Source organism: Hibiscus syriacus, unplaced genomic scaffold (assembly GCF_006381635.1).
Source record: "Hibiscus syriacus cultivar Baekdansim isolate YM2019G1 unplaced genomic scaffold, ASM638163v2 tig00112614_pilon, whole genome shotgun sequence".
Lineage (NCBI taxonomy): Eukaryota > Viridiplantae > Streptophyta > Magnoliopsida > Malvales > Malvaceae > Hibiscus > Hibiscus syriacus.
This window is the reverse complement of record NW_024063369.1, coordinates 201,940-346,118: the sequence shown is the minus strand read 5'-3', so window position 1 is coordinate 346,118 and position 144,179 is coordinate 201,940. Positions and strand designations below refer to the sequence as shown.

The following is a 144,179-nucleotide window of genomic DNA, read 5'->3' as shown; positions in this document are numbered from 1 at the left end:
TAGGTTTATATTATATAAAACCAAGGGTAAAGTACCCTTTAAACCACTCATTTATTAGTTTAGTAACAAAAGGAGATAATTTTTTAAAATTTATAATCTAGTCACTCAATTAAAATATTATACAAATAGGTCACCAACAATTAAATAACAGATGGAATATTGACGTGACCTATCATAACAGCATTTTTAGTCCATAAAAATTATCATAATACGAAACAATTTAATAATTTAAATCTTCATCTTTAAAAATCTTATCAACTTAACCTTTGTTATTCACTTAAATTGATTATCCTCCCCAAAACTGTTATAAATAACATTTTAACAATAACTTATTATTATTTATGGTCAAATGTAGCTATCTATTTATTTCTTTAATCTGATTGACTCACTTAATTTGATAATATCGTAAAAAATAATAAAGTCGTGAATTTTTAAGGGTAAATTACACGCTTAGTACTTAAACTATCAATTTTGATTTATTTTAGTACTTACTATTTCAATTGTTTTTAAAACCAAACCTAATATTTAATTTTTGTTTAAATTTAGTACCTCACCATTAAAATTTTAATGGGTGATTTGCATATGGTATATTTTTTATGAGTAAATTGCATCATTCATCACTCAACTATCTTCTCACTCCTATTTTGGTTTTTAATTTAGTTACTTAACTTTCAAATCACTCCTAATTAATTCACTCTAACTTTCAAATTTAATTTTTTTAATTATATATTAATAAATAATAAATATTGTACTTTTACACAAATTATATATTAATAAAATAATAATAAAAACTATAATTTTACAAAAATTTATATATTAAAAAAATAAAAAAAAATCATTTTACAAAAGTTATTAATATAATTAATTAGAGTGATTAAAATAGGAGTGATTTGAATGTTGAGTAGTTAAATTGGAAATTTTTAAACTTCAGTACCAAAATAGGAGTGAGAAGATAGTTGAGTTATGAATGATGTAATTTACCTATAAAAACGTAGTGTCGTTAAATTTTTAACTACATGTTATTAAAATGAAAAAAAAAACTAAACGTTAGGTATTATTTTAAAAAATATTAAGCATTTAGGCACTAAAACTGATAGTTTAAATATTTAACATGTAATTTACCCAATATTTAAATATTAAACGATAAATTTATACCATACACTTATAATATAAAATAACAAACTTGATATCACGTTAGGATCATTATTTTTTTATTAGTTTAAGATAAATATAATGTACTATATATTTATAAATAATATTTTATTATTTATCTATTTAATATTAAATACTTATTATTAATACTTAAACTCGAGAGGATTGTTATTTAAGAGGTTGTTTGTTTACTTCAGAATGATTAAACACTGAATGATTCAAATGCTGAATGATTCAGATACTCTATATGAATTAGCTCTGAATGTGACATGTTGTTTGATAATGACTCTGAATCATTCAGAATGTACTTATGTGTTGAATCATTTAACACTGTTTTGCTGAATCAGTCAGCACTGAATCATTCAAAGATACGAAACAAACACGCTAAATATTAAACAGTTCAACATTTAATACTGAATGGTTCTATTAATAGACAAACAAACGGCCTCTAAATCTCGAGTTCATCATGCTTGTGTGGATAATGCCTAAGACGCTGTCTATATCAAACGAAAATGTGCAGAAGTGATAGGGTGTGTAGTAGGTGAGACCCCCATAAATTAATTATTTGATTGTGCGAGGGGCAGCCGTGCATCGAGTACAGCACTCGCTTGTCCTGCTTTTGAAACTTGAAACCGACCTATCTATTGCCAAGGAGGATGAATTTAAGATGGACTGTCGTCCAAATCAGCTGGAATCTATGACTGATCACGACTACACAGTTTCGCGTATGGGGAAACTCAGAATGTTCATCACTTAACTGGAGGTTAATTTCTGTAAACAAAATTCACGATTCATTCAACTCTAATAAATTTAAAGGGTAAACTGTAAATTCTGTCATTCAACTTTTTCCTCCTCCATGTTTTGACTACTAAAATTCAAATTTCAATTTATTAACCAAATTGTTTGGTTACTTATATTTTGATCATTTCGCTATTAAATATTTAATGATATTATGATTGTATACTTTGATTTTAAAAATTATAAAGTTATTTTCTTATTTTTGTTAAAAACCCACTAATTTTAAATTTCTCTCAATGATGAAACATATTTTTTCAGATTTTAACGATTATGAGGGTAAGAAGAGAGAACAAGTTGTATGTCTAGATTTCACGTTGACTGTACTGTTGATATAACAGATCTACGTATTTAAGATTTTATGGGTTTTGAGTTTAGTATTAAGTTTTACGAGTTTTAAAATAATTTAAGTAAAATCTAAATTGATAGATAATAAAAAATAATTAGACATATTCATCAAATCTATAATAATAGAAAAAGTATTAAAAAGTTGGTTTGAATTACTGTATTGATGTGACATGAAAAAGAAAGTGAACGACATAAATTCAACGTAAAAAATATAATTATTAACTATTTCATAAAAAGTTTATAGACTAATCTTAAAGAAAAAGTGTGGTAGGGAGCACTCAATCTCGTGAACAAAATCCTAATTATTTATGCATAAATTGACATACTAACGACAAACTGACAGCAGCGGCCAATTCTTAAATACATTTTGGGATTAACCATCGCATTATGAGTGGTGTTTTAAGAGGCACTTCTCTAAGCCGATTATTTAGGCGTCGAGGACAACCGGACCAATTGAAGTACCGACACCCGCCTCACATGTAAGTGTATGGTCCTAACGTTGGAATGAATTTGAAACTTTATGTTAGGAGAATGAATTTAAAATTTTAGAGAAGGCGATGCTTATAAAATTTTAAGAATAAAAATATATTTTAATAAAAATACAAAAAAAAAAAAATTATGATAATTTTAAATTTTCATAATAACGATTGTGATTGGACAACACTTTAAGGGGGCAAATTACGTGATTAAAGGGATAAGACTTTGTATGTAATGTCAACTAAATTATAAGCCAATGAGGGTAGGCAGCTTAAAGTGTTTTTTGCAAGCACGCGGTGGTGCACGTTTGGGGCCTTTTTTAATGTCATTTGTCTTTCAAAACCCTTTTTGGCTAATCCTGCCATTGGAGCTCTGGTCATTATTGGAAAAGGGTGAGCGTGAACCAAACATTTTTTTGTAGTGGGGGTAATGGCTAAAGATTCTTAATGAAGAATATAAGTTGAGTTATTGTTAAGCGTATAAAAATATTATATTTTATACCATTTTACCCGTAATCATCGCTAGGTTTAGGTTCGGTCTAGTTACATTATTAGTCATTCATATATAATTTCATAGTTTCCTTCATCGTTAAGTTTGATATTGCATTGTAGTTGATTTTGTGGAAAAAATACTGTTGGTGTGTGTTAATATGTGCATGATAATGCTGACTGGATAAATTCACCTCATCTAAGTCAAACTACACAAAACAATGGATAATGCTGACCGGATAAGTTCACCTCATTGTTTACGTTTTCTTTATTTTCTTTGTTTTCAATTTATGATAATTTTCTTCATTATGTTCTTTCTAAACCCAACCTGAACTAAATCTATTTGGCTAAGGTTGTTGGGATTTATTGGTTGTGAAAATTCGTGGATTTGTTTAAGTTGTTGATTCTCATTTTAATTGAAAACTTGTTCATCCTTGGTTCTTTAATTGATTTCAAGTGAATTGGGAGAGTATCTCGATAGTTTATCCATGTATCTAATATCGGGAGAGTTAGATTCAAGAAACAAATGAGCATGGTCTTCATTTGAACGAAAGTTGGTGAAGACTAATTCATCTTAGGGAAAAGATTCGGATTTCAAAAGCTAAAAGGAGTGCAAGATCAGTTGTTGTCCACCTATGGTTAACGCATGGATGTGTCACCAAGGCATGCATAATTGACCAGTTCTTTGAAGTTAGGAACAATAAGAAGGCATTGAAGAACAATTGGCGGAGCTTTGATGGAGGAAACCCAGTTGCTACAGCAGTTGAATTATTTTCAGTTGTCAAGGCAATCGAGTTGCCTCGGCAATCAATTACTCAGACTTTTCAAACAGTTGTCACACCGCTAATCACAATAACCCGACATGTTCTCTTATTCAATCTCAGTCTACTTTTATTTACTTGCTTATTTATTTTATTTGTTTATTCATACTCATACTATTACCAATTTATTCCTTTTTGTAGTGTGAGAAGTTAGATTATAGAGTTACACTAATCTTTGTGTAGAACAATGTTAGAAGAGAGATACAAGAAACACATACTAATCTTATAATCCCTAGGTACATAAACATATATGTGCATGGACATTAACCTCTAAACAATAACTATATCATATTATGGGGGGCTTCACCCTCAAATCTTGATAAGGTCAATGACTAATGAAAAGGCTTTTGAGTTTTTTCACTAAACAGATTAATCATGAATTTTTCGAATCGAGTCAAATGAATTTTGAATTATAGTTTCTCATTCATTCATTTATTTAATGATAGGAGGTTATTATATAATTAAATTAGGGCCATACATATAACATCAATGATACCCTTGGTCCTTTTTCCACTAAAACTCCTATTGGTATAGGAAAACAGGATCCTTAAGCTTATCTTTATAGAGGAATAAGAAAGGGGTGGTGGAATCTACTTTACTAAAAGAAGAAAACAAACACCCCCTTAAAATAAACACCCCATGCCCTTTGCATAATCAAGTGGTGTGGAGTACTAACCAAACGATTTCAATGATAAAATAATTATTGTTATTTCTTGATATTTTATATTCGAGCGTTAACAATGCAAGTGGTATGAGAATTCAATTACAAATGGTTGAGAGTTATCTTTAAACATATACTATATTGTATTTACTCGAGATTGATAAAAAAATCAAGTGGTGTGGAAAAAACCTACTAAAAATAAGAGATGCTAAGCTACTCCAAACCCTTTTCTAACCTTTTAATTATAGCCATAAACCATGTTGTTAGATATCATCAAGGTTAAAGTTTAGCACTACATGCCAACTTTTAATTGGAACTTCCCTAGGGTGGAGATTTTATCTTTATAAAACCACTAATTTTATTACGACATATAACATTTAATGATATCAACATTTTAAGCAATTAATGTTATATTAATAATCTATTTGATTGTTGAAACGTTGCATCGGTATTTTATAGGGTAAAATACATAAGCGACATGATCCTTCGACTATAGAACAATACTTTGTTGAGTCTCATTACTATCAAAGGTTATAAAATGATTATCTGACTTTAGGATGTTACTTTATTGAGTTCATCGATTATTAAAAGTAACAAAATAATCACTTGACTATTTATTGTGTTCCGAATTTGTCATTTTTCATTAAAAAATTACAATATTTTGAGATATGATAAAATCTTATCCTAAAATCTCAAATGAATATCATATATCAGACAGTAGATTAACATTTATCTTAGATGGCTGTTAAATTTTTAACAAAAAAAAAAAAGACAAGTTTAAAACATAATAAATTATTGGGTAACCATTTTATAACTCTTAATAGTCGAGGGACTCAACAAAATAGTGTTACATAGTTGGGGACTAATTGTGTACTTTACTCTATTATATATATATATATATTCAGAATTTAGGTATTAGCTTATATATAAAAACTGAGAGAGAAAACATGCAATAAAAAAAAGTTACCCTTTTAATGTAGGAAGGATATTATGCAACAGCAGGAGGATTTGCAAAATTTAAATTGCAAATTGGCAACATTAAAACTCACTCGTAGCGATTTTTTTTAATTTTTGAATTTATAAATTTTCAGCTACAATTATTTTTTTATGTCTAATATTATCAATCAATATAATGTATAAATATTTTTTAATTTATAAATAAAAAGAAACGTGAATGATTTAGATGATTAGAGACTAATTTTACTGAAGTAGGCAAGTGAAAAGGTAGAACTTCAGGACGATTTTTACCGAAAAACTTGCGACGGTTCCAAATTACTAACTTACAGAGAGGGTTAAAACAGGGGAAAAAAACTAGCTAACGGCCGTTGGCAAGTGGGCTGACGGATGTTTCCTTGCAGGGACTAGGAGGAAGGCTGGTTTTTCCAGAGGCAACAAGGCGTTGCACGAAGCCTTCAATTCTATTTCCGTTAGTCTCCGTCAGTAACCTCTTCCCGCCAAACGGTAAAGACTCCACCCCTCTTTCCTTCAGTACATCCTCCATACGCTGCCCTACCATCCTTGCGCACCCCAGTCCGTTTGCCTATACGTTACAGTCTGTCAATTGTTGACGATAGTAATTAAATCCAAAATTAAAACAGAAAATAGTTGAAATCTGTTTGGTTGCCGAGAAATCCGAAGAAAATCTTCTTAAGAATCAAACACGGAATCGAAGGGACTAAAAGAAAAGAAAGTTAAGGGTATGCATACCTGAATTCGAACGTAGTCGGTACGGTTCCAACAGAAAGCGTTCCCCAACATCTGATCCACCGTTTCCGAGACTCCGTCGAGCACAATATCAACGACGGAAGAAGTTGAGAATTCACCGTTACTATGGACCTTTGATCTTCCGCAGGATGGACCGTTTCCTAAAGACAAAACCATCAGATCCTCGACGCCATTGACGGAAGGGAAATTTCTCTTGTTGTGGAGCACGTGCGTGACAGCAGCGGCAGTGGGGTTGTTCATGATCAAACCTCCGTCCACGGCGGAGCACGAGGTCTTGCCGTCGATGGAAATCAATCGGAAAGGTTTGAATAGACTCGGAGTGGCTGACGTGGCGCGGCACACTTTCCAAATCTCGAAGTTGAAGCTAGGAGATTCGGAAGCGTCGGCGCGAGAGAAAACGAAGGGCGCGGAACTGTTAAGGTCAAAGCAAGGAACAAGGAGATGCTTACACGTGTCCTTCATTGTCAAGGACGTTCCGTCTTCTCTCTTAAACATTTCCTTCAGCACCTTATCCATGCTCTGGCCGGAGAATTTTTTCCGATTGCGAACTCCGGCAAGCTTATTAACTTTAAAGAGCTTGGAGTTGTTCAGCGTGATAAACTTGACAGCTTCTCTAGCTGTGAAAAGTGGATGGCCAGTTCCATCATCCGCAGAGAGCATGGCAGCAATAATAGCACCGACGCCAGTGCCGGCGATCATATCAAAGAAATCAGCAATTCGAGCATGCGGATCACCGGTTTTGAGGAGGATCTGCTCTTCAAGGTGGATAAGACCGGCACCAGCGACAATGCCGGTCGTTCCACCGCCATCGATGCTGAGGATTCGAGTCTTCTTCGTAGGCTCACAGTGCGATAGCCATTTCTGCTCCAATTTCGTGAAGATCTCGAAAGTTGCATTACTTAGCTCCATCTAGTGTGCTTCCTCTGTTAGCGCAAAAGTAGCAAAGAAAACCAAAAAAAAAAAAGAAATCCTTTGAACAATTTACTTCTACTTTTGCTTTAATTGACGGATTATGTGTCTTCCGATAAGCATTAATGGCGACAATTAACAAGAAATATAATGCTTCTCAATCTAATTAACTGCAAATCTCAGTGGCCTGGGCTATTGCAGTTTTCTCTGTGGGCATTGAGTTGAGTAAGAAAGAGTTAAATGAACCGGAAAGAGTGAGGATATGAATAGGAGAAATGGGATCGTTGGATTTGTGGCCTCTGCTGGTGGTCATCTTATATATATATTATGCGCTGAGTGCTTCACTCACTGCTTCTGCGATTGTTCTTTCCACATTTGTCGTTTCTTTTTTCTTTTTATTTATTTATCTATGTTTTACTGAGAGTTCACTTTTTCTTAGTTGTACCGTGAGGGTCTTTCGTGCTTGGACTATCCTCGCACGTGTTCTTATCGGGTTAAGTGAAGCGCCAAGTTCGGCTTCTCAATCGGCTGGGCTCACGCTTCCCTTCGTTTATAAATAAATTAATTGATTAAAATTGAGGAGGAGTTTAATGCCTTGGATTTAATTTCAGAACCTATAAAATATAATTATTTGAATTTTCAAATTTTAATTTCAGATTTATATCTAAGAGGCACACAAGTACAATTTAATGATTATTTTATATTTAATTCAAAAATAATATATTACATATGCATATTTAAATTAAATCCTTTTTAGGTTTAAAATTGTTGTTCCTAACTAACCTTTTCTTAGGTAATGTCTTCCTTAATTGGCTAATTAATTGAGTTCTAAGGGTGCATTTGGTTCACAGAATGTAAGATTACCAGTGGGAATAAAAGATTATCAGGGAATAGGATTACTGGGAATGTTGTATTTTGTGTTTGGTTGGTTTAGCAGGAATGTAAGATTATCGTGTTTGGTTAAAGGAATAAAAGATTATTGGAATGTATATTTGACCAAATTGTCCTTATTATATATTTGTATAATATTACAAATTGTAAAAAATTTATATATTTTCTTTAAAAATTAAATTCATAATATTTATATTTTTTTTTTACAAAATTAAAAATATAAAAAGGTTTAATGAAAGGGTAATTTTTTTTAATTCCTGAATTTCATATAAAATTTTAATTATAGATTTTTTTTTGTAAATCTAAAATAATTTAAGGATAAATTTGTAATTTAACCTTCGTATAATTTTTATTATTCAATGACAAAATAATGATATTTTTGAAAAAAAATAAATATTTAAGGGTATTTTAGTCCAAAACGTCGGTAATGTTACAATACTTAAGGGAAGGGAGGTAATGATATTCCCGGTAATATACCCCAAAAAATCTACTATTGGTAATAAAACATTACCGGGAATGAGATTCCCGGCCAACCAAACATGAGAATGTGAGATTCCCATCCCATGAGAATTCCACAATCCTTGAACCAAACACCCCCTAAGGTTAATAGGTTGCAACTGTGTTTCCAAAAACCGAGTTGGAGAACTTTTTTTTTTCAATGGAAAGGGTAAAAGACAGCAGGAGCCTAAGGCTCAAGAGATCAACATATCACAATTATCAGCAGAGAAACAAGAGAAAATCTTCGGAAGTGGGTCGTGGAAGAGGTGAGTCCGAAGAGGAAGCTTTTAGGCTAATTTGGTCACCCCATTAGCCAAAACCTTGCATTCCCGCGGAATGTGAACTATCTGAACCATCCACTCCCTTCTAGTGAGAACAATAATAGGCTGCGCCATTGAGGGCCGAGAAACCACCCGGGAATCTTGGGCAATTGACATGGACAGCTTCCTTGCTATCCGATTCCACGATGATGCATCGAAAACCAAGATCCCAAGCCAAGGATAAACTCTCAAAAGTACCCCACATTTCAGCATCAAGCGTCGAGCATCGCCCAATACATTTCGCAAAGCCCGAGACCCGGGCTCCTTCATAATATCGCAAAACGCCTCCGCAAGTTACCATGCCGGAGGAAGATCGGTGCACACCGTCAACATTCAGTTTTAATCAATTCCCAGAGGGGGATTGCCATACAGCAGTACGATTGATTGGAGAAGGAATACCTCCCTTCAGCAGTGTGCGCATCTCTGCTGCTTGGAAAGCTTCAGCTTGAAGGCGACGACTTTGCTGCAACACCGATTCCGTAGAATGAAAACTTGAATAAAAAATTAAATGGTTGCGACGCAGCCATAAGCACCTAGGGTGATCATTTGATCGAGTGGAGTAAAATAATTTCGAGTTATTCAAGTTAACGAGTCGTATTTTTTAACTAAACTTGACTTGAAATTTTTTTATATTGACTCTAGTTATTCGAGTTTTTATACTAATTTTACTATAATTATTTATAGTATTATGACAATGATTTGTTACAATTTTTTTTACTTTCTTTAACCACAATCACATTATAATATTATTTAATATATCAAATACAATCTAAAATTATAAAATATATTTATAATTTTATATTTTAAAAAAGTATTTTGAGATTAAAATATTGATCGGAGTATAAAGTAGCCAATGAATTAATGAGAAGAAAGAATTTGCCAACAATTGTAATTAAAAGACCAAATTTAGTAAAATGCAAAGTCAAGGGACTAAAAAAGAGTACATATTTAGTATAAAAAAATAAGAATTGAAATTACATAGATATTCTATTGTGGTATACGAACAAGTGGTTCAAATTCGGTAAAAAAACTATTTAAAATAAAAGATGATTGAAGAAATAAGGAAATTATTAAAAATTGAGGGATTAAATTCAAAAATAAAAAAATTGTTATCAAAAAGAGGAATTAAATGTACAAATGTATTCTCAATGGTTTAGGAGCATATGGTTCAAATTTTTAAAAAATATACTTAAAATGAATGAGAAATTAAAGAAATAATATAATTAGGAACTAAATTGTAAAACTGTCAAAATACTTGAGTAAAATTTGTTTATGAAACCATTGAAGCTAAAGTGTACTAATGAAACCATTTATATTACTTCCTAAACTTAAACAACTATAAATTCATAAATGGAGAAGGAAACAATAACTAATGTAAATCAATTTGTTTTTGATCAGATTATCTGTATTAGACAGTGAGCGATCTTACCAACATAATTTCTTCATAATTCTCCCTCCATGACCGAGCACACTCCAATGAACTTTGGAAAACCGGCTGTTTGAATGATCATGTATCGCGCTACCACTTGAGACTCGACGATCCATGTCGGTCCGGGCACCGTCGGTGTTCGATTCAACCATCAAGTACTACGTGATAAAATTACTGGATCTAAATTTTCAAAGAACTAATGCCATAATCTTTACCAGCTCTATCAATGAGACATGGGCAGCATTTGACATTGTTTTACCCCCTACCACATAATTAGTTAGATGCATTCAAAAATGTGAATAAAACAATAAATTTTCTGAGAAATTTGCTTGCTTCCTCCATAGATACACCCTGTACGGTCATACGGTATGCAATAAAACACTTTATAGTTTGAGATAATTATAAGGTAGCATCTATTTATTATCTTTCTTAGTCATTGATAATGCACGCACCCTTTATAGATGTAATTGCTCGAATTCGAAACTTTTAGCAAGAATAACCATTCATTTTATCATTGAAGTAACTCAAACGAACCTCTACATAGATGAGAGGGATTTTTAGCCGTCCTATAATGGCAATGGGTCCATATTGATAACAATGTTAATAGAAATCCATCTCATAGCTGATATGAATTTCTAAAATGCTACAATATAGAGATTTAGGCAGGGATGGTCTTGACCCGCCTCGATTGAAATGGTTAAATCCTATTTGTAGTCCTTGATTTTTTTTTCAAACTTAATTTCAAAACTATTATAAAGTTTTCTTATCAAGTATGATTACTCCCAATAAATTTCAAAGACCACCTGCCTATAAGTAGCAAGGTAAACCAAATTACAAGAAATATAATTGCCAATGAAATCTCTGAGCTGGGCCTGGTGAGTGGTGCCAACATTTCTGCAGGTGGTGAACCCAGATTATATGGGCTGAGACTCGCATTTTGGCCTAAACCCCAAGCCATCCGATCTGATAGAACTCGTTGTTTCAAATGTAAAACTAGCCTATATTACAGTCACAGGCCCTTTGCTCTGTCTTTGACGTATAGTGAATGGGGGAAAAATACGTGGACAAAGGGATATCAATTTAAGCCGAATTGGATGGGTTCTGATTCAATCCGATTTGATAATGTTAGATTTTTAAAAAAAAAATCTCGGTTCAAGTTGGGTCAAATTTTTTAATAGATGAGATCGGGTGGAGCGTAAAAAAACTTTAACCTTCAACCCAACCAGACTTGAGGATAATAATGTAATTTCTTTAAAAAATATTGTTTTTTAATTAAGTATTTATTTTATACCGAATCAGATCGGATTTATACTATAAAAATATGTGGACCAGGGCCGACTTTGACGATGGCATGATGCCTATATGTTGATCGCGGTCATGAATATTAAATCCAATTTTTGAACCGGTTTTGATTTGGTTTGATAATGTTTCTTCAAGCGACTTTTTTCAACGAGCTTTTTAAACGTAAAAATACATTTTTTTCCTTTTTTTTATTTGATCCAATAATTACTATTCGAATGTGACTTTTTAGCCGAAAATGAGTCAGAGACAGAGTCATGATTAAATATTAACATAGACTAAAATATTTAACTTTTTAAGAAAACATATAATGACTTAAACTCAAAATTCAGAAGATAATATTTAATTTACCTAACATTTAAACTTACAGATGACCTAAATCGTTAATATACCAAAAAATTTTGAGAACGCAAGATTATCCTTCTTTAGTTCCCTACCTGATTAAATATTTAATAATTTCTTATATTTTCTAATTTGAATACTTAATTTTACATGAACCGAAATACTATCGGACCAAAATCTATCGAATATACAAAATGGAGTGAAAGCTGCTTCTTACATAAAGAATTTCTTGGAAACTTCCGACAAGTAGGAGATTGAGAAGGAAAACAACTTGTGTTGAATAAACTAGTCAAGTATCTATCTCAATTCCAACCCTAGGACCCCATTAGCACCGATTCCTTTTAATATAAGATAGTTTTCTTCATTCAATTCATGGTCCAACTAGACCACATTCTCGCATCCCTTAAAAGAAGATCACTTTGCCTCTTCTTGACTTTGTATTTTAGTCTTAAGTAGGGGAAACGGTGACTATAAAATTGAATAAAATGGTTAAAATTAATTAATACTATTAATTTGAGGATAAATATATAATATATTAAAGTTAAGAATTAACGACAAATAATATCATAATAAAATAATTTAAAATTTATGAACCAATTTAAAAAGAACACCATAATTTATTACATATAAGCAAATAACCCTAAAATCTCGGATACCAACAAAAATGCCTTAATTACAATACCATTAAAGGTATAAAAATACATGATCAAAGGAGAGGGTTTAATAATATAAGTATAGGGTACCATGGTTTAATAATTATAATTTGATACATATTATTTTATTATTATTGTGTTTTAAAATTCGTTGCCTGACTATGTTAGAGGACGTGCCTTCCCGAAATCTCCTTTGGAGGGCCACTTCATTATTATTAATTAATTCTGTTGATTTAGGGCCGCTTCATCATGAAACAATAATCAAATAAATGCTCACCATAATGACAAATCCATGATGACAGAATTTTATGCTTTCTACTTTTGTCCATTTAGCCCCACTTGAATCAAATATTATTTTATAATTAAATCGTTAATCTATATTTATTTTTAAATGAGTGTATATTCACTAAAATAGGTTTATAGTGGGTTTTTTTTATAGTGGCGTTTTAATATCCCGTTAAAAATACTTCTGGTGAAAAAAAAGCCACAAAAAACACCGGCCAAACTCGTACCACAAACGTTAGCGACGTTTTACTTTCACAAATGCCGTGAAAGGTTAAGTTATATAGCGGCGTTTTTATACAAACGCCGCAATAAGTTAGGTTTTATAGCGGCAGTTTTATAAAAATACCGCAACAGGAAGGTTCTATAGCGGCGTTTATGATACGAACGCCGGTAATTTTAGTACTCCATTAGTGGCGTTTTTCATTCTAAACCGCCGCTAATCACAACTGGTTTTCTATGAATTTTTTTCTGCTTTTTATTACCCATATTTAACCAGTAACAATATCGAATAACAACTTGAAATATAATTACGATTCCACTTAACTAAAAATACATAAAAATATATAAATCAAAGTTTACAAACATTCAGTTGAAATATAAGGTCATTAATCATTTTCACTATAGTAAACAAAGAGGCTTACAATCTCCTTATCACTACAACAAAAATGTTCTTTAGCGGCGTTTTTTAAGTATTATAGCGGCGTTTTTAAGCGCCGCTAAAAGCACACGCGGCGATAGCAAAAACGCCGTAAGAAGCGCCGGCAATACTAGCGTCGCTAAAGTTAGCGGCGTTTGTGGAAAAAAAAATGCCGCAATCGGTCTAAATCTATAGCGGCGTTTTTTTAGAAAACGCCGCAACAGGTCGGCTCTATAGCGGCGTTTCTCGGAACAAACGCCGCAATAAGTCGAGCTCTATAGCGGCGTTTCCGAAAATGCCGCAAAAGGTCAAATCTATAGCGTCGTTTTTGGAACAAACGCCGCAATAGGTCGAGATCTATAACGGCGTTTTCTATGAAAACGCCGCAAAATGTCAGATCTATAGCGGCGTTTTTGGAGAAAACGCTTCAAAAAGTCAGATTTATAGCGGCGTTTTTGGAATAAATGCCGTAAAATTTCATATCTATAGCGGCGTTTTTGGATGCAAACGCCGCTAATTATCGTTCTTGTTCTAAGATTAATTTATATTTTGCATATTTCATTTCTTCTCTACATCACCTAAATTTATTATCATGTAGCTTTATCTAATTGACATCAACCATAAATTTAAACAAAATAAATTAAAATTTATAAACATTAAAATTAAAAGTAATGTAGTTTGATATTGTTCATTAGAATTTAGTCTAGCTACTTTCACTTTCAATTAAAAAAATACTATTCACTAGAAATTCACCAAATAAATCCCCTGGCTCCGGTTCACCAAGAAGACTCCTTGCGCGCTTCAATGCTTCACTTGAAACAGATAACGAAGTATCAAATTGTTTCTTACATGCATCGTATGAGTCTTCCCACTGCTTGTCACGCCATAAGCAAATATGGTGTCTGTGAACAAAATTTAACACTGTAAGGTAAAAGAACAAGTTTTGAGAAAATACAAATTAAACGCCATAACTTTCGATATCAACCCACAATTTTTGATGCAAAACTGTGAGTACTATTCAGAGCAGGCCAAAGCATAGGATACCTAAGCAATTAAATAATTCCAGAAATCTAAACTAAGTTTTCCTAGATTAAAATGGCCTTCATACACAGTGATTATGATGTGGAATCCTGAATGGGGAAGCCATTAAATAAACATCACGCTACAAGCATAAAATAAAAACCTCACTTCTGAAAGAAAGAAACCTGTATAATAGCCTTAGGCCAACGTGTTAAAATTGCTTCAATGAACTCATCAATAATTGATAGATACTTTTCCCCTTCTAACCTAGGTTGTCTTAGTCCTAAATCTGTACAAACCCAAAAAAAAGTCAAAAGAAATTCTTAACAATCTGTTAAAAAAGGTAACAGAAAGCATTTCATATGTTCCAGTCTATGCAGGGAATAACTACATAAGAACAAAGTAATTAAATACATTTTTTACTCACAAAGTGGGTTGTCAATTAGCTTTAGATTGTTAGTACCAACATCTAGCATAACTGGGTGTATCTGTCAAAGACATATTGATTGAATTATTAAAGTTATAACACAAGAAAAGAGAGTTGCCATGTCAAAACAAAGTTGAAAACGTAAAATACAATAATAACAGGGAACAAATATTTACAAGTAGATATAAACCAAATAGTTGCAAATAAGCTCACATGCATATAACAGAGAGCTTCAACTGATGCTTAAACATATCAAATACAACCAACATCCCAACACAAGTATGAAAATGGTCGCAAATGGTTAAACTTCCCAAGCATACATATCACAAATTCTTACCTTTAACTCGTCTCTACGTACAAAATGCTGTTGATCACCCCTTATCCTGCATAACGATAAACAGATTCCATCGATCATCACTTCAGCACCTTAAACCCTATTGTTTGAAGCTCAGATGAAAATGATGCATTTCGTTTCAAGCAGGAAGATTAAAGGATTATGAATAAGAATATTTCGACGACCAGGAAAGGCAAGGATCGTACGTGTCAAGAATAAGACGTTCATAAGCTTCTGAGATCGTAACACCTTGATAGTGTTGCCTGTATGAAAAATCCAGTTCACTTTGCACCGTTGAGAACTCCAGACCAGGCTGCTTCACCTACAACATAAGCAAAATGCAAATCAGTATACATGCATAAAGATCTTGCAATAAATTATAGCAACGGTTTCCTAGCTTAAACTAAAAACGCAGGATCCTGACACTCATGGTTGGCTGCATGAGCAGTTTTCATAGAACACCACTTCGAATATCAGTAAAATCTAGAACATCGATATGGATGTTTCTAAAATATGATAAAATGAAGAAGGGACATCAAGTATTCAGGATTGGTTCTCAACAGTGCCTAAAGGTTTCCACAAGGAGAATCGGAACATATGTACGATCGACAACTGAAGATGTATGATTATGTGAAAAGGTAACTGTTGGCTCTGAAATATATTATGTTCAAATTTAGGACAGAAATAGCAGAACTTATTGATTTCTCTTGATGCATAAAGGAAACTCTACAAGCAGGAAACTCTGCATACATGGAAATTATAGCTCTAATAGCTTTCAGATGGATACGATGAGTTAAGCGAACTCACTGTTAGTTTCATGTACATCGCTTCATAAGGTTGCAAGCGTATGATAAACTCATTTCTTCCTTGCTTTTGACCTAAATAAAATGTCAGAATACTTCAAAAGAGTTGCAGCTCTACTGAAACAAGTAATCATATAAATGAAGTTCCAAATAATCTTATAGATCTACTGTCATACATTGGAATATATCCCCAAGAACCTCCTTAAATTGAATGTGTATCTCCGCCTTTCTTGAATTCAAAGCTTTCCCTGCCTTTAGTATAAATGGAACACCTGACACAAATCAATCAGCGGAATTAGAAAATCCAGTGAGAAGCTCAAATTAAATTTATGCACCAAGTTTTGTAAGCAGCATGCATTTTAATCAACACAAGGAACTAAGGACTGAAGTTAATTTAGTTTTGCTATTGATCATTGACCATTCTTTCACAGCTATTCAACTAAAGTATCGCAAAAGTCAAATTGAAAAGATCCACCCTTTACCCAATTACCCTACCACAATGTATATTCTGTAAGCTAGCCTGTTAATACACTCTCAACATGAAATATTGAACAACCCAATTGCGCATGTTTAAAGTTTTTTTATTGACACCTCTCAATAGCGTTCAATATCAAAGTTATATAAATAACTATAAAGACATACTCATTAAGAATAAAGAATCAAATTAACCTAAAAAATCATATTAATAATAACAGAATTTGTAAGTATATAATGTTCAAAAACTGAATAAGGAACTGCCATACAAATTGGAGAGATAGTGCCCATGACCTAAGCAGACAACAAGAAATGATTGGCAACGGATGATGCAGTCTCATACTCACGGGGGAGAAGTGAAGGGAGCTTAATTTAACTGACTAGAGATTGGAGAAGCAGACAAAGCTAAAGGCTCAAGTTCCAATACCGACTTGTTACAAAGTTCCACATATAATACTTGCTACACGACTATTTACTATAAAACCCTTGAAAGTTTGAACCCAAAAAGAAAACCTGAAAGATTTTTCTGCTATGAAACTGACTCCAAGAGAAACAGTAAGAACATGTCTAAGATGTGTATGTATAAATTCTAAGAGCTTAACAAAACCTAGAGAACTCGTCTAAGATGTGTTTGCGTGTCTGTATATATAAATTATAAGAGTTTAATAAGACCTACAAGCCAAAACAAGAGAAGAACCCCATTTTTAACTGATTGAAACATTGAAGCCACAACAAGCAAAAGGAAAATTGATTGCAATATGCATGATAAAGACATATTACTGTTATGTTCTTCGCTTAACGCTTTATTTCTCTTTAATGAAGAACAGACTAAGGATTTTCCAAAATTAGTAACTTTTAGTAACCGATAACAAGGGTATATTGTTTATCATTGGAAGAGTTGATAACCAGTGGGCCAAACTTTTTGTATCAGTTAGGCTTAGAATTAAGGCAATAAAGAACTCAGCTGAAAGAAACTATGGGTATATGCCATTAATATATATATCGAGTACCTAAAGCTTGGAAAGTGATGGAGGCACACAGATATCCATAACTTTTTAGACACTTGAATTGTCCTTTTCATGACTTAAGAAGCAAATTTAGACACTTCTATGAGGAAAATTTATGGGTTACGTGTATTATTGAACGGGATGACGAATAGGTGGGACTGGATGGTCTTCAAATTGATCAGAGAGAATGCGTCTCTGGTGGATGGTCCACCAACAAGAGATGATGGATGATTACTGTGAATGGCTATCAATCACAAACAATGGCAGTGGGCAGTGGCAAATGGCAATACCAATAATCTGACATGTTTCCAACACCATCTCTCTTACGCATTTGAAGTCCCGGACTGTAGTTCCAATTTTCAACGATCTACTGATAAAATCCACTTGGAAGTTGGAAGAATGTCCACAAAACTTCTGTTTTCATCAAGTAATTAATCAAATACGCTTTTGAATCTTTTCCCTAGTGAGGACAAAGGTGGTGGGAACTGGGAAGAAGCAAATTTTTTTGCAGTAAGCTATTTAGCTGATATCATCAAATCCCATAAACAAACAAATCTAATATATATATATACCTCCTTTTTTCCAGAGTTTCTGCTCTAAACACTCCTGGAGCCAGGCATTGCCTAACTTATTTGGCCATCATCGAAGCTCGTCTTCATCTCCTTTTGCCTGCACAACTGCAATCTCGCTCGCAAATATCTTGAATGAAATAATCAAAATCAAAGATCTGCAAATCATAATAATGGATCTAATTTATTTTAGTGTAAAGGAACAAAGATAACAGAACAAGAGAGGAAAATAAACGGATTAATGGATAAAGGTTCACCTTTTTTGACATATTCAACGGTTCCCTCTGGACTTATATCTCGTTTTACTTTTGGTCTAAATGTATTGGGAGCAACCCATAGCAGTGGCACTGGAGGCAGAGCGCTAAGAGAGGTGTAGTAGTGGTGAAACAGGAAATTTGAATTAAGTGGTGGTGAAGTAGAGAGGGAAGAGAGAAGATAGAACATTTTTATTTTCAGAAAGGGAGGGAGCCAGAATGAAAAAAATAGGTGAAAGGGAAAACATGAAAAAGGATGCGGGAATTGTAAACTTTAAACTTTAGCAGCATTTGTAAACACAAACGCCACTAAAGTACGAGTCTATAGCGGCGTTTGTATAAAAATGCCGCTAAAGAACGCATTTATAGCGGCGTTTGAATAAAAACGCCACTAAAGTATGTGTCTATAGCAGTTTTTGTATAAAAACGCCGCTAAAGTACTACTCTTTTGCGGTGTTTGTATAAAAAACGCCGCTAAAGTACTACTCTGTTGCGGCGTTTATTGAAAATGCCATAATATATGAACCCTATTGCGGCGTTTTTATTAAAACGCCGCTAAAGTACTACTATGTCACGGCGTTTGTTTAAAAAACGCCACTATGGATGAACCTATTGCGGCGTTTGTATAAAAACGCCACTAAAGTACTACTCTGTTGCGGCGTTTTTACAAAACGCCGCTAAAGTTACTATTTTGTGGCGTTTGAAGTGTAAACGCCGTTATATGTTTAAAGTTAGTGGCGTTTACTCTCAAAACGCCGCTAAAAACACCGCTGTATAACAATTTTGCTGTAGTGTATGGTTTTGAGAAATGATACTGAACATAGAACTTACAATCTCCTTATGGTTGTTAAGGGACCAAAGGTAGATGAAAAAAACCGATTTAGTGAGAGAAAAGAGAGTTTCATTGTTAGATTGAGTCAACTGAAGTACAGTTGACAGCCAAGATTGGTATGATTGAGCAACCGATCTGTTTCATCAACTACCTGAAATAATTTAACCATCAGCATTTATTAACCACTTATTAACCACAAAAGCAATTGACTCAAAACTAAAATCTGATTAAATACTCTTCTTCCCCTTGTATATCCACTGAACTTTGCAAATCCTAACCGCGAGACAAAAACAGTAAAATACCTTACGGAAAGGAGGATCCAGATGACCAAAGAAAAAGGATAAAAGATAGTTCATGCCATTGTAAAAGAATCTGAAAGGGAATTTTAGTTCTTTACAAAGGGAATTCACATGCAACGTGAAGTCACGTGTTGGTAAGACAACCAAAGCCCGTAGACATTTAACAGAACTAGTCGACAACTTCTGCACAAAAACATGAGCAGCATTGTGGAATGTAGCACATATATTCGCTTGATCTATTGGTGTTATAAGACACCAAAAAACAATTACATTGAAGATCCATAATAAAATCTACCGAATATAAGCCAATGATACGTATTGATAAACGAAGTCATAGACTCTAACATAGCGATAAGAGGGAAGATGGCAAGAATTGGACGTAATTACCAAATAACCAAGTGCAAACATATCCAAGAGAACAAGATCTGCTTGAAACATACTTATATACACTAATTAATCCAGGCACATGACTTTTTTTTATATAGGCATCAAATTCTTAGGAGTCGAAAGAGGGAACTAGAAGGACAAACCTGCAGCCATGGAGATGTGATACCATAGTAAGTATATTCATGTGGAACATCTTGGTTCCTTGCATGGCGTTCTAATATTTTAACCAAGAAGCCTTGGTACAATGATACAGACAATACACATCCCACAGGCTGATTGCTTTTAACCAAGAAGTTTAAGGAGGCAACAAGTGAAGATGCACAAGCTTAACATGATAATATGAAAAAGAAAAAGGCAAAGAGATGTTAGAATGATGAGCACCATCTGAATGAACTATATAACATCACTAAGTTGGTCAAATATGAATATTATACTAAAGTCATGAATGTTAAAGGAACTAATTTACTTGACAAAATTCAGTATAAAGTTGCAGCAGAATACTAACAGGGTGATTAGCAAAAAAAGTACAAATATTTTATTCCAAAGTCTTGATATAAGCAAAAAAATAAGCAACAAAATCATCCATAAAGTAAAAAACTGACAAGTTTCAATCATAATTAGTGAAAAAGGAATTGGGATTAACAAATTCCTTAATAGCACCTCCTGTTTGCACACGAAACAACAAAACAACAACAAACAGAGATGAAAACCTAAAATAATCAGATTCAAAACAACAAAACAACAGTCGATGGATTTTCAATCAGAAACAAACAACAACAACAAACATAGATGAAAATGGCACCCAGACGGAGATAAAGTTGATGGAATTTCAAGAACGCCTGTTGTTGCAAAAATGGCACCCAAATGGATGGTTTTGGATCACGAAAATGGCAGAGTGCGAAGGAGAAGAGAGACATACCTGTTGATGACCGGAAACAAGCGACAGCGGCGTGATGCTATGGTTGTGATGATGGCTGCATGGTGGTGAATTCATTGTGATGGCTGGGAGTTGGTTAGGAAAATGTGTAATATTCCGAATTTTGGACTAGTTATTGGAATGTAAAAATTTAAAAGTTAGGGACTAAATTATGAAGTTGTAAAAGTTCAAGAACTAAAAATTTAAATTTTTAAAAAAGTTATATTTTGGGTCAGTAAATAAGTAGTTCAGTCGAAGATAATTATTTTAATGGGTTTCAGATTTTTAATACGGAGTTTGCATAAAAGTCTATTAAAGGATGAAGATCTATATAATACTCGGATAATCAGATCGAAAAATTATATGGATATTTATTAAAAAAATTGGAAGGAAGGTAGTTTTGGGTTAGAAAAATTATATGGATATTTATTACAAAACGCCACTAAGGTACAGTCAACAAAAGTTGGAAGGAAGAAAGTTTTGGGTTAAAAAAATTATATAGATATTTATTACAAAAACGCCACTAAAGTACATGATTATTCTAGCATTTATTACAAAAATGCCACTAAAGCACATTACTATTGTGATGTTTATTACAAAAGCACCACTAAAATATATGACTAGTAAGGTAAAGGGTTGAACAATTTGCAACGTTTTCCCAACAAACGTCACCAAAGTACGTGTTAGTAGTGACATTTTTGCAAAAATGCCATTGTATATCAGTCTATAACGGCGCTTTTTTACATAAACGCTACTAAATTACGAATTTTTAGCGGTTTTTTTAAAAACACCACAAATTTTATCATTTTGTGGCATTTTCTCTCTCTAGAAACGTCACTATATGTAAAAGTTAACTTAAAATGCCGCTACAAATATATTTTGTTGTAGTGATTTTGTACAACATTGTTTGTTTATTTGATGACATAACTTATTTTATACATTGTAAAATAAAATAGACATAAATGAAACATATCGATATTTCGATTTTGACTTGAAAAAAAAATTAATATTATGCTAATTGATTACGAATAATTTATTTTTTTTCAATAAAATGTAAATATAATTATAAATATACAAATATTATAGTAATTATCATTAAATATATAACAATGATATTATACTATTTATCATATGTCAAATTAAATTAATTTTTTAATCTTAAATTCGATTCTCCTTTTTACCGGATTAAATCAAAATCTATTAAATTTAAATAATTTAATTATCCTATAGAGTAGTATAACATATGATCCTTTGAAGATGATATAGTGATTTTATTTTCCAAGACAAAATTTGAAGTATTAAATAAAGAGGGATTAGTTTTATTATACTTTAAAGAGGTCGCATAGAATAAAGAATTCTGGCGTACTAGGATTTGTTTTTAATAAAACAAGGTATTGCCATGCTTTAAGCTTTGTTTTTGCTGTATTATTAATTTTTTAAATACATATTTAGAAAAATTTTAACTATTTATTGTGTAGTTTTCAAGTTTTTATCTAAATATCTGGTCAACGACATTAAAATTTTAATATTTCTCTAAATTTTCATGTTCAGTCAACATAAAGTAATGGAGTATTTCTCTAAACTAGGTGACCATACAATTTTTACTTGTGTGATTAAATTGATAACACCTTAGAAGTTGAGTGATCATTTAAACATTATACCTTAGATTAATTTATAAATGACGTGGCGAAAACGAGATCCAAGGCCATTAGCGGTTGGAGCTAAAGGACAACGAGGCAATCACAGCCCCCAAGCTCACTGTCGCGATTGCTTCTTTGGTTACGTGCCTTTTTTTCCACGTGCAGTCTTCCATATAATTCACCCCCACTCGCTACCACTTTTATACTCGCCACGCGAGGCACACAGTTGTTCCTGTCTAAAAATCCTCGCCTGTTCCAACGCGAGTACAATATTCACATCCCCACCCACATCACTTTCCACATTGAAGTTTCAGTTTACCACTCTGATTTAATGACGTCATGCCTAGATGCCAGATCAGCAAATTGCCCCACGCGGAACCGCCATTCTCGCACGGTCTCTGCACATTGAGCTGACAAAACATTATTGGCCGTTCGATCTCACGGAGATTGTTAAATCGAACGGATGTTAATTTCCTATAGCCATCGAACTAAATCTCTATCGTTGATTTCTATATGGGTCCCACTTAAAAGAATTCGTCGACCAATTGATCATTTCGGGCCCACCAATTCCCATGTGAATGCGCAACTCCTTTCTGCACTGCACTACACTACAATAAAAAAATACGGGCAACCGGCCAAAACCGGCTTCCTTGTCATACTTTATGGTACAAGGGAAAGATATTTCATTTGAGTAAACCAGCCAATGGGTTATCGACAAGTGTGCTGTCTGAGGTGGGATCCACTAAAAGAAAATGTGATGCCTTTTTTCACATTGCTTACCCACGCGCCAGATGAAACTGAAGATTAGATACCGCCACCCTAAAGATGTAGATCAAATGGTCTATGTTAGATCACCCAGTGCTTATTTTTAAATTTAGCCTACATGTGCGTTAAATAAATTAAATTAAAATTTATCTCTGTCACATTAAAAATTGTAAAAATATTTTATACAAACCATATTTTCCTTTAAAAATAATAAAATAAGATCCTATATGTTTTGATTACAAAATTGGTACAAGGTTTTACGTGTATTTTTAAGGGTCAATTACGTATTTAGTACATATTTATCATTTTTTATTTGTTTTAATATTTAAATTTTTATTTTTCTCAAAAGCATATATAAACTTTAGTTTTTGTATCATTTTAGTACTAATATTCAAAATTTAAAAAATGTAACATTAATTTCTAAAAAATTGAAAATTTAGGTATTAAAACAAACCAAAATTGATAATTTAAATACTAAATTCATTAAATTTTTAAAGGTGTGTACTAAAATTAAATAAAAACCAACATTATATATGATTTTTGAGAAAATTAAAACTTTAGATAATAAAACGTATCAAATAGTTTCGATATTAAATATATAATTTATCGTACTTTTAAATAGAAGATAGTTTTAATTTAAATAAATAAATTTAATTTTTTATATTAGAATGGGCCAACCCTTAATTTCAAAGTGAGTAAGGTTGTTGATATTCAAATTATCATATATTGAATATTATGTACAACGCCTGAAACGTGGCGAGTTAGTGGTTATTTGCCATATTCCAATCAGGAAAGTGACGTGTCTGTCATGTAGGCATCTAGAATTCACATCTGTCGAGAAAAATGAACGGCCAAGATCAACCCATTTGCACGAAGGAAAATCATGGACCGTCAAAATCATGACCAGCACTGGAATTGGTATCCACTTTCACGCGAGTGAAAGTTAATATTAAAAAAAAATTAAAAAAATGAGAGTACAAATTGATTAACAGCTGGCCGCTCAAAGTTAGTTAATATTATTTTCTATGAAGTTTCTGATTAAATAATAATAATAATAATAATGTATTGAATTACATCCATATCATCTTAATTAGCTGACCTTATTCTCATATGTAATGGGATAAGGGAGTAGGATAGTAGGTTGTCTCCAACGTCAGGTTGAGAACAACTTCCGTAAGAGATTTTCGAATTATGAAATGTCCTCCGTGGGACTCGATCCCACGATTTCAAGATTAAAAACCTTGTGCTATACCAACTAAGCTGGATGATTATTTTAAGAATAACCCAAAAGAAAAAAATGATAAGAGGATATTAAAATAAGTTTAAATAATTATTTTAGTCATTTAAGTTTTAAAAGTTGTAAAATAATCATTAAGTATAATAAATTATAACAATATTTATTAAATTATATTAAACTATCATAAAATAATTATGAAAAATTAAAATAATTAAATTTCTACATTCATTATAACATTAGAGTGATTATTTTATAATAATTTGGTAAATATAATAATTATTTCATAATTTTAAAACTTTAGTGACTAAAACATTTGTTTGAACATAACTTAATGACCCTGTAGTGTATTTTACCCAAGTAAAAGACGAGATAAGATATTTTTTTTCAGCACAGAAAGCAAAAAGTCAGGTTAAAAAAATCAGAAAAGCACTCGCTGAGAATAAATATAAGGACGTAAAAGAGAGAACGGTGAATTCTTATCTTTAGACATTTTACTTGTGGAAGTTCTCAAAATCAATTCTTTTCGCCGGAAACGACGGCGAATTTGTTAACGGCCGGTTGTTCTCGTTGGAAGTTTTTATTGTTGTTGAGATTTTGATTGAAAAGTATATATATTATGGAGAGAAAGAAAGAAGGAAGAAGAGGATTGCCTAAACGTCGTCAACGAAGCAATAATCTCCGATGTTCACCTGGTTTTAGACTTTTTCTCTCTTAACTTTTCATTTTTATCTGTGAATAAACTTTTTTTTTCATTTTAGTTTGAGTTTGTTTGATTAATAATTTTTTTCTTGTTTTTTTTTCTTGTTGCTTGCAGAAGGTGGAGAGATGGAGATTCAGGAAAGGGTGAGGCTGAGGGAGCGAATAAGCAAGAGAGAAAGAGACCGAGATTTGTCGAATCGGAGTAAGCGTCGGCGACAAAATAAGGTGGACGGAGATGAAAGTACGGAGGAAAGTTCAGGTGAAGAAGAAAAAGAAGATAACGAAACCCAGCAGCTCAGTATCCGTAAAATCTCACTTTCAACTAGAATTTCTGGGCAAGCAGCAGCCCATTCGAAGGCCACCGATGAAATGATGAGTTTTCCAGTTCCTAGAAAAGCTCGCTCAGGTACCAAAATTGGTGTTTTTTTAATGATTTTTATTTAGATATAACAGATGGAGCTGATTTTTTCTTTTGGTTTTCTTTTTCAGCTTCAGTGAAAAGGTCACATGAGACTTGGTTAGCTGAAAATGGTGGCTTAGACGATGAACAACACCATTTGCGAGCTTCGTTGTCGCCCGTTCGTCGGAGCGTTGAATCTGACCGAGTTTCATCGTCTTCATCAAATGGTTCAGCTAGGAAGAAGATGGTCAGCTCATGCTTTTGATCTTAAATTTTTTCCTTCTTTTAGTGTTTGACGAAATTGAGAGGATTTAGCTGTTTTTGGGTTTCTTTTTCGAGACATCGCAGAAGACAAATGGACCCAAGAATCGACTCCCAAAGGCGACCAAGTCGTCGATCTCAGTTCAAGAAGATATCGAGATTGAAATCGCAGAGGTTCTTTTCGGATTGATGAAACAAACGCGTAGCTCCAAGAAGGAAGATAGCGCTGGAAATCCTTTGTCAAGGCTTGAATCTGAAGATGCAAATGTTTCCTCCACCGAAATTAAGCAGGATCCATTAATTGGCCATGGTTAGTACTCTTAGCATTCGATCCTTTTTCTAAAACGTTTTCTTTTTTCTTTATTTTTTTATTGGCTCTTGCAGCCTCGACGGAGAAGAAAGTCGAAGTTGTGGATTCTCTAACTCCGCCGAAAGTTGAGAATGAGCAGAAGGCAGAAACGGAACTTTGCTCACCGGAAAAGGGTCAAATTTCAGGACCTAATGCTGTAATTTCTGAAAACTGCGCTACTAAAACTGCATCAGCGGTGACCTCGTCACCGGAGAATGCAACTTTGATTAAGCGAGGAGATTCGAAACCATCCGTTGGAGAAACGAAACCTGTGGATAGAGACGTGACTGAAAAGGAATCGGGTAATTCGGATGTTGATTTCCAGAATCCTACTGCAATCAAACTGTAAGCATCAAAGATTCTTTTTTTCCCCTCCTTTAACTAGTGCTCTCAGGATATCTGATTTCTTTTTAAATGGTGTGGGATACTAATAGAATATCCAAGGAGAGAAGAGCGGAAAGCCAGCTTGAGAAGAAGTTCAAGATCGATTTGATGGTGAGAATTTCCATTCTCTCGAAAACTTCTTTTTAGATTGCTGTTCGAATTTCTGAAGAAAAAGCGTATTGAGTAAGGCCACCTTTTCCCGACAGGCTCCTCCGGCGGTATCATCTCCGGTAAAGGATTGCTATGTGGATTTCACATTGGATCCTAATTGCAAGGCTCGGGAAATAGAGTTGGTGAGTGACCTTCGATTCTTCTTATGTTTCCTCCTGATTTTTGTTCAGTTGAAATTCATTTTTCTTACTTTTCGTTTTCGATGTAGAAGGCGGAGACATTGGCTAAGGACGAAGCAAATGCTGTGAAGAAAGAAGCGAGAGCAGATGATGGTAAAGACAAGAAGATGGTTACTATGACCGAGAAACAAGACTCGTTGAACCTTAATTTGGAGAAGCCGGATCAAGCTGCTAGTGATTGTTGTATATCTGAGCAAGGTCAAAAGCAACAGCTACCTAAAGTGCCGCAAACAGGTAATTTTGATATGTTTAAGGTTTGACTCACTGTGTTGCTCAATGAATCCTACTTGTTAACTTTAGCTCTTGGTTTTCTTGAGTTATGATAAGACGAGTGTACTAATTGATCCTCGTCTCTTATTCAGCTCAATCTAGTTCCGTGCACCTGCCGAATGGTTTGCCACCTTTAGGGTAAGCTATCACAACTTTGTTCCGGACCTGCATTTTTGTTGTTGTTAAATAATGTGGTTGTATTCTTCATTTTTGTTTCTAAGTAATTTTAAATTTTATTTTTATAACAGGTATATGCCTTCCTTCCCGACAATTTCACCCTTGGATGCAAGCGGTAGATCATCCACGGCATTGCAGGTATGAATTGCTGATTTCCTTGCTTGGCCAAAGGTTTAAATATATGGCTCAGGTTATTTGTTGCATATTTTCTTGGCATTAAATTAACCGAGTTTCTATCGGAAATACGCAGCCTCTTCGTTTCTCACTTTCCCAACCTCGGCCTAAAAGATGCATCATGCATCATTACATTGCTCATAACATACAATTACACCAGCAGTACGCAAAAGTGAACCATTTTTGGCCACCACCGGCCAGTTTTGCTTCTCTATCTGGGGCCAAGCCCAGCTATCTTAATGTGGTGCCATCTGCGGAAACTTTGACTCTTGGAAATCCATTAGTGAATCTAATCCCTGCAGAGGAGAAAAGTAAGGTTGCAGCGAGCTTTCCTGGTCTTACCAGGAAAGATAAAACCTCTGAATGCACTAAGGATATGGCACAGATAAAGCAGGCGGCGTTTCAAAAGGCTTCTCAACCAGTATCTGCTGGTAACTTGATGGTATGTCATACTTTTTAAGTTAATGAAGAATCCTTGCAACTCCCTTTTCGTTAAATTTGTTCTAAGAATTTCTCATTTTCAAGTCTTGATTTTCTTTTTCATCATGTTGCAGCATGGCCCTGCGTTCGTCTTTCCTTTGAGTCAGTATCAAACAAGTGCAAATCAATCTGGCCCTTCCAAACCTGCTACCTCTACTAGTAAAGCATCCTCGACTGATAATTCGACACCTGGAATCTCGACTAGCTCTACGGTGTTACCAGGGGTAGCAGCAGCTGTGAGCTTTAATTACCCAAATTTGGGGTCTAACCAACCTCCATACTTGACTATAATACAGAACAATGGTTACCCGTTTTCTATCTCTGCTCCTGCTGGAAACCCGTCTGCAATTAGAGGACCAACCCCCAGTCAAGTATTGCCTTTCTATAATGGGCCTTTCAATTCTTCTCAGATGTTCCATCCTCAACTTCAACAGCAGCTAGCTTGCTCTCAGCCTCCAGTTCAACCGGCTTATCAAAATGCAGTCTCGTCAAGCGGTTCATCATCATCCCACAAGCAACCAGAAAGTCAGCAACCGCGGGGTGGACAAGTTTGTGCCAATAATTTTCTGAGCTCAAAAAGCATGCATTCACAGCAGTTGCAGGAGCATAAGATGCTTTCATCCAATCAATCTCGTAAAATGGAGCATGAGATGAGTGGTGGAGAGCATACAACTGCGAACGCACAGAAAAAGGTTCATGGTCAGAACCCACCAGTTCATCATCAGCCACTCAACTTTGCGCTAGTACCCTCTGCATCGGTGGGTGGAGGCACAGTTGATCTCGTTCCTCCTCAAGCATTTGCCATGTCATTTGCCTCTTTTTCCGGAAACAACAAAGGTTCAAATCTCAACTTCTCATCTATGGCTCAGAACCCCACAATTTTTCATAGCCTACCTGAGATGGGTAGGCAAGGATACCAAGTTGCACCTGTACCACAAGCTGCACAGCAGAAGAATCACCAAGGATCTGATGGGAAGAGTGGATCTAGTTCAACCAATACGGATGATGTTAAGAAGGCAAGTTCAGGGAAGCCACATAAGACAAACGGTCAGACATATGTTTTTGACAATTCAGCAAAATCTTTGAATTTTGTATCCTCTCCTGTCACTGGAAATTGGCCTCCATGCTCCTCCATCGCGACTATGGTATCTGTAAATCCTCCCATTGTTCCCAACTCTTCAAATTCCCATCCACAGCTGCTTCAACATCAGAAGCAGCACACGGCGCAACATCAGCAGCAGCAGCCTGCTGCAGCTTCTCGAAGCAAAACTCAGACAACCAACACCATGCCTGAATCTTCCATTGCTGCCAAGTTTTCTAGCAATGCTGCTATATTCTCGCAAAGTGTGCCCCAAAGCAACCCTGCTGCACAATCAAACCCGTGGAAAAACCCAGCTAGAACTCCAACTTCCCCTGGCAACAATGTTAAATTCTTTCCCCAGCAACCATTGAAGCCTCCACAAGGCCAAACACAAATATTGTTCGGGGTGAATACCAAGTCCGGGTTATTGCCACAGGGACAAGAAATACCTACAGCAGCGGGTCCGCATCGGATGTGATTGTCAGTTCTCATCAAACTAGCTCAACAAGCAGCAGAGCGAGAATTCTTCTGCTGATACACCAGTTGCAAGGAGAAACGTACTCCAATCTTGATTACATTGCCCCTTCCACCTTTCGGAGTTCTGAGTTACTGAAAGCAAACTGCATTTAGTATTTTATCGCTAGAGCAGATGAAATTGTCAAGGGACCAGGTGTAGGACGCATTACAAAGATTTTTTGAGGGGGACCAAGGTCTTTATGTTTAGTGAAAAAGCACCACATGGGTTTTTTTATGGTTGAGGAACCAGAGGACTTCTCACAATCACTTGGGGTTCTTGATCTTAAGTAGGGAGGATAATGCTAAGATGGAGGGTTGGGTCCCCTAGTTTTGAAGTAGGAACCAAAGTTTTCTTTTTCTTTTATTTTTTTTTGGGGGTGGGGGGACCAACCAATACCCATAATGTGGGTCTTCATGGTTGGGTGTTAGATGAGGTCATCATTATTTTTATTGGTTTAATGTGATGCTGACGTGTAAATAGGATAACCATTTGCTAAGAAGACAATATTCTTAGTTTCATTATATGTGAAAAATTGACCTCTAGGTTTGTTCATTTCCTTTGCTTTTGGTTGTAGGGGGGCATTAGGCATATTTCGAAGTCATTTACCCCCAACTTTTGACTCAACACTTTCATGCTTCAACGCAAGCTTCCTTAAAACAGTGTATCAGTGTTACACAAACTCATTTACCATTGTAACAGATGGGAAAAGACATGGGAAAGGTAAAGGCAAATCCAATAACCAAATAATATCAGTAGAATGTTAGCATTATACGATACTGCCAAAAGCTTCAGTCTCTTTCAAAAATACTTTGTTAACGCCATTTCAACCGCTTGGCAAACGGTATCGACTTACAGTCGGCTCTAGCAGATTAGGAAAGGGTTTCTTCCTAGAGTATGCAGGCTTAAGTTTAGGGTTTCGATATCCAAGGTTCAGGATTTAGGGTTTATATTAGGTGGGTGATAGAGTTGCCAACTTGCCATGTGCCCCTTAAGAAGTCATTGAATAATATGTAGGTTAAATTACACATTTAGTACCACAATTATCACTTTTGTTCTGTTTTACTCATCTAATTATTTTTTTAAATCATACTTAATGTTGTATTTTAATTTTATTTTAGTTACTCTCCGTTAAAAAAGTTAACAATATTATTGACATAATATTTTTTTCAAATTTTTTTCATTGATAATAATAAGTCAGTATCAATGTTTATTTTTTACGAGTGAATGACCAAAATAAAATTAAAACTTAACGATAAGATATTTTTTGAAATAAAAAAATGGAGTAACTAATCAGAACAAAATTGATAATTAAGAAACCAAAATATATAATTTACCCTAATATATATAATGATATTTCTTGTTAATATAATTAAAAATATCCTAAATAGAATTAGGATGTTTTTTTTTCCTAAACACAAACTGACATCAGTCCCGCTTTTATCCTTCCTAGAATTCTTTTCATCTAGCCCCAAGCTTGAATTTTAAAAGAAACTTGTCTTTTACAAAATTAAATCAGAGCAAAATCTTAAAAAAAAATGGATAATTTGAGGAGTTTTGCCTCCTGTACTCCTCAAAGTTTAATCCTTTTAGGGTTTTCGCCTCCAGGTGACCGGGAAAGGTTGCGGTTTTGTGGTCGATCGCGGTCGTAGACATCATAACTGGGACTGCGCCGACGGCGGCGGCAATTGATAGAATCATTGGATTTCTCGCTGTGAAAACGCTGCCTTCTTTCAGGAACTTCTGGAGGGCTTCGTCTTCTAATATTCAGGAGAACCAGAACGATTACGCTGTTGGTTACCCTTGCGGCTTTGCTGGTCGCGTTCGTATACTTCATAGCTTGGGCTACGACGGCTGTGGCGGGGGTAATCGGGCGAAACATCGGATTCAGAAATGTAGCGACCGTTCTCCCGAACAGATTCGTGCCTTCGTCCCGGAACTTCGACGGTGGACGTCAAGCGGCCCATTGGAATCCAATCAAACGGCGTTTGCGATTTGAAGATCGCTCTTCTTTTTGCAATTTTTTTTCAAAATAGAGCAAAGGGAATCAGACCATGTCCATTGAAAATTTTATGATGAACCTGAAAAGAAGATAACAATTTAGGGGGGAAAATATGAAAATTAATACTTGCCAAGCCAAAACCGACATTGTAATTAAAGGAGTCGAAAGCCTGTTGAGGCCCAAGTCCGAATGAAAGTGGACTAGCCCAATGCCTATAGAATTGTGAAAATTTTAATTAATAATATATATATGGCCGAACCCGATCTAATCAAATTTAAGGAAAATAAAATTTAATCAGAAATTTAAATTTTATAATAGATAAATAAATTGATCTATGGTGGCAAACGGGTAACTCGGATTGGGTCATTTCGGGTTTAAGCTTAATTCAAGTTGGACCGAGTCGGGTTATTTTGAATTTCAGTTTTGTTCTGGTCTGTAGTAAGTTGGGTCGGGTCAATATTGGATCTGTTGATTCAGGTCGGATCAAATCGAATCGATTGATTTTTAGGTTGGGTCAATATCAGATCTGTTGATTTAGGTCGAATCAAATCAAATCGATTGATTTTTTTGGTCGGATCAAAATCCGGTCAACTATTTTTTGTCTGGGTCAACTTCAGATTTTCGGGTCAATTTAGATTGAGTAGGGTTGAGTCAAATCAAGTATATATAAAATTATTGATATATTTTTATAAACTATTTTTTTTTTAAATTATCATTTGTGTTCAATTTCATTCAAATTCAATTATTATTTAGATATTATAATTTAACTCAAATTCGATTTATAGGATATGTTAAAGATTGTGATTTTTTTATTGATATGAACTTAAAAGTTTATTTTACAATCTATTTGATTAAAAAAATAAATTTTTTAATTATAAATTTTATTATATTTAAAATTTTAAACTAGATATTTAATGTTTAATTATAAATATAATATTTTTTATGAAATTTAAAAGTAATAATAATATAATATTTATGTTTAAATAAATATTATTATAAATATATTTATAAATGATATTATATTATTATATCATTGATAAATATTTTTAAATTAATAATGAGTTAATTGCATCATATGTTCCTAAACTATGACTTTCATTTTAAATTAGTCCTTAAACTTTTAAATATTCTAATTTCATCCTTAAAATATGACTCTCATTATAAATTAGTCCTTAAACTTTTTAACATTCAAATTTCATCCCCAAACTATGAATTTCATTCTAAATTGGTCCCTAAACTTTTAGATATTTTAATTTCATCCCCAAATTCATCCAAATGTGTAATCCATTTCAACCATAGTTTAACCTAAATTTTATTTTATTTTATTTTTCAAACATATAATAATATAACTTGCCTAATGATTTTATTAACAAGGGATGTGATTAGTATATACGAATAATTTAGGATAAAATTGAAATATTCAAAAAGTTTGGGAACCAATTTAGGATGAAGCTCATAGATTGGGGATGAAAATGAAATGTTCAAAAGTTTGAGGACTAATTTAGAATAATAGTTATAGTTTAAGGATGAAATTAAAATGTTTAAAAGTTTAGGGATTAATTTGAAAATGAGGGTCATAGATTGAGAAAATATGATGTAATTAACTCATTAATAATTCATAATTTGATTTAAATAAATTGAAAACCAATTTAATAAGTTAGTTTAGTATTTTTATACACTTTAACTCAATTATTGAGTTAAAATCAGGTACATGTTCGAGTTACTTTCGGTTCGGGTTGCTTTTAGTTTGGCTAAAATTAGGGTCGTTTCAGTTCGGGTTACTTTTGGTTTGACTAAAATTCGGGTCTGTTTCGATTCAATTCGGTTTTTTAGGTTTCCGGTCAAATTTGAGTCATCATGTTCGGGTCTATTTCGATTCTCGATTTGAGTAAATCGATTCAAATAATCGGATTCAAGTCAAATTTGTCTGGTCTAATCATATCAAAATCTGTTTGAATACATATTTTTTATCACTATACATAATTAAAAATAAATATTAAATTGATTAAAAATCAAATCTGCCATTATATGATATATCTATATTTAGATAATAAAAAATCAACCAATTTATATTAAATTATTAAATTATAATGTTCATCACTCGATTTTTGACTAAATTATACAAACGATCCCCTAATTATAGGGTATTACTTTGTTGAGTCATTCGACTATTAAAAGTTATAAAACAATCATTGACTATAAGGTGTTGCTTTGTTGAGTCTCTCGACTATTAAAAGTTACAAAATGATCACTCGACTATTCATATGTTCCAAGCTCATTATTTTTCATCAAAAAATCGACGGCAATCTAAGTTGGACGTTAACATCCTGATTGAGATATGATAAATTATGATTCCAAAATTTTAAACGACTATCACATCTCAGTCAATAGGTTAACGTGTTTCAAAAATTAATTTACACTATGATATGATAGACGACACTAAAATATTTGTAAAAAAAAAGGTTAAATTTTCCTAATGGTTTCTTGGCTTCCCTTTGTACGTAAGGGTTATAAATTTGGTTGGGATGACAATAGATTAGGGTTTATGGACTTCTGGATAATGATTGATGACTGATTTAGTGCTGGAACGATCAACTAGTTTGATTGTTAGTGGTGAATTTGATGGGTATAGATAATATCGATTTGATGGTGTTTTGGTGGAGGCAATGATGTTAATAAAGTGGGTCATGGACAACAAGAATAACAGGTAGTGGAATTCGAGTGAAACCAAGGCAATTCGTATTTAAGAAGTAAGAATAGATGGTTTACTATATCAAGAAACGAGCCGAGCGATTTCAGTAGTAAAAGAATTATTGTTATTTCTTGAAATTTCGAGTTCAAGCATAAAAAATGTCAGAGGTGATTACAAGTGGTAATATATGTTATAAAGATCCTCAATCATTTACGATAAACGTTCAAATATTCTGCAGTCAATAATGCTCGAACTTAAAAACTTCTAAAAATAACAACCGTTCTCTTTTTTTTAATTGTAAAGATAGAATAAAACAAATGTCTCATAGCATATCCAACTTATCAAAATATAGAATAGACAAAAGAGAATCAAATGGTTCAGTAAAGCAAGACAAGTTGTAGCAAGGGAGATTTTCAAGCTTAGCGATTGTATCTTCGGTTTTATTTTCTCCACGGGATAATCATCTCTTTAATTATTGAGGGTATTTAATTTGTGTATTTGAAAATTTTAAAATCTAACAAATATCATCAATGATATTTAATACAATAATTGATCACGATACATAAGTAATCAAACTTTAAATTAATGTCTACATAATTTAAAAAAACATTAAAAAACTATATAATCAAACATTAATTTAGAGGTTATTGATTTGAGCCAATGCTGCAGGGTGTTTATACAATATAAGTGGTTACAAAAAAATTTCCAAAAGAACATGGTAAACTACATAAATGACCACATAACTATGGGTCAAGTTGCAAAATGACCACAATTTTTAAAATTGAGACAATATACCACTAAACTGTTTAAATGAGTTTAAAATGGTCACATGACGTTAACATTTAACGGAGTTGTTTATGTGACAGTTAAAAATTGGTATAATTAGGGCACAAGTCCTTGTAAAGTTACATATTTGAGATGCTGACACCCAACTTTATTTTCTTCCATTTTGGTCACTACTTGTATATGATTTGTTTTCTTGGATTTTCATTTAATCTAATTTGATCCCGATTTTGTTTTTAATTTGTCTAATGCCTTAATTTGAGAATTAACTTTAAAATCTTTTATTTTAGTCATGTATTAAATTTGTAGATTAAATCCTCTAGATTTTAGAATTAATCAATTTGATCACCAAGAATAACGTTAATTCTTAATTAGGTCTTACTTTCAATTTAATTTAATAAATTTATTTCTCCAATCAAATTATGACACATGTGACAATCTTATGATTATAATTTGAATATTAACTATAATATAAAAATATATATTTTTCATCACTAATTATAATATAATATATATTATAATTTGAATAGTAAATTATTTTTTTAATGATTTCATATATAATTATTAAAAAAATAAATATGAAAACAGTAATTTTAGTTTAAAAATATTAAAATCTTAAATCAATTATAAATAAATTATTAGATTTATTTTAATGATTTAAGTGTTGTCATATTCTCAATTAACTTAATAATATGAAATATTAATTATATCATATTAATTATTAACTATATTATGTAAATTATATCTCCCTAAAATCACAATAATTTCATAATTAATAAAAATCATCTAACTTTACCACGAGGACTCCTCAACATAAGCCACTAACTCATGTATATCAAAGTACGAATATGAGAGGAAGAAGATGATGTGAAAGTATGTTTGAATTCATATTTTTTTCTCTTGACAAATGACATATTTTCTCACATCTAGGTCCTTATATTTTGTACGTTTTACAGTTTAGTCACTCTATTTACTCCTTCAAAGTCCTACCACTAGGGTTGTTCAAAACCGGGTACCCAAAATTTTTGGGTATCAAAATTTTGGCCCGTGTCCCAGCCCATTACATCTGAGTATCCGTAAAACTTGGGTACCCGTATTTTCAGGTCACGATACCTGGTTTATATTTTTTTTATTTTTTAGAATTATATTATTTAAAAATATATATATATAGAAGAAAAATTCTAAAATTTAAAGGTTTGTAATATATAATTCACACATAAAGTTAAAAAAATCAAATTAAATAATTGAAAAAAATATTAAAAATTAAAACAAAAATTATAATTAAATTTCAAATGTTTTGAAATTAAAATAAATATTTTAAAAAATGATTTAGAATGTTAATGTGAAATAATGTAAGAAATTAATAATTTAGAATGTTATGATGGCAAAATTTATGAAATTAGGAATTTAGAATGTTAGAGTGAGATAATTTGAGAATTATAAATAAAAATTTAATAAAAAATAAAAATAATATCTATATATATATAATAAACCAGGTACCAAGTATGCATGTACCCAATTAAATGAAATTTTGTTATATTAAGTTGAAATTAATATCTAAATAAAAATTAAGAATTAAAGTTAATCTTGGTGATCAAATTGATTAAGTCTAAAATCTAGGGGATTTAATCTACAAATTTAATACATGACTAGAATAAAAGATTTTAAAGTTAATGATCAAATTAAGGCATTAGACAAATTAAAAACAAAATCAAGATCAAATTGGATTAAATGAAAATCCAAGGAAGCAAATCATATATAAGTAGTGTCCAAAATAAAAGAAAACAAAGCAGGGTACCAGAGCCACAAATATGTAACTTTACATGGACCCTCACCCTAGTCATACCAATTTTTTCAATTGTAAACATCTCTGCTAGATGTTAGTGTCGTACGACCATTTTGAATTCATTTAAATAGTTTAGTGATATATTTGTCATAATTTTAAAAATGATGGTCATTTTGTGACCTGACCCATAGTTATATGGTCATTCATGTAGTTTACCCAAACAAAAATTCATAGTCTAAGATTTAGTGATTAAGTTGAAAAATATTTAAACTTTAATAGTTAAAGTAAAAATAATGGTAAGGTTAAGTGGTTAAAAGTTTAATTTACCCTAAATAATTGAGGTTAAAATTTTCCGCCACTATAAAATGGAATCACGAGCCGACGGGACGGGCAACACTTTTCACTTCATGAGGTTGAAGTGAGCGAAAAATCTAAATTTCCCATTTGTCTTGAATTTTCTATTCCCTTCCGATCGTATATCTTCTTCATCTCTCTCATTTTCTTGGCGACCCGCAATTCTGGGACAGGTTCTCATCAGAATTCGGAAGTGAACTGTAAGAAATTGTTTTCAGTACTCTGATAAGATTCCTTTAAGTGATGCGCGCTCTTTTTTTGGGTTCATTAATGGAGTGCTTCTGCGCATCTTAATTATGCAAAGAAGACAGGTGAATGTTGAATATTGGTTCTGTTTTAATGCATAGACTCCATTGCTGGGCTTTGTTCTGTTGATTACTGATGATATGATTCTTTACCTCTTAAGTTTTCGCTTAGGTATAATATCTATATTTACCGGCTGACGTAAAATGAAATTCCTTAATGTTTCAGCCCCTCGTTCTTCTCGTTATAATAATAATAATTGGGCTTGAAGGGTGATATAAATGTTAATTTTATAGTGCTGGGACTTGGATGAATCTATTTCATGCTCTTCATGTCGCCAAAAGTAAACAATAGTCCTCTTGATGTTAGAACTTTGATCCAATTCATTTATTTTAGTTTTCAATTGCAAATGTATAGGTAAAACTGTTTGCAAGGACGAAAATTTGATGGAGCATTCACCGTTTCTTAAACTCAAGCACTGGCAATGGTGGGCTTTGGTGGCAATCAACTTTTTCTTCCTCATTGCTGGCCAAGCTGCTGCAGTTCTTCTGGGGAGATTTTATTATGATCAGGGTGGGAATAGTAAATGGATGGCCACTCTTGTGCAAACTGCTGGCTTCCCTGTCCTTTTTATCCCGTTGTTTTTCCTTCGCCCTTCTCCGGAAGCTTCAACTTCTTCCACCTGGCCTCCCATCAGAATTCTTGCTCTGGTTTATTTTGTTCTCGGGGCAGTCGTAGCCGGTGACAATATGTTGTATTCTGTTGGGCTATTGTACCTCTCAGCCTCTACGTATTCTCTCATTTGTGCAACTCAATTAGCTTTCAATGCAGTTTTCTCTTACTTTCTAAATTCACAGAAGTTCACTGCTTTGATCCTGAACTCGGTGGTTATCTTGTCATTGTCTGCTGCCTTAATCGCAGTTGATGATGATTCCGAAGGACCATCGGGAGTTTCCAAGAAGAAATTTCTCATCGGCTTCCTCGCTACCCTCGGAGCTTCTGCCCTTTACTCCCTTTTGCTTTCCCTTATGCAGCTTTCTTTTCAAAAGGTTTTGAAGAAGGAAACGTTTTCTGTTGTTTTGGAAATGCAAATCTATACATCGGTCGTTGCCAGTTGTGTGTCGGTCGTGGGCCTCTTTGCGAGCGGGGAATGGAAGAGTTTGCAGCACGAGATGCATGGCTTCGATGCCGGACGAGTTTCTTATGTGCTGACTTTGGTTTGGACTGCTGTAACTTGGCAAGTATGTGCTGTTGGTGTTGTAGGCTTGATTTTTCTCGTCACGTCTCTCTTCTCCAATGTCATCAGTACTCTTTCATTGGCCGTTACTCCTCTAGCTGCTCTGGTAGTTTTTCATGACAAAATGAACGGGGTGAAGGTAGTTGCTGTGCTTCTTGCACTCTGTGGTTTTGCCTCTTACATTTATCAAAATTATCTTGATGACACAAAGGCAAGGAGGCTTCGAACTGATGTTCGGGAAAGCCATGTGTAGACATCATTTTTTCATTTAAATTTATTATTATTATTAAATTTATTATTATTATTTTTATTAAATATTATTATTATTATATTATTATTAAATAATTATTACAAGCCCAAAGGACCCGGAGACCCATTTTACAAGCCCAAAACCCGAAGCCCGTTTACAATTCCAATCAGAAATGGCCTAACAGAAACCCTAAACCCAATTAGGGTTTCATTCTTCTCAGCCAGCCGCCAATGATCTCAGCCGTTGGATCTGAGAGATCCAACGGTCCACAGACGGTTCCAGCAAAGGAAACCCTAGGGTATCCTAACCCTAGGTTATCATCCGCCGTTTCCAGAAGCCCCGCGCAGCGCCGCCTCATGTTTCCAGAAGAGCTCAGCTGCCACCTCCAGGAGCTGTAGACATCATTTTTTCATTTAAATTTATTATTATTATTAAATTTATTATTATTATTATTATTAAATATTATTATTAGTATATTATTATTAAATAATTATTACAAGCCCAAAGGACCCGGAGACCCATTTTACAAGCCCAAAACCCGAAGCCCGTTTACAATTCCAATCAGAAATGGCCTAACAGAAACCCTAAACCCAATTAGGGTTTTATTCTTCTCAGCCAGCCGCCAATGATCTCAGCCGTTGGATCTGAGAGATCCAACGGTCCACAGACGGTTCCAGCAAAGGAAACCCTAGGGTTTCCTAACCCTAGGTTATCATCCGCCGTTTCCAGAAGCCCCGCGCAGCGCCGCCTCATGTTTCCATAAGAGCTCAGCTGCCACCTCCAGGTGTTCCACCCCGCTGTAGCCATGACATCACCGCCTCTTCGAAGACTCCAGAAGCATCACGCCGACCGTCCACGTTTCAGCTATGGGGTGAGTCACCACATAGTTTGGTGACTCACCAAAGTTTCCACTCTTTAACCAGTAAGAGAGGAGCACTGTGGTGGCTATAAAAGCCACCGTTACCTGCAAAATAAAAGAGGGGGGCAACAGAGACGAACCACGAACCCACAACCAGCAGAAAACCAAAACAGAAAACAAAGAAAGAAGAAAGAAACTTACCCTTGGAGCCTTGACCATCGCCGGAAGCACTAAACATCGCCGGAGAACAGAAAATACCGAAGGTATTTTCGTAGATTTACTTCGATTAGGAGTCTTTTAGGGAAAACAAAGACCGGAATCGGTCTTAGGGCGTTTAGATCTATACTTTAGGTAAATTTGGGAATTTCCGGCCACCGGAGGCGGTGGCCGGCGGCGGAACATGCCGCGGATCATGGTTGCCGGCCGGTGGTCAGCTCTCTCTCTGGGGAGAGAGTTTAGAGAGAGCAGAGAGAGCTTTCTCTCTCAGAAAAAGAAAGAAAAGAAAGAAATGGGAAAGCTTGGCCCTTCGGGCCAGGCGTTTAGGGTATATATATCCATTCCCGAACGACGTCGTTTTGGGAAGGGGTATATGCGTAATTTACATGTATGGCTAAACCCTTTCCGCAGTCACTCCGAGTTTGTAACATTACAAATTAGTCACTGAAAGCAAGTTTTGATTCTTTTAATTATGTCATTCAATTTTATTTTATTACATTTTAGTCATTATCAGTTTATATATATATTTAGGGTAAATAACTGATTTAGTACCTTATAATTTTATTAACATTTATTTTAACCCGATTAATTAAATAAGGCTAAATTACATTTTTAGCACTTAGAGTCTTTATTTATTCGAGATAGAGCCTTTAAACTTTGATAAATTTTATTTTAATCACTGATTAATTAATTAAGGATTAATTACACTATTAGTAATTTTATTTTATGATGATTCGAATTATGTTCATTAATTTAAATAATTTTACATTTATTTTATTTTATTTATTTTAGTCATTGTTTAGTTATATTTTAACTTAATTTAATTTTTATTATTTTAATATATTTTAAATCATTACTTTAATTATTGTTTTACTATATTATAAATATATATATTATTTATTTATTTAATAATGTTTATTTATTTTCAATATCAAAGAAAAGGGCAGTCTTAATACAACTGGATGTCCTATTCTGGTATTTTAAATAACTAAATATTATAAAAATTATAATTTAGTTTTATTACATTTTTAATATTTATTTTTATTTTCGAAGAAAAGAGCTGTCTTAAGGTACCTAGAAGTCCTTTTCTGATATTTCTAAATAAGTAAATATCTTATTTATGTATATTAATATATTTTCTTAAAATTATTTGAAATAGTAGAATTATGAATTAAATATATCTTTGAATTTTTAAATTTCCAATAATAGAGACAATTTATAATTAAAAAGTACCAATTTTGGGCGTTGTAGGGGTACTAATCTTTCCCTAAACGTAACCGACCACGAATCCCTTTTTATTATTAAAAAGAATGAATTTTTGGTTATAAACGCAGATCAGTTCATTTTTTTAATTGATGTTTTCTTAAAACTCTTTTAAAAAAATAATTTTTAGGTATTCGACTTACCTGACCCAAAAGGCCGATGGCGACTCCCAAATTATTTTCAAAACCATTTATTCATATCAATTTTCCCGCCAAATAAATATTTCGTGCCCGGACGAAAATCGGTTACGACAGCTTGGTGACTCTGCTGGGGACTGGTCAAACTTTAAAATCAATTATAAATTGTCTCTATTAATTAAAAATTAAAAGTTCATATATTTAATTTTTAATTCTTTTCTTTTCAAAATTTTTATATATATACTTATTATTTTCATAATATTTATATGTTATTTAATGCTTTATTTTCAAATATTAAATTTTATTATTTATTTGTTAGAGGTTTGAACATTTCTCCTCACACACAACACTTGCATTGCATAACATAAAGCTCTATAATTGAGTTTGTCCCTTTTAAGTGGGAGTGAAAGCGACGTCTTCGTGAGAATTTATTCTCCGTGTCAGACCTAGCAAGTAACTTTCGGGGTTCATATGCTCTATGTCTTCGTGAGAATTTATTCTCCGTATCAGTCATAGAGAAATGTGTCCCCTCGAATTGAACTCGATCCGCTTAAGTCTGTAATGGACTAGGATTGAGGGTTTGACAGCCCAAGGGGGCATCAATAAGGACAGTTCGAGTACCTTTACTCCTAGAACTAAAAACCTGCATATAATAAACCCTAGAAACTCTCCCGATCTGAAACCATGCCGAAATTTTGTCAGTAGGTATACACAAAGGAGAAATAAACTCTAGCTTTTAATTTATTTCTTTTTCCTGAATAAATGCATGCGAACTAGAAATCATGCGGTTAGGTTAAATTTTCCAAACAAAGCATGGAACTAGAAAGCATGAGGTTAAGATTTATACCTTGATAGATATATTTTTTCCATTAGTTGGTACTAATTATTCTATTTTTGTTTTTTTATTTTTCCATGCATGTTACATTGCTCTAATTTGTTTATTTTCTTTTGTTTACATTGCATGATCATGGCATAATCAAAAGGTGTTTACTGGAAAGACTGTTCATCATATTGGAAAGAAATCATAAATGGACAAAAAGTTCTATGATCAAACAAAATATAATACGGCCAAGAAAAGACATCCTGAGGGAACTCTAAAGATAGAGAAGAGCTATGCACCCAAAGATTGTATGCCCATTGAAGAGCAAAAGGAGATACGAGAAATAAGAGAGCAGATGTCCAAAATGATGGATAGAATATCTGTTTTGGCCAAAAGAGAAAAGATTCCTGTACAGAAAGAGAGAAAGCTTAATGAAGATAATCTTACAATTTCATATATGCAAGGGACTTCGGATTTTAACCAATTGGAGAAATTACAGACAGTCATCATTCGTATTCACCAATCGTCTGGAGATACCAAAGAAATAGTGACGACTGTACAAGCTCCCAGAGAAGAGAAGAAACCATGTAATCTGAAATCATCGAAGTTTAGTATGCTCCCGATATCTAAAACTCAGGTTCAATCCAAGATAAAAGGCGGTTCTCATATTGATGCTATACCTATATCATATAAAGAGTTGTATGAAAAGTTACTTGAAGCACGAGAAGTGGCTCCATATTACATAAAACCGTTCCAACCTCCGTATCCAAATTGGTATGACATCAACGTTCATTGTGAATATCATGCCAGAACACAAGGACATACCATCGAGAATTGTCTTGCCTTCAAACGTCGAGTCCAAAGTCTTTTGGATCATGGAACCTTACAATTTATGATAGATGATCGACCTAGTTTGGTAACCAAAGGTCCTGCTAGATTAATACCAAAAGTCTTCAAAGGTAAGAGTATCAGTAGGGGCGCCCAGAGAGAAGAAGATTTGCTGAGGTTTGGAGCTCAAATACGTCATTTGAAGATTGAAAACGATAAATTGAGCACCAAAATGGAAACCATACATGAAGACTTCCAGAAGGTCAGTCAAGCCTTTCAAAATGCTGGTATAGGAAACACCCCAGAAGAGTGGATAGCAGGGGTCACCAAACTGAAAAAGAGTTGCAACATACATGAAGATTTTGTCCAAAAACTTTTTGAACACAAATGTTCTCTCACAAGGGAAAATGAGCAACTCCGAGAATTGACATAGGAGATGAAAGAACACCAGAATGTCATGGAAGAAGTTGCAGTTCAGACAAGCTATATGGTCCATAAGCTGATAAACTAACTTGGTTTTAGAGAAGAAAATGGGAAAGTTATTCCCTATATGTAAAGTTTTATTGAAGTTAGGACTAAAAGTTGTCCCCTACATGTAAAAGTTTTGTTGATGTACCGAAACTTTTGTGTTCAATGAAATCTGTTCTAAGATGATCACTCTTGAGAAACACCTTTTCATACATGCATTTTCATTTTGCATCTTTGCATTTTTCATTTTGCATTCATACTTTTATGTTTGCCTATGCACATTTAGCATTCTTATTTTTCCAGTTATGCATTTTTCAAATTTTTATTTAAGTACTGTTATGTACTTTGATTATAAAAACATGTAAATAATTCATGAAAGGTTCTGTAACAGTAAAAACCAAGACCATTCATTCATATTACTTTACTATCATCATGAAAACAATGGAGCAATCTTATAAGGGACTACAAGACCAGTGGCCAGAACAATTGACAGGGTTACCTCGGGATACAAGGAAAGAAGCGTCAGATTCAGTACCAGATGGATCAGATCAAATTATTCAGGGAATGGAATCTGATGAAGAAGAGACAACTGCTATAGAGAAATCGTGCTATCAGATTGAAGAGTCGAGAAAGATAACATACCCTGGGGCATCCCACTCAAACCCAAAGAATAACCTCATTAATTATTCACAATATGAGGATAAAGTCAAGAGAACAGAGAAAGCAATCAGAAACATGAAATATGTTAGTGCCTACCACAAAGAATTAGAAGCGAGAGAGCTTAGCTTGGTTCCAGATTTGATTATTCCCCATGAATTCAAAATGCCTGATTTTGAGAAATATGATGGCACAAGTTGTCCCCTAATCCACCTGAGAATGTTTTGCAGAAAAATGGGAGGATATTTAAATTCTGATGACCTGTTAATTCACTCTTTCCATGATAGCCTTGTTAACCCAGCAGTAGTCTGGTACAATCAGTTGACCCAAGAACAGATCAAGAAATGGGTAGATTTAGCTGATGCATTTTTGGGACAATATCGGTATGTTAAAGGCTTAGTTCCAACACGTATGGATCTTCGAAGAGTAAAGAAGAAAACCAATGAAAGATTTCAAGAATATGCCTTAAGATGGAGAAGAGTGGCAGCACAAGTTCAACCTCCCATGTTAGAAGAAGAGATATCACATATGTTTCGTGATTCCCTTCCAGCGCCTTTCTTCGAGTTAATGCAGGCAAATCCGACAAAAGAATTCGAGAATCTTGTGACAAGTGGAGATTTAATTGAGAATGTAATCAATGAAGAAAACTCAAAAGTCACATCCAAGAGCCCAACGGATCAAAAAGTGAAAGCTGATGATGTGAATGTATGTCGCATCCAGAATCCCCGCAACTGCAAAAGAAAAAGAGCAAGTAACTGTTCGGATCGACCAAAGAAAGTCATGCGATCAAGAAAAACTTTAGAAGTGTTCCAAACTTCTATTTCAGACTTATACCCTCATTTGGTTAAAAGTCAGTACATCACACCAAGACCAACTAAAGTGACATCAAACCCTTCTGCTCATAGCTATGATCAAAGTAGTGTTTGTGATTATCACTTGGGAGTATTTGGGCATTCCACGGGCAATTGTAAGCAACTGTTAAAAGAAATAGAGATGCTTGTTGACAAAAGAGTCTTGACACAAAAAATGATCAAGAAATGGGGAGCAAATAAGGATAAAAATCCTGGGCCAAGTACACACCCAACAATAGAGGAGTAATGATGCATAAACAAGTGGAAGTATTATTTACCACTGTAGTACCTTTCTACTTTCAGCATCTTGTTTGAATATGTTTTCTGTTCCTTTCTCTGCCTTTTGTGCAAAAAAATAAATTGTGTTGCTTTTATGGTTATGAGCAAAGAATCAAGTTTTAATCTTGAGATTATTGAGTATCAAGTAGATTAAATATTCTTTTAAATTTGCAAGAGTTATAGATCTATTGGCAAGTGGTAAAATTATATCTTCAATATCCCATCCAATGTCAATTACTCGACCCTTACCAAAACCAAATCCTGACACTACAAAGATTCCGAAGAAATGTCTCCACCTTTTTTTGAGACACCTACTTCAGATGTTTACCTTTTCGGGTAGAGTTGATTGATGATACTACCTTCCACCATATACATGACTTTAAAAGTCACACATTTTTCCTTCCAAACACAAAACTATCATAAACCAAAAGACCTTAAAAAGAACCAAACTTTCAACTATTCATGAATCTTACTGCAAGAAGAAACGAGATGAGGCATCATGGACCAACTCATTGATGATAATTTCGAGTGATTAGGGCATACTCAAAGAAGAAGGGGAAAGTGATTGATTGAAATAAATATATCATGCATTAATTACATTTTTCATGTAAATAAAGTTAATCTTGAATATTCATCCCTCTGTGGATACCTCTTTTTACAAAGGTTTCTATGTATGAGATGATGAACGGCATTGTTTCATTTATCCTTTAATATATATATATATATATATATATATATCATTTGTTATCCCCACTTGAGCCTGAATGATTTTTCTTCTGATTCAACCCTAACCAAGGATCACCCTCTACATTGGGGGGCAAGATAAAGGATATTGGCTCACAAGAATAAAGATTGTCAATACAGTTTTATTACGAAGACAAGTTTCCATGAAGTCATGAAAGTTTTGAACTACAAAGTATGTCAAATACATAGTGCTTGAAGATCAATCCAATCAAGATTAATGGAAAACCTCCAAAATACAAAAGGAAAAGGAGGTGCTCAAAGCAATTGAAGTATTATACTCATCCAGCAAAGAAAGAAGAAAAGAAAAACAAAATTAAAAAAAAAAGAAAAAGAAAAAATTAAATCAAGATGGGTGAGCCTCAAGTTACAAGGTTGATCAAGTACAAACAAGAAAAGCAAGAAATGTTGAAGATATGAGAAAATGGAAATGAATCCAAAATTTGGCAGTCTAGAGGGATCCAGATGATGGAAAAATCCCCAACAAAGCAGATCCAAGTTAAGCAAGGCAAGATTGATGGCATCCGAATGAATTGATCCTTGGTTTGATTATCCTTAAACACTTATTTGGGCCTTTTTTATCCCTTTCTTTCGTAACCATAAACCATGGCCTACGTTACGTACCTGAAAAGTCCATTCTAATCATACATAGATTTCTAAGTAAAAGATGATATCTTTAGAATTCATTCCACCTTCCAAGATTGATTTTTATTTGCAAAAATTGTTTTTTAAAATCTTTAATGCATGTTATGAAAAATGATAAAAGGGGGGTTCAAGATGTAAATTTTTAAATAACATCTTGAAACCAAAGGAGGATTCGAGTTGAAAACCTAAAAAAGGCGGTTCGAATAATGAATGGTGCAACAATGACATAAGAGACGATCTTAAGCTCTTAATAAAGCACCGCACATCCCAAAGACGTTCCTGAGAATAGGGAAACAAGAAGCATCTCTACAAGATGGGTATAACAACCATTTCTTCAAGTTAGTGTAAGCCAAAACGACATACTGAACCAACTTGAAAGAACCTACTTTACCAAAATCCACCCACACCTCAAATCAGTCAATAATTTTGACACTTGCCATAGGACTATGATTTTTGAATGATTTAAAAGTGTAGTTGATTTACTTGATATTTATTAAATTCATTGTTTATGATCTGATTCTATTGTGAACCTAAGAAGGGCAATACTTTGTAAAATTCTTCAATAAACAAAGGAGGAAAAAACATTTTCAAACAGGACAGTCTCAAATGAGGAAGGTCCTTAAAGCAATTGTTGCTTATTCTACCTCTGTTGTAGAAAAAGAATGAACGAGGCCAGAATAATGAAGTACTTCACATTTTTGAAAGCAAGTGGTCTGAGAAGTCAGAAAGACTGGAGAATTGAACTTGTGACACTACCCTATGACATTATTAGCAGCTCATCAAGAAATATTATCGTTTATCTCATGCTGAGGGCAATAAGCATCACCAGACAGATTATTTTCCCCAACCATCAATTCATGTTCTCTAGAAGATTACATCATAAAGCCATGAACAAGTCACTACTTGCACTCTGGTGTTGGCTCAAGTCTTGATACATCAGTGCTACTTTTTCTATGATGATCATTTTCTTTGTCAAGATGATATCCATTATGTCCTCCAGAAGATTGCTGAATTTGAATTTGAGGACTTAGGGCACAGAACAAGACATTGGAATAGAATCTACCCTTATAGGCCTTTTATATAAGTAAGGTTGCTATATGGAATGTCACCGACAACAAGGTCGAATTCGACAAATCTACTCATCAATTGCTCCAACCAATCATCATTCAGTTCTTGCACATTTGTTTTCGAAAATATGCCAAGACCATAGAAGACAGTCTCTGCATCACTGATCCCAGAAGAAAAAGACAGGACATGGATACCACCGGGGAACATGTCTCTAGCAGATCCTCCTCCTCGTGTATGGTTTTTAGGGAAACCTAGAAGCATTTCCACCTCATCAGGTTCAAGTGGAACCATTTTATTCCTTCTAATCCATACCAGATTCCATTTTCAAGCACTCATCAAGAACATACTTCTGGACACTCGAAGGTGTTTCATTGTCATAAACTTCAAGAGCCTTACAGATCATTTCTGTCAGTTTGGCACTTCCTGTACATGTTTATAAACAGTTCAACTTTGTTCTTGGATCCCAGGAAGACCATCATTTCTTTGTCAATGGAAAATCATCAGTACATGGAGGAAGCAGAATAAGAGAAAATCTGTTCTCAATTGGTAGAATTATGAATATAGCCCTTTTCAGTGTAATAGTATGAAAATGCTTCGAATCTACAAATTCTGGCTCTACATCGAATAAGTACTGTGATATTCCAGTCCAAACATTAACTGGAACAAGTGCCATGTGCTCATAGTAGAAATAAGAAGACCCAATAGTATCTTCTGGAAGAGTTCTTTGAGTTCTGATCTGGTTTGGTATGAAACCACATAATCAATCATTGAATTTTGAAGATGAATGTGCTCATAGCATCTTCTGGAAGTGTTCTTTGAGTTATCTGATCTGGTTTGGTATGAAACCACATAATCAATCATTGAATTTTGAAGATAAATGTGCTCATAGCATCTTCTGGAAGTGTTCTTTGAATTATCTGATCTGATTTGGTATGAACTCCAAAATCAATCATTGGATTTGAAAGATGAATTTGCTCATGGTAGAAATAAGGAGGCTCAATAGCATCTTCTGGAAGTGTTCTTTGAGTTATCTGATCTGATTTGGTATGAACTCCAAAACCAATCATTGGATTTGAAAGATGAATTTGCTCATAGTAGAAATAAGGAGACCCAATATCATCTTCTGGAAGTGTTCTTTGAGTTATCTGATCTGATTCGGTAGGAACTCCAGAACCGATCATTGGAATTGAAAGATGAACTGCATGATCATCTTCATTAAGAAGCTTCTTTTCAAGCTTCTTCTGTTTATTCTTTTCCCAAAAATCATAGCCCGAATTTTGCCTTTTCTTATAATGGGGATCATCGCATAATGGCTTCCCATTTTTTACTGGAAGAAATGTATCAGTAATCCTAGCCATTTGAGCAGTACATATAAAATTTGTCAATTTTACAATTGATGAATCTGGACCACATTTCTCCAAGGCTATTGAAGCTTCAACCTCTGAGAATTCCATTTTTGTCAAGTATAACAGTTTACTCTCCTCATCAGAATCAGAATTCATGATTTCCTCGATATCAGAAGAACTATCAATATATGTGAAATAATCATGAAAGATCGCTTCATAATCAGATGAGTTGTTATCAGAATCAACATGTTGCATGGGTGCAGATTTTTGATGAGCTTGTACCATTGTATATGTAGTCTTACCATTGTATCAGATTATTGTTTGCATAAATTGGTTTCGCTCCCACAGAAAAGTATATTTCAGATATGGCCTTCACTGAAAGATGATAAGCCACTGTGTCAGCATGGAACGGATTACCAAGCTATTTTTACTTCACTGTCTGACTAAATCCCTCCAGATACAGAAAATGGTCACCTCATTCAGAGGACACATATCTCAAACGTTTCTGTTAGAATGATTGAATACTTTTTAAGTTTGTGATAACATGAAGAGAATTTCAGTTACTTGGTAACACTACTGTTTAGTGACACCAGAATGAGAGTATTCAAGATAAATAGATTTGGGGCACGAATAAAGCTACAAGTACCTACAACAATTCATTGTCAAAATTGGACCTCGTGGGGATCATGACATTCCAGTCAAACAGAGATTGAGAGTGAATCAGATAAATCTAGAGGGACATCTTGAGGGCCCATTTCAACCAGAAATAGAATATTGGGGCATTTTGAAGGCTCACAGCAATAGGAATATTTGGGCATTCTTGGAGGCTCATCTCAACAAGAAGTAATGTTGAGCACACTTTTAACATCTATATCAGCAAATATTGGGGCATTTTAAAGCTCACTTCAGACAGATCCATGTGGGGTATTTTGAAGACTCAGATTAACAAGAAGCAAATATTGGGGCATGCTGAAAACCCTTTTCAAACAGAATCAGAAATGTTGAAATATTCTGAATATTTATTAGCAAAATGTTGGGGCATGCTGAAAACCCATTTCAATCAGAATCAGAACTGTTGATGCATTTTGAACACTTGTATTAGCCAATGTTGGGGCATGTTGAAGGCCCACAATATCATCCTGTGTCAAGATCATTGATTTGAAAAAATATTTCCAATGAGACAGAAAGATATGAAGAATGAAAATGGTGAAACAGTGACAGTCGAGCTGACTATACATAATTGCTTCGTTCATCAGGCAGTTACATTATGATCATGTTATTAAACAAACATTTACTCAACAAGTATGTTTTCAAATACCTAATCTTCTTAACCGTATGTCACATGAAAGTGTGTTCTTTGATAAACTACATTACGGTTACATGAATAAAGATGGTCCCTTTGTAGACCATTCAATCCAAGGATCAGTTCCTCGAGACCACGAAATCTGAATTTGGCCTTTTGTGTGTCGGTGATAATTGAAAGCATTTCTTTGAGATTCCTGTCAGTTAGTTTCAATCATACTGTTGAGGTTACGAAGCTGTTTTCACATCAGTTTTGTTTAAATTGATGACATTAAAGAGAGAAGCTCATATATATTGCTCTTTCCCGATTATTACTAGGGTTATCATTGCCAGCTAGACTAAACCGAGTTTTCATCTATTTGGTTTATCATGTGCGATTCATCCCCAACATCAAGAATTCTACGGATATCGTTCTGTACATGGATCCTATAGCTGAAGTGTTTCTATTTTCTACCATGCTCAATACGGAAGAAAACGTGATCTGTATCACACTTTGTCTTTGCCCGAGATGATATCAATATCAGTTGGTGTCTCTTATTCAATTCAGCACTAGCATATCTTGTGGATTTGACTAATTTTTTTGTCATACCAACATCACACTTAAATCCCCATGGAGTTTTGTTCTCAAATGGTCTTATGACATCATTCAAAAGCTTTGAACATTAGGCAAAGAGCTTCAATGATTGAGAACATCTGAGCAGAAGCCACAAAAAAGGATGAATGTGTTGTCAAATGTTTTACGAACATCTGAGCAGAAGCCACAGGAAAGGATGAATGCACTGTTAAATGTTTTACGAACCTGCTATTCGGATACTGAACTAATGTTACGATCATATGGTTTCCATTTATTGATCTAAGATGAAATCTGTCTTCTTCAACCCCAAGATATAATGAAGATTTCTTTCCACAAAAGGGAAGCAGAAATTTTAACAATAAGAAACTAGTGGAGCCAACTATGGTTGAACTACAAGTTGTTGTTAAGCATCTCGACATTATATGATCCAAGTTGCCTTATTCGAGATCTGATTATATGTGGAAACATGAAAGGAATTGGAATAAATCTTCCTTGTGATGTGTTTCAAGAGTCAAATTAGAACAAACTCTACTCTCCTAATTAATCCCTGCTGAGTCAGATAATAGATTCTCTTTCCAAAGATGAAAGCTTTATGGGATTTCTACACAAGTCCAAGCAAAGAAAGTTGGTTTTATCCAAGACAAGATGAGGCATAAAAGTCATAGCTCTGACTACAGCAAGAGTTCCACAAATGAAACATTTCTTCTGAGACTTTCATGAAGCAAAGAAGACAGCAAAGATACAAGTTGATCAAATGATTCTACAGAAATGTAAGCTTGATAGCATAAATTGCTACACTGATATCCAGAGGTAACCATGGCAATAAATGATGAACTAGAGGAAGACCAAGTTCACCACTTTGAAGACAAATAAAGATTGCATCAACATTCATGCATTCATAAAAACATCATTTACACAATAGACAATGCATTACATTGATACATCTAAGTGCATTCAAAAATGAAGTTTTACAGATCTTCGGAAGAACAAGAAGATTCATGATAAGAAATACCTTACAAAAAGAAGGTATTCAAAATCGCAAATACAGTAATCACGCGAACATCTGAAGAATAGATGGACGTAATCCACAAAAATGAGCATTATTTTGAGATTGGGGCATGTTACCCAATCAACATGTTATTTTGAAAAATAATGAGAAAACGATTTCCATAGTTTCTCATTCAATCTTTTCTAAAAATGAAATTGTTGAAAAGTAAGAAAACGATTTCCTTAGTTTTTTTTACTTAGTAAACTATTTCCCTCATCTGTAAGTCCTTCAGTGCATGATGTTTCCAAAAAGCCTTCAGGAGCTTTTTGATGTTTTCAAAGCCTCAGGGTCATCTGTAAGTCCTTCAGTGCATGATGATTCCAAAAAGCCTTCGGGAGTTTTTTGATGTTTTCAAAGCCTCAGGGTCATCTGTAAGTCCTTCAGTGCATGATGTTTCCAAAAAAAAGCCTTCGGGAGCTTTTTGATGTTTTCAAAGCCTTCGCCTCATCTGTAAGTCCTTCAGTGCATGATGTTTCCAAAAAGCCTTCGGGAGCTTTTTGATGTTTTCAAAGCCTCAGGGTCATCTGTAAGTCCTTCAGTGCATGATGTTTCCAAAAAGCCTTCGGGAGCTTTTTGATGTTTTCAAAGCCTCAGGGTCATCTGTAAGTCCTTCAGTGCATGATGTTTCCAAAAAGCCTTCGGGAGCTTTTTGATGTTTTCAAAGCCTCAGGGTCATCTGTAAGTCCTTCAGTGCATGATGTTTCCAAAAAAAAGCCTTCGGGAGCTTTTTGATGTTTTCAAAGCCTTCGGGTCATCTGTAAGTCCTTCAGTGCATGATGTTTCCAAAAAGCCTTCGGGAGCTTTTTGATGTTTTCAAAGCCTCAGGGTCATCTGTAAGTCCTTCAGTGCATGATGTTTCCAAAAAGCCTTCGGGAGCTTTTTGATGTTTTCAAAGCCTTCGGGTCATCTGTAAGTCCTTCAGTGCATGATGTTTCCAAAAAGCCTTCGGGAACTTTTTGATGTTTTCAAAGCCTCAGGGTCATCTGTAAGCCCTTCAGTGCATGATGTTTCCAAAAAAGCCTTCGGGAGCTTTTTGATGTTTTCAAAGTCTTCAGTGCATGATGTTTCCAAAAAGCCTTCGGGAGCTTTTTGATGTTTTCAAAGCCTTCGGGTCATCTGTAAGCCCTTCAGTGCATGATGTTTTCAAACATTTCCATCCTACTCAAAAGAAGCCAAATGAAAAAAATATTGTCTTTTTCGTCTTTACTCTATTCTTGCTAACACAAGGATGAGCAAAGAGGGGCAGCTGTAGACATCATTTTTCCATTTAAATTTATTATTATTATTATTAAATTTATTATTATTATTATTATTAAATATTATTATTAGTATATTATTATTAAATAATTATTACAAGCCCAAAGGACCCGGAGACCCATTTTACAAGCCCAAAACCCGAAGCCCGTTTACAATTCCAATCAGAAATGGCCTAACAAAAACCCTAAACCCAATTAGGGTTTCATTCTTCTCAGCCAGCCGCCAATGATCTCAGCCGTTGGATCTGAGAGATCCAACGGTCCACAGACGGTTCCAGCAAAGGAAACCCTAGGGTTTCCTAACCCTAGGTTATCATCCGCCGTTTCCAGAAGCCCCGCGCAGCGCCGCCTCATGTTTCCAGAAGAGCTCAGCTGCCACCTCCAGGTGTTCCACCCCGCTGTAGCCATGACATCACCGCTGTAGCCATGACATCACCGCCTCTTCGAAGACTCCAGAAGCATCACGCCGGCCGTCCACGTTTCAGCTATGGGGTGAGTCACCACATAGTTTGGTGACTCACCAAAGTTTCCACTCTTTAACCAGTAAGAGAGGAGCACTGTGGTGGCTATAAAAGCCACCGTTACCTGCAAAATAAAAGAGGGGGCAACAGAGACGAGCCACGAACCCACAACCAGCAGAAAACCAAAACAGAAAACAAAGAAAGAAGAAAGAAACTTACCCTTGGAGCCTTGACCATCGCCGGAAGCACTAAACATCGCCGGAGAACAGAAAATACCGAAGGTATTTTCGTAGATTTACTCCGATTAGGAGTCTTTTAGGGAAAACAAAGACCGGAATCGGTCTTAGGGCGTTTAGATCTATACTTTAGGTAAATTTGGGAATTTCCGGCCACCGGAGGCGGTGGCCGGCGGCGGAACATGCCGCGGATCATGGTTGCCGGCCGGTGGTCAGCTCTCTCTCCGGGGAGAGAGTTTAGAGAGAGCAGAGAGAGCTTTCTCTCTTAGAAAAAGAAAGAAAAGAAAGAAATGGGAAAGCTTGGCCCTTCGGGCCAGGCGTTTAGGGTATATATATCCCTTCCCGAACGACGTCGTTTTGGGAAGGGGTATATGCGTAATTTACATGTATGGCTAAACCCTTTCCGCAGTCACTCCGAGTTTGTAACATTACAAATTAGTCACTGAAAGCAAGTTTTGATTCTTTTAATTATGTCATTCAATTTTATTTTATTACATTTTAGTCATTATCAGTTTATATATATATTTAGGGTAAATAACTGATTTAGTACCTTATAATTTTATTAACATTTATTTTAACCCGATTAATTAAATAAGGCTAAATTACATTTTTAGCACTTAGAGTCTTTATTTATTCGAGATAGAGCCTTTAAACTTTGATAAATTTTATTTTAATCACTGATTAATTAATTAAGGATTAATTACACTATTAGTAATTTTATTTTATGATGATTCGAATTATGTTCATTAATTTAAATAATTTTACATTTATTTTTATTTTATTTATTTTAGTCATTGTTTAGTTATATTTTAACTTAATTTAATTTTTATTATTTTAATATATTTTAAATCATTACTTTAATTATTGTTTTACTATATTATAAATATATATATTATTTATTTATTTATTTAATAATGTTTATTTATTTTCAATATCAAAGAAAAGGGCAGTCTTAATACAACTGGATGTCCTATTCTGGTATTTTAAATAACTAAATATTATAAAAATTATAATTTAGTTTTATTACATTTTTAATATTTATTTTTATTTTCGAAGAAAAGAGCTGTCTTAAGGTACCTAGAAGTCCTTTTCTGATATTTCTAAATAAGTAAATATCTTATTTATGTATATTAATATATTTTCTTAAAATTATTTGAAATAGTAGAATTATGAATTAAATATATCTTTGAATTTTTAAATTTCCAATAATAGAGACAATTTATAATTAAAAAGTACCAATTTTGGGCGTTGTAGGGGTACTAATCATTCCCTAAACGTAACCGACCACGAATCCCTTTTTATTATTAAAAAGAATGAATTTTTGGTTATAAACGCAGATCAGTTCATTTTTTTAATTGATGTTTTCTTAAAACTCTTTTAAAAAAATAATTTTTAGGTATTCGACTTACCTGACCCAAAAGGCCGATGGCGACTCCCAAATTATTTTCAAAACCATTTATTCATATCAATTTTCCCGCTAAATAAATATTTCGTGCCCGGACGAAAACCGGTTACGACACCATGATAATTCCTCATGCTGATAATATTTAAGCTCCTTCCACGAGAGAACTGGAGAAAGGCAAAGGGTAGCGTGTAATTTGCCTGAGGAAAGACACGATATGCGACAACGGAGATAAGGAGAGAGGGAGAGAGAGGGAGAGAGAGGGAGGCAGAATCAACTGACATAAATTGTTAAGTAAATTTCGTGATTAGTACATAAACTATCACTTTTGATTTGTTTTAGTATTGAAACTTTCAATCATTTTTAAAATTATACTTAAGGTTTAATTTTTGTTTATTTTAATACCTTGTTCAAAATTTTAATTTAAAAAAAATAAAAGTTTAGATATTAAAATAGATTAAAACTGATAGTTTAGGTACTAAATGCGTTAAGTCTTTAACTGTGGGTTACTAAAATGAAACAAAAAACATTAAGTATGATTTTGAAAAAAATTGAAATTTAGATACTAAAACTGACCAAAACTGATAGTTTAGATACTAAATTCAGAGTTTACCCTTTTTACTAATATTTTTTAGGTGTGCTTTGAATAAAATAATATTTATTACTTGAATTTAATGATTTTTATATCAATTCTGAGTTTTAATTTTTGATATTTTATTAAGGTGATATTCTAATTTAATGAGTTATAATTTTATAAGGTTACCGTTAAATGGACTAAAAATATAAAATTATTAGATTCAAGGGTTAATATGAAAGAAAATCAATTAATTGATTTAATTGAATAAAACTTAGGTTAAGTAAGATTATACCAATTATTTGTATTTTATTTTGGTGGCACAGCAAAGATAATTATTCAAATTTTATAATAAACTTTATAATTATTCAAATAGGTACCTAAGCTTAGGTTACCGTGGGGGTGTCACGGACATACATTTGATCCTTTAAGCATAATATTAATTTGTAAGAAGCAATACATATCTTTCTTGGTACATGCAAATACACTTTATAATAAAAAAAGGTATTATATTTCATGAATAAAGAAGCTTAATAATTGAATCACCAATGGAATGATAAATAATTTATTATTAAATTTTTAGTTAATTTAAAATCCAAATTTAATATATGAATAACTTTTTTATCAAAATTTTAGGGGGAAAAAGTTACCGATAAGGGACCATATCGAAGCCTGCGTTACCGACATATTGAAGGTTGTGTTTTATAAATTTTAACGTTTAACAATTGAACTTTATTCTTTCTCCTATTTCACTTATTGTACTTTTAATTTTTTTACTTTACGCACTAAACTTTATAGATTAAATTTTTCTAGTCACTCCGACGTTAAATAATTAATGGAATCAAATATATTTACTCAAATGGCAATGGATTCTCATATAATTTCCATTGAGCACACATGATAAAGCAGGAATACAAATGGCCACTGTTTGTATAGTAGGTAAGGGAGCTCCTAGTTGACATAAAACGCTTCAAATATAAAGATGAAAATAACGAGAGTGAGAGCAAGCGGCGTTTTCATGCTACTTCCGTTTGATTCGTAGCCTTCTTTTGCAGGAACTTGGGAGTGGTGTCTACCTGAAGGAATGATCGGCATCGATGATGATGTAGCCGGTGTGTCTGGTGTCTCGTCCGAACTATCAGCTGTTGGATTTACTGCAGAGCTCAATGGGACAGCTGCTGGACCACTAGCACCTGGTAAACAGTCGAATTAGCTTAACTTCTTGGGGAATATGGCTTATATGTTTAGCCTGACCTTACCGTTACACCTGCTAACCGGTGGCGTTTGGACTTTGCAAGCTCCAGGGAGTGACAGAGCTTTGGTCTGGTTAATGGTAATACCAAACGATGAGCCCCCGCCTTTGAGTGCCGAGCAAAGACACTGAGGCTGCGACTGAACCACGCTAGAAAGCTGAGAGCAGCAACTCGATGCCGGGGTCGTCGAGCTTCCCATAATGTAGTTTAAACACGGGGCTAAACCTAGGAGCACGCTGCTGCAACCGGACTGAGCCGTGGCTAATTCACAAAGAATGGTCACAAAAACCAGGGCTAGACCCAACTTGACATATTCTAAAGCCATTTTGGAGGTTCAGTTTGTAGCAAGGAGCAAGTTATAAGTGGTACTAAAAGGCTTGAGTAAAAAAGGGATGGAACCATGTCTTCCCCAAAGGGAAAGTTGGGCACATATATAGCAGGTTTCATGGCAACAGATCATACTGTAGTGGTTGCATTCGGGTGGCCAACTTTTACTAAGTCAGGGTTGATTTTGGTTGAACAATTTCAAGAAGCTCAACCATCCTTCCATGGCAGGTCTTGAGCCTAATATTTACAGCCAGCTTTAGTTTCTCAAAACAAATTAAGGGGAAACAACGGCACACCCAAGTCTATATTGGTTGGCCTAAATGGTTGACGTTAAAAAAATTTAGTTTGCAGCCCCACCGTTAACCACCGCGCTAAGGCATTGCGGCAACGATTGATCACCGTTAACCACCACGCATAGGCGTTGCAGCGAGGATTGAATTAGACACATCTCAACTCTTCCTGCTGCCATTTCCTTGTGTTACAAATAGTGTCTGCCAATAGAAACTGGAAAGTCAAATTGTTTGATTGGATTTGAAGACTTTGGTTTACTTGCTGAGTGTTATTTAATGGTGTCCTTGAGGTAACTGACAAATGGATTGGTTATATTCGGATGACCGACTCCAATTAATCAATCTATTGGCAACCAAAAGAAAACGACAGCCATTGTCCTAAACTATTAAAAAAGGATAACAGTGCATAAAACCCTTGTTTTTTAAGATGCTAGGAAGATGCAGACTGGGTTCCCTTTCAACTGAGAGCCAAAGAGGAAGTAGCCATGGCTGCTAGAATTGATCGATCGAGTTGATCATAAACATAAATAACATGGCAAACGACCTACCTTGAACTGCTTGTGATTTCATCACAACATAAAAAAAGAATGATTACTTCAGTGAGGAAATTAGTTGAAGTAGTTGATCTGCAGTACCCAATTCAAAGCTGCCTGGTTTTTTTTTGCTTGCAGCAATCTCAAAGACTCAAAACTATAAATCCTTCGCATTTCCATGGCTTTTACCATACTGATTGCAATTTCATTGACAAAGTCATGGAAGGCTTCAAGTTTCTCCAACTCATTGCAATATTATCAACCCTTTCAGTTGTTTCGGTTGAAGGCCAAATTTCTACCGCCTGAATTATCTCGAACTTCACGCCGTGCCTAAATTTCATTACCGGAAGCAGCGGGAGTGGCACATCGTCGCCGAGTGAAGGCTATTGCAGGCTTGCAGCTCGTTGAAGTCGCTTATGAGCGGCAGCATGGATTGTGCTTGTCTTATTTTTACTGCAAGTGTACCTATTCAACTGCCCATAAACAGAACCCTGGCAATTAGTCTCCCCCAAGCTTGTAATATGGATAGCGTACCAGTGCAGTGCAAAGGTACAGAGCTTAATCTATCTTTATGTATGTATGCATGTATGTATGTTATAAGTGACAACCATTCCATTTCTTGCGTTTTTGCAGCTTATGGCACTCCTTTACCAGCTCCAGGTAACTTATAACACAAGCAACCAAATAAGTTTGGATTTAGACAATTTAAATTAGCATTAAGTGATCCGAAGAACATTTTTGGCAGGCCCTGTTCCCTTCCTTCTTCCTCCAACTTTGCCACCAACAGCCGCATCACCCTTAAACCCTGGAGTTAATCTCTAATGAATGCATCAGTATTTTGTTAGCTTACCTCCAACATAAAACCATAAAACCATGATTAGCTTCAGGATCAGAATCTGATGCTCCCTTGGACCTGGCACCTGCTTTGCCACCCGAAGAAGATGAAGAACCAGAAGCTCCCTCGGGCATGATAAATCCAGGGATTCGACCAGTCATACAGCCATCGGGATCGAGTCCGTCTTATGTTTTCCCTCCGTTGTTACTCACACTATTGATTGGAGTTACAATTTTCATGTTCAATTAAACCTAGGTTGTGTTCTATACTTGTTTGAAAGTCACCTTCTCTGATGGAAGTTCTTCGTGTGAGCTTATTAGGCATTGAATTTCACATTCATTTGTATGTTTCACATTCATTTGTATGTTCTACATTGAATAATGTATTTAGCATTGTGGAACATTAAGTACTTAACTTGGAGGGACATTCATATTGAACACTAGTAAAAGTTTAGGTAAGATGGGATAAATAATAGTTTAAGTAATAAAGTTGCGAAAAAGTTTAGGTACTAAATTGAAAAAAATACATTTGAGGGCAAAATTGAGTATTAAACATTTTCAATTATATTTTGAAAAAAAATAAAAGAAAGGGTAAAATACACCCCAAGTCAGTCAATTATTAGTTTAGTTACAAACGAAATTCATTTTTCTAAAAGTGATAATTTAGTTATTTAATTAAAATATTATTATAAACAAGTCACTGACGGTAAAATATTAGATGAAATAGTAACATAACCTAGTATAATAATAGTTTTAGTCCCCAAAAGTTATATCTTCTATCAATTTCGGTCTTAATTTAGAATAATTAAATAGATTTAACCTTTAATATTTAAAAAAATCATCAATTTAATCATTATCTTCTCCTAAACTACTTACACTTCTCACATAAATGTTATATTATTTTTATGTCACTTAGAATTGATCTCAATATCTTATACGGTGTTTAATTTTACAAATGTGGCACTATGGTTATTATCATGTGTAAGATACCAAGTAGGAGAGTTGACAAAATCTTTCCTATGAAGTATAAAGAATTTGTTATTGTTTCTATAATGGGGCACTATGGTTATTATAACACATATCACTTATCGGGAAAATAAACGCTGTTGATGATTCGAACACTTAAAAGGGTAACATTTGTAACGTTAGGTACCTAGATGAGTCAAAAAATAATTTAAATACCTGTTCGATAAGGGCACTTGTTTTGGTATTAAGCCATCCTAAAACCTGACGTAGAAGGAGCACGATCCAGATCTTCCAAATCATTGGCAAAAGGTCGGTGTTTTAGCACTCTAAGGTAAACTCTAGCGCGTTTTTTTTTTGCTTCTGCTTTTCAGTTCCTTGTTTTTGTTCTGAATTTCTGAAGCTTTGGGTTAAAGATTTAAAATGGGTTGGAAAGCAGCCGAGAAGCTTATCAGGCACTGGAAAGTTCTTAGGGGTGACAATGTAAGCATCTTATTTAAAATTTCCATATCCTTTTTTTTCCTTTTATAAAAATAATTGTAATATATTTAGTAAATTTTGAAATAATAAAAAATTATGTGTGCAAAATATTAAATATTAAATATAATAAATAATTAATAATATTATAATTATAATATATTTTGAAATTTAAAATAATTAACTATTCTGCTTTGAGGGAGATCATTCTGACGAATAACTAATAAGGGAGCACGACCCTGATGATGATGAGTTAGGCCCTTTCTATGATGAATCAGAAGACCTTGACATGCCACTAAAAGCAGGAGACAAGAAAGAATACGGCGCGGCTACAACGGTTCCACATGCTGCAACTCCTATTTTTTTTTACCAGTCACCATCGCACTTTACAACAATTGATATCGAAGCATTCAACGCTCCATAATTTTTCCAATTCCCACACATTGAGCAATACAATCAACGTATTGATGGTGATATCTATGTTGAAATGATTTTCAGGTTAATATAATGTTTTAATTTGTCATTATTTATTTTGATTTGTTTATTGGTAAGTTGACAATTTTATTTACTCTTTTTATGAATGAGTTTTAGGACAAAAGAACAAGTTGTGGCCGCAATCAAGAACTACATCATATGTCGTTCCGTCACGTCAACTGTGAAAAAAATAATGTGGATAATTACATCGCCGAATGTCTCCACAAGAAGCATGGATGTAATTGGAGGGTATCGAGCCCAATAAAAATTGTTCGGCCAATGTCCACAAGAAGCATGGTATGTTCTATATGTAGGAATCCCAGACAAAAGAAGAACAAATATCTCAATCACTCAGGCCTGAATATCAATTAAATGGACTTTTTGCATTATTTCTTTTTTAATTAACAACACATATTACGTAGTTTTCAATTTCTTTTGATTTCTTCATGCACCAAATCATGTATTCCAACATTTTCCAACACGATTTTTACTCCCATTAAAATATCGCGTATGTGATCAAATTAACCTTAACATAAATATAAGTTGCAATAATATACATCTAAGCATATAAGTTCTGAAATCACTAATATCTACAAGCTAGAAATAACACTTCAATATGTCTATCAAATCATTTTTTCTTCTTCTTTCACAAAACCATGATTTCTAACCATTTTTAACGTCATTTTTATCTCGCTTAAAATGTCTTATATATGATGATATTATAGTCACATTAAAGATAAATTGCAACATTATGCGTTTATAATTGAATTTTTTAAAAAAAAAAATCAGTTTTCCACCCGAAAATAGTATCCGAACAAGGCTATGGACACTAAAGGAGGGTAGAAAATCTATTGTCCTCGTGCTTTGCAGGCCGCGAGGTCTTCTATAAATCTCGCGATATTTTAGATCATAAAATCTACCTCACGCTTCGCAATGTGCGATGTCATTTTATCAAATTATTTTATTGATTTACATGAAAAATGCACCTATATCGAATGTATCTCGCGTGTTAGAGAGTGCGATGATTTAACACGCTGTTTACAGGCCGCGAAGTAGTCCGATGTGAACTATTTGGATGCCATTCTTTCAAATTATTTCTGAAGTAATCTATTTTTTAAAATAATTATTTATTTGAGATTTTTAATATAAAATTGTCCATTTCTCAAGTGTCAGAAAGATATTTTTTACAATTTGAAATGGATAATTTTTTTGTTATTGACTTGGCTGGATTTCCAGAAATTTTATTGCTGTAATTTAGCAGCCTTTACAGCTATTTTTCTGTGCATTTTTTTACTATGTATCTAGATTATTTTTCACTAGATGACAGCTTTTTAATGCCTAGCTCTTACAATTGTTTATGAATAGATTTATTGTTGTAATATTACAACCAATAAATTAATTTTGTAATTCATGCCCTTGTTTCTGTTTTTTTTTTCCCGGGAAATGTACCTATAAATACAGTCCTCTTGTAGATTTAGTGTTTCGAAATTCTCAGTAGTAAAGAGTACTATAGCTTTTGTCCATTTCAGGGTATATGAAATTTTAGAGAATTGTGTTAATCTCAAGGGACATTTTAATATTGTTGTGATTATACTCCTCGGGTAAAATTAATTTATAAAACAATGGATTATCATGACACGGTTTAATTATTATAACTTATTTTGTTAGTTATATTTTCAATTAGTGCTAACAACTATGTTTTGTAGTTACTATTTCCAACATTTATGGTGCCATAGTTTCCTTAATGAAATTGCAACTCACCAATTTCTCCGTAAAAACACATCTAATTTTGTCGTATTGATTGCAATGTAGGATGGTTAACAATAGGCCAAAAGTCTCTGCTGGGATAACCCATGAAACGACAACATAGTATGCTTCCAAGAACTTACGCCCACGTGAAGGCTCCACTCTCAAGACATGGGATGTCATGCGATCGCTCGCTCATGCCTGAGTGCCAACTCAAAGCAGCCACCAAGCAAATTCCCCTCATTTTTCGCCCCTATGCAAGCTCAAAACTACGCGGTGTTCCAGCATTTACTTGCGATGACCCTTACAGTGGACACCCGTCTTCATGCATGCCTGCACCTTACCGCTTTATATAATCCCGACGTTCAACTTCAATCTCTGCAACAACAAGCACCAGTAAAAATGTCTGCCAAATCAAAGCCTTGTTTACTTGTTTTAATCCTGTCTGCAGCGGCTCTGTTTGCCTGCTTAGCCGTTGCCAAACAAGACCCTGAGCCAAAACAATGCTCCCATCAATGAAGAGTCCAGCAAAAATTCGACGAGAAACAGAAACAAGAGTGTGTGAGGAAATGTGAAGAATATCACCAAGAAAAAAAATCGAGAGAGTGGGAGGAAGATAAAAACAGACAAAGGAATACGAAGAAGAAGAAGAAAAGCACAATCCGTATGTACTTGAAGATCGACACTTCTCTACTGCAATCAAGGCTGAGAAAGGAAGAGTTGATATTCTCACGAAATTCACTGAAAACTCTGATCTTCTTCGTACCATTGAGAATTACCGACTGGCTCTCCTTGTCGCCAATCCGGGGGTGTTCGTAGTCCCGAATCATTTCGATGCCGACGCTATCTTTGTTGTCACTCAAGGTTCTAATCGATCATTTTTTTCTTCAAATATATTGTCATATAAAAAACTTCAAATTTTAACGGAGTAATTTGCATTTTATTCGTAACAGGACGTGGAAGAATCACGTTGATCCATGAAGATAAGAGACAGAGCTTCGACATTGAAACTGGAGATATCATCAGGGTTCGTGCCGGGACTCCTCTTTATTTGGTCAACAGTGATGACATCGAGAAACTTTTCATCGTCAAGTTATTGCAACACGTCAATCGTCCAGACCATTATGATGTATTTTACGGAGCTGAAGGTGCAAAACCAGAATCATTCAGCACTGAGATCCTTGAAGCTACTCTCAAGGTAAATTTTTTACCTTGATCCATGCTATTTTTAAGTATTGCCAAGTTTTGCTTATTGAAAACATATATAACCAGACTTCAAGAGAGAAGCTGGAGAGTTTCTTCGAGAAACAAGGCAAAGACGCCTTCCTCGAAGCCTCGAAAGAACAAATCGAGGCCATGAGTAGCCGTGAGGAAGGTACCGGAGGAGGTGGTATATGGCCATTTGGTACTCAATCAAAGAATCCATTCAATCTCTTCAGAAAGCACCGCCCTTCAAAGTCTAACAAATACGGCCAGCTCTTTGAAGTTGATGCGGACGAATTCAAGCTACTTAAAGACTTCGATCTCAGGGTCTCTTATGCCAACATCAGCAGAGTAATTTCTTATTTCTCTCCCTTATTTTTCCCGTGCATGCAAACAGATGTCCAATCAACTATGTTCTTTACTTTTATGTTCAGGGATCCATGACTGCTCCATTTTACAACTCGAGGGCAATCAAGATATCCATTGTGGTGCAAGGCCAGGGCTACATCGAAATGGTAGCTTCGAAAGCATCCCGTAAATCCGGTTATGAGAAGAGAAGCTCAAGTCTAAGGCCCGACACAGTTTTCGTTATTCCCGCAGGGCATCCTTTCGTGACTGTTGCTTCTAGACGTACGAACCTGGAGATTCTATGTTTTGAGGTCAACATAGAAAACAATGTTAGATACCTTCCAGCAGGTAAACAAAAATACACACGGTCCTTGTTTTTTGTAAGCCGACGGCCTCTTTTGCTGTATATCTTCTCATGTAAATTTGGTTTTGTTTTATAGGGGAGGGCAACTTTGCGCAGCGATTCGAGAAGGAAGCCAAGGAGTTGGCATTCAAGAGCAGGGAAGATGTGGTGGATTGGATCTTTGGTAACCAAGACGAGGGGTTCTTTTTCCCTGGACCAAGGCAACAAAGGAGCCGAGACTATGAATAAGTTTAAGAGGAAAAAAACGGTTTCAGCTTTGTGTGTGCATGTGTGTTTTAAGGTCAGGAGCTCTATGGCTCATGGCTGAGCTTAGCTACCAAGTACTTGTGTAAATTTTGCATGGTGTGGAATACGAATAACTAATGCGGGACCTAATGTAATTGAGGTTGGGCCTGTGTTAAACAAATACTCCTGGCTTCCAACGAGCCTAGCACATGTAATCTGATGTATACGGGCCAAGAATGTTTCGTTCCATTCCACATAGACTCTCACCGTAAGACCCATAGAGCCAAATAAGATCACATCTAACAAAATACTACTAGACGTTGGCCAATGAAAAATGACTGCCTTAGATGGGATGGGAGTATCACAGAAGAAGACACCAAAGACCAGGCGTCCCGTCGGTGACACCTCCTTCTATTTCAGAAGATACCCTTTATTTTTTTCCCAGAGTTAAATCCCAGATGCTTTCCAAAACCGAGGGATAGACATTGTGGAAAACGAGGGTTGTCTTTTTCTCTAAACAGAAAAGAAAAACAAGTGTTAGGTTTTGTGCAAGAGATCCGAGCTTGACACCAGGTATACGCCAACCATGTTTACTGCTCTCTGATCAGAACTGAGTCAACTGACACCTTGTTTAACAAGCAATGACCTTAATATGACATCACTTTTACCTAATCAATGCTTAATTTGAGTGGTTTTAAGTTTGTGGGACTGCATCAACAGCTAGGTTATGTTGTTTTCAAGCGTGCGGGTGTGCAGTGTTGTCAGGTCTCAAAAGAATCTCCCAAATAACATTCTCCCTTCGCTTCGATCTCAAAAATCTAAAGTGGCTCTTGCCACCTTCATAGTTTGGGACCAGTTGCTATAAAATTCGAACCATGTTGGTCTTGCGCTGGTGGCCCTATCGATCGGACCTAAATGAACTTTAGATGAACGTTCATCTGTTTCTGCATTTAGTGAAAGGCTATAAGCGCGTTTAAAATGGCAACTCCCCATGCATACACATGCATTCGCGCATAGCATGGTTATGCGTAATCCCACATGCACCAATCCTTCCCATGTTAGTTTTTCTAGCCTAAATATATGCTTTCAGACTGTACGTGCAGTCCCTCTCTCAGAGGGTGACGTTAAGTGTCACGTGGCAGAGAGGAGAAAACACCACCTGGCGGCCTATAGGATACCACCAACTAGCTATAGCATGCTTAAGCAACGAGTGGGGTTGGGGGGTTCAGAGGCAGAGGCGTGCTTTTGCGTTTGTGCCCTCCTCCTCCAAGGTTGACGTGAGGAAGAGAGATATCGATGTCATTTTTCGAAACGTATGGTACCCTCTCAAAGGGTTGTCAGTGTTCGAGAGGTGTCATGATCATATGCTCGCAGTTCTTCAGATTTTACTTAAAAAAGTTTATCTGATAATATTTGAAGAGAACAAAGAAGGAAGTGACAAACTGACAATGTCAATAATCCAAAATTTGTACTTTGAGCACAAATGAGATATCATACATATAATTAATAATTCGTTTTAGGTTGGTCGGTATAGGTTTATGCATATATATATTTCCAAGGCTGTTAAAAGGGGATATTGACAAAGATAAGAGCTCCCCCTCGGCACTTACTTTCAGTCACCTTCTTCTGCCTTGGATAGCTACAAGTCACAAGGCAGACATTTTCATGTTGTAAACTAAGGAACAAAAGAATCCTAAAATAAGAAAAAAAGGGTTGAGGCAGGTGGGAATTCCCAGTTCCCCATGATTTTTGTTTCTACTTTCATGTGTTGTTGTTCTGGATTTGTGGATAGAATAGGCTTTATGAGATTCTCTTTCAATGGTTTCAAACTGTAAAAAGTGTAAACGTCCAAGCATGTCGTTTTAAAAAGCTGTAATATCACCCACATTCAAGCTGGAAATTCCCACTACTGAAAAATCTTAACGTTGTTGTACTATCATATAACATCAGAAAAATCCAGGTTTGAATATCTACTAAAATCCGTAGATTCTGGACAATGGAAAAGCAATTTCTTCTCAGGAACCCCACACCTCATCAACCACCTTTAGTTTCTTAAATTTGTTTGTTCAGAGTTTTGCCATCGCCCAAAGGTTTGGTTTGGTCCAACCAAAAACTGCACAAAATAATTGGGATTCATTTGCCTTTTGCAGGCATGTTCACTCCTGGATAAATAATTACACGAAACTCAACATCTGTAGTTACTTTTAATCTCAGCAAAGTATTTATCTTTTTTACTTTTGACGAGTTCAGGTCACTGTTTGAGATTATGTACTAAAAACAATGATGGAAATAATCAATTCAAACACAGCCAGTTTCTCTTTTATATCAGTAAAATGATTAGCAGCAACTGGAAAAAGAAGGTTTTACATAAATCAAAGCTTTTGTTTTATGCACTAGTAAAGAGCATACATCACATCTCTAGCTTCCAGGCTTTTATCTTCCAATACTAGTACAAAAATTCAATGCCAACTGATTCCATTATCTCTCTCCTTTTTCTATTTTTTCCCACTGGAATTTACAAATGTCAGGCAATGGCATGCCATGATCTTCTGAAGTTGGGACTTTATTAACAATATACAGATTTCAACCTGTTGCAGCAAGGAAAAGTCATGTTAGAGAATTAGTCAAATGAATTTACATCCAAACTATTAAAAGTAAATACCAAGCTTTTTCCGGTTGAGGTCGGCAATTTGCGTTCATCGCCGCTATCTTACAGTTTCTGCAGGGCATTTACTCACCTGTAAACTGGGACCATTTAAGAACTAGCAATAGATATTGTCTAGTGTATGGCAACAGCAAAAGGTTTCATTTTATTTAGTTCCCTTTGTATATATGGATTACTTTATATACAAGCATGCGCTTAATACCGCGTTGTCGTATTCCAAAAGTGTGATGCAGAATAAGGATTGTTAAATGATTCTCTCAAAAGAAACCGAGTTCAGTGTATCCATGTAACCGGCAACAGCTCTTCAGCCTCGATCCTGCCCTGGAGCAACTCATGCTTTTCCTGATTCTACTACGGTTAATAGACTCAACCTCCGCCGAAAATACACTATATACAGGCCTGTGGTCTGAGAACTTTGACTCTCCACGAACATAAGATAACTGGTAGAGGCCCTGTCCATACCACAGTATACGATCACACCTTCAAAAATACCAGGTCAGTTGTTTTATGATCATTATAAGATCAAAGGTTCATTATTCAAAGCAATCATGTCACAATTTCTTCTCATGAACATAAAGTAGATAATTCTGATTACCATGCTGGAGTTCTTCGCTTCTCCTTTGGATGCCTATTGTCCCCTGTATATCTGTCTGAATTATTTGAGTACTTGTATGTAGGAGGGAAACTATTTTTCCTTCATTCCACCCCTCAAAAACACGGCCATGGCTCTGCTCTATCCGAAGCTGGAATACCATCAAAGTTTCAGCTTCCATGCAAAGCTCCATGAAAAATAAACATACATATATAGGATCAATTACAAAGGAAAAGAACATGCCTGGTCATTCTCTAACAGCGACTTCCAATTGTGCATCTCAACTAGAGCCTTTGCAGAACGGTAGGACAAAGCAATCCGATAATTCAAATCCCCAAGCCATATAACACGACTGTGCAGAGATATCCAAAACTTAGTCAATAGAAAAGCTATGATATTAATCTGACAAGCATTAATACAGTCAAAATGTAATGTATAAAGGCTCACTCGTGCTCTAGAATCGTTTGGGGAGAATTATCATATCCTGTTTCATGAACCCTGGGAAATTTTGTCTTTCTGAGGATCTCCATAACATCGGAGTTTCTTCTCAGCTCATCGCCCTCCTTTTGCCCCGAGGTTAAATGACTACAGATGAAGCAAAAGCTGGTTCGATGCAAAGACATGCTAATAGATATGGAACCCTGCAAAACCAAAGAAATGAGAATGCCTCCTTATTTCTAGTTCAACAAAAGCTATCAAGTCAGAGTTTAATAGGAAAAGATATACCTTGTTTCCAAGATAACCCATCAATCCTCTGCCAACACAAGACACTTTCAAGTTGTGAACGTCATCTCTAAGATCACTCTTCACCCATACTGTTAGAAATATCCCTACCATTTGCTTGCTGGCAACCAAACAGTACCTTGAATGCCCCACCGGCCTATTGCTTTCCTCCAATGCGAAAGATCCACCATAAGACACTGGAGAATATTCTGAATAGTGAGGATTGTCGGGTGAATCTCCAGCTCCGTTCTCATCATCAGAGGAACCCCATCTGAAGTTAGGGTCATAATCACTCAGTCTATGCCCAAAGACAACACGATCACAAACACTGAAGCGGCGGTCAAGCCTCGGTTGTGGCATTGCCATGTCGTTATCCATTCTCATACTACGACTAAGGTATTGAAATGACTGGCGGTGAAAGAAAGATGAAGCTTCCTGCCTAGTTGACCCTTCAAAGTCTGCATCCAGTTCTACAAGTGGATCAGGGACAGGTGAAGGTGTGTGGAAGACACCACTGGCTCCAGGAAGACTGTTCAGAGTCTTCCTAATGAGAGCTAGCCATTTCCTGGCCGGTCCATTGTCTTCAGTGCCCAAAACATTACCAGCATTTAGAGGAACAATTTCTTGAAACCTAAGAGGCCAAAATAAGGGATCCAAAAGGCTTCCGTCAATACCATAAAACTACTAGTTTATGTAAAAGAATTGGCACATTGAGGTGTAGTATACATCTGGACCGGTTTCACATACCCGAGTACATAAATGTCAGCAGGAGGAGAGTTAGGAAGCCAATCTTCAAGATTCAAATAACTAGGTGGAGATTTTCCAGCCACATTCCATGTAGCTACAAAAATCCTATGCCAATATGGAACAAAGAAACACACTATAAACCAAATCCTATCGAGAAACAACTTTCACACTAGAAAGCAATTTAGATCTAAGAATACAGAACCATACCTATAATTATGCACATCTGTTAATTGCGATACATCAGGATCGATTTTACATCGTCGAACTCGATCATGATACCTCTTGCACGATCCATCTAGCATACATGTGACAAAACATTTTAGTATTAGGTTTAATTGAAAAATCCTTAAGAGGGGAGATAAAAGAAAGATGTGGTCCAAAGAGACCAAAACAATCACCAAAGTTGAGTATGATTCCAAATCCAAACCTGTTTTGCTTTTCTTGATAGTGCATGATTCCCTATCAGAGAAGTTGTGCCCCCAATCTTCATCAACACCTGAAAAAGAAGAACTACTAAGCTGCTAAAGCTGCTCTATGTCTCTCACACACACAGAAGAGTATCAATTTCACATATTCAAACACCATAAAAAACAAATAGCATGAATTTTAGAAACAGAAAGAAAACAACTAGTGGATCTTGAACTGCAAATGGCAAATATCAAACCCCTTACTGAAATTGAAAACCAAAATTCATGTTCTTGGTATATGAAAGGCTAAAGATTTCAAATCCAAGAATCAAATGTATAATCTTAAAAACACATGCAATAAGACAGAACAAAAAGGATCTGAAATCCAATCAAATGAATCACCTCCACAAGCAAAATCATCAGCGTGGAAGTCCTGAGCTTTGCTCTTGATATTGAACCATTTCTTGACCAATGTCTTGGGCCATGAAAGCTTCATCAGGGAAATATACACTTAAAATCAATCTCTTATTAACATAAAATGGCAGAAAAATCAAATGAGATTGTAGCTTGTCTCAGAGGGGGGGGGGGAACCTTGCCCTTCCTGGAGTTCCCATCTTTCATCGTTTCGCAGCTTTCATATAGCCTAGCTAATTATGATTTTTCGTGAAGTTGCTCCTATTGGTTCAACTATAACTATATGTTCTCAGGCGTTTCGTCCAAATGTAACACAGACAAAAACAAAAGTTGGGAAGAAAAACTTCTTCAAACGGGAACTTTTGGAAATAATGGGAGAGAAAGTGGGATAGTTTTGAATGACAACTTAGTACAAGAGAAGGGTAAACCTCTGTTCCAAGAAATGAAATTCCAGGCTTTTTATCAGCATTGCCATTTCATTTTTTTATTGTAAAAAAAAGGTGGAAAACAAGTGGTCTTTCACTAGTAAGTGTTTTCAGCTCTGCCTGGAGAAGACTAAATGGAACAACAACTTAGGAGAGGTAGTGAAAATAAGAGATTCTGAGGATAGAACAAGACAATGTAGGGCATTAAAAGAGAGATAGAGGGGATAAACAGGAATGCCTCTTTTCTTTTTTGGAGTTTCTTCGTAAATTAGCTTGGAGCTCTCTACTGAAACATAAACCTCGTTCAGGGTACAGTGCAAAGTTTCGTATTTGAAGAGAATAAAGTGCAAGAGAGCATGGGTTTTCACTGCTCTCTCTCTCTCTCTCTCTGCCTTTTTTTCACCCCAAAATCCAAGGCCTACAAGCTAAAAACAAAAGCAAAAGCTTTAAGCTTAAGGGCAAATGGGCATTGGAGATACCAGCCTCCCATCCATAATCAAGCCCTTCCCGGATCTTTCAATTTCTCTTTTTCATCAAATGGTTTCAACGATTTATAGTCGACATTATAGAAGTATTTGATTACCACTGCCCACGGTCAACAAAGATAGGTTTGATCATAGTTTAATATACCCCAAAGCAGTGGCCTTTCCCACGCTTGGTCTCCCGTAAGAGCCAAAAAAAGAGGTTAAAGAAGCAATAGAGTAGAAAGGATTGCATTATAAATTTCAGTATAGTAGAGGGACTAAAACAACAATTTGATCTCAGCATATGATGGTCAGTTTCTTAAGAAATATGTTCAAAAGGGAACATCGTGTGAGGGACTCAAGATGCAAAAGGGAGAGCTGCTTAAGCGTGGGTTTTTGGGCTTCCCAACATCAATAGAACTAGGGGAGTTTTGATAGGAGATAATTTTTGTTTGCCAAAGGAATTGGCTGCGTCTCCAATGTGCCTTTGCCTCGAAACCTTCAGCTTTGCTTCTTTTTTAGCAGTCACTGTGTTCGAGCCTGCTATCCCGTCCGGAGCCTCTTTTTGACCCCATCTAGGCTTGCGCCGGTTTTGTGGTTCATTTTGATTTGGCTGCTCTGTTGTGCCATCAAGATGGAAAGATAATTAGGAAAATATATAAATTATAGTAATTGTTCTTAAATACATACAGAGAGAAATTAAAGTAATTATCTAGGCCGAGTCGAAAACAATTATTTCAAATTTAATTTCACTTCAATCTCGACTTTCCCTTTTACAAAATTTCATTTCGAACTCAAATTTAAAAAATATTACATTATAGGATACATATTAAATCAAAATTCTTTAAATTCAAATATTTTAAACATTCACGCTTTTAATATTATTTTTTCCGCATAACTTAAACTCAAGAATTTACTTAATAAATATCTTTCAACACTTAATCCAGTAAATATCAATTATATTTTTTCCCTTTGGTAGTTTTCGGTTTTTTTTATTGTTGTTTTCATTTATATTTTTTCTCAGGGTTGAATTTGACATCGACACAACTGATCCAGGTGACACTTATATAAATATTCATTATAATTTTGGATATTTTATGCTTTTAATAAAACTAGTGATTTTTCTATCAAAACATGCAATAATAATAATATTTGTTGTTTCTTAGCAGTCCCCTTGGTATTAGTTTGTCACGTTTAGTAGTTAATTAACAAAGGATTAAAGTAATGAAGTTGAGAGCAAAAAACTCCAAGGGAAAATTGGGAATCCTTAACTAAATCCATTAATCTAAGGCTGAAAAGTGAAGGTTCCACCACCCACATTGTCGTTGTTAACGTTGCCATTTGGTCTCAATCACAAGTTGTCGAGAAACTTGTCCATGTCATGGTTGTCGAGAAACTTGTCCATGTCATGGTTGTCGAGACCAAAGGCACCCTCTCCACGTGGCACCCATTTCAGCTAATGCTGAATTTCTTTAGCCTTGTTTCTTTGCCTTGATGATTGGCATCTAATCAATGCTATGTATCATCCATTTTGTTTATAATGGCTAAATGGTGTACTGTGAATATGATAATGAATGGATTAAATTAATCAAGGACCAAGGGCAATATTTGGGTAATAATTGTTTTGTACTTCTTATAGAGAATAAATAAATTGTATCAAATCTTAAAGTTGAGACTGTACAAACTCCAAATCTCTATGGCATAGATGAAAATAAAATAAAAACAAATCAAATTTTATTAATAAAGTAGAAGAAATATGTTAGAGTAAAGAATCTGAATAATAACAGGATATCGAACTTGAATTAGGTTGAGGCCTGTAATAACGCAATTTCTTTAAGACAAATTTTTGACCACTCATTGGTGCTCGAGATATCTTGGTCATCTGTCTCCCATGATACAACAACGATATGATCAACGCACAGTAGCACAACTTGTGAGATCGCGAACTAAATCTTGGTAGAGACTATCACCGAAAACAAGAGAGGAAGAAGAGAGTTTTTGAATTGTGTTTAACCTAATAGGTTAGCACAGTATCATAGTGGTTCACAAAGAAGTCAAAATGGAAACAATATATTCGAGCTATGAATTAGTATTTAAATAAAATCAGAAACGATCAATTAATACTGCCTTGAATAAAATTCGACTGTTAATTAGCATATGAATAAAATCAGAAATAATTAATCAACACCATATCATATCAAATATATTCGTAAATTGCAAGTTATACTATATTTAATATTTAAATTAAAAGAAAATTGTATAATATCTTTTTTAATTCAGAATATTCTAAAAGATAAGCTTCACTTAAGGAAAATATTTAATATGTATTGGGTAAAATATTCCAAAACCTATGATCAATCCAAATGTTCGCATCACCCAACGTCATGCAAGTACACCCCAACCCCAATGGGTTTAGAGAGCTTGGATTTACAATCCACACATGAACGCGAAACACAATTTTAACTCAAGTCATTTAATGACAAACAAGTGGGTTTGTGTATATAAATCATTTTTTGCTTAATATTCTATCAATGTGGGATATGAGTTTTATATTTTCTTACACAACACAATTCACATGTAACATACTTCGAGCATCAATTTCTCATTCATCACTCAACCATTTTGAGTATATGAGATATCGTTATAAAGATCTCACGTAGTAGAATATGAATCAATAAATTCATTATTCGATTATTCATCTTTACACTTAGAAAATGTGCCTCAAAGTTTCTAATTTATCACATTTTTTCAACTATATATATATATATAATATTGATGTAACCGACCAAAGCTAAAGAACAATGGGTCCTCTGGACAGGGTAACATGATTAAAACTTAGAGCCAATTATGCATTTAGTACTTAAACTATTAGTTTTGATTTAATTTAGTGCCTAAACTTTTATTTATTTAAAAAACTATACCTAGAGTTTAGTTTTTGTTTCATTGTAGTACCCTTGTTCAAAATTTAATGTTAATTTTGAAATAGATTGAAAGTTTATGTACTAAAACGAACCAAAATTGATAATTTAGGTACTAAACGCGTTAAGCTTTTAACAATGGGGGTACTAAAATAAAACAAAAACTAAATATTAGGTATGGTTTTGAAAAAATTGAAAATTTAGGTACTAAATCGGACTAAAACTAATAGTTTATGTACTAAATGTGTAGTTTACCCCAAAACTTAAGAGAATGACTCCCTTCGTACTCTTTTGATTTATTTTTGGCATTTCATAATCATACAAATCGGATTATACATAGATGACAAGGTTTATAATTTCAATACTATAAATGATTTTTGGGGAAAAATCAACATTAAATTATTTAAATTATTAATTAAATATTATTCATGATTATATATAAAAAAGGGGAATCTAATTACACTGTGTAAAATTAGTGTAGTTTTGTACATTTTTAAAATCATTGAATGAGAGAAATTAAAAACTGAGATTAACAGTAGAAATTGAGAAGACATCACCAAAAAAATGAGTTGATATCAACCTTTGATGTAACATCCTCAATACCGGGTTAGTGACCAAATTAAAATATTTCAGAATTTTTTGGTCAAAGTAAAATAGTTGAATAGTTCAATGATTTATTTGAGAATATTTCCATAAAGTTGTTAGTAATTATTAAAGGAATTAAAGGGTAAAATGGTCATTTGTCATAAAAGATATTTTTTTATCTCTTTAAGAAAAGATAAACACGTTGGGGGAAGAGTATCTGGAAAACTCTTCTTCTTCTTGCTTTCTTCTTCTCTAACGTGTTGAGAGAAGGTAGTTTCTATTTAGTTGATTATTTGTAGATTTTATAGTTGGGTTTTGATCATTAGGTGATAACTAAGCTTAAGGAAAGCTTAAGTTATCTTAAAGTCAAAAGATGAAGAAGTTACAAAGATTAAAGAGAAGAGTTTTTGAATGAAATTTTGAAATATAGTTGATAAGTTGAATTTGAAGATAAATTTGACTTGTCATCAATCTAATTAACATGTATGAAGTGCTAGAATTGGATTTGTAACATGTTAAAATTTGGGTGTAATTCTTGAATTACATATGGAGAATAGAATTTTGATGTTAAAGAGGTGATTAATGAATAGAAATGAGTTTGAATATGAGTATGTAAGTTAAGAATTAGAAAGGGGATGATATATGAAGTAATTAAGCTGAAAAGAGTGGATTTTCGGGCATAAATTGGAATTTTAGGCTATGTGCATCGATGCACATTCAATGTGCACCGATGCATCAAGGGTAAATTTCCAGAAATTGTTCAATGTGTATCGATGCACAAAGAAGTGCATCGATGCACCCCTTAAAAATGGAAACATCAAATGCAATTGGTGCATCGATGCATAAGGAGTGCATCGATGCATCCCCTTAAAATGAAAACATCGAAGGTAATTTGTGTATCGATGCATGGGTAGTGCATCGATGCACATGTTAAAGAATGCATCGATGCACTTCAAGGGGAAATTGAAATAGACATTTCTCTTGGTCTAAGAAATGATAGATTAGAGTATATTAATTGGATACTAATATGTATCAATGTATGATTATGTAGATATCGAACACGAACAAGTTCCGGTACAATTATCAAGTCAAGATTCGATCGAAAGAAAGGAAATCATAAAAGTGGATTGGAACTCAATGAGGCTCAGGTGAGTGCATATTAGATCATATATGATATAAAATGGAAATAAGACTTGCGACAAGTCTATTTCCTATAGTGTTATGCATAAATTCATGAACATGAACATGTGTTTGTTATGAATTATATGTTGTTGTAGGTATGATATGACTTGTATGAATATATGTTTATATAATGAATAAAATGCATATATGATATATGAATATAAGAGATTAAGTGAATGAGCATAGATGATATGCAGGATTATATAAGAATAAGAATAAGAATAGGATGTGATATATATGTTTATGAGAAACCATGCAAGTGATATGAACTATGTGATATGAATATGTGAAATATGATACAAAGTGATATGATTATATGGTCACAAGAGATAAGAGACAGGTGAAAGTGAACTATATGATTATATGAATATGTGACATGATATATTGTTAATGCCCATGTTATGTGTAAAGAGAGCTAGAGGTATAGTTGGCATGCCAAAAGTTGAGGGTCTACGTGGTCCTTTGGGATATATATGTATCATTTGGAACATTTACAGGGTCTCTTGAGATAGATTTGATTCACTGAAATATATGTGTATGGTTCTTAAGGAGTGGTCTTTCGGGACAAATACAATACATAGGTCCTTCGGGACAAATCTCATAGCCCCTAGTGGGACCCCATACGAGCTATGGTGATAGCATAGTGCACAACCTCCATAGACTCACATATCTACAGTTCTCAGAAATATACATGGGCTAGACAAAGATATAACAATAAATATATTACATGTGAAGAATATGCTTTTGTGATATATATTGATTTGTGTATTGCACGAGTCATATGATGATATGTGTATTGTTTGGTTACACGAAGCATATGTTGGTTAAAAAGGTTAGGTTCAAGAGGATATGATCAACACATATAAATGATAATAATATGGATAGTGAAATAAGATTAATGAAGTAAATGATGAGTCTATGTTTCTGTGTATATTTGATTATACGTAATGTTATATTGTTTTGGGTGATAGCATAGTATGATATGTTCAAGCATGGTTAAGAAGTTAGAGTTTCTCTTATAAGTTTAATGCCTCAATAAGTCATAGGCTTAGCGTGTGAGTGTTTCACACGTAGGTTCTGGAAAGCAAAGTGAGAAGCTAAGAGGAGCAAGACAGGTCAGCATTTTCCTTACAAAGTTTCAGATCAGAAAATATATGATTTAAATGTGTTTGGTTAATCTAAATATAGTTGGCATATACTAATTGATTGAGTTGAATATGCTCTGATCGATTTTGGTTATTTTGGTCAATTTATGTAAATAAACAGTTTTTATTTTAATGAAAGTTTTAAATTTTCTTTGAATTTTGTCAAGAGTCGAAATTTGAAAAGTCAATGTGACACCTCAGACTCGTATTCGGGTCGGATACGGGTTGAGGGTGTTACATTTGATGTCCCTCAATCCAATGGTCTTAAAAATATATAAAACTAAAAGAGTTTTAGACAGAATAAATGAATACTAACTCATATAAAAATATATTAAATAAAAATATTAGTTTATTTTTATAAACATATTTAATAGTATTAATATAAAAGTTTTATTTTACTTATAATAAAAATTAAATATTTAGTTAAATTAAAAATTCACGATTAAATTAAAATTGAATATAAATTACAATAGAATTAATTAATACAAAAAAATAGGCAGAGTCCAGATTTAAACTTTACAAAGGATATTCATGGGAATAGAAGTTAAAAAATGCTGAATTTGATGTGAAGCTTTTCACTTGAAGGTTAAAAAAACAAAGTGGTTTCACATGGATTGACAATTGGCACAGATGATGTCATTTTTCACCATTCCCTAGCCCTGAATTTGATGGTATTGCTCCCATCAAATCACACCGCCATTCTTATAACCTTATTCCCACCTTCTAAATCATCATCACCATCATCATCATTGTTCAACTCAAGCAAATGAAACTAAAATCTCAGAGCAATATTGCCCTAAGCAAACCCTGAACACCAACTATAAGAACTCCAACAAGTGATGAGCAGTTTCCCAGTTAAATGATCGGTTCCAACTTCGGCCAAATGCATGCCATTGTAAGCAATCAGAAAAAGGAAATCAATGTTTGCCTCTAAATGTTAAAAGGCTTTGGTCTACTGATAGTCCACTTCTGGGAATTTGCTTGTACCTTCGTCGAGGTTTCCCCCACATGAACAGTTCATTTGTAGCAGTCGACATCATTAAACCAACATGGTTATACAGTCATTATCATCTACGCTTTATCCTTTGAAACCTAAACAACTTTGGACAAAGAGCAAAAGCAGATGAACCCTGTTTTTGTTCAAAGAGATTTTCACCAAAGGCACTAGAATCCAGAGCAGCTAACGAATGGTTGTAGTTGTTAATGCCTTTTTCCATGAAAGATCATATATTTCATTCATTAATTAACATTTTCCGCGTGAATTTCCTTGAATTGAGTTAATTAGAATGGCAACTTTTAGGAATCCCCCCAAGTGAAAATAAATTATGCATTTCTACAACATGATTAAGTCCAATGTTTAAAAGGAGAGGATTGCAATTGCAATATGCAGAAACCACACCACACCATAAAGATTCTAAATCATTAGCCACATTTCTTCTATTGCATCAAATTTAAATCTTAACAGATTTCCTCAACCATATCTAATCCATCAATGAAGGAGGCTCATCCAACCATTGTGCGCTTGCGACCCCTTAGCCGTACTGCAGTTCATTGTGAAACAACAAGAACACAATAAATGAGATTAGGGATGAGATAGATACAGGAGAAAAGGTCCTACTAAACCTAAAAATGGAGCGCTCCTAGAACGGATAGGAGAATGTAGTAACTTGAGCTAGCTTGTTCAATGTGGAACACCACTGCTTTGAAGACTTCTTGTATGCAGCAAGTATGAGATCCATCTATGCATCAATTTAGGCACCAATTAGATGATAAGGTTCACCCGAATGACCCTTTCTAGGATCTCCATTCGGTTCCGAAATTGCTTAGTTAAACTGACATGTAAACCCCGGATTTCATTGGGATTTTAACGAATCTACTACGAAATGAAGGCTAATCTTCTGAAACACTGACATGTGCTTGCATACATGATGATTTAACATATAATGTGTTCATTATCAAACACAAGCTTCGAAGAAGAAGAAAAAGAAAAGAAATGGTTGGTTTCTTACCACATTCCCACACGAAGAATGCATCGAAATCAAGGCTCGTTCAAGAACATACAAGTCAACAGCTTTGTCTTCTGGAAGCGTTGATGTAAAGCTTAGACCAAAGTCGATAAGGACCTAAAGAAATAAAAAAAAAGGAAAAACGGAAAGGTCCGTTTGAGATGATGCAAAAGGTAATTAACCTTGAAGCTAATGCAGAGACCCAAAGTTAATTTAAGAAAAATGTAACTACTGACGAGCTTATTGGATTCATCTCTGATTAACATGTTTGACGTGGTGAGGTCACCGTGAACAAGTCCACCGTCGTGGAGTTTGCCAATTGCGTCACCAATTTGGGTGGCTATATCGGCTAACCGTTCTTTAACGACGCCGTTTGACCAGAATCCGAGGAAAACGTCTTTAACGGAAGGGCCTCCACGTACTCGAAAGTCAGGGTATGGAGCACGGGGTCGACGGCATAAAGAACCGGAGTTGAAATGCCGAGCCGTCGATCCTTGATCATGCACCTAGCTTCCTGCTCACGGAGCAAAATACAAAAGCACTGATTTTTATTCGATTGGACTTAACAAAAACATGGAAAATGGTTTGGGAGGGCAAAACGAACCGCGTTTAGGCGCTTGAGAGTGAGCTTAGAATCGAGAGAAGGGTGTCTGTATTTCTTGGAGAAACGCTCTTTGATGATGGACCTTTTTCCCGCCAATACTGACTCGAAAACTCTCTGCAAATGGGAAACAAAACAATGGAATTGAACAAAAATCGGAACGTACGTTCTTACCTTTTTGTATCTTAGAAATCATTTTTGAACTTACAGCTTCAGCTCCTTGCTTAACCAGAACGAGGGCGTTGTTTTCAGAACCAGTTTCGGGGTCGATCTCCATTAGGAAAGTTTACGTTACGGTGATCAGCAACACAACGACGAAATTCTTCGGCTACAAGTTTGAGATTTAGCAGGCGGCTGTAGCGAGGGAGTTTTTCTTTTTTCTTTTTTAAATTAGGGTTCTAATTTTCTTTTGGGCCCTCAAGCTCTGGAAACCCAAAAGAAACAATATGCCATATATAGATTCCAAAATCGAGTAAACATTCCACCGAGTTAAGTTGAATCGAATTAAAAAATTCGAGTTATTCGAATTGAGTAAAAAAATTTAATTGAATCGAAAAGATTGGATTTTCGAGTCAAACCGGATTTTATCTCCCAATGTTCCATTTCATGCATCTTTTATCTCCATCGACATTTATACGGGAAAAAGGGTATATATATATATATATATATAAACTTGACATACGTGATGAACAATACGGCTGTATTCATGTGCAGTATAGAAATCAGTGACCTGTTCTCGAAAAACCAGCTAGAACCAAATAATCAACTGTTTCATGTTCTCTGGGAACTAAAACATATGTACGGCAAAACAAACGAATGAGGCTAAAGTTTAATCACGGGCCTCGGCGGGTGAAACAGAAACAGCCAGGAGATTGGTCATCAGGTATCATGCCACCCCCTTTGCTCGTATCTACTGCTTCTAGCAACCTCACCACCTCATCCATGTCGGGCCGTCTGTCGGGGTGCCCGTCCCAGCATTTCCTCATGATGCTTGCTAATGATCCGGGGCAACACCTTGGAATTTCGGGTCGTAAATTCTGCAACCAACGATATCCAATGTCGTTAACGTGTATACCGTCAGTAAATTCGACCGAAAGTATCGGAGGCAAGAGTAAAGATTCGAGTGCAAAGGTCCACTGGTTTTGCCGAAAAAATTACAACTTCGAATTTGATTACCCCATCAAGTAAGTTCTAGAATTTTAACACGTACCTGTGCTACTACAGCTGATGAGACTTCGGCAAAACTAAGATCGGCATAGGGCATATCACAGCAGTATATTTCCCACAAGCAAATTCCGAAGCTGTAGACATCGCATTTCCTATTGTAAGGCTTCCCATCAAGGACCTACAAGAACCAGTGCGTTACGTTCTCTTCTTTAGGTGATCAACTGTTTTTGCGGGTGATCGGAAAAGTTCGCGTCGTTACACTACTTATTTGATACTTAAATCATACGGTCAATGGATGTTGAAGGAGTGGATACCTCTGGAGCCATGTAACCAAGGGTGCCTGTTTCCCCGGTCATATCTCTTGGATTCTGAGCTTCAACTCGAGCAACACCAAAATCGGCAATTTTCAAATTTCTACGAGAATCTAACAACATATTTTCTGTCTTGACATCGCGGTGTACAATCTTTTTGGAGTGAGATAGCTCAAACTGCAGAAGTTGAGCAAAACACATCCATTAGCTTTACAAAGGCTAAAGGGGAGAAAACCTAATACACCTAAAACATTTACTCACCCTCTAGACAGGTCCAACGCAAGTTGAACCACCACCTTAAAGGCAAGCTTCTTCCTCCTGTTTCGGATCAAAAAGTTCTTTAACGTCCCACCTGGAAGGTACTCGACAACAACACAGCATGCTCTGGAAGGAAGAGAATTGTTAATCCCGCTTGTCGAGTCTTTGGACGGGATCTTAAGGTTGGAAGTTCCCATTGAAGCTCCAATAAACTGAAAATAAAAACAAACAATAATTCATGATTCGAACATTGAAATTCAAAACAATCAAAAGAATTAAGTCATGATACTGTAATAGCAACAACAGCCATAACTCGTAACAATAGAAGAAGCTCGGGGAAAAGGTAATGACATCTTCCCATGCTTACTAAATTATAAATTGGCTTTACCTTTGTAACATTTGGGTGGTCAAGCTTATGCCAAACAGCAACCTCCTGCCGGAAAGATGCACGAAGAGCAGCAGCTTCAGCGGCTGTGGCGATCCCATCCTCGCCCCAATCCAATACCTTCACTGCAAAAATTAAGAACCTTTTTGTAGTTAGGATATCTGGAAACCAGATGTTTTCTCAAGAACATTATATTGCAGTGAAAAACATGTTTTCGTATCGAATAGGAGCAGAATATAGGCTGCAAGTCATATAGAGTACATGATTCGACATTAGTGATGACCGCCCCTAGGCACGTGTTCAAATCAAGCATCAGAAAGTAAATATGATATCAAAGTACTGCCATCTAAAGAACTCAGTGTAGAGAAGCAATTCGGAGCAATAAGTCGTTCGAACAGAACAAAAGAAACCGACCCGACGCTGCTGGTCCCTTTATGCAGAATTTCATTGCAGAAGCAAAATATTCATTGAAATCAAGATTAAAGTTTTGCAATTTCAAAGTAAAAAGGCATTCTCATTTGCAAACAGAGAAAGAGCAAATTATCGCATTCAATTAGATGTACTGTGACTCACCTCAAGCTTCAAGCACCGTTTATTCCACAAACTAATCTGTAGTATACATATGATCCTACGCTATAATCAAACTTAAATATACGAATTCATCATCATCATTTATTACAAGTTTGAAGTTTGAACAACTAAGAATTTGTATTTGAACCAGTTAAAACAAGTAAAAGAAAAATAAATATTGTCAGGTTGGGCAAAAATAGCTGTCAATGATGAACAACAAACGGAAAGATGAACACTGAATTTTGAAGAAGAAAAAAACATATGAATATGATTACCTGCGACATCTTGGTTATCATAAACACCACGATAAACAGTTCCATAAGTCCCATGAGCTATAACCTGCCTGATATCGAGTTTAGCCAAACCAATCTCCCACTCTTCCTTCTTCGTCACAGCCGAAACAATTCTGTCGCTGGACCAAGCCCTGCTCAAGTGCTTATCCAGTTGCAAATCCCAGTTCTTGAAATCTATCTTATCAGCTCTAGTAAACAAATCCTTCTTGTTGCTAACACTTCCTGCACAAGACCCCAAGGCCTCATCCTCTGTTGGGTTTGTTGTCCCCGTTGTCGCCACAGCTTTAGCCTCATCACCCTTGTCTGTCGCCATAACGATAAACAGGTAGAAACCCCCCAAGAAAAAAACACAAAAGAATTAATCAAACAACGATAAACTGATCAAAAAAACCATAGCTTTTTAGTCTGAAAAGGATGGAAAAGAAAGGTGTGTATATTATGTAAGGTACAAAGGTGGGAAGGTGAAGAAGAAAGAACGGGATTTTTCAACTAAAGGTAAGATTTTTTTTTTTATTATCAAAAAGGCAGGGTTTTCGACCTTACATAAATATGGAATATTATTTAGAGCATAGAATAGTATGACGTATTTTCTTCTTCTTTCAAATTCGACCGAGGAAAGGAATAAAAAGAAGAACAATGATCATTATTAAATAAGGGTCTCTGATAAAAGGTATAACAACTTACTTTTTATCGTATATTATTTAATTAGATATGATTTATGTGTTTAATTTATTTTTTAATTATAAATATTTATTATAATTTTACTTATTTTTAATAATACTAACAACTTTTATATGTATAAAAACAACGATCAATAATCATTAACTAACAATTAATTTAATAGAATAAAATATTAATTTTTCAAATTAAAAAATGTCTTATAATAGATTGTTATAGAATCTAATTTAAAATAACAATAATTTTTTTATTATATGATATAAAGTAGTATTTATTTTAAATACTTTCAATCATTTAACAATAAACGTTCTATCACCCTGCTTCAGCCGTCGGTATTCGAACACGTAACCTCTAAAAAATAATCATGATTTCTTTAACCAGTAAGATAAGTTAGACTCGTGCTACATCTCAATGAATTCTCAAAATAATAATAAGTAAATCTAATATAAATGATGATAACAAAAAAAAAATTAAACCATGTAGTCATTATTTCCAATCCCATGGGCACATATGTACCGTTAGAGAGCATTCCAGCACCAGGAAAGAAAAATCAAAGCAGATTAAGAGAATTACCTTTACTTCCTTCTCGGAAACGGCCTCCGCCTCGCACGTGGGTTTTCATTTCCATTAGAAATCAACAACAAACACCTTCCGTGGTTGACGTCAAACTATAACAATAATACTTATTATTTGTACTAATATTATTCCTGGATGTCTAAAGACAATTTGATATAAGATTAAGAAAATATATAATCGAAAATATTAATCTTGTTTTAATATTTTCGGTAGAATACTATCTAAAATGTTAATCTTTTTAACGTTTTCGGTTGTAATTGGAAATATTATGAAAAAATTAATATTTTCGTTTGTAACCGGAAACGTTAAAAAATTAACATATTAAATAAAAAAAATTAATATTTTAGATAGCGTTCTATTAAAAATATTAAAAAATATTAATATTTTCAATTACGATTATTAGACTTATATTAAATTGACGTAGTGGAGAACTACCGATTATTCCCTTTTTCATTCTTTCTTTATTTATTAAAAAAGGCACAAAAATTAGTCGAGCTTAGTTGACTTTTTCATATTAGTGTTTGATTAAATTGGAATGGGAATAGTAAATTCCGAGCTGTGCCGTTGTCCCTTGTAGGGTCCTCTGAATTGAAGTAATCGACGACTGACTGATTGGTGCGTGACATTCGTTTTTGCATTTTATGTATACAGAATTTAGCTTTATTTTTATTTTTTGTTTTTGAAAATTAACGTCATAAATTATTTTTAAAATTAATTTTGTGAGATTAAGTTTAAGATTTTAATGTTTAGTATTATTATAAGTATTTTTAATAAATTAATTTTTTTCAGATATTATATTATAAACTTAAAATATATTAATGCAATTTATTTTAAAAATAATATTTAAATATATCAAATTAAATTATAAAAAGTTATAAATGATAAATATAATTATAATAAAATAAAAAATGAATTTAAAAGTTTTTTTCGTACATCAATATATAATTTATAAAAAAATTAAAAAATAAAAAGAGATTATGGACAAATAAGTGTACATGCATCACATCACAGTAAGGGTACAAAATATAACTTTATTTCTCACAAGAAATTTAAAATGAAAAGTTAAAAAATTATAACTTTTACGATTAGTTTAAAACTATCGTTTTAAATTTACTTTTATTTTTAAATTTTACTGATTTAGTAATGATTTTCCTTTTAAACTTGTTTTTTAAATCAAAAGTGTGTTTAGACAACGTTACCAAACGAAATATATAGTCAAATTATAGTTATAGTCTCTCAATTATTCTAATATTTGATTTAATATATGAAGTTTTTGTTAAATAGTCATTGGACTATTTTTGGGTAAACTATACAAATAGTCACTAATGTTTGATTAAGTTTTTGTTTTCCTCACTAAAGCTTCAAAAATAACAAATTTGCCGCTAACATTATCAATTTATCTCAAATCAGTCACTAGACGTAATGGTTGTTACTATGGGTGACAGAAAACTGACGAGACATGTTAAGATTTCAGTTCAAGAGGCGATGAAATCTGATAAAAGAAAAAGGATCCTTAAACGAGAGGGAAAGAAAAGGAACGGAAGGAGAATTATCAAAACAAGACTCAACACCATTACTCGCATTTTCTTCACTTGACTTCCCCATCCCTCTTATCGTACCCGTTACAATCGACGAAGTCACCATTGTTGAAAACTTACCAACCTGAGACGACGAGGTGACATAAGAAGAACTAAACTTATTTATATCAAGATGGACAGACAAAAATGACAAAGAATTGTGGGATGACGTAGCGAAGATGGGAGAGAAATATAGTTAAAATGACATTCAAACGGTGCTAGGTTGGAGATTAACGTGCCATGTTAATTTTCTATCACCCACAGTAATAGTCGTTAAAGTCTAGTAATTGATTTGTGATAAATCGATAACGTTAGTGACCAATTTGTTACTTTTAAAACTTCAGTGAAAAACACAAATTTATTCAAACATTAATAACCATTCACATAGTTTACCCTTTTTTATTAGAAGCGTCAAGCCAATTGCCTAAATACAAATGATTTTATAATATAAAAGTCTTGATATATTCATTGAAACAAGCAATTGGATGTAGATAATAAAAGGTTAAATAATGATACTCAATAGTAATAAAAAAAATATATCTTCGTTAATCGGTCAACCACTATGTTGTATTATCATATGATCGAAAGAAGCTCTATAAACCAAACTTTGTTTTAGATAAAAGATATTATTTTTACCAATGGAAGAGGATTGAAGTATACGCTCAGGGGGAAATTAACTTCACACTTCCTCACATTTCGATTGCACTTGGAGTCATTAAAAACTATGAGTTCATATCATTTAAAAACCAATGTAGTTAGAGATGTTCAATCGGTTAAAACGGTGGCAGACTGAACCGAATTACCATTAATCGAATTAATTAAACTTTTTTACCGTTAACCGAAACAAACTTTTTTTTGAAAATATTAACTGAATCGAATAAAGTTCAGTTATTTCGGTATGTTAACCGAATTAACCAACTTTTTAATATTTTTAATTAAATTAATTTTAATATAAAAGAAGTATTTTTTTAAGTTGGGTTAAAATTTAATTAAGTATTAATAATTTAATGAGTCTAGTATGGTTAAAAAATAATTGAGTCTTAGTTCTTAATGATTTTGACCTTAAAATATGTATTTAATATATTTACTATTTAATAAATTCGATTAATTCGGTTAAAATCAAAAAATGAACCCCTAAATGTAGTGTCTCCACAACACAACTTGAAGAAACTTGACAATGTATATAAAAAATTAAAATTAACTTATATAGATTAAAATTTACTTTTTTTGGTACAAAATTGTTATTTCATCCTTAATCATGTTATATAGTTTATTTTTATATTTAATATTAACTATATAAATTAATTAATAATATTGTTATAAAAATTAGGTTTAATATAAAAATAAATGTCCAAATTATACCCAAAGTTAACTTTAGGTGTCTAAGGAATTTTTCTTTAAAAATAGATGCATAATGTTTCTAACGTTACACTTTTAGGTATATGGATCGTAACTATCGCTAAATTTATTGATTATCTGACACGTATAAGCCATGTAGAATTTTAAAAATATCATATTGAAAAAAACACTTAAAATCATTATCTAAAAACTCAATTTTTTTAAAAATTAAAAAAAAAACTCTAAATCTCCCCAAAAAAAGAAATCCAATTTCATTCCCTTCATCACCATCAGTCGCCAAACGATCGAAATCTCAACAGTGCATAACTGCGCGAACATCTAACAGGCAAACCCCTATGCTTCAAGCGACTATTGTAGCGGAAAATGGATGATTGCAACAACTTACTGAATCTGACAAAGGGTGATGATACTAGCGATTCAAGCAACAATTCCTTTCGTCATACGTTGAAATTCGATTAAATGAAGTGGCCGACGACAAAGGGTGACAACCAGAGTAACATCTGCGATGATTGATGTGGGTAAGAGTGTTTAGAATTAAGATTTTTGGAGTTTTGAGTTTTTTTAGATTTAAGAAAAAAATTGAATTTTTATAAATAAAATTATTTTTTTATTTTAAAATATTTTTTCTAATTTTTTATAAGTCTCACACATGTCATTTAGTTGCCAAATTTAACGATAGAACCTATAAATATAATGTCAAAAATATTATCTATTTATATTAAAAATAATTCTTTAAATACATAAAGTTAACTCTTGATATAATCTGAACTTGTAAGACCAAGTTCGAATCGCATTACCGTCACTCTTGGTGGATAATCTGTAAATTTTATGTAAATCTCAATTGGGTTTTAAGTATACCCTGACCCTGAACTAGGGAGCCACTATTGACCTAAACGTTTATGTAAAAAGAACTTTTAATATAATCTAAAAAATTATTTTTCCAATAAGTCTAAAATTAACAGTTAACCAACATATTTAAATTTAGGATTAACTACATGGATTGTAACTTATTTTTTGTGATTTTGTCAATTTTTATCATTAATTTAAAAAAAATATAAGATATGATCGCTTTTATTTTTATTTAATTAAGATATGGTCATTTACATTTTTATTTAATTAAGATGTGGTCACCCCGAGTTAACTGACGTTAACAATGGTCCTTGTTATTTATATATTCTCTCAATTTAGTCATACTTTTAATAAATTAAAATAAATTTAATCCTCCAATTAAATAATGCCACATGTTATACCAGTAAGGTTGTTCAAAAATATCCGACACGATTGAGTTGACCCATTGACCCAGTTAAAAAATATTGAGTATTTATAAAAAAAAATACTCGATTTTTCAGGTCGGGTACTTGCTCGGGTTTCTGGGTTGAACATAGGTTACAAAATTTTGGTTAATCAGATACCCTCAAACCCGATACCTGGTTTATTATATACTTTTTTATTTTTATTTTATATTAAAATTCTATTCATAATCCTTAAATTATTTCACTCTAATACTCAATTTTTAAATTTTATGTGTGGATTATATATGAGATAGACTTTTAAAGTTAAGAATTTTTTTATATAACTTTTTTTTAAAATATAATTTAAAGAATAAATAAAAATTATGAACTGAGTACCCGTGACCCGAATTATGTATAATATAATTTTTTATTATATTAACTTATTAAATATATTTTGCTATTCAATTAATATAAAAAAAATTATTTTCATTTAAAAATATATAATTGTTTGATGTATTAAAAATATAATTAAATTGAGATAATATGTAAATAACATAGATAAAATGTGTGAATATATCAAAATATTCAACTCCTGTTAACGAAAATTGACTCAAGATGACCACATCTTAATTAATAAAAATAAAAGTGACTATATCTTATATTTTTTTGAAATCAATAATTAAAAGTGGACAATACATAAAGATAAAACATGGTTATTATCCCACTCTCGATCATAATAAAACACGATCTCTCGATCATGTTAGGATTTTCTTTGCAAAAACAATTCCTCTTCCACTCTCTTCGTTCTTCAAACTTTTGAACTGTTCAAAACTTTGAATATATTTTATGGTTATTATTCCATATATAAGTTGTTGAAATTGATTTTAAAACTTTATATCTAAGTATGAATCCGAATTTTCAAAGGTTCTTACAAATTGGCTTTTATTATTATTTTTATTTGTCAAAGGGTGTGTCTGGACGTGAATGAGCAGTGCCGATGTGACTTTGAATTAGGGCTAACCGCGTGTGCTGCACAACAAATAACACCTAATCAAACATCGTCAAGCTCATGATTTGCGATATGCCACGCGTAGTGTACAATTCGAGGTTTATAGTATTTTTATGGGTAAATTATGTATTAATACCTAAAGTATCAATTTTGATCCGTTTTAGTACCTAAACTTTTAAAAAAAATTCAAAACACACCTAAAGTTTAATTTTTGTTTCATCTTTATACCACTGTTCAAAATTTAATGTTAATTTTTTAATTGTATTAAAGTGTAAGTACTAAAATAGGCCAAAACCGATAGTTTAGGTACTAAACACATTATTATTATTTATTAATTTGAGATAAGTACAAGATAGTATTTGTTAAAAGATAACTCTAAACCATTTGACATCAAACGCTCAAACCCTGGCGTTTATGGTACTAAACACATTAAGTCTTTATCAGTGAGATACTAAAATGAAACAAAAATTAAATATTATGTACGATTTTAAAAAGAATTGAAAATTTAGGTAACGAATGTATAATTTACTCTCTTTTTTATTAATCTAAGATGATTATTTGGTCTGAAGACTCCTAATTATGACAATAAGTGTTCTAATAATCTGTAATTGGTGGTGCTCAAACCTATAACCTATGAAGATAATAATTATCATTTTAATCATCGAGGTAACTCAATTCGTGCAGATCCAACAATATCAAAAATAAATATTGTAAGTAACTCAAGTTTATACGAATTTCGAATCAAAACGTAAACACGAACGAACGAATAAGCCGACACCCCAAAACAATAACAGTAATACAAAATGGCCGAAGTTTATGTTTCAAACGTATTATTATGCTTAAATCAATAAAAGACAAAAATAAAGTAAGAAAGCAAGCTAACCCTAGCCTTGTTATGCTATGTTCCATCCACATCAGACGACAAGAGGCCCAGGTTCTGTCTGAAAATGATGACGTGTGGCCCATGACATATATGTTCTGTGTTTCATATCGTCTTTTAAGCCCACACCCTTAGAAAAGCGTTGCTATCACCATAGAAAGAGACAATTAAGAATGTTTTTAGCATAGGGAATTAGGGATGTACAGATGGGAATGTTTGGATACATCCATATTTTATGAAAATTGAAATTTTATATATTTTAGGTATTTTTTATTAATCATATAATTTTATTTTCTTAAATTTTTGCAATTTTATGATATCTAAAAATTTAATATAACTTCTAAATTCGCATCAACCAACCTAAATTCGTATATATATGTTTCTTACCCATCATTACCTTCACCAAATATTGTGCCCCCAACCAAATATTCTACAGTTACATTCATCAAATACATTTACCTTAAAAAAATGGGCGTTACCTTTTTACCCTAAAAGACACACTAATACAATTTTTTTTGCAAAACTATATTACAAGGTTAGGTACAATATTTTAACGTGCCATGTCCTAAGTTAAATGCAAGTCTGTCTTTGAACATTGAAGAAGTATATATATATATATAGAGAGAGAGAGAGGGTAATTACACATTTAAGGTGCGTTTGGTTCACGGAATAGAAGATTACCAATGTGAATGTAAGATTACCAGGGAATATGATTACTTGGAATGTTGTATTTTGTGTTTGGTTGGCTTAGCATGAATGTAAGATTATCGTGTTTGGTTAAAAGAATAAAACCTTATTAGAATGTATATTTGACAAAATTATTCATATTATATATTTTTTTAACAAGTTAGAAAATTATTTATATATCTTCTTTAAAAAATTTAAATTCATAAAATTTATATATTTTTTTTACAAAATTAAAAATATAAAAAGGTTTAATGAAAGGGTAAAATTTTATTTTAACTCATGAACTTCATATAAAATTTTAATTATAGATTTTTTTGTAAATCTAAAATAGTTTAAGGATAAATTTGTAATTTAACATTTGTAGAACTTTTATTATTCAATGACAGAAAAATGATATTTAAAAAAAATTAAGGGCATTTTAGTCCAAAATGCCGGGAATCCAACAATACCTAAGGAAATGGAGGTAATGACATTCCCGATAATATACCCCAAAAAATCCACTATTGGTAATCTTACATTACCGGAAATGAGATTTAAGGGGTAACCAAACGGGGGAATATGGATTCTATTCCCACGGGAATCTCACATTCCCCCATCCAAGCACCCCATCTAAACACCCTCTTAGTATTTCAACTATCATTTTTGTTTCAATTTGATTTTTCAATTATTGATTTTTTTCAAAAACATATCTAACGTTACATTTTAGTTTTATTTCGATCACTCATTGTTAAAAAATTAACATAACTGTTAACGTGATAATTTTTAAAAAAACATATCTAAAGTTACATTTTAGTTTATTTCGATCACTCATTGTTAAAAAATTAACATAACTGTTAACGTGATAATTTTTAATGATAACATGACATTACCTCACAAGGATACGTTTATAAGACAAATAGGGTCAGTGACTATATATATTGCAGAGAAATGCAAGTAGCCAATTCAATTCACCTAGCCATCCATCAACAGGCAGGAGTCCATCCCATGCTGCAAACAACAATAAAAGGAAAAGGGTGGCCGAGAAGTAGCCGTTAGCAAAACAAGTGTTGAATAGGCATTCACATGCCCGTCGGGAAACACCCTTGATGGCAGTTGAAAGAGAAAGTGGGCCACTGTTCTCCTTGCTTGCTTAAACTTCAATACAGGCAGCAAGCTTTTAGAATCTTTGATGGCGACGGTGGTAGGGTCTGTCCACTGTCCTGTTTCGCTTTTGATGAGATCTGGGACTAAAAGTGGGGACGGTGGACCCAGCTCGTGGTGGTGGCCGCTGGTGGTGGCCGCTGGTGGTGGATTGGTCATTGACTCCATTTCTGGGTGCAACATGAAGCACAACGAACAGGGAAGTTCCTGCCTGACTTTTGTTATTGGTTTTCCTCTCTTTTGTCCAAACCGGATGATGTTTGGATTTCGTTCTATTGTTTGGACATCAAGTTTTATCAAATGTAAACAACACCCTCACTTCATAATAATATTATCTTGCGTTAAAAATTTAAATAAGCCCTTTACATCATTTTATCAAAATTTATATATAATATGTTACTAATCAAACTTAGGGTTTGTTTGTTTGTCGTAATTGGAATTACGGAATTGGTTTTCTTCGAATTCCCATGTTTGTTTCACGTAATTCGTTTTTCGGAAAATGTTTTCTCGTGTTTGTTTCACGTAATTCGTTTTCCGGAAAATATTTTCCAATGTTTGTTTCACGTAATTGGTTTTCCTGAATGTAATTCATTTTCCTAGTAACAAAATTTCTTTTTTGTTTTCTGGAAAATGACTTACAGATTCATTTTCCGTAAGTCATTTTTCAGTTCGGAGAATAAATACTCAAAATAATTTTATTTTATGAATTTAATATTAATAAAATATTTTAATATATTTTTCATCAAAATATTATTTATTAATTTATTAATATTTATAATAATATAATATTATATTTTTAATATTATATAAAATAATCAATTATATTATAATAATATAAGATATATTTTTATTTTAATATATAATAAAAATTTATATATTTAATAATGAATAATATTATTTATATTTAAATAATATTTCAATAAAAATATTTAAAATATACTAATTAATATTTTTAAAATATAATATAACACTATTACTTTAATAAATAATTTATAATATTTATAATATTTTTATTTCACTAAATATACAAAATTAATATTTTTATTAATAAAATTATAAAAATACTATTTAATAATAAATAAATTATTTTTAATAATAAAAAAGTTTTATGATAAATAATATTATTTATTGTATTTAATATTTGTAATAAATAATTTTTAAAAAACTCTTCAACTAGTGGAAAAAAGGTTTAAATAACATCTTCCAAACATCATAAAACGTTTTCCAGATGTTTTTTAGAAAAATGTAATTCATTTTACGGAAAACATTTTTCGGAAAACGTTTTCCAGAAATTTAATTCATTTTCCAAAATTCAAATTCCAGTAATTCATTTTCCAATAATTCAAATTCCAGTAATTCATTTTCCGGAAAACCAATTACAGCCAAACAAACATACCCTTAATACGTAACCCATCAATATTCGATTGATCTAGTGTGATGAGACACTGAGGAATGGACGAGGGGGTGGATGAGGGCAATCACTCTCCTACAATCTTAAAATTACCATATATTTTAGATTTTTTCTATATATTTTTCTATTGAAAATATGTTTTCGCCCTTTGAAATTTTAAAAGTTCAAGTTCTCCTCTTAACATAAAATCTTACGTCATTCCCTGGAGACACTAGATCACTTAAGCAATGTTAGATGCTCAAATGTTGGCGTTTGCAAGTCGAGCAAATTGAGTTGAAATGTTCACATTTACCACTGTAATATCCGATCTAAATTAATCGTTTAATAAATTAGATACAAATGGTTATACGAAAAAAAAATTAATATATACCCCTATTTCTTACTAGTATAATTAATACTGAATTGATCTCAGCTCATAAATTGTCAACCATACATTAAACACTGCCGTTAATTACCTACCGAACCCTTTTATTTTAGGGCTCAGATGATTAATGAAAAAGTTAAGTTGTGGGTCAGTTCTCCCTCTCAAACTTAATGAAGTTAAGGAATTATGGTTTATAATTAATGAAGCTTTGCTTGTGGATTTCTCCACAAAGGGAATGATTGATTACTTTCTGTAACAATCACAGGAAACAAAATTAAGAAAAACGAAAAAAGATTGCTCATTTGCCATGATGTTATCCATACGACGCCAAATGGTCAAAAAAAGCGAGCTTTATATGAATTAATAAACAAAGTTCAAAAGCAATATAAAACATGTTAGATTAGTATTGATTCAATCCGTCGCACTGTCAATCCCCTTTGCTTAAATCTCTTATACGTACGTGTATACGTGTACAATTGTGTGTGTGTTACGTGTACGTATAACAGACAGATGTTTTACCGACCAAAACATATTTATAGAAGCGACGGATGGGGGCGGTGCCCACGGCGGAGGCAGTGCCGTGGCTGGGGCGGTGCTAGATGGACGACCGTGCAGGGCCCTAAAAAAAGCCCAAAAAAATATATCTATAGTGCCGTTTTTTAAAAAACGTCACTATTGTTATGGCTTTTATTAAAAAAACGCTACTATAGATGGATCTATTGCGGCGTTTATCATAAAACACCACTATTATTATCTCAAAATCGAATATATCTAAAAATAGGAGCCTTTTAAGAATTTGTACGGGTCCCGACAACCTAACCACGGCCCGGCCCGGCCCGGCCCTGCGCGGAGGTTCTGGGTCATGTGGAAGAAGCTTCCTACAGCCGTACAGTTTCTGCAAGTCTTGTACGGTGTCTACGTGTTTGCTTTTCATCTCCACGTTCTATGTAGGGATGGCAATGGGTCGGGTCGGGTTTTTGGGCCACCCGACCCGACCCGAGAAGAAAGGGTTCTCCACCCGTGACCCGATCCGACCCGACAAAATTAATGTTTCACCCGACCCGACCCGACCCGAATATATGACTTAGAAATCCGACCCGACCCGAAAAAAAAAAAATTTAATTCAATGAAAACAGTGATTTAATTGAAAAAAATTATATATGGAAGGATATTATTGTAATTATCCCTAAATATATAAGATAAAATTATATATTTTCGGGTCGGGTCGGGTCGGATTTTTTTACCCTAAACCCGACCCGACCCGAACAGTGCATTTAAAAAAACCCGACCCGACCCGACCCGAACCCGATTTTTTTTTAAAAAATCCGACCCAATCGAATCGGGTCGGATCGGAACCCGTCGGATTCGGGTTGAGTTGCCATCTCTAGTTCTATGTGGACGAATCGAATGATTCTGTTGTAGGTAAACTTAATTTAAGATTAAAAACAACAAAGAAAGGTGGTAATCGAAAAAGTGATAAAAAAATAATATTTTAAGTTGATCTTATTATAAAATATTAATTTTTTTTAATATTCTGATTATGCTTATTCCGTATCATTTCATAATCTAAATTAAACTGTCGTCCCTAGTATTTTTAAATTTTTAATATAATTTTTTTAATTAATCTCTTACACAAATTTTTACATCCATCTTTGATGATGAAGCAACTTTGTCATAAACCATACTTAACACCTAAAGGGAGAGGTTTGTCATTTAACATCCACCAACCCCTTTTTCCCTCTTTTCCGACTTTGCTTGTTTGTTAATTTTCCTGTCTTAAATAAATAATACCTATAAGGATTTTAAGCTCCTCTTTTTATTTATTTATTTAATGCTTTTTGTCATTTCCATGTGCTCTTCCCTTTTCAGTTCTCTTTTCCTCTTTTAACAGCCTTCTCAAAAAGCACCCATAACCGGCGGAAACAGAGGAGCCAAGAAAGAGAAGTAAAGGATGAGACTTGCGCCTGAGAACGATTGTTCACAGATGGGTTGAGACAGGGAAAATAAAAAAAAAACCCTAAGCCTACTTGCTTCTTATAGTGAAAACCCAGAAACCATGCTTTGTTTTTCTCAGTTTGTAGTAAGTTTTTTTATTCTGTTCTACATTTCCTTTTTGCTGAATTTGAACAAAAATCCTTGCTGAATCATGCTTTGAGTTCAAAAAAGTTCAGTCATTTTACGGTTTTTATGGAACGTTGTTGACACTTGACAGTGAATCTGCAATTTTGTTAAAAGCATTTTTTTTTATTGAATAGATTATACCTTCCAACACGTGTTTGAAAGTACGTGTTGTCTTCATCAGGCAACTTAAGGCAGTTTCGGAGACGACAGTTACCAGTTGTTCTGTGACATAAAGTTTTGGACCGTTGGATTATCTTGATCAGGTTATTTTTACGCCGATTATGCTCATATCTTTCATGTTCATAATCATGTTATTAGGCCGTGTGCGTTTCCTTCAAGTCAGAGCTGAATTATTTGTTTCTTTGTTTGTTGGTGGCTGAATTATTTGGTTTTTTGTTTGTTGGTGCATCAGGATTTAAGCACAAGGACTGAGAAATTTCAATACTTGGTATTTTTTCTCAAAATTTAAAGTGGCTGGATTTTATTCTTCTGGGCTGATCCATCGCCTCAGGACCGTAATCCGTGGTCGGAGATTGTCAGGAACTGGTGGTGTTGAGGACCAAAAGTCATGGCAACTGTGAAGCATTCAGATTCTATTGGCATGTACTCATGGTGGTGGAACAGTCACATAAGTCCCAAAAACTCAAAATGGCTCCAAGAGAATCTCACAGGTACCTCTTCATTGCTACAAAAACTGGAAATTTCATCCATGTTATATTGTTATTACCATTTTTTTCAACTGTTCATTTGTTACAGTAAGAAATTTCATCCATGTTAATATTAAGTTAAAATGCGCACCGAATCTTCCTTTCAAAGCTTGCTAAGTTGCAAGTTTCTGCTTTTAAGCCACGAGGAAGTGTATATACTGTAATTACAGTATTAAAAGTAAATTTGATTCGTGAAAATATCTGCTGGTTCAACAGATATGGATACTAAAGTCAAGCAGATGATCAAGCTCATCGAAGAAGATGCTGATTCGTTTGCTAGACGAGCGGAGATGTATTACAAGAAACGTCCGGAGTTAATGAAATTGGTAGAAGAGTTTTATCGAGCATACCGTGCAATGGCTGAAAGATATGATCATGCAACCGGGGTGATTCGTCTGGCACATCGGACCATGGCAGAAGCATTTCCGAACCAAGTTCCCCTGGTTTTTTGCAGACGAATTACCAGGAGGTTCGGCAACAGAGGTTGATTCCCGTTCACCTCTGACTCCACCACCTTTACATGGATTACCGGAGCCTGATGAGCTGCAGAAGGATGCTGTGGGACTCTCTTCACTCGATATGTTTGGTTCTGATGAAGCTACTAACCATGCCAAGTTCGCAGAAGGACGGGCAAGAAAAAGCCTCAACTTTGATCATACAAAGGAGGAAGACCAAAGTCTGCAAAATAATGGAGGCCCTGATCTCAGTGTTGAAGTCCCTTCTGAGTCCAAACGATTGAGTAAGGCTGAGGTGGAAATTTCAAACTTGAAGAATGTTCTTGCTAGATTAGAAGCTGAAAAAGAAGCCGGCCTACTTGAGTACCGGCAGAGTCTGGAGAGATTGTCTAATCTAGAGCGAGAAGTCTCTCGTGCACAAGAAGATTCCCAAGGGCTTAACGAACGGCAAGTCAAGCTGAAGCCGAAGTTCTGACTTTAAAGGATGCCCTTGCCAAATTAGAGGCTGAAAGGGAGGCTAATCTTGATCGATACCAGCAATGCTTGGAGAAGATAAATAATCTTGAGAACAGCATAACTCATGCACTAAAGGATGCTGGAGAACTGAATGAGCGAGCTACTAAAGCTGAAACTGAAGTCCAAGCCTTAAAGCAGGACCTCACCAAAGTAGAAGCTGAAAAGAAGGACGCTCTTACTAGATACAAGCAGTTCACAGAGACTATTAACAGTCTAGAACAAACATTATCAAATGCTGAAGAAAGAGCCAGGAAGATGACTGAAAGAGCAGAGAAAGCTGAAACTGAACTTGAAACTCTAAAACTAGTGGTTCTCGAGCTGACCAAAGATAAGGAAGCTGCTGCTCTTCAGTACCAGCAGTGTTTAGAGACAATTTCTCGCCTGGAAAACAAACTTGCTCGTGCCCAGGAAGAGGCACAAAGGCTCCACAGTGAGATAGACAACGGGGCTGCAAAGTTAAAAGGTGCTGAAGAGAGATGTAGCCTATTGGAGAGAACCAACCAGAGTCTGCATACTGAATTCGAGTCTTTGGTGCAAAAGATGGGGTATCAAAGTCAAGAGCTAACAGAGAAGCAGAAGGAATTGGGTAGACTTTGGACCTCCATACAAGAAGAACGCTTGAGATTTATGGAGGCCGAAACTGCATTTCATACTTTGCAGCATTTGCACTCTCAATCTCAGGAAGAACTCAGATCTCTAGCCACCCAGCTTCAGAATAGGGCTCAAAATTTACAGGACATTGAAACACGTAATCACGATTTAGAGGCTGAACTGCAGAGGGTCAAGGATGAGAACAAAGGCTTGAACGAACTCAATATAAGTTCTGCAATGTCCATTGAGAATTTGCAAGGAGAGATCTTAAGCTTAAGGGTGACTATAGCCAAACTGGAAGCAGAAGTTGAACTTAGAGTGGACCAAAGAAATGCTCTTCAGCAAGATATTTACTGTTTGAAAAAGGAACTCAATGACTTCAACAAGAGACACCGGGATATGACAGGGCAGCTGGAATTTGTTGGTTTAAATCTAGAAAACTTTGCATCATCTGTGATGGAATTGCAGGACGAGAACAGAAAGCTGAAAGATATCTGTGAAAGGGAAAGAAATGAAAAACTAGCCCTACAAGAGAAATTGAAAATCATGGAGAAACTTATGGAGAAAAATACCCTTTTAGAGAATTCACTCTCAGATATGAATGTTGAGCTAGAAAGTGTTAGGGAGAGAGTAAAGAATTTGGAAGAATATTGCCACTCTCTTTTGGGAGAGAAATCCACCCTCGCTGCAAAGAAGGACACAGTTAGTTCTCAGTTAAAGATTGCAACTGAGAATCTGGAGAAGCTTTCGGAGAAGAATAACTTTCTGGAGAATTCCCTTTTTGAAGCAAATGCCAAGCTCGAAGGATACGGAGTTAAATTAACTAACTTAGAAAATTCATGCCTGTTGCTTGGTGATGAAAAGTCTGGCCTCATAACACAGACAGAAGGCTTGATTTCTCATTGGATGTCAGTCAGAAAAAGTTCGAAGATCTAGAAAAAAGATATCAAGGATTAGAAGAAAAATATTCGAGTCTGGAGAAAGAGAGAGAATCAACATTTTTTGAAGTGGAAGAGCTACAAAAGTCGCTAGAGGTTGAAAAGACGGAGCATACTAGCTTTGTGCCGTTGAATGAAACCCGAGTAATTGCTATGGAATCACAAATTCATTTTCTAGAAGTGGAAAACTTGTGCAGGAAGAAAGAACACGAAGAGGAGCTGGACAAGGCCATGAGTGCTGAGGTAGAAAATTTCATCTTGAGGAAATGTGCAGAAGATCTCAAAGAAAAGAATTTATCCCTATTGCTTCAGTGTAGGAAACTCTTAGAAGCCACCAAATTATCAGAGAAACTTATATCCGAGTTGGAGCTCGCAAATTCCAAAAAGCAGATGGAGATGAAATCCTTGTTTGATCAAATTACCATACTAAGGACGAGGCTTTATCAGATGTCGAGGACTCTTGAGATTGATGCTACCCATGGTTATGATGATATGAGCAAACAAGACCAATCAGTTCTTGACTGTGTATATGGAAGGTTACGGGATATGCAAAATTCACTTCTAAACTCTCTGGATGAAAATCAGCAGTTCTTAATTGAGAATTCGGTTCTTATTGCTTTGCTTGGGCAACTAAAACTAGACGTAGAAAATCTTGCTAAAGAGAAGAATTCACTGCACCAGGAATTGAACATTCGGTCTGAGGCGATTCTGGAGCTGCAGAAGAGAGCCGAAAAACTTGTGGATATGAATGAAGAACTGAAGTTGAAAGTGATAGAGGGAGGACAAAGAGAAGAAGTTTTACAGACTGAAATACAAAGTGTTCATGAACAACTGTTAGTCTTGAAAAGGGAATATCAGAGTTCATTGGAGGATAACCACAGGGTGGTAGATGAGAAGAAGTCTTTGATCAAGGAAGTTTTAGACTTGGGCAAGGAGAAACATGATCTAGAAGAGGAAAACTCTGCTGTCTTTGCTGAAGCAATATGTGAACGTAACACTTATCTTATTCTCAAGGATATTATTGCTGATAATTTCGAGGAAATAAAGCATCTCACTGACAATCTGGATGAACTCAAATGTCTCAATAATGATATTGAGGGAAAACTGAGAATGATGGAGAGAAAGTTTGATGATATGCAAATGGAAAACTCACATCTCAAGGATTCAATGAGAAACTTGGAGAATGAACTGGTGTCAGTTAGATCTGTTGGTAATCAGTTAAATGATGAAGTTTTGAAGGGAAAGGATCTGTTGGGCCAGAAGGAGATTGTGCTTTTGGAAGCAGAACGAATGCTCAGTGAAAGTCAAGAGGAGAGAGCCCAATTGGATGAATTTGTAGAGGATCTTACAACTAAATATGAGGAGGTCATACTGATGGTTGAAGATCAAAAGAAGCAAATTCGGAAACTATCCAGAGATTATGACCATCAAAGTAAGGAAACTGAAAGCATTCGTCGGGCTAATCAGAAACTTGAGGTTGAATTGGCCAAATTTAATGGGGAACTTGAAGAAAGGAAATGCAGGGAGAACAGTTTGAGTGTTGAACTACAAAAGAGAAGAAATGAGGTTGAACTTTGGGAAAGTAAAGCTGCCGCATTGTCTGGTGAGCTACAGATTTCTACTGTCCATGCAGCATTGCTTGAAGAGACGGCTCATGAACTTATTAAGGAGTGTGACTCAAAAGCTATGGATGTAGAAGAGCTGGAAAGAAGTGCTAGAATATTGAAACGTGAGAATGAAGAATTTAAAGTTCAGTTGGCAGCATATGTTCCAGCTGTTGTTTCTCTGATGGACAGTGTGACATCATTGGGGAATCGAACTCGCTTGTCTCCTAAACTTTGCGCAGATCATAATGACAGAGTAATGGTAATGTCTATTCGTTTGCTTACAAGTGACTTAATGTCTGGATTTTAAATTTTGATAAACCAAATCAATGCAGTCTTCATACTATTTGGTTGAATATAAAGCTTCTGTTCTAACCCAGCCACATATATCTTTGACTTGTATGAGTATCTTGTGGTTTATTTCCTCAAGCAATTGATATTGTTGCATCTGGTTCCCGAGTTTGCACCCATATACATTTACTTGCCTGATCTTCTTCACAAATTCTTGTTTGAATGAGAAATTATATTTTATTATTTTTGTTGAATTAATGGCAGCTTAATTGTTTCTATGACCTTAAGAGCCATTTATGTTGACAATGCAATGGATATTGGATGATTATAAGGTGTGATGCTTTGACTGACAGTTCTCTTGTTTTCAAGGATGCCGATTTGGCGACAGAGTTGCAAGCTGGAAATTGTCAACAAACAGGTGAAGGTCAAATTGCATCAGTTGAAGATGGTTTTCCTAACTTGCAGGGTATCCATAAGAGAGTTAAATCTATTGAAAGTGCAGTGGTGGAAATGCAAAAGCATGCATCAATTGAAAACTTAACTCTCAATTCCAAACTAGAGACTGCCATGAGACAGATTGAAGAGTTAAGATTTGGAAGCAGCTCACGCCGAGAACGAGTAAGAGCAAAGAGGTACGTGAATGCTAGACAAGACGGGGGGAAACTTAACCATGGACTCGGTAACAATGTCAAAGTTCAGACACCAGAATCTGAAATTTCTGTGGACAGTGAAATGATGATGAAAGACATTCTGCTTGATCAAACATCTGAGTGCTCATCCTATGGGTTAATCAGGAGAAACTACAGAGCTTGATAATCAGATTCTTGAGTTATGGGAAACCACTGACCGTGATGGTAACATCGCCTTGAAAGTTGGCAAGTCCCAGAAGATGGTCGCCACTTCAACTGGCAATCAAAGGATTGGTATAGCAAAGGCGCGTAGGGGCAAAAATCTCTCTACAGAATCACTCGTGAAGGAGTTGGGTGTTGATAAAGAGAGCTCTAAGAGATTTACAGAACCTTACCAAGAAGGAACCAAGAAGAAGATTTTAGAAAGACTTGAATCGGACGCGCAAAAGTTGGCTAACCTTCAAATAACCGTGCAGGATCTTAAGAGGAAGGTGGAGATAACTGAGACGGGAAAAAAGGGTAAAGGAATTGAATATGGTACAGTTAAACAGCAGCTAGAAGAATCTGAGGACGCCATCATTCAGCTATTTGATGTCAATCGCAAACTGGTGACACACATTGAAGATCGTTCTCGGTCCATTGATGGGAAGCCCGCATTAGAATCAGATGAGAGTAGTTCTTTTAAGAGACGAAGAGTAGCTGAACAAGCTCGAAGAGGGTCTGAGAAGATAGCTCGGTTGCAATTAGAGGTGCAGAAAATCCAGTTTCTCTTACTGAAACTTGAAGCAAAAGAAAGCAAAGGACCAACTAGAATCATGGAGCGTAAAACAAGAGTTTTATTACGGGACTATCTTTATGGTGGTATAAGAAAGAGCCATAACCAGAAGAAGAAGAAAACACCCTTTTGCGCATGTGCGGAACCCCCAACGAAAGGAGATTGAGGCAATGACCAATCAGTGTAGTTTTCAGTACTGAGAACTTAGTTGCACTGTCTGTAGATCTGCCCTCCTAAGTTTTGTGCTTCACGTATTTATTTCCTTTTGGAGGTTATCTTCTGTAGTTTAGAGATTCAGCTGTATATTTCAGGCACCATCGAAATCGAATGGTAACAAAATGTACTTTTGTAGCCTAAAAGTTCCTTCTCTATAGGTTTAACTTGGCCTAAATATGGATCTTAATGGAAATTATTTTTTTCTAGCTCACAAAATTGTTGTTTCGCATTGGTTAATCTTTCATAGTCATATCTCTCTGCATTCTGTCTACAGTTGGTTCAAGTATTTATCTGCACAAACCGATAAGTACAGGGACTACCCTTAGAATTTATCCTTACAATTCTATAAAGATTTTTCTTTGACTAAGTTGAAATACCCTTTTCTTTTTTCCTCGTTAAAAATCTCATTGCTACGACAGATTTCATAGTACAATTTGCAAATTGTTAAAAAGATAAGAAAGAAATAGCCTACTGCATCTAAGCTTTTTAAATTTGGTTCATTTCCTGTTGATTCAGTGATGCCTAGACACGCCCGATTCTCGGTTGCATAAAGATTACTAGTTAATTTAGACATTGCTCCATGGCTGCGATTCTGCTGGTTTGCACGTATGAAGCTTGTAATTGCAGGCTTCAACAGCTTCTCCTACTGTCAAATAGACCCATTCTTGACCTATTTTTTCCAGGAACTTGGACTTGTTGAGCTTCTTCATCACTTCGGCTCCAGGTTTTGCCAATAGAATCTAAAACTATATATATATATATATATATATATATATATACACACAAAAATCAGAATATGTTCTCCAGTGATAGAATGCATTCAAAGTAATATTGTACGGGAAAAATACCTTAATATCCCTTCTGTCAGTAGTTTGCTTGACCTCTTCAAGCATGCTTATTCCACTGGTGTCGATGTTACCAACAGCTGTGAAACAAAAAGATTCCTTGTCGGAACTGTGAGTAAATTGGCTGTTGCTGTAGTGATCACTCACCGGTCATATCGAGTATGACATAATGTAAGCTGGTTTTCCCTGTTGATTTCAGCTTGTCTTCCTCGTCATCGATCCATCTTATTATCCTGATAAGATCAGACATGAGTTCGATTCAATTCGATGCTATGTAGTTAGTCTGATAATTGAGCAATGAAATTCTAGTAACATGATTTGGTAAGTTACATATTTGTCTATGAACCCTTTAACTACCGCATTATTATTATTTTTTTGGCTGTGTGGTAGGATTTTCTCTATTATGACTGCTTAAAATCTAGTAAGAGTTTTCGAAAATGAGAAATCGTGAATTTCGACAAGTTTGACAATCCTGGCCATTTCCCTGTGTGTTGGATATGGAAAATTTCTGGGAACTGAGAATTTTAATCTTTCAATGAATTTATAAGTGTATTTGCGTAGCTATACTTAGCCTGTTAATATGTGCAGGTCCCAGTATCACAAACGCCATCAAGTAAATCATCCTACTCATCGCGCAGAGTATCTCTTCCACTGCAAACAAGGACTGCAGCCCATAGAGGCAATGTTGGTTTTCTTCCCGGCAAGAACTCCCCAGATATATCTGTCAATGCTCCACGATGTGACAAAACTGCAGAGTTCCCTTTAGTTTCTTCTAATGATCTGGTTTTACCGACGCGTGGAACCTCATCAACGTCAGCCAAGTGCTCTTCTTCATCAATCGACAGTGCTGACCGTTCTATCACGAAGGACAAGTGTACAGTTCAGGTTCTGGACAAAGTTGTCACCATATCGAATGTCAGCGATCAAAGCCTTGAAGTCAGCTTGGAGCATAACGGTGCCGTTGTATCAACCCTTTCATCTTTTGAGTCACGGACGCGCGGTTCGACACTTCGTGGTACCAGCAGCGAGCAGAGCTTGGGGGGACTGCTTGAGTTTAGTGCAAGGCTCTTGCAACGGTTGGTAATACTTAATCTCACATAGAGTTGGAAATACTAGTGGGAATGATATTTAAGGTTTATATTATTCATTCCCTTATTGAATGATAGAGAATAAGGCGTAGTAATACGTGTCTTTGACACGTCCACACGGATATTATCTTTTTAGAGAAAATTCGTAAGGAATTTTTCTCTGAAAGATTAAATAAAAAATGTGAAAGATTCATCGGATATTTATAGGCTACTGAGACTGTTAAAGTTCGAATATTTCAGATGATAACAATTGATTATTAGTTGTCTGAAATTAAATAAATTAAACAATTATTTTTTCTAAATTAAATCATAATTTAAGATGTATCTGGAATGATTTTCAGCTTTGTTCATGGGAGAGACAAGCTGTTAATATCAGGAGTTACAGGAGCTATATGATTTAATTTCAGGAGTTATAACTGTTTAATTTTTATGCAATGAACATGAACTCTTTTTTGAGCCAGATTCCTCAAGAGGAGTTACAAAAAGGGTTTAAATTCAGAATTAAAATCAAATTTGATTTGATTTGATTTTCTTGTTGGACGGATTTACCCTTACTTCTAGCCTATAAATAGAGAGCTAAATTCAGCTTCTCAACATACACTCTCAACATTCTGAATTCACTCCCCAAGTGTTTTCTAAACTTGTTCTCTGTGTGTTTTCCGATCAGAAGTGCAATACCACCAGCAGTCCACTCCGATTTCGGGTGTACGAAATTTGGAGCGACCGTGTTAACCTCGGGGGACGGTCCGCCTACTGCAGCGATTACACACATCGGGGGGAATTCGTTTCTAAGGCAGTGGTTAATACCACGACACGGTTAATCGGTTCTTTATTTATATTTTTCAATTTAAGTCAATGCTAATGCCTCGTTTTACAGCAGTCTATTTTACCAACAATTTAGAAACGAATTCCAAATATTGTTGCAAAACTCATTCGAACAACTAATGAGGAAGTTGTTGAACTTGATTGAGAATACTGATGGTGCTCAGAAATATTCGTGAATTTCAAAATGGTTGAAAGAAAATGAGAAGTCCCATTGGCAGCTGGAAAAATTCGTAAGTTACAAAGGATGCTATATTAAAGGTAATAATATATCCTTTAAAATCAAGTATACGTTTCCTAGTTTTAATTTAATGTTATAATGCTTTAAAGCAATTTAATAAATGTTTAACCACATGGAATTGCTTTTAAACATTAAAACAATGGAAATGATTACTTACGGTTTTTTGGTATTTGAATTGCCAATATGATTTAATATGTTTCATGGGCCATTAATTGATGCAATATAATTACTAGTGCTTTAGGAAGGTTACAAAACGTATAGAACGTTTTCCCTTACAAATATCAATAATTTTTTTGATTCGGTTAACTAGTAAATATTTGAGTAGACAATTCATATTCTTTGAATTGTTTTTAGCTCTATGACAATGGTAAAAACTTATTGCATGCTTAATTGAAATAATAAATTCTTTGGATGGTTAATTTTGTGGAAAAATTAATAATTGTTTCACTATTTGGAGATGTTATCTTAGTAATTAATTATAAAATGCAATTGATTTATTTGTTTTAGCCATAACGGTTTTTGTAATGATAAGGAGGATTTTGAATTTTTGATTTAAAAAATCATTAATATGCTATTAAATTATAGCATTTGAAGTAGTTTTATGGTTATTTAAATCAATTGTAACGGTTATGACTTTAAAATTTGTTGGTTAAAATACTTAAAGTTATGATGACACATTTATTGATGGGGTTTCATGACATTTAATCTTATACATGAATGTTGATTGTAGTCATTATATGATCTAAATGTTTTAAGTTTCAATAGTAGATTGAACGATTTATTAAATAACTATATAAATATTAGTTAATAGCTATATAAATGTTAGTATTTTTAACGTTCAATTTTGAAACTTGCATGGTATAATCAAGAAGTGACATAACTATAATGTTATGAACATTGACATTTTGATATGAGAGATAATGCATGTATGATATTGTTTCATGTGGAAATATGAAATTATTATTCCCATGTGGGGTAATATTATATTGTTCCTGAAAACTAAGTTGAAAATAAATGTCATCTCTTGTCATACTAATAATTTCTTTTGAGAAATTTAAAGATAACAAAACAGTAGCAATTTTGGAGAATCATGAAGATGATGATTTTTGAACGAGAAAATTCTTCAAATGATGATGCAAGAATGAAGTTACATGCATGGTGAGAATGAACAAGTCTATTTGGATATTTGATTCTACCTGTGAGGTCAGACTATTTAGATTTGTTACTTATTTATGCTGCTTTAATTATGCATAAATAGATTGCATGAGCCTTTAAGATATTCTTTAAAACTCAGTGGATACTATGAAATGAGATAAAACCACTAGTAAAGGCTAAGGTAGTACTACTAAGGCTCATGTGGTAGTGTGAGGCCAAAAATATATATGCTTATAGTATTGTGAGTAAAAATATCAAGCATAATTCTTTAAGAAAGCCTTAAGAAGAGAAAACCTATAAATAATTTATTGGAAAATAGTGTGATGAGTATGAAATGCATGTCTAGGATTGGTTCTATAAAGACTTGCTACTTAAGCGTGCCTAGTGCACCACCTCTCTTTCATAGAAACCTACCTGGTGCATTGTTCATTACTATGCTCACTATTCCAATTTAAAATATTATGACAAGATAAAAAACTCTTAAAACTTAGTGCAGAAGTTAAAATAGTATAGATTAATTTGGTTGAGTGGAATACCAAATTTAGTCATAGTAAATAAAATATATGATGATCTCTTTAAGGCTAATATGTTGAATATCATGAATGAGTATATGATAGATTGTATTGCTACTAAAAGTGTTTGTAGCTAAATCTCTAAGTGATTTTCCTAAGTAGAGGAAAGAAAAGAGATTATCTATTTCATAATGGTTTATGCTTTTAATCTTAATGATTTGTAACTTCTCAAAACTTGAGAATTATGTGTAAACAAAACTTGAGTTTGTTAAAATATAGTTTTATGGCTAAAACTCATAACAAACTTTACTCTAGTATGAGTGAGTATTTGTTTACACGTTTTACAAGACATTTATGGATATCCTAAAATGTTAGAAATGTGGGGGTGTCTTAAAATGTAGATTAAATGCATAAACTTAAATAGAAAATATTCCATCAACTTCTTCTAGTATTCTTGCTAGGTCTTCTCAAGAAATTGATTTCGAGAATAGAAGAAGTAAAAGGCTATTTGGACCAAATTTTACCACTTCATTTATTTCTGAGATAAATGATTTAGACTCTCTTTCTGATCATATAGATTAAATATTTTAAGAGGATCCTAAAAGGCTATAAGATCTATCGATACTAGTTCTAGAAAAGCGTTATTAATGATGAACTAGAATCAATAATGTCTAATCATACTTGAGAATTAGTTGACTTGCCTAGAGGATTTAAATCAATCTGTAACAAATGAATCTTCCGGAAGAAAATGAGACCAGATGGTTTGATCCAGTGGTATAAGGCAAGGCTAGTTGTCAAAGGGTTCACTCAAAAGTTTGTTTTAGACTACTTTGATCCTTACTATCCCGTTATGAACATCTCAATGATCCGTGCATTATTTGCACTAGTCTCCATTCAAAAGTTGCGAGTACATCAAATAGATGTTAAGATTGCATTTTTGAAAGAAGATCTAGATGAGGAGATCTATATGAGAACAATGGTACAAGAAATTTCATAAAACTATACTTAGTTTTGGTTTTGTTGTGAATGGTTCGGATGCTTGCGTGTATTCGAGGATGTTTGATACTGATTGTGTCATCATAAGTTTTGTATGTTGATGACATGTTGATTTTCAGTTCTAACATTGAGTCCATACACAAAACAAACGGTTTCTTGTCCACTAAATTTGAGATGATGGATCTGGGAGAAGTTGATGTAATCTTAGGAGTCAAATTACTGGAAAGGGATTTTCTTTATGTCAAGCACACTATCTTAAGAAAGTGTTAAAGAAATTGACAGTGTCGTCCATGTTCGAACTCTTGTGACCTAATATATCTCTTTAAGAATAAAGGAAGTAACGTTTCCCAAACAGAATATGCTAAATTAATCAGAATTTTAATGTTCTTAAAGAACTATACTCGGCCTGATATTGCTTATGCTGTGAGTAGACTAAGTAGATATACTCATAATCCGAGTGGTGAACACTGGATTGCTCTTAGACGCTTACTGAAGTATCTTAAGTGTATTTTGGATTGGAAACTTGAGTTTGTTGGCTATCATGCGGTACTGAAAGGATATTGTGATGCCAACTGGGTTTCTGATAATGATGAGGTAAACTCTACGGTGGGTATGTTTACTTTAGATGGAGAAACAATCTTGTGAAAATCATCAAAGTAGACATGTATTGCTCGTTCTACCATGGAGTCAGAGTTTATAGCTCTTGATCTAGCTGGGCAAGAAGTCGAGTGGCTTAGAAGCTTGTTAGCAAATATTCCGGGGAAGACCGATTCCTCCAGTTTCTTGTTGTGTGATTCACAAGCTGCGATATGTGTGGCTAAGAACCAAACTTACAATGGTAAGAAAGACACATTCGCATAAGACATGAATCAGTTAGACACTTAATAAAGAATGGAGTGCTCTCTTAGAGTATGTGAAGTCGGAAAGGAACCTAGTAGATCCGCTTACCAAAGGGTAAGTCGGAAGCTAGTCCTAGATTCGTCGAGGGGGATGGGTCTCAAGCCCATTGGTTGAGGAATTCATGGTGGATACCCAACTTAGTTATCTAAGTTCCATGGTCAAACGAAACCATGGAAAGACTCATAGTGCACATTCCTACTGCCTATCCCTATGATAATGTGTATGCCCAGGATGAGCTTAATTGCTCTTATAAATTCATAGCCCATGCTTTGGGTGGTCTTAGTGAGAAAGACATGATGAATTTACCGATTTTGGTCGAATATCTATTCTTAATAAGTTTATAACCCAGAGTTGAGTGGGTAGTTCTAATCGCGAAGGACTAGATGAACTTACCGCTTGAGAGGATGAGTTTTATTAAACTCTTAATGAATTCAAACCCAAGAGTTTGGGAGTTCCTAGTGAGAATGACATATTGAATGGGAGTTCCTAGTGAGAAGACATATTGAATTCACCAAATTATGAGTTGAATATTTATTCTTAATGATTTCTTAGCCCAAAGTTTGGGTGGTTCATTAATAATGAACTGAAAAAGTCACCATACCCTTTGTGAGGTTGAGCTTTTATAAAAGCTCTTAATTATTTCATATCCCTGTTAAGGGTGATTATATCGAGATAAAACTTGATGAAATAACCTATGTAAGTGAGAAGGGTTAGCCGCCTTCTATGAAAAATGTTGGGCCATTTTTCTAGCACACTTACTAAAATCCTGAGGTAAGATGGCCAAATATATACTTTTGTATATATCTTACACATCGAGGACTCAGGTGGATGAAGGGGTCAGTTGTGTGTTATGAGTTCACCCATATCTTATAAAGTTCCAGACTAGTTTCACTTATCTAAGAGAATGATTGTTCATCATCACTATGTACTAGTTCCAGATACGTTCACTAGTGCTTAAGCAACTAATCTCGATTGCTCTTCTGGAAAGTTTGTTTTCGAGTTTCAGAAGAATTCTTTCGCATTAGTGGGGGAATGTTGGTAATGCTCAATCCCACATAGAGTTGGAAATACTAGTGAGAATGGTATTTAAGGTTTACATTCTCCATTCTCTTGTTGAGTGATAGAGAACAAGGCGTGGTAATACGTGTTTTTGACACGTCCACACGGATACTATCTTTTTAGAGAAAATTCGTAAGGAATTTTTCTCTGAAAGATTAAATGAAAAATGTGAAAGATTCATCTGATATTTATAGGCTACTAAGACTATTAAAGTTTGAATATTTCAGATGATAACAATTGATTATTAGTTGTCTAAAATTAAATAAATTAAACAATTTTTTTCTAAATTAAATCATAATTTAAGATGTATCTGGACTGATTTTCAGCTTTGTTCATGGGAGAGACAAGCTGTTAATATCAGGAGTTACAGGAGTATATGATTTAATTTCAGGAGTTATAATTGTTTAATTTTTATGCATGAACATAGACTCTTTTTTGAGCCAGATTCATCAGAGGAGTTACAAAAAGGTTTAAATTCAGAATTAAAATCAAATTTAATTTGATTTCTTGTTGGACGGATTTACCCTTACTTCTAGCCTATAAATAGAGAGCTAAATTCAGCTTCTCAACACACACTCTCAACATTCTGAATTCACTCTCCAAGTGTTTTCTAAACTTGTTCTCTGTGTGTTTTCCGATCAGAAGTGCATTACCACCAGCAGTCCACTCCGATTTCGGGTGTACGAAATTTGGAGCGACCGTGTTAACCTCGAGGGACGGTCGCCTACTGCAGCATCGGGGCGAATTCGTTTATAAGGCAGTGGTTAATACCACGACACGGTTTATCGGTTCTTTATTTATATTTTTAAATATATATTTCCAGTCAATGCTAATGCCTCGTTTTGCAGCAGACTATTTTACCAACATCAACAACAAAGGTATGAAACTTGGGGTCCTTTTGAAGCCATTTGGCCCTGAGAATGTCTCCCAGGGAAACTGCCATATGGTGGCTAAGAGCTTTAAGGAGACCCAAATCCAAAGCTAAATATATATATATATATTGCTCAGCCATTGATGCCACTACATAATTGACGTTGCCCCTTTTCCTTTTCCTAGTTTCAAAATTACAACTAAAATTAGGATAGGTCTTCTACTCGAAGACATGGTAGATTCCTGATATCGATTTGGAACTTTGCATTAACCCCTCGAGAATTAACCATGTTGCTAATATCATCTTGGAATCATTTGATGTTCAGCCGTGGTTGTTGAATTAGCCACAAAAATGGCAGAAATATATTACGGTGAACATTGACTTAAAAATTAAGTGTTCAAATTTTGGTAACATCATTCTTTCTTCAATTTGTATTAATAATCGGAACTGAAATGAAATCCGTAGACTAACTATTTTTTTTCAACAGTATCAAAATACCGGATCTGGAAAATAATTGGGCTTTTGAGCCTTCGCCTGGATCTTGACCATAGAGGCCTTTTTTGGGGGGACAAAGATCTATCAGTTAAGCGCCGATATATTCTGCCAATTACGCTAGGCTTCTTCTTTCGCGGAGAGACATCGAATTGACGAAGATGGAAGGACCGAACATTTTGCAGCTCTACGAAATTGAGTACTCGGATCTCATGCTTATGTCATCGTCTTCCTCATCATGTTCACATTATCATGAGAAACTGATAATGGAAAACCTGGGCCCGTTGGCCCGGGTCTACTCGCTGTTACAAACGTCCCCGACTCTTCGGTTTACCGACGAAAGCTACTGCCTCTTGCTCGCAAGCTGGCTCTGCTTAGCCGCGAAGGCCGCCAACGTATTCTCAGAGTAATTTCTACAACCATCTTATTCCCTGTCTTATGTTTAGCCGTAATTTGCTTCAATTTTCCTTCTTTATTTTGTGCTTTTGTTTCCCCCCCCCCTCTTCTTATTATTGATAGCGAGTAGCGACTGTAGTAGAACCAAGCATTTTAGATTTTTTAGTTTAAATGTTAATAAAGTAAGGTCCCCTCCTATTTTAGATTTAAATATTTTATAGATCCTTGTTTTTTTTATGGAAAGTGATTTAGCTGCTCCTCGTTTTTTAATGTAAAGTAATTTAACTGCTGCAGTGTTTGATTCTAATTCCGTGAGTAGAATCTTACCCATAAACTTCTACTTATTAGTGTAGGAGAGAATGTGAACTTCCAGCCCATGTCTTGTAATTAGGATCATCAGAAAACTATCGTGTCCCTTTAGTCCCAGCGCTTACACAGACTTCTAGTTTCATTTAGCTCTGGGATAACATATTATGCTCTTGTCACTACCCAAGGGCATGCAAACCTTACAAAAAAAGTCTGCTAGTGATTAAAGTCCCATGTCTTACAATTAGGATCAAAACGAGTAATTGTTTTCATGTCTTCTCTTTAATGTTCGATTGTATATATGTTTCTTCTTTCTCTTTTAGTCCTTTGTATGTTGTTTTTCATCATTCTTGTTTCTTGTTTAAGCTATGTTTAGGACCACAACTTGGGGAGTGATGTTCCATTGAAAAACCCAGATAGGAATGTCTCCTCTTTCGCGATGCAGCTCAAGTATGATCAAGGTCTAGAATACATTGAAAGAAAACCAAGCCTAAAAATGAAATATGGATAGAATCAGTGATTTTGAGGATGATGGATTTGATAATATTGAGAATATGTTCAAGGCATTAGGATTTGCATGATGGAAATTGGGCTCTGTCTTGCTCGAATATGTGATAGGCACATTGGAGGCAATGAGCTTGAGCAAAGTTTATTGGAATCATGTGCAGCAAAAGGGCGCTTATTCATTACCACTCAATGGTAGACAGCATTATTCTTAGAGAAGCTGGTCAAAGGAAGGGATCAAGTAAGAGTATTAATCACGGAAGAAGAAAGAATTTTATCGAAAAGTACTAACTTGGAAACAAATGGTAATGAAGTTAGGTCATGTGAAATTCATGCCAACCTGTGGCAACAGTGGCATTATGACTATGGTATCTTCACCGTTCTAACTGATCCGGTGTTTCTCATGTCCTCACACCAAGCAGCAGAAAACAGTGAAGTTTCTGTTTCTAGTGATCAAGAATGTGCTTCACCAAGCGGGCATTCTTACTTGCAGGTTTTTCATCCCAACAAGAATAAAGTCCTCATGGTGAAGTCCTCTCCTGAAAGCTTCATTGTTCAGGTTGGTGAATCAGCAGATATCTTATCCAAAGGAAAGCTACGATCGACCCTTCATTGCGTGCAGAGACCAGCAAGGTTGGAAAATTTAAGCAGAGAAACTTTGTGGTGTTTTTGCAGCCAGCTTGGAGTAAAACTTTCTCAATCTTAGATTATCCCTGGAACATTACAACCCAAGTGTTCAGCCTTTGGAGCAAGCTGAGGAAAAAAACTTCTCTGATCAGGGTCAAAATGCACTTACTGTAGAAATTCAAAAGTAGTTCCACCACTTTCAGCACGATTGAAAGATGGGATGACATTTGCAGAATTCTCACGGGAAACTACAAAGCAGTATTATGGTGGCAGTGGTTTACAATCTAATAAGTGATTAGCTCATTTGATATCTTTGCTCTGTAGGGACATAGGATGTTCATGTTGGCAGCACTCAGGCTTTCATCATATAGGCATCTTTACAAGAGCTTTAAACCTCAATACTTTTTCACATTCGCATGCATTTACTTACTGTTCCCACACAATATGTTCCAAATGCAGACTATGCAGTAACTCACTCCTATTCTATATACTACCTTCTGGCATTGATTTTCCAGCTCGATTGTATTTTCTTCGGCATAATTGAAATGCCATTCTTCATTTTCAGTAATTAATAAATGTTCTGTTTGCACTCTACAATGGTGTCGAGTAATATATGTCTGTATGTTAATCTGACAGCATACTTTTTATGTGTAATTGTTTGTTATCTATTAGCTTAAGGCCACAATGAAATTGATTGGGTCAAAAATACAGAAAGTTGTGAATGGATTTTTGTTGTTGACATTTCTAAGCATTGAATCTTAGCATGTACTAGCATTTAACATACAACCATTTCTGAATCTTAGCATTCTTTTTATGTGTAATTGTTTGTTATCTATTAGCTTAAGGCCACAATGAAATTGATTGGGTCAAAAATACAGAAAATTGTGAATGGATTTTTGTTGTTGTTGACATTTCTAAGCATTGAATCTTAGCATGTACTAGCATTTAACCTACAACCATTTCTGATATTTTCAACTAAATGTCTTGCCTTCTATTACTGTAATTTGCTTTCATTTTTTGGCTCATTTTTGTTAAATCTGTAGATTAATAGCTATTACCCTTCATGTGACATCTTATTAGTTGGAAGTTGAAAATTTCAAAGCTCGAATATTGTGGTGCAACACAACACCGTTTGGTGCAGCAGTGAACTGATAGAGTGCAAAATCTATAATGGCTGCTGTTATCTACTGGGTACGTATTATCACCTCATACTAAAATAGTAAAAGTACTAGCCACAAATAGTATGTGATCTTTGTTACTACTAATCCTTTGCTTTTGGGCAGTGAAAAAACTGATTGTTTGTGGTTAAATGAGTTGTTTCCAGAGCTATCTACAGATTGACTCCTTAGTAGCTCTCTCTCTCTTTTTCTGACATCCAAGTGTAACAGCTTGGGCTATTCTGAGCATAGGTGAAAAACATGGTATTAAATTTATTGTCCTAATCGGGTGCAGGAGTATTGAACTGCAAGTTTTCAAGCTTCTGGAAATTGGGTTTCTCTTGTGCTAATTGGGGTTATGTTAAACCCCTTTGTTCGCTGGGTGCAGCAATGCAATCTGCTGCGCCCTGGCTCTGGCTTCAATCCTCCTATGGTAAAAGTAAAGAAAATGGTTTCGTATTGTCCGTTATGATTTGCATTGTTAAAGCTTTGATGTCGCTTTACCTCTTATAGTAAAGTTTAGCTAGAAGATTAGCGAGTGGAGTAGGTGACAACCAGCATGTGATTTGCTGCATCGGTCTCTTGCTTTCTGAGTAAAGCTGAGCCATGGCTTCCCTTAAATGTCAAAGTGCAGGTTTGGCATCACAAATGATCGTCCCAAAAGCCAAAAGATGAAGAAATTTATCTTACGGGAGGGTACTCTTGGTCGTCCCAAAGGCCAAAGGGTGAGTCCCAAGGTTAATTTTGAGTGTTGATCTCTGATTTGTCTTTTATATACATTTGAAAACCCAATCCTTTTTTATTTTATTTTTACGTATTCCTTTTAATAGGAAAAATGATTTATTCAACCATTTAAGGTTGAATTATAAAAGGATCTATATGTATGTATATTCGTAATTCAAAGGAATCATTTAGGAAAGAGAAAATAACCTCAGTGACCGAAAATGTCTTATAATATAAAATTTTAACCAATTTTTTTTTGATTTGTCAAAATGACCAACAAAATCGCAACGCGAATTTCAACTTTGCAACTCAGTTTTCAAATTCGCGTTGCGATAGTCTAAATTTACGTTGCGATTTTCCATTTCGCATTGCGATAGTTCAAATTCACATTACGATATCGCAACGCGATCTTAAATTTGCAACTCAGTTTCGAAATTCGCATTGCGATAGTTTAAAAAAAGTTGCGAATTTAAGATCGCAACGTGATTTTGTTGGTCATTTTGGTAAATTCAAAAAAAATTGGTTAAAATCGTATATTATAAGACATTTTCGGTTGGTTATTTTCTCTTAGGAAATACAAACAAGATATAGTTTAGAGGGGTCTAATTAAATTCTTTAAAATTTGTGAGGCATTAATTGCCATTTTTTAACAAATTTAAAGGAGTTCAATTAAAAAATAAAATTTAAAAAATTTTCTAGAAAAAAAGTATATTTATAATTTGAAAATATAATATAATTTTCCAAAAACTTTGAGAATTGATATTAAGAGAAGAGGAATTACATCATTCCTCCTCGAACTTTTTTTCTATCTTATTTTACTTATTGTATTTTTAATTTTTTTTACTTATGAACTTCAAATTGTTTGTGTTTTGATCATTTGAATTATTTTATTATTTTTTGTTATATGGTATTTTTATTATTAATATAAAAATAGTTTAAAATAAAATAAGAACGAAGGTGGTCGGATGTCACCGTCGGCCTCGATCGTCCCACAACTCGTGAATATTGACAGAAACATTTTGACTTTCACTTTCTCTCTGTGAATTTCGAAACTACAACAACAATAATAATAATGATATGCTTTAGCGAGGAATGGTATGATTTATCCTCGAGAGAAAAAGGGTGAAATGCAAATGTAAGTGGGCAGGGGAAAATGCGTGATGCAATAATTGGAAATGGTAAGAGAGAAATAAATAAAAAGTAGACAATCATTGATAAAACTGAGGCAAAGGGAATAAAAAGGGGGGGGTGTATCACTTTAGTCATCCACTGGTCTCAACTCTCACGTAGCACCAAAAGAGATTGCCTTTGAATGGCAAACTGAAATGGAAGATGACGTATCCAGGCACGCGTATTTTAGCACCACTCTCTCTCCCCCAGTCCCTGCACCCCCAAAACCCTAATAATAATATATTTTTTAAATGGTTCACAAGGCCTGAAACTTGTCGTTTATTCGAACATCTGAACCCAAGCCACTGTGTGTCGGCCTCGGACACTAACAGCACCACAGGCAGCAAAGGGGAACACAATCACTTGCCCCTGCCCTTTGCTATCCCTTTCAACGTAACCCCAATACAGGGGCATAGGGCTGTGTTTTGACTCTCTTTTTTTTTTTTGGCAAAATTGTTCATGTAGGGCGGTGAAAAAAAAATGTTAACTCATATAGGTCTCGTGAGATTTATTTTCTGATCTAATGTAAATATTGAAGTATTCGTCAGAAAATATCAGGAACATAATGCGTCTTCGGTAAGACGTGACGACTACAGTACATTTTATGCTTTGTTTCTATGATAATCTTGACATTTCAACTGCGTGAAAATGAGAAAAATAATAAAGACACATTATATTTTATCGTCTTCCTCGTTATTATAGCGATCACACCATCTCAAGAAACAATTCCGAAAATATTTTATGTGAGTCAATTATTTTTTCCAATGCCCCTAGGAGAGTAATTTTATCCTTTTTTTTTTAGTAAATTTAACGTGGTGTAGTACAAATATCAAATTTTTTTATTTTGAATTTGATTTTAGTTACATCAAGGACGGTTAAATTTAATGGTACAAGATATAGACATATCCTTATATCACTATGATGATGTGGCATATCAACGTTGTTTTGACGATAATTAATTATTCTTAAGACGATATTGTTGTAAGTACTAAACTTTAGGATGATGGATTTTGTCACTAAACTTTAAAATAATATATTTTTTTGACATTATGCTTTTTTAGCCAATCATCGTATATCACTAATTGTCTTTCGCGATAAGATCAGTATCCAAACATTCTTATTTCATCTTCTTTCTTCTTCTATTTGATTTTTACGAAACTCATTCAAAATCAACGAAATTAAAAAGAAAAATAGGAGTTTAGGGGCTTTTTGATATTTCAAGAATTTTGGGTATCTGTTCAAAAAAATCTAATGGTGATAAACATTATTTACAGAAGATAGATAATATATTTTAAAATTAATCTCATCGGACCATAGCGAGAATTTAATGGAAAGATAAATGATATTTGGTATAGTTATCATTTGTTTTATACGGGTTCAGTTTAAACTACATTAAATTGGTCAGGCTGGTTTGAAAACCCTCGCCTCCTACCTCTCGATCTCGATGGGATGTGGGGGCATACATATTTCCCTTTAACGTGGCTGCCCTATGCTTCACTCATCTTCTCTTGTCGGTGCCATTTATTCGAAAACTCAACTGTCCCGAGTTTATTTACTATTCTTTTAGTGCAAGGTGAATTGACGAACAATTAATGGTGAACATGGTAATTAATCAATGAGATTGGTTCAAGTAGTAAGCAGTTTGATATCGCTTAAGTAATGTCTCAGATTCAAATCTTTGTGTATGCAAAAAATCTCGGCCAGGAGACATACTCATCAAAACCAGATGTAAGATCCGAGTCAATCCAAATTAGTCAAGACGAAGCCTTGAAATTTGAGGGAAAAAAATATTGGTGAACATGATAACGTTCATGAATCTTTTCATTAATTGTTTAACAACAAAGAGAATGATGTGGTTGTAAAAGTTTTGTGCAACTTCTTGTAGGGTCGATGTCATAAATTTTATGTCGAGGGTGTGTCAATTGGGAAAAGTTTATTCATATTTTAATGACCATTTCTATTGTTTACCTTAAAAATATTAATATTAAAATTAAAATAATTTAAAATTTAATACCTAGATTAAAGTTAAGTGATTAATGCATTAGTTCGATGAATTTCATAATTGCTGAGAAAAACAAAGAGAAATAAACACAACCACGCGTCTACCTTCGAAGACACAACATCAACATTAATGCATGTATCCTCTTTTCATTGTGTTATAGATGTGGATGATGGCATATCAACAATCATCATCGACATATAAATTGTCTTTAGCAAATAAGGTGATAAGTAGGCCCGTAAAATGAGTCGAATAAACACGAATGGAAGTATGCTTATATTTGTTGTTTAATTTAATCAAACAACGAACAACGATAAACGAACGGAAATTTTGTTTGGTTGTACATTAAGGAATATAGTTTGTCGTGTTCGTTCATGTCATTCGTTAAAATAATAAACGAACACAACGACGAACAACGAACATAAGATTAATTAGGTTTAAATTTTAGATGAATTTTTCTTTCTAAATAATTTCAAGGTTTTATGTTTTCTTGATCAATTGGGTGCTTTATTTGGGTTTAAAATTAATTGGATTTTAAAATATAAAGGGTTAAGATTAAATTTATTGGGTATTAATATTTAAAATAGGTATGAAGATCGAGCTAAACATAAACGAACGTTCACAAACATAAATGAACGAACGAACTCTTTGTTCGTATTCTTTCATTTAATTAAATGAACATAAATTCTTGTTCATGTTCGTTCGTTTAATAAATAAGTGAACATAAACGAACTTTCTATCAAACAATTCACAAATAATTCGTTGAACATTCAGTTCGTTTACGAGCCAAACTAAAAAAATTGCAAAAGCAATAATCTTGCTTTGATTTGGAAACCAATGATGACCATTTTTCCATTCATTTTAGCATTTTTTTTTTGTGGCGGATTGCTTTTGAGTCACATGTGTTCTCAATTTAAAGAGATCTTAGGCCGTATCCTTTTAGGTATTTTTTTTGGAATGAAGCAGCCTTCTGGTTTTCAAACGTCTAAAGCAAGAGGTTCTAATGGATGAGAAGCATGACATAGGCAACGCAACTTAACAAATTTTTTTTTTTGTTTTCCTCTTGATTTCAAGTCTTCGCTCCGACTAATCTAGATCGACCCAAGTCTCACATCTGGTTTGAGTGAGTAAATTTTTTAACGGGAATTTTATGCACGCAAAAAATGACTAGAACCTGAGATATTACCTAAACTTGAATCAACCTGGTTCGTCAACTTAACCAATTTCATTAACTTTCCCTCCAACTTATCGTAATGCTTTTCTACATTTACTTGATTATTTCATTGATTGTTACAATTATCATGGATAAAAGTAGAGATCAAATACATTTAATTTACGTATTTTTTAAAATGTAAAAAGGTATATATAACGAGAGACGTTAAGATATGTTCAAATAATTGTTTATTCATTCACTTCTTAAAAAAAAAAATTATTTAAACTTCTACGTAAAATTTGGGTTCAAAGTTTAACGTTTGTAAATAAAATAAATTACGGTTGAAAGGTTGTTCGTTTATTGTACCTCTAAAGTATTTAATCTGAATTAATTGATTATAGATCAAATACCAATAATTTAACAAAAAAATGCATTATAGGTTATAATATAAAAATGTATACGATATTTATTGTATAAAAATTATACGATATTTATTGTTAAAAGATTATTAAAAAATATATATAATATTTTTGTATGCTATAATTATGTTAATTAGTGAAGCTTATAAATGTTTAAATTGATAATTTTATGTAAAAAGGGACACTTAGAATCAGCCGAAAACGTTCCCATTCCGTATATAAAAAACCGTCCCCCACCATTCATCACTTCTCCCTGTCTTTCTCTTCTTTGAAACCTTTTAATTCCAAAACCAAAGCTCGCTTCAGCTTCATGGAAGACGCAAGTCCAAGGACCCGTAGTCGTCCGGAGCACATTCCCCACCTACGTCGCCGGAACTCAGCTACCGGAGAGCCCAGAGGCCGATGGAGTTCCTCTCGAGGTCATGGAGCGTTTTCGGCTCTCGAAGTCTCCAAGGCCCTCGCCCCCGTAATCATCACCATCCTCTCAATGGTTCCAACACCGCTCCCAAGTCCGCCAGCAGCTCCTCCTGCACCACCAACTCCATACCGGAAGACATAAACGGAGAGACCGAGGAGATCGATAAGTCGGCCGCCGATATTACGAACCAGTTCTCCTTCACTTCCTCCGCCACTTCACAGCTCGTTCTCGAACGCATCATGTCACAATCCGTACGTTTTCTTAAAATCTTCACGTTAAAACAAGTGATTATTTGCTTCTTTTTTTAATATTTTTACTGGTTTTTGTACTTGCAGGATGTTTCACCATTAACGTCGGGAGGCTTTCTCATAGCAGCGGACCTTTGATTAATGACAACAGCCCTCCAGTTTCGCCATCCGAGGAGTTCGACGACGTCGTTAAGGTCCTTGTTTACATTCTAATTTTAATAATTTTATACATTAAAGTAATATAATCGTTTTTTTTAAGTGATCTTTCGGTGGAATGGTATTGCATTGAAGACAGACAGGACAGGAGACCAATGTCTCAGCTTTTTCCTGTGTTTTTGTTTTTCTGCTAAACACACCATCAGTTGTCTCTCTCTAAGCTAATGCCAGTAATCTTGGGTTGCTTTACTGGTGTTCAAAGAAACAGAACATACAGAAGCGGGAACTTTTGTCTTCTTCCAATAAAACCTTTTTATTTTCCGATCTTCCAAGCTATGTTTCTTTCCCCTGTCTTTGTGTCTCATCAGCTAAAGCTGCCTACTTTAATAAGTACTTTCCTGCGTCTATTTCATCAAATTATACCATGTGAATCGTTAGCTGTTGGGCTCTACCAAAAAAGGGTTTTCGTTTCAGCCTAAATTCATCTCTGGGTTGCAATTTTTGCAGTATTTCCGAACCCACAATTCCATACAACCGTTATTCAATGGTGGCCGAGCGAGTGGTGGAAATGGAGTCAATACACCCGGCGGGGCCAAGACAGTGGGGAGATGGTTAAAAGACAGAAAAGAGAAGAAGAAGGAAGAAACCAGAGCTCACAATGCACAGCTCCACGCTGCTATATCGGTCGCGGCGGTTGCATCCGCCATAGCAGCCATCGCAGCTGCCACCGCGGGCAATTCTTCCAACTCCGGAAAAATGAACAGGCGACCAACACCGACCTTGCCGTGGCATCGGCCGCGACATTTTGCAGCACAATGCGTGGAAGCAGCCGAAGCCATGGGAGCTGAACGTGACCATCTCGCTTCGGTTGTGTGCTCTGCTGTTAACGTTCGCTCACATGACGATATCTTAACTCTTACTGCTGCTGCCGCTACAGGTAAAAAAAATGCCTACATGAACATACAATCAATTGAAATGAAAGCTGCATTAAATAATGGACTCTTTTTTGTTGTTTATTTGCAGCTTTACGTGGGGCAGCTGCCTTAAAGGCAAGAGCTTTGAAGGAAGTATGGAACATTGCATCAGTCATTCCGGCAGAGAAAACGGCCGGTATCGGACTCTGTGCGAATGGCAATAACGGCCATTCGAACCGCAACAACATCGAAGAACTTGCCCCAGAGGATTTCCTTACCGCCTGTAGTCAAGATCTCCTTGCCAAGGGTACTGAACTTCTCAAAAGAACTCGAAAAGGTATTGAATGTGTTCCACTTTTCACATAATTACCTATTTTTCTACAGTATGTTGAAAATGAATCTTAATCACACATTTTTGCAGGTGATCTTCACTTGAAACTTGTATCTGTTTATATGAACAAGACAGGCCAGGTAGCTATTGCTTTAGTCCAGCGTCACCATTTTATATCAGACTGAATTTTGTTCCCAAACAATTGTGCTACATCATAATCAACCTTTGAACTTTTGAAGGTGATTTTGAAGATGAAGAGCAAGCATGTTGCTGGACATTCACCAAAAAAAAAGAGTAAGTTGCAATAATGGCAACACAATGTCAATGCTAATGTATAATAAACTCTAGATTGCCTTGGAATATATAATGGTTTTGTGGTTTCAGATGTGGTTCTTGAGGTGTGCAAGGACATGCCGGTATGGCCAGGGAGACACCTATTCGATGGCGGAGAGCAGTGCCGGTATTTCGGTTTGAAGACCGAAACAAGAGGAATCATAGAGTTCGAATGCAGAAGCGAGAGAGAATATAATAAGTGGACTCAAGGCGTCTCGAGGCTTCTTTCGATTGTTGCTGAAACTGAGAGGAAGCACAGAAGACAGAGTTCAGCTACATGGCGTCTTGGTGACCAGAAGTTGGACTTAGACTAGCTTATCTGCCTTACTTTAAGCTTGACTACTACTAGCGGCTCGGTGTAAAGCATGAATGGTCCGTTGTGCATACTAAACATTTTGAGCTGGTGCAATTAAAATGGTGTGACTGATTAAGTTTTTTTTTTGTCGGATTAAAGGTAGAAGTAGTACTCAGTCATCTATCAGACGTTCAAACTTGTGTAAGATTGGGATATTTGCTTGCTTTATATGTATTTTGTTGCTTTAGGCCATTGCCACTCACATTAAATCGTTCTACACAACAGAATCAGCAAAGGTTTAAGTAAGAAGCACTGAGACAGCAACAAGGATGCACAAAATTTTCATTAAAATTCATAGATCATTGCTGCTTCGACTGTCGGCGAATGATTCAAGTTAAGACATCTAACAGGGAACGGCACTGAACATACTTAAAAGCCATCTGCAATTCTCTAGGAACATCAGAAACTACTTCCGAGTCATGCTCTGCAACGATCTCAACCGTAGCCCACCGTTAAATAACCTCCGTGCAAGGCGGTTCCGAGAAAGAAAACGGTCCTCCCTTTCGAACTGGACTGATATGTTCATCTAACATGTTTTCTTGTTGAGGATGATGCTGTTGGTTAACATGGTATGTACTGATATGTCCAAATTCATATAATCTCCATCAAAAAAAAAAAACCTGATTTATCATTAAAAAAGTAAGTAGATAATCTAAGTATAAAATATATATATTTGGACTTATACGATCAAACATGGTATGTACTGATATGTAATTAGTTAATGCTTAAAATCATAAGATGAGTTTCGTTATTTCTTTTTTTCAAACTCGACATGAATCATAATGGATTTTCTCAATTTTATTCGGCTTTTAATGCTATGTGGTTTTAAATAATTAATTTAAGGATGCTTAGAAAATTTAAAATTTGAGATTTTTTTTAACAATGACAACTGAATTTTATTAATAAAAATATAGGAATCAAAATTACAACGCATCTAGAGAGAAAATTGGGGACAATAGTAACCAAACATTCATACATAAAATTAAAATATTAAACCCAAAGATACTAAGAGAATGAAACGTTCAAACATCAAAACAATCCAATAAACTTCATAAAATTCATTGTCTATGTCTAACGAGACGTTTTACGATGTGATAAAGGAGTGGTGAGCGAACCAAACAATTTGGCAGGCTGCTTCGCTACACAATTCTGATTATATCGACAAACGACCATTTACAGAAGATGGGATCTGATAATACGTGACCAACGACAAGCCAATCAGAAAACAAATGTCGTGGGGATCTTTGTGGAAACACCAACATGATCACAGAAGTATGCGAATAACTTACCAAAAACCATAAGAAACGTGTCAAAAGAGCAAAGAAAAAGTGTGTTACAAGAATAGAGCAAAGTGTATCACAAGGACATAGATTCTTATTTAAAAGTGAAAAACTCAAGGAAAAAAACAAAGACATAACATAAAAAAGAAAAATAATAATAACCGACAATCGATAATCAATATTAAGATTGATGTCGCTGCTGACTAAACAAAAAACAAAGAAAGAAAAGAAGACGATACAAAGAATATTAAGAGAAAAATTAGGTTAAAGAAAAAGATTAAGAAATCATTTTTAGCTTTATTGAATTCCAATTCAAGTTTTAAACTAATCATAATTTTTTAAAAGTAGTTAATTTTATTAAGAATGAAAAATATTCAAAATTACAAAGAGGGTTTATAACTAGACTCGTAAACTAATCATATAATTAGAATATTGTTTTATAACCATTAACACAAGAAAGAAGTCACTCAAGGTCATATGTAGGGATGACAATTTAACTTGAATCCGATGGGTTTCGACCTGATCTAACTCGATAGGGTGGATTTTTAAAAAATTGGGTTTAGGTCAAGTTGATTTTTTAAGGGGTGAGGTCGGGTTGGTTGGGTTTGAGTGAGGGTGAAAATCTTCGACCTGATGATAATAATGTAATTTCTTTAAAAAGTTTATTATCATTGGGTCGGATGTAGGATATAATTTTTTTTAGATCATGTCGAATTTGGGTGGAGGACACCTATTTTTCGGGTCAGATAGGGTTGACCAAAAACCGACCATAACTCGATTCGTTGCCATCCTAATCATATAATGACCATACAATAAAGATCAATGAGATAACAAATTTACGTCATATCAATCAGTCACGACAATATCAAATACAACCCAAAGAAAAATAAATAACAGAAACAACTAAAATACCAAAAAAATCGTGTCAAAAGATTGAAAAATGTTTCATTTTGTAGTCAACGAAAAAAATGGCTTTACTTATAATTGATTTTTTAATCACAACATTTTAATCCATGTTTCCATCATGTTTAAGGTTAGGACAAACCCCTGAAATGGAAGGCTGGCTTTACGGTTGTACTGCAACTGCCAAATCAGCTCTCGTGACCGGCAACAACAACTGTAATTTTCTCAACAAAATAAATAAATAAATGGCCCTCCCACTTTAGCTTTCTCGTGAGGTCAAATGAGGGCCCATCGCCGCCGTCCTCTGCCCCACTTTCACACAATTTTAACGGGCTCTAAATTTTAAGGCCCCAAGTTGAGCTCGGCTCTCGGCCATTGTTCTTAAATTAGACAAATGATGGCAGGTGAGACGGTGTGGATACCTCTTTTCTATCTCTATGTTATATTTTTGTATCAATCATCTATCCAATACCTACGAAGGGTAAAATTTTTAAATTTATACCCGCTCATACGAGTATATTTTTAAATTCACCTCCATACCTACTCCAATTGGATACCCACCATTCATTTCGTACCCGTCTGTACTCGTCAACTTTCGCCTAGCAGCAAACTCACAAATTACATAAGTAACAAAATATAAAACAAATACATCTATTAAGGAGCATAATAAAATAAACCAATGATTAATAGAGTTTATACCCTAACATTGGTTAAATTACCAGTCATGTCCTAAAATCTTAAGATTTATGTAATAATCTATGAAATTATACCCAAATTTATAATGATCCAAAAATTATATGGTGGATAATTAGTGGGCGAAAAAATTATATGAGTATGATTTTTTACATCCACACCCGCCTATTACCTATTAAACTTATATTCATCCACACCATAATTAAAATGAATGCGGTGCAAAATCTACAAAATTGTACCCGTCTACCATCCCTAAATCCTGACATTTTCTATTATACTTATGGAAAAGAACTTTTGAGATCACTACTCTTTCTTCAAAACATGTATTCATTGAATGTGAGACACATTTTTTTATTTCTTATTAAATATGAGACTATTGTACTTTGTTTATTTGTTTTTTTAGGGCTGTTTGCGAGAAAAATAGGGTACCATAAATGATACGGCTACATATAGTAAGCATATAGATGTGGGGAAATGCATCGACTTTGACTGGTCATAGTCACAACAGGTGGACTGTTTTTTTTAAAGAGAGAAGAAATTGTAACATTCTTGTTTAAGTACGTGAAATTGTCTGTCCAGCTTCGTTGGTAGAGTGCAATACTCTTAACCTTGGGGACATTGGATCGAGTTTCACGGTGGGCAATTCATAATTCGGAGGTCTCCCAAGGAAGTTGCTCTCAACCTAGTGTTGGGAGCAGCCTACTATCGTACCTCCCCTTACCCCATTACATATGGGAATAAGGGACAACTAATTTTTATTGTTTAAGTACGTGGTGCATGAGACCATATATATGCATTAATGGTAACGAGATTTGAGCTTAATAGATGGTCAAATAAATAGCTGAAAGAATCTTGATAAGATAACAAGGACAAGGGAGAAAATGATAACAAAATTTCCATCAAAGCATAGAAAATGACCCCAAAACTGTATGCACAAAATATACTTGTTTTGTGCACTTGCGGACGGGGGCAAGTGAGCCAAAACTGCATGCCAGAATCTTGTATGTTAATAGAAAACCCCGTGAATAAGCACCATGGATTGGCCCCCACTTGCCTCTCGGGACGCTTCTAAAGAAACAGATAAAAAAAAAGTTTAATTTAATATCTATTTTTTTTGTTTGTCCGGATAGATACTTGAACTTGGCCTTAAGGTTCGAAAAGGTCATTAAATCAGTCTAATTGGGTTGTTAACATTAATGTTATTAGGTACTTGTGGTCATGAATTTAAGACATTGAATTGAAATTAGGTTCGCAAAAGCCTCGCAGCAGAGGAGAGCTAATGTTAGCGAGTGACCACCCTATTGCAAAGGCCTTCTAATTTCCCTCCATATGAAAACCTTAAGATCGTTTTCATCGAACCACGATTCTCTATCTACAGTAAAAGAAGTGAATCGATCGCAATCGACTAATCAATTCGTCGTCATCGTCAACCGTTGAATCAACTTAAACCATTATTTCACATGTTATACGTCAACATCATCTATACTTATTTAACGATTCATATTTGAAGTTTATGAGTTTATTGTCCGAAAAATCATAATATGTTATTGACGTAAAAGAGAACACACAAGACTTTCTGGCCTTGGAAAAAAAGCTGAAACAATGAAGCATAAATCTCATCTTATCCGAAAAGGGAAGAGCATATGAATCTCTCTCAAAAGCTGAATACAAGCCCGACCCATATCACATAGGATTCCAAATCACCTACCACCATGAATCAATCAATCCCAAATAAAATGTACAACTCCGAATTTCAATTTTCAAATATAGATTCTTACAGTCTCTAATATGATGAAATAAGAGGATTGATTTGCATGGTTAACTTTGCTCCCCGCCCCATGCCATGTTTAGTCCACACTTGTGGGGACGACGGACGTAGGATTTTTTGGTAAGGGGTGAATTTAAAATTTCATAAGATAAAAACTGACTTCAATATAAAATACATTGAAAAACTCTAAAATATACGATAATTTTAAATTTTTAGGGTTTGATCAGTCCCTGCACCTCGATTCGTCCCTACACGCACACCCTTTAAAAGGAGGGAAAACCCTTTATATTTTATCATAGGATTACACTTATATCCAATTAGATCTAAAGATAAAATCCTAGTCATTGGAGAAATGACGGGGATAGAGTCGTCAAATTGATGCTATCTCCCCATGCTTTACATTTGGGTTTGGAATAAATAAAGTTGTGTAAAGAATGAAGAGGAAAGAAGAGAGAGCTTCCAAATTCCCCTCGGTGGGGTTTGGTCGAGCATTTTAACAAAAGAAATAGGGACAGAAAGGGGATAAAAATCATCAAAGATATTGTATAGTGGGTCGAAAAAAGATATTCATTAAGATTCCACAAACATTTATGTGTACATGTAGTGTATTGGAACATATGAATCTCAATCGATCAAATATACGAGGGAGGACATTGTGATCGTGTTTGATTTTCATCGAATCCGAGTATCGTGGATGCTTGAGAGACGAACGCTCTAGTGATAAGGAAGTATCTAGTGGTCATCCGTCCTTAACATAAAATCTTACATCCATTCCTATTCTGATTAAAAGTTTCGAGGAATTCCACTTACGTGTTATTATCACATTATGTTTGGGTATAACAATTATCATTCAAACAAAGCGTCTAACAATGTCTGGTTTTGTTGGTGGCCGATAAGAGGTTGTTAATCAATTGAGCCATCATGTTAGGAAAGCTTCATTTGAATAAGCTTATCGTTCTTCTAAGCGACCATCTCGTTGTGGTAAGCAAAGCAATATATCCCTACTTTTAACATTATCATTCTATTCAAACCAACCCCCCTTTTAGGGTTTTGAGTGTCTTATAACAGGGACAAAGGAAAAGACACAAAGTACCAACGTCAGTGTTCAAAAGACATACGTTTAAATTATCATTTAATTTTTTTAAATATATCATTAAAAAAATTATTATTCTTTTTTTTCCTCGTCATTGCTTTGAACTGCCTCCTTTCTCTTCTCTTTGTAGAATTAGTTGTTCTTTCATTTTTGACTAATATTTAATACATTATTGTATATGTATCTATAACCTTTATATTAAGCTTGGTTGAATCAAGTGAAAGAAATTTGATATCTTAAAAAAAATTGTATTAAATTTTATAAATAAAAAGTTTTTTTAAGAGAACCTTTTAATTTAAGAATTAAGATGAAAAAAAGGATAGTATGGACCAACTTCAAACCATAAGAAAATTATATTTGTTTAAAAAATGTGTGTCATTAATTGTAGATACACAATAATACAAACAAATATGATTTAATTTATTATTTAAATTATATATAACCTCTATCAAAATCATTACACACGTATTAAAATTTGCTTTATTATTTAACTTATTTGTCACCCCTTCTCTGCTTTGTCATCCACTATAATCATCACCTCCTGTACCCTATTATATACAAGACCCTGCTACTGAAAATTTCTCTCTTGTTCTCTTTCCCTCTCTCGCATCTCAAATCCATCTGTGATTCTTTATATACACATAAATGGATGGAAGGAGAGGGTTATCGAGTAGAGGAGAGATTTAGAGAAAACGAAGAACATCTTCTTGTCTCTATGTTTTGATAGCACGCGGAGAGCAAATTTTTTCAGCTGCTTACATTTCTAAGAGATAGATATGGAAGAGATACATGGATACATACATATGTGTATTTATCTGAACTGAGTTGCAGAGTTGTTCAGACAAGCAATCCATGTCTAGATAGCGACTTGGAGGGATAACCCATCATAATCTCTTCGCGATATATATTTTGCTTAGTTTGCATCAATAGCTGGGGATTCTCTCTATTTCTGGGCTAATTTTTTCTCTTGTTTTTCTTTCTTTCTTTCTTGGAGTTTTCTTGTTCACAGTCATGTTTCATACAGCTATGTCCAATTCTACTTCTTTATCCGAAGAGGCTGGTACTGTTTCTTCTGGTTTTGGTGGCTTAATCCCTATTGTTTCGACCATTTCTCCTCAGCAGCAGCCACAAAACATCAAGAAAAAAAGAAGCCTTCCAGGGAATCCAGGTAAGACTTTTGTTAATTCTCAAATTTTTCTGGGTTTCGATCATTTTTTTGGGGTTCTTTTAAGTTTTTAACTGTTGGATGCTCTTACAGACCCAGATGCTGAAGTGATTGCTTTATCTCCAAAAACACTATTGGCCACCAACAGATTCGTGTGCGAGATCTGTAACAAAGGTTTCCAGAGAGACCAGAACCTTCAGCTACATAGGAGAGGTCATAATCTTCCATGGAAGCTGAAGCAAAGAAACAGCAACGAGATGAAAAAGAGAGCCTATGTTTGCCCCGAGCCTACATGTGTACATCACCATCCTTCCAGGGCTTTAGGTGATCTGACGGGGATCAAGAAACACTACTGCAGAAAACATGGAGAGAAGAAATGGAAGTGCGAGAAATGCTCAAAGATTTATGCTGTTCAATCTGATTGGAAAGCTCATACGAAGACCTGTGGAACTAGAGAATACAGATGTGACTGTGGAACCCTTTTCTCTAGGTAATTTTCCTTTGATCCTTTTTTCACATTTTTTTATGTTTGTTTGGGTAAGTGGACACCATTAATACAAGTGTCTGTCACTGGTGAACTTGCCAAGAGAAAACTGAAAGCAATGCCTTTGAAAATCTGACCCAGCTGCCATGTTCATCTCTGAACCGAGCATGAGCATGACGTCGTTTTAAGTGCTTTGAAGCTTTGGTTCGAATACACATCTTTTTAATTCTTTAAACTTGATTATTTTGTCTGATAAAAATGATTTTATTGATCTTTTACCAGATTCATGCGTGGGAATGGGCTTTAAGTTTCATGTGTTTTACCCTTTGTAATGGACTGGACTGCAATTTCAGAAGCAATGATGGCTGTCAAAGGAAAAGCAAAATAAGCTTTTAATTATTGCTCTTTGGGGTTTCATTATTAACTTTCGGAGAAACTGATAAATCTGCAAAAATATCTGCGGCTCATTATTTTTTATCTTTTTGTTTCATCCTCACTAGCCACTCCTTTGATTAGATTTATGGTATTATGCATGCATGAAGAGTTCTGGTTCGGCACTATATCATCATAATTTGCCAAATTCTTCAAAATTTGAGCCATCTTTGCATGCATGTGTATACCCATCCATTAACTCTCTGTCATGCATGTCTCCCTCCCCTCAATCCTTTACATTGACCAGCTATGATGATAGCTTCTCCTTAGTTTTTACAACTTTTTTTCTTTGGGTCGAATCTCGTCTTATCAGTTAAATTATGACTCATTTGTAAACGATTTTTGGTGTATCTTATGCAGGAAAGATAGCTTCATAACTCATAGAGCATTTGTGATGCATTAGCTGAAGAAAGTGCAAGGCTCTCCGCCAACCAACTTGCCTCCTCCGCCGTGAATCCAGCTCTCCACCATTTGACATCCCATGCAAACCCCGACGCCGGTCACTCTTCACTTTTCCCTTTCGAAACCCATATCTCTCTCACCCCGTGGGTTGATACTACTCAAACGGCTAACCCTAACCCTAATACCTCACTTCATGTGGAGCCCGAGTCTCGCCATTTCGCTCCGTTCTACCAGGAACAACCGCTGCCGACAACTCCAAAGACCCTGATCGCCTCACCCTTCCAAAGCCTCCACGTCAACAACAACGGTCCATCCATCGTTGCAGATGCTGCCACGTCGACGTCTCCTCACTTGTCGGCCACTGCGCTCCTTCAAAAGGCTGCCACCTTTGGTTCCACCGCCACGCATATAAATACCAACAACAGCAGCAGCATGGGGTGTCATGTATCCCAGGATTACTTTGGGTTCACGTGCGGGAACCTGGACATGTGGCAGAGGAGTAGCGACCGATTCACCAGGGATTTTCTAGGGTTGACCGGAGACCATCACCATCATGGTGGCGGTGGCAATGGGGATGTTAACGTTAGCATGAACGTGGAGGGTGTGCTAAGCTACGCCGGTCAAGTGGAGTTGCAGCACCATGAGAAAGACCACTCGCTGTTGAAGCCCCATGGTTTCGGATTCGCTGAGCCTCCCTCGGAAACATGGGCTGATTGTTGAAGCATAAAGCCAAAATGATAAAACCAGCGCCATTAAAAAAGGATCGAATAGTAGTGATTTAGAAATATCTGGAAGAAAAAAGAAAGAATGACCATGATATAATCCAGAGAGGCGCTATCTCCTCTTCATTTCTTCAACTCCAAGAAAGAAAATCAGCAGTTCATTTTCATTTTGTTTAAATTAGTCGTGCCTCTTTTCAACTTTGAACTAGTGTTCAATAGTAATTAAACTTTGTTTGTGCCCATTTTCTTCATCTTTCCTGGAAAATATATATTATGGTTGACTGGTAATGGAAGTGTTGTATTTTCCAATTATTTTATCTTCATTTTCCCATATAAATTGTTTTTTCTTTAGCAATTATCTGTCTCGACTCCTTCAAAGAAATATACCAAGTGGAGAAAAAGACAAGGGGTTATAGAATTACCCATCAAGTTTGAACTGTCAGGTGTTTCTTCCTTAACTATAAGCAGCAAATTTATTATATTTAATGAATCTGAAAAATTCATTACTGGATCAATCTTTTTTATTTCAATTTCTCTATTTATAATATTACTTTTTTTAAATTGAATGATTTAACGTTTCATTCTATTGAACTAACCATATTATTCGATATTAATTACCCATACGGCAAATATTCATCTACAATACCTTTGGAATATTTTAGAAAAATTGAGAAAGTGGAAAGCAAATATTAGTACAATATACCAAAATTCTTCGATGCTCATGGATTATGAATATGCGTTGTTTTTTTCAAAATGCAATGAATAATATTGTAAAAGAAGAAAAGGAAAAGGAATATTCATCGGCTATTATTCAGTTGCATGTGAGTACCCCCCCCTTTTTCTCTCTCTGATCATGATGATGACCCTACACGTTTCATGCAATGCCATGCTTGTCAATCTATCATGCATGCACTCGAATGACCAAATTACCCTTCGTTAACAGCAACGTGTTGCGTGTTCATATCGTAATTGAAAATGTGTCTATTCGGTGGATATACATATGTGCATATTTAGTATGAAATACAAAGACATAAAGCAATGAATAAAAAGCTAACAGAGTACTTAATAGGGAGGCAATGAGGTAAAATGTCGGTGGAAAGGCAGACCTTTGTTCCGTTTGAATTGACGATCCTGTCCTTCCAGTCCCAGCTGAGATCAAAAAAATTCGCATCAACGTGAATACATAAAATAAAGAATGCTATATTCAAAGCCAAATTCTTATCAACGTGAATAAATTCTATAAAGAATGCTATATTCAAAGCCGAATTCTGTGAATAAATTCTATAAAGAATGCTATATTCAAAGCCGAATCCGTAACCGTGAACAAGCTTTCAAGTTCTACATACGGTTACAGCAAGTAGCAGTTGGCTATTGGTGTTCAAATCAAAGTAACTGAATTGTTGAAAAAGGGTAAGCATTGGCTTTAGAGAGCTATGAACTATTATTTTACTCGACGTGAACCACGAGTAACGGCATACTCGAAGGATTCGAGATACCCGTGATTCTGGACATTATTGCATCATCACGTGACATTAATCCTAGGCTGTCAATTAAAATCTACAGATCACCAACTAGGTTAATTTAGTTAATCCAAAGGTTTTTCAGTTAATCGGTTGGTTAATTTTAGGTTCAATCAGTTAATGGTTAATACTTTTTTTCAAACTTTGGTTTATATTTAATTTGAAATCGATCGGTTTACCAAATTAACCGAAATTATTAAAAATTTAATATATTGTATATTATCTTTATATTAGAGTGTTTAAAAATCGGTTTTAACCGAATTAGCCAAAAATATAAAATTTTAATATATAATATAAATTATTTATATAAATTACAGTTAATTCGATTAACCAACCGATTAACTAAACTTTGTTTGATTCAATTAATTACTTTTGAAAAAATTTTGGTTCAGTTAACGGTTAAAAGGACTAAAAACATTTAATGAAATTTTAGAAGTTCGATTTGGTCGATTAACCGAACTGATCGATTGAACACCCCTATCACCAATCATCAAGGAAACTTATTGTTATAATAATAAAGGTAAATAAATTATAATACATTTAAGGGATGTTATTATAGAGTTTAATATTCCAATTCTCGACCAAATATATATAAAAGAAAAGTTATGATTCCATTTCAAGGTTAACAAAAAGTAGATTCAATAACTTCTTAAGAAAAGAGAGAGAACCTTAGACAGAAGGGAAAATGAAATTATTTCCTGAACATGGGTAAATAAAATTAGCTCTGTACAATAAAGGTTAAAGTACACTACAGGTCATTAAACTTATCAAATTGTTGCAAAATAATCACTTCAACATTATAATAAATTATAAAAAAAATTAATAATCGTTTTATAATATTTGGATAAAATTTAATGACAATTATAATGATTAAATTGAAACTCAAATAAAGTTTTAGATTTAAGGTTTGAAGATAGACAATGCTAAAAATGAATATAACACATACACAAACATATTAGAATTTATAAAACATAAATTATAAACAATGAAAAAAAGATTATATAAACACATAAAACTTAAAAATAATTATAGTACAAAAAATAATATGAACACGGCTCAAAAAAAATTTAAGATCTATTAATAACCATACCCTAACCTAATGGTTGTAGTTTATCTACAAATTCAATCACATAACTTCCCCCCCCCCTTTTCTCTTCATGCTTCAAATTCATTTTAATCAATTCCCAAGAATTTCTTTTTCAGTTATCATTTTTTCATGGGGATGGTAAGAAGGAAATTGGATAATGTAATGTATACCATACAAGTATGTAGCCTTTTCTAAAGAGGTAGGGTGGGACAGTAAAACCTCTTATAAGCGTGAGTGAAAAAAGGCTTACTAAGTTGATGGTGTATGTGAAATTGTGCCGGTGTGTTGGTGGTCCGTAATTTTGTGGTACCAAACCAAAAGAGAGTAAAAAAAAGAGAGTAGTAAAACAAGGGCAAAGAAGAGGACTCGAAAGGATGAAGGGGGGGGGGGGAAATATGTCAACGGTTGTGAAAAAGATGTTGGATTGAACTTTCAAAGTTTGAATCAACAATTCAGTCTTTTATATTTTTTTTAGCTAGGTGAGTGGTGACACTTTATAAATTTCTGTGCATGTCCCTATATCACAATTCACAGCTAATGGTTAGCAGTTGAACTTACATGATATTACGCTCAAATAATATTGGTCCTCCGCTTTGCTGCTCTGGTTGCATGCGCCCGGGGGGGGGGGGTTCAATCTATTACTTCTCTGAAAAAATAAAAATAAAATAATAATATGAGATTGAAGGGTAAGCATGAAAATAATTTGGGCAACTGAAAGAGCTGTAAATAGTTAAATGCACCAACTGAGGTTAAAGAGAGTAGCCTAACTTTTCTTAGTAAACAAATGGTTTATGAGTCAATTGTTAGGAGATCAATCGAATTCATTGCCACCTTACTCTTTAACAACTTGAACCGGCTAAAAAAAATAAAGATTCTGGCAGGCAAATCCTTGCTAGTATGTATATTCAATAGAGAGAGTAGCCTTGGGATTAATGAAAGTAGAAGTTCAGTGCTTATGGGTATATCCAAGCTTTTAGAAAGTTTAAGGTACAATACATGATATACATACCATTTGCCTACTAAAAGAGACTGCCTCTTTTTTTCTTTTCTTTTTCCTTTTTTTCTTTTCTTACCTCCTCCTGCTGCACAAATAGACAAACAAAAAGCTTCTCTTCTATTCCTCCTCTCTTCCTTCCCACTTTCTTCTCTCAAGAGGAATTTGCATGTCATCTTCCATCCGGGAATCTCAGCTCAACATACCTTACTTTTCCCCCCTCTCCTTCCCTTTCCTTCCAATTCTAATAATTACCAAACCCTTCTTTTCTATGCTTTTCTTTTCTTTTACCTTCTGCTGCAAATCTCTTCTTTTCCATAACCTCAGCACAGTATAGACTTCCACACTACAAATGAACTTACGAAATAGTTATTCGCATGGCTTTCTTCATCCCATGTTATATAAAGAAGCATCTTTCTACCGTGTTACTTAAGCTAATAACTGTAAAAGCCCATTTTCATTAATACTTTCTATTTTCATCCATAAAAAAACTTCAAATTTTAGTAAACAGAAGCTTAGCAAATGATGGTTACAAGACAGGGACTAAAACAAAGAGATTGATGATTGCGATAGCTAGTGTCTGCTATGACTCGGGTCCCCATTTCCTCACCTCTAGTAGTCATTTCTAATGAAACTCATAAAGGAAAGTCCCTAGCATAATGGCAATCTCAATGCCCATTTTGAACATAAAATAATGTATATAGGTCTCATTGTGTGTGGGTGTGTTTAACTTATAATAAAACTGCTGCCCCATCGATTTCTTCTCCTAAATGCTGTTCATGGTTTTAGTTAAATAGCTACTTATCTGAAGTTAATTTCTAGATCCCCATGCCTACCATTTTCATATCGTTTATGTACAAAGTCTCTTTCCCCAAACGTGGCAGTTACTGACTGTAGCTATACAGTCTTAATGGAACATTCAGATAAGGCAATGGAAGAGCTTTGAAATTTAAATCACACAGCATCTAAAGCATAACTGAGAGATGCTGCAATATTCAAGGTTTCGTAATGAATTATATTCTACAAACTTCTTGATAACTCACATGTAAAAGTATTGACTGTGACAGAAAGCTTGAGATGAAAATATGCATCAATTCACTATCTCGAGATCACTATGGGACCAATTCCCTAAAGAAGAATGTACCACAAGATATCTTGACCAACTCACAGTTTTAATACATCAAAATTCCCTCCAAGTATTGATCCAACACGTTTCAAGTGCCTACAATATAAAAAAAATGCAAAACTAAGAATGCGAAGTTCAGAACTTAATCTTTGTTGTGAGTAAGATGCATCATAACTGAGAAAAAATTCCTCTATTTTATATCATCGATTTGATCATGGAAAGATTCCAAAATCTTCTAATTATGCTTTATTACAATCATCCTTTGAATGATGTTTATCTGTGTTCTTGTGAAAATGCTAGTATATTACCTTTGTTAAACAAGCAAAAGCAATGAACAAACATCCTGCCAAGGAAATTATGATGGAAAAGAATAAAGAACAAAATGAAAAGAAGTGCAGCATAAGGAAAGTTCGATATTCCTTTTTTATTTTGTTTGGTTGTTGGGAGAGGGGATAAAGGTCTTCAAAGGTGAGCTGGATCAGAAATCTATAATGAATTGATTTGAAACTAAAAGTGGATGTGTTCATCACAGCTACAAGGGCAAGACATGCCCACACTACACCTAATAGAGTCAGAACTTCGATGATATGCATTGGAAAAAATAACATGATTATGCACAATGGTCCCAAGAGTAACTTTGAATAATCCAAAGTAGGATGAGTAGAATCAGATGATGACACCATTTTTTTATTTATCAGAACCATGCAGTGGACAGGTATTTTAAAACTTTACTAAGCTTAAAAAATTGAGATATTATATTGCTGGAAGGATAGTAAGAATGAATTTAGAAACCTTATGCTTGGTTTGCATTGCATCAACCATCTACACTGACAAAGTTGAAACTCTAGGCTCTAGCTGATTAGTTAAGAGGTGACATCCCACACAGTTAAGTATTCAGTTTCCTGGGATTTTATATTCAAGCTAGGTCTCTCCACCCATTTCTAATTAATATCATGTTTAATACAGTATAACAGCCCACGAGTGTTTTGTCCTTCCTGCATAATCCCATGCAAGGTTGACAAGCCCTTCTAAGTTTGTTCACATGCATGCCTCTGTTGAGCAACATGTGAGGGAAGTGATAATTTATCCCGCATCTTTTAAAAATTGGGCTTCCTATGGTCTTCTATTGCCAATTGTTTTAGGCATGAGGCTTAACAATTGAAAACCAACAATAAATTTTTTTTATCCTTTGTGCAACTCCACTTAGGCCCATCATAGTAAACCATAATGATAGAAGAACTCGATAGAATTTTCTATGAAAAACCATTTTCATCAAACAACTCATAGCTCAAAATGAAGATTGCCTTTATTACTTAAATCAGCTCAAAACATCCAGGCTCGCCTGCCCCCCCCCCCAACAAAAACAAAACCAACACACACACACATAAGAAAATTAAACTTGAATAAAATTTGTCGCACTTTAATTTGAGAAAGAAGGTTTTATTATCGAAATATCTCATTATAGATGATATCACAAATCTCAGAAACCATAAAATAGTAAGTATTTATATTATGTTTTGAAACAAAAAGTTCTGAAAGTCAACGTACCGCCTGGGTGTAAATGACACTTTCCCATTTAGAATGCATCCATTGCTGCAAATTGGTTATCAAATACACCATAGAAGAACTGGCAGAATTTGATCCTGAAACTATGATATGCAAGATATCAAAAACCATTTGATGCATTAGAACAACTACATAGGAACACAAGAAAAGGTAACACGTAGTAATCTTCTTTGTTGCTCTGTCTTATCAAAAACCATAAGGACTTCTGTCCCCACTGGTGAAAGCAAGAGAATTATTAGAGCTCCCAAAGTTTGGGGGAAGTTGTACAGCAAGTGCAAAGTGATAGAACACAAATGGTTATTTATTCCTTAATAAAAAAAAGAGGGAAGAGGAAAGAAGACCACCAAGGAACAATGAAAGAAAGCAAGGCAGCTTAGAATAGTAAAAAGAACAATAGAAAGTAATTTACAATAAAACTTATAGGTCTTATCAAAAAAATAAATAAAACTTATAGGTAACACATTCATCATACTATTATTTTAAGTTCCTTTGTGCAGAATCCAATTTTCACAAATTTAGTTTTCGACAAGAAGTGTTATAAATAGAGCAGAGGCCTCACTTGGACAAACACCAACGTTTAGTTGCTACTAAGGTTAAACATGAATTCTTCAGTTTTAAAATACAAATAATATTATAGGAAAAATAGCTCATGAAAATGATTTTCAAGTTTAACAACATTCAAACTAGCATTAATGAAAATTCTAGACACATTGTGAAAATGTAATAATGCCTATAGAAGATTGCACAATCATTGAAAGAAACGTATCCTGAAAGATACACAGTTCAATAATCTGCAGAACTTTAACTACTGGAACACCTTCTAAATCAAATTTTCATTCATTCAAACTTTATGTTGCTCGTCTATCTCATAATATTTGTTGTAGTAGTCAACACTGTTGATTTTATCAGAAACATTAAACTTTATGTTGCTCATCTATCGCATAATATGTCGAACAATTTTTAATAAAGTTCAAGAAGATGAATTTTGTTTTCCACCAAATTTTCAAGCTTCCTTCTAAGCTCTAAGATACAGCTACAAGATTTTCAAACCAAATTTCTATGAAAACAGTTCCTGCTGTTCCAACAAGCTATAAATTCAAAGAAAAAGAATGTACAATTCTAAAGACAGAAAAGTTCTAAAAATCTAAAACAATAGTATGGACGCAGTCCAAGGAAAATATTACCAATAAGCATATGATCTATCATAGAATGCTTAAGTGACCAGACAAAAGAATAGTTCTAGGCTGCTTTCCCAACAAAGAATAAAAAAAATAACCACAGTAAATACCGTAGAAGAAAACGTACCATTTCTCTATCTGTCAAACTTCATATAGCAGGTTCATTCCATGAGAAAGAGAAACTCAAATTAGCTAAGAAAATTAATAGTGATTAACAGATACAATTTCATATAGAAGGTTCATTCCACGAACATCATAGTGCCACTGATAATTAACAACAATCAGAAAATCTTACACTATCTACTAGGTGGAACCTGAATCAATATCTAAGATGTTGTACAACCAACACCCTAGGTTGAACATGTATATATAGTTAAGAAGAGCATAAGACAACTTTTTATTGTTAGTCTGTAAAACATTCAGGCAGTGACAAACAAAGCTACATAAGTTTTAACACGAAGTTATAAGTCAACCTTTACTCACTAAAATAAATATCATACAAAGACACTCCCAAGGTCCCAAATCTTTTGCAAAGCCTAAATTTTCCTTCGTAACATTACTTTATCACTTTGTCTTATGAACAGGTACCCTCACAGTATATGCTTTGCTTGTTCACCATGTCTTTTATGATTCTCTAGCTGTCAACAGAAAACTCAACTTACACGGGAAGATACAGATATTGACTTGCACCGCTGACCAACTTTACTTTAGGGTATTGTATTCCTCTATTTCAAATGGTGGCTATTATCCCAATCAAAGTGCTTACATATCAAATTGTTCAAGGTGGGTTCTCTGATTCAACAATTCTTTTCGCAGTAAGGAGATTTATCATAACTGAAAAAGAGGAAAGAAGATAGAAATAGAATAGAAGTAATTTTCGTAACAAGAATGATTCCAAATATGCAAATAATCTGAATGAAAGAAATTCAACAAAAAAAAAATCCAAACATGTTTTCTTACCTATAAACACATGCAAGTAAAACAGACAAATAAAGGATCATTTCGACTAGCCAAAAGAAACAAAAAAAGAAAAACACATCTGGTAAATGGGTCTATTATATTTCTGTAAAAAAACAAAGTTAGAAAATTTGAGTAAGACAACTAAACCGAAAAACTAGCACATGGGACAGATTCCTATTTCGATCATCCTATATATGGCTGTATTAAAGGGAATTGAAATTGTCACGTCAAACATTATTAATCTTCATCCACTTGTCCACCCAGATTATGCTTAAATTAAAATAAATTGGGTCTAATCAAAAGCCAAGCATAAGAATTGATACTGTGGCTAGAAAGATACCTTGGATAAAACATGATCAGCCATAAGAAGAATAATGTTTCAAGCCAAATATCTTGGATATTCTGTTGAGGTTTCTGTGTTCTTGTGTTTGTCCAGTTTTTTAGGTCCTGGTCTTACTGCTGCAGGTCGTTCTATGTTTTTAAGTTTTATGTCAAGCTGTCTATGACTACGAATTGGTTGTACGTTATGTTTCAGGGTAATAAAATTCAGAGGTGCTCTTGTCCTCCTTCCAATGTCCTTCATGTTACTGATATAACATGAAGGATATGAAGGGGGTTTTAATTAGGCCTAACTTCTATCAAAAAAAAATTAGAACAGAGAAGATAGTTGCCTAAATAAAAGCTGTTCCCCAGGTTATGGACTAGATAAATAAATCTTTCTCCACCAATAAAAAATTAAATCTGCTTGCAATAAATAAATTCATCTTGACAATCACTTTAAAATTTCATGATGAGATGGAGATTTGAAAGATCAAAACCATAGATTATATTTAATTTCTTCCAAAATAATCAAAAATGTAAATTAGAAAGTTACATCTGGACTATATGCAGGATCAAGAGTATACTGCTGGTTAATATAAGTTCACTATCGTTTGGAATGTTGTATAATGCAATATCCGAGTTAATGGAAATTATGACTCAGAGATTACAAATGAGATCAGTCACACTAGAAAGGAAGCACAAAATAGTGAAATACCGACAAAACCGTGAAAACTATATATTTAATTGGAGATAACGTAAAAGAAAAAAACAAAAAGATGAAACTTCTGAATTAAAACTATCTACAACCAAACTAAGAACGCTAAGTGGATTTATTGCGCGGGAGACTTACAATAATTAGAATTGGAATTAAAGCTTGCTCTACATTAGATTCTCCTTGTTGAACTTTTGAATTAGAATTAAAGCTGCAATAATTGTCGACTTTTTCCCCATTTCACTTAGAAAAGCCGATAAAAGCGTAACTTGTTAAATGGAACATATATACAGATGCAAAAACAAAAATGATCATGGTCCTGTCATTCCAAGAGACAGAAGACATCAAAATCCACTATATTACAGAGAAAGTGAGAAATACCCTCTGATGGCTTATAAGATGACATTAAAACAGCAGTCCATTTATAGATAACATGGCCTCTATAACCTCCATGAAAGTTCCTACCCGTCCCTAAATTTATATTTATAAATAATAAAACAAACAAATAAATATTTTGATTTAATCAAATAAGTTGCAGAATTCCACTAATAAAAATTGAATTAGAAGGCTCTCTTTGCTTAATCAACTAATTGAATGATTAATCGTGGAAGAAATAAATAACAAACATGAAATGACTTCCATTATCGGATTTCAAATCCATTTCATAATCTTAAACTAAACATTCTTAATTATAAGGATTCCACTTGGAAACTCCAAACCGATTTCAAAAAAAACAACTCCAGAGTTTAAAGGTTCATAATCATAGAGGAGAAGTAAGGACAGAAGAGAAAACCTCCAAACAGCGGAGGTCGCCATTAGAAGCACTCCACTTGGAAACAGCTAGGAAACCTCCAATGAACACCTTCAAAAACGAAAACATATCAGCAAACTGAAATTGAAAACAAATAACAGAGTATACGGCGGGAACGTATCAGGATTAAATGGGAAAGGCAGTCCAGTATGATAGTTGATGATTCAAGGTCAAAGGGCCGATATCTCGATTTTACAATGGTGAAATTCCTTTATTAGTCCATGTATTATATGTATATTATGAATTTAGTAATTTCATTTTAATTTGGATACTCGTGTATTTTTTTTAAATTTTAAATTTCAATTTTGACAAACTGTAATCATAAATTTTATGTTTTTATATTTTTATTATGTATAAATTGTATTATTTTTATTTTTTATTTGTTTGACCTTTTATAATTCATATAGTATAGTATGTTCTCTTTTTTATAATAAGTCCATATAATACATTTTTTCACAGGAAGACATTAGTACACTTTTTGAAATTATTATATTATATTATATTATATGATTATTATTTGATCTAAGAACGTTTTTATAAGTAATGGTTAAATTTGTTTTTAAATAATGTAAGATTATTCGTTAATAAATTACAAAATAAATGTCCAAATAATGTCAATTTTTACTAATGGTGCTTAAATTTTATTTTGGATGATCCATGTGTCTAACATTACAAACGTTATCATTTTAGATGTTCGGGCCGTAAACGCTGTTAATTTTCTCTCTTAAGTGACACGTGTTGAGCTCTGATAATTTTAAAATTTTTATTTAAAATTAAAAAGTTACAAATATAATTTTATTTAAAAGAAAAAACCCAAAACTCTAGAGAATATTAAAAAAGGAATCGAACTTTGAAAACATTTATTTCAATCTCTATACCTGCATTGGCCACCTCCGTTCGCCGTCATTGTCGTCGACGAATCACTAGCCTACCGAATCGACACCAATGATCCAGCCACTCGAAGCCTCCCTAATCGATGATTTAACTTGACGAACACGACAACTTAAATTGTGAAATTGAAGCATCCGACGACTCCGACAACAACCACGATGACATGGACAAGGGTGACTAACAATGAAGATAACAAGGATGCGTTGGCGATCCTTGTTGTCTTCATTGTGGTCGATAGGTAGGTTAGGGTTGGGGATTTAGGGGGATTGTGGGCTTTTTTGTATTTATAAAAAAGTTTTTTTATAAATTTGATATTTTTAGGGATCCATGTGCCTAACATTCTAAACATTACCACTTTAAGTCTCGGGCCATAAACGTCGTTAATTTTCTCTCTTAAGTAACACGTGTCAAAATCTAGTAATTTTGAAACTTTTTATTTAAAATTAAAAACTTAAAAATATAATTTTATTTAAAAGAAAAACCCAAAACTCTAGAAAATCTTAAAAAATAATCAAAACTTTGAAAACATTTATTTCAATCTTTATACCCATACAGATCACCTTTGTTTGCCGCAATTGTCATCGACAAACCTCCAGCTGACCGAACCGCCACTAATAACCCAGCCACCCGAAGCCTCTCTAATCGATGATTTAACTTGAAAACTCGACGATTTAAATTGTGAAATTGAAGCATCCGACGACTCTGACAACAACCACGATGGCATGGGTAAAGACGTCTAACAATGAAGATAACAAGTCAGCGTCGACGACTGTGACCGGAATGGAAGTTAGGGTTAGGGTTAGGGATTTAGGATTTAGGATTTTTTTTTGGTATTTTTGAAAAAAATGGATTTTTTTTAAAATATAATATTTTTAATTTAAAAAATTATCAGAGCTTGACACACATCACTTAACTGACCTTTTTAATGATCATCAATCTCGGAAACTTAAAATTGTAACATTTGCAACGTTAGACACTTAGATCATTCAAGAAATAGTTTAGGCAACTATTCGTGAAAA

At 34.3% G+C, this 144,179-nt stretch overlaps 5 protein-coding genes, 1 long non-coding RNA gene and 8 pseudogenes across 6 annotated transcripts; 8 read left to right on the top strand and 6 right to left on the bottom strand.

Annotated features, from left to right (window-relative positions):
- Positions 1-4,371: 4,371 nt before the first annotated feature.
- LOC120182052 (probable inactive patatin-like protein 9) lies at positions 4,372-7,654 on the bottom strand. The gene is made up of 3 exons (XM_039187073.1): positions 6,450-7,654; positions 6,042-6,282; positions 4,372-4,382 (listed from the first exon to the last, which is right to left on the bottom strand). The coding sequence occupies exons 1-2, from the start codon at positions 7,374-7,376 to the stop codon at positions 6,058-6,060; spliced, it is 1,152 nt and encodes a 383-aa protein (XP_039043004.1). The 5' UTR covers positions 7,377-7,654; the 3' UTR covers positions 4,372-4,382; positions 6,042-6,057.
- Positions 7,655-25,191: 17,537 nt separating this feature from the next.
- LOC120182074 lies at positions 25,192-30,354 on the top strand (annotated as a pseudogene).
- Positions 30,355-38,016: 7,662 nt separating this feature from the next.
- LOC120181982 (probable purine permease 11) lies at positions 38,017-39,183 on the top strand. The gene has a single exon (XM_039187011.1). It carries the CDS (start codon positions 38,140-38,142, stop codon positions 39,181-39,183), a length of 1,044 nt encoding a protein of 347 aa, XP_039042942.1. The 5' UTR covers positions 38,017-38,139.
- Positions 39,184-57,111: 17,928 nt separating this feature from the next.
- On the bottom strand, positions 57,112-57,850 carry LOC120182057 (non-specific lipid transfer protein GPI-anchored 19-like). Its single transcript, XM_039187077.1, has 2 exons — positions 57,471-57,850; positions 57,112-57,404 (listed from the first exon to the last, which is right to left on the bottom strand). The coding sequence occupies exons 1-2, from the start codon at positions 57,787-57,789 to the stop codon at positions 57,163-57,165; spliced, it is 561 nt and encodes a 186-aa protein (XP_039043008.1). The 5' UTR covers positions 57,790-57,850; the 3' UTR covers positions 57,112-57,162.
- Positions 57,851-58,817: 967 nt separating this feature from the next.
- LOC120182073 lies at positions 58,818-59,765 on the top strand (annotated as a pseudogene).
- Positions 59,766-63,279: 3,514 nt separating this feature from the next.
- Positions 63,280-65,251, top strand: LOC120181981 (vicilin Jug r 6.0101-like). The gene is made up of 6 exons (XM_039187010.1): positions 63,280-63,582; positions 63,735-63,972; positions 64,062-64,306; positions 64,381-64,662; positions 64,746-65,007; positions 65,100-65,251. Exons 1-6 carry the CDS (start codon positions 63,280-63,282, stop codon positions 65,249-65,251), a joined length of 1,482 nt encoding a protein of 493 aa, XP_039042941.1.
- A 2,918-nt stretch (positions 65,252-68,169) lies between these two features.
- Positions 68,170-70,283, bottom strand: LOC120182016 (annotated as a pseudogene).
- An 8,564-nt stretch (positions 70,284-78,847) lies between these two features.
- LOC120182090 (EKC/KEOPS complex subunit TP53RK-like) lies at positions 78,848-80,455 on the bottom strand. Its single transcript, XM_039187106.1, is given in 7 exon segments — positions 78,848-79,056; positions 79,182-79,254; positions 79,525-79,638; positions 79,758-79,930; positions 79,933-80,035; positions 80,126-80,239; positions 80,331-80,455. Coding segments are annotated over 7 exon segments (684 nt in total). The 5' UTR covers positions 80,400-80,455; the 3' UTR covers positions 78,848-79,018.
- Positions 80,292-102,959, top strand: LOC120182089 (annotated as a pseudogene).
- LOC120182091 lies at positions 80,884-83,580 on the bottom strand (annotated as a pseudogene).
- A 9,028-nt stretch (positions 102,960-111,987) lies between the features above and the next one.
- Positions 111,988-114,712, top strand: LOC120182079 (annotated as a pseudogene).
- Positions 114,713-120,560: 5,848 nt separating this feature from the next.
- LOC120182043 lies at positions 120,561-123,220 on the top strand (annotated as a pseudogene).
- A 6,147-nt stretch (positions 123,221-129,367) lies between these two features.
- Positions 129,368-132,175, top strand: LOC120182054 (annotated as a pseudogene).
- Positions 132,176-132,981: 806 nt separating this feature from the next.
- LOC120182055 lies at positions 132,982-139,472 on the bottom strand. The gene is made up of 4 exons (XR_005521802.1): positions 138,270-139,472; positions 136,764-136,817; positions 135,160-135,247; positions 132,982-133,143 (listed from the first exon to the last, which is right to left on the bottom strand). It is a non-coding gene; the product is annotated as an uncharacterized LOC120182055 (long non-coding RNA).
- Between the last annotated feature and the right edge of the window lie 4,707 nt (positions 139,473-144,179).

Excerpts from the sequence above, each read along its gene's own strand:
- LOC120182052 (XM_039187073.1), bottom strand. The coding sequence starts at position 7,376 with ATGGAGCTAAGTAATGCAACTTTCGAGATCTTCACGAAATTGGAGCAG. Across the intron at positions 6,283-6,449 it reads CCGACTACGTTCGAATTCAG|GCAAACGGACTGGGGTGCGC; the intron begins GTATGCATACCC and ends TGTAACGTATAG.
- LOC120181982 (XM_039187011.1), top strand. The coding sequence starts at position 38,140 with ATGGAGCATTCACCGTTTCTTAAACTCAAGCACTGGCAATGGTGGGCT.
- LOC120182057 (XM_039187077.1), bottom strand. The coding sequence starts at position 57,789 with ATGGCTTTAGAATATGTCAAGTTGGGTCTAGCCCTGGTTTTTGTGACC. Across the intron at positions 57,405-57,470 it reads ACCGGTTAGCAGGTGTAACG|GTGCTAGTGGTCCAGCAGCT; the intron begins GTAAGGTCAGGC and ends ACTGTTTACCAG.
- LOC120181981 (XM_039187010.1), top strand. The coding sequence starts at position 63,280 with ATGGGATGTCATGCGATCGCTCGCTCATGCCTGAGTGCCAACTCAAAG. Across the intron at positions 63,583-63,734 it reads CTCTGTTTGCCTGCTTAGCC|ACAAAGGAATACGAAGAAGA; the intron begins GTTGCCAAACAA and ends AGATAAAAACAG. Across the intron at positions 64,663-64,745 it reads CTTATGCCAACATCAGCAGA|GGATCCATGACTGCTCCATT; the intron begins GTAATTTCTTAT and ends TTTTATGTTCAG.